Raw genomic sequence first — 144,179 nt, 5'->3', positions numbered from 1 at the left:
TCATCTGCCACTCCTCTTTTGTTCCTAGTTATTCTTGCTTCCATCACTGGGCTAATAGTATTCTTGCTGCGGTTGTCGCATATAAAAACAATTTTTTATCGTGCTTGTATATCTCTGTACCTACTATACCAAGTAAAAGGGCTTCTGGGTGTGTGTTTTTTGAAAATGTATATTTCAACATTTTTAAAATCTCATTATAAATCATTTACCAGGAGTCCTCTACTTTCTTACACTCCCACCACACATGGTAAAAAGTACCTTCTTTTTCCTTACATTTCCAGCATTTGTTATTTGCTTTGTACATTTTAGCTAATTTCACTGGCGTTATATACTGTCTGTACATCGTTTTCATTATATTTTCCTTTAAAGCACTGCGGGCAGTGAAACCATGGCTTTCTTTTAAACAACTGGTTGCCCACATGGGTTGTTGTGCCCCCTGGGGGTGGGATACTGCTGGAAGTGGCGATTTAAGACTCCGGATAAGCAGCGTCGAAGCCCACTTTGTTGTCGCTTCATCAAGTACATCCATCGTCTCAGAAATTTACAGTGAAGGCTGTTGCAGGAAACCACCCCCCCCCCCAATCATTCAGTTTGTACAAACTCGACACACACACACACACACACACACACACACACACAACATACGTGATGTTTTTGTTATAAATTCATAGTAAATCAACCGTACATCGGATTTACACCGGTCCACTTTTATTTTGCTCCATGAAGGAACAACTATCAAAAGGGGATGGTTTGATACAGGATGGTCATAATCCCTTGAGCATACCAACACGTACGCAGGAGCCCTACCCAGTTGGCATGCCAACCTTGATGGTCCCAGACAGAAGACCATCAAGGACACAAAGAACTTGCATATGGGAGTGGATTCAGCATGGACTGGAACAAAGGACAATGATCAGCTCTTCCCTCTGGGGGCAGGAAACTGCAAACTCCCCTCTGTCACCTGGAAAGTACTCATGGGGAGGGGGAAAGGAGGGACCAGCCAGGTGGCAAGACACTCAGGTTACCACCACAACTCCTCCCTCAACCCTCCTTTTTGTGATGTAGTTGTGATGTAGGGGTGTAGCTTGGGGGATTAGCAGCTAATAAAAGTTGGGGTCTTCTTTTGTTCTGGGCTTCCATCTTGTTCCACCTGGTGGCAGGTGGGAGTCCTGTCACGACAGTCTCAATAAAGACTAAGCCTACTGGCTGCTGTTTTGCTCTGGTATTCCTGGCTGGTGTTCTTGTTTTTTGTCCAAGGGAGCCCTCAGATTTCTCCATTAACAGGGGGGTGGGGGGACAGTGTCCCCAAGTAAAAAACTTGGATTTGCTTCCATTAACTTTCGCAAACCACAGCTCGGATTATTAGTATAGTGTGTGGGAAACAGTAGAAATGAAGAAAGCGTAAAAGGAGCAGTTTAACAAATAGATAAAACAGACCCACTTAGAGGAAGATGGAAGCCTATTTGAGAAGAAAGGGAATTAGGATTAAGAATATGGTGGCATAAAGCCATATGCAATAATTCATGAATTTTTGGTTGCATATATGTCCCATGGACTGCAAGAAGATCAAACCTCTCCATTCTGAAGGAAATCAGCCCTGAGTGCTCACTGGAAGGACAGATCGTGAAGCTGAGGCTCCAATACTTTGGCCACCTCATGAGAAGAGAGGACTCCCTGGAAAAGACCCTGATGTTGGGAAAGATGGAGGGCACAAGGAGAAGGGGACGACAGAGAATGAGATGGTTGGATGGTGTTCTTGAAGCTACTAGCATGAGTTTGATCAAACTGCGCGAGGCAGTGGAGGACAGAAGTGCCTGGCGTGCTCTGGTCCATGGAGTCACGAAGAGTCGGACACGACTAAACGACTAAACAACAACAACATGTATTTTGCATGTTTTTTTCTTTTCTTTTCTTTTCTTTTCTCGCTCTCTCTTTCTTTTCCTTTTTTATTATTTCTATATCCTCTTTTGCTTGTAGCTGTCATTTTATTATTTTGGCGATTTTATTGGGTATGTTGGTCTATTAAGGAAGAAAATAAAAAGCAATTTTAAAAATTTACAGTGAAAAAAGTAAATATGAAATCTAATTGGGCAACGTACAGAGAGCTGTTAAACGAGATGGCTAACCAATTAAAATTGAAGGGATTTCAAGAAATAAAAGGAAAGGTAACAGATTGGCTACAATATTTCCAATTAAATGAAGTATTCAGAAATGATAAAAAAAAGAGAAAGGGTTCACCCACGAAATTTCAAATTTCCAGAGAGAGGTAATAGAAAGTGATACTAAATTATTATCAGAAATGTTGTTGGAAATATGTTGTTGGAATGGGAAACTAAGGATGAAGATGTTAAGTGTGTTATGGTAAAGTGGGCAAGAGACGTGGGGCATAATATTCAACTGGCAGATTGGGAAAAACTGTGGAAGAATGATATAAATTCTTAGAGTCAGAAGGGACCCCAAGGGTCATCTAGTCCAACCCCCCCTGAAATGCAGGAATCTCTGCTAAAGCATCCATGACAGAGGGTGCGCAGCCTGGGAGTCATTTTGGACTCACAGCTGTCCATGGAGGCGCAGGTCAATTCTGTATCCAGGGCAGCTGTCTACCAACTCCACCTGGTACACAGGCTGAGACCCTACCTGCCCGCGGACTGTCTCAACAGAGTGGTGCATGCTCTGGTTATCTCTCATCCAGCCCGGACACTGAGATCCAGGGCCTTCTGGCGGTTCCCTCATTGTGAGAAGTGAGGCTACAGGGAACCAGGCAGAGGGCCTTCTCGGTGGTGGCGCCCGTCCTGTGGAACGCCGTCCCATCAGATGTCAAAGAGATAAACAACTACCTGACATTCAGAAGACATCTGAAGGCCCTGTTCAGGGAAGTTTTTAATATTTAATACTGTACTGTTTTTAACACTTGATTGGGAGCCGCCCAGAGTGGGGAAACTCAGCCAGATGGGCGGGGTATAAATAAATTATTATTATTATTATTATTATTATTATTATTATTATTATTATTATTATTATTATTATATTTCCATACCCCACTTAAAAACCTCCAAGGAAGGAGAGTCCACAACCTCCTGAGGGATTCCTTACATCATCAAAAGGCTCTTGTTGTCCGAAAGTTCTTCCTGAAGTTGAGTCAGACTCTCCTTTCCCATCATTCGAATTCGGGTCTTTCCCTCCGGAGCAGCAAAAAGCAAGTTTGTGGTCTCTAAGACTCTTGCTAAATGGCCACCAGCCTTTGAAAACTCAGCGTCGCTGGATGAAGTTAATCGATTTTGTTAGATGAATTGAACTAACTAGTTTTAATTGGATTTCACTGAATAAGTGCGCAACTAATTGTCACCAGTTCTGTTTTTCTGGAAAAGGAGGTACCGGAACTCACCGTGAATGCCTGCCTTCTTCTCTTAGAATGGCACCCACCCGAGAGGTGCCAGAATCAAGTTCTGGCAAATTTTGGCTGAAGCACGACCCAAAAAACCTTGAGAACTAACTTGTTTAAGTGCTTGTTCCAGAAGGGAGAGAATTGGTCGCTTTTAATATCTCAAGAAGGCTGATCGCCGAAGAATGGATGATTTTGAATTCTGGTGCTGGAGGAGACTCTTGAGAGTCCCATGGACTGCAAGGAGATCAAACCTATCCATTCTTCAGGAAATCAGCCCTGAGTGCTCACTGGAAGGACAGATCCTGAAGCTGAGGCTCCAAGACTTTGGCCACCTCATGGGAAGAGAAGACTCCCTGGAAAAGACCCTGATGTTGGGAAAGATGGAGAAGGAGAAGGAGAAGGGGACGACAGAGGACGAGATGGTGGGACAGTGTTCTCGAAGCTACCAGCATGAGTTTGACCAAACTGCGAGAGGCAGTGGAAGACAGGTGTGTCTGGCGTGCTCTGGTCCATGGGGTCACAAAGAGTCGGGCACAACTAAACGACTAAACAACAACAACAACAATATCTCAAAGGTCTCAAAGAAAGATGTGGTCTCGCAAGCCCACAATCCCAGAACGTTCGCACTCCTGTTTCTGCAACACCTGTCCTTATTATTATTATTTAAATTTTATTAACATATAAAACACATATATATCCATTTACACAATACACGTACACAATACACTACCTTATTTCCATAACATAAAACATACCTACATCACTCTATATAATACCTACTTATACTTTACATATCAACCTACCTACACACTACCCCACACGGACACCCACCAAGTGACTTGACTTCCAGCCATTCTTGTTACACGACTTTATTTTTCCTACTCTCTTATACGCATTTCATTATTTCTTTAATCTCTTCTTTTATCTTGACTTTACTCTCCTTTCACTCTAATCAGTTGGATTCACTCAGTATCTGCCAGAAATTCTACTTTTCCTACATAAATTTTGATGTGTTCCTTAATGATAGCCCACTCCTTATTCGCTTTTTGTACCATATCTCCTCTTATCCTCCCTGTTAGTTTGGCAATATGGAAGTATTCCATCATTTTAGATAACCAGTTTGTTTTAGTTGGGACGCTGCTGCATTTCCAATTTTTGGCAATCAATAACCCTGACGCTGCCAACCTAGCTGTTCGAAAGCACATCAAAGTGCAAGTAGATAAATAGGTACCGCTCCGGCGGGAAGGTAAATGGCATTTCCGTGCACTGCTCTGGTTTGCCAGAAGCGGCTTAGTCATGCTGGCCACATGACCCGGAAGCTGTACGCCGGCTCCCTTGGCCAATAAAGTGAGATGAGCGCCGCAGCCCCAGAGTCGGCCACGACTGGACCTAATGGTCAGGGGTCCTTTTACCTTTACCTTTAACCCTGCCGCCATAGTTGCATACATAATATTGGTCTGACTGTTCTTTTTATTTCCTCTGACATGATACCTAGGAGAAAGGATTCTGGGGTTTTTTTCCAAATGAAAATCTAAACATCTTTTCCAGTTTGTTATAGATATTTTCCCAGAATCTCACTATTTCTTTCTGCAACATCTATCCTGGCTTGGTCATGGGCACAGAATGGAAGATGGCAGGATCCCAAGGACATGAGCTGGATTCAGGCACTGTTGGCAGACCAACTGAACCTTGGCATGTGGGAATTCCCTTGCCTGGAGACGGACAGTCGGCTCGTGCATCCATCGCAGTGGCCAGAGAGGAGAAATGACCGCTGGGAGGAGAAACAGCCTGGGGCATCTGTAGCAGTGCCGGATTTACATATAAGCTAAACAAGCTATAAGCTTAGGCCCCCAGAAAAATTAAAGGTCAAAAAACCTGGATGTACATTTCCAAAATACAGTCATACCTCATGTTATATCCGCTTCATGTTACGTTCTTTCAGGTTACGTCCCGCGGCGACCCAGAAGTACCGGAAAGGGTTACTTCCGGGTTTCGCCGCTCGCGCATGCACAGAAGCGCAAAACGACGTGACGCGCATGCGCAGAAGCGGCGAATCGCAACCGTGCGTGCGCAGACGCGCTGCTGCGGGTTGCACTCCTTTCATGTTGCGAACAGGCCTCCAGAACAGATCCTGTTTACAACCAGAGGTACCACTGTATAAGATAAAAAACAAATAAAATAAAACCTATAGACAGCAACCGTGTTTTGTGTGGTGTAGGCTCCTATGATGTAAGTCATGGGCCCCGCCTGCTAGCCTGCTCCCTGAAATATCACTGGTTTGTTCCTTTCTATATGTAGGGTTCCTACATTCTGCATGGACTGGGTGCACTGCAACATGTGCAAATGGCTTGAGATACTTATTAGATCCATAAATGACCATATAGCATATATTCAACACAAAAAACAGCGACCATTTGTTATGGGCAAAGGACAGCTGGACATATCAAGGGCCCCAGTAGCTTAGGGCCTCATCAAACCTAAATCCGGCCCTGATCTGCAGCAGCAGAACCGGACATCTTTGTCTGCCCCAGCTGCAATGAAACATGTCTCTCCTGTATCGGTCTCTGTAGCCACAACAGGCACTGTAACTCTTTAATGGTTTGTCTTCACCCCTCAAGGTGCAGTCCTCTGTTGTCTCTTGAGACAGACGGATGCCAGTCCCCAGCTTGATTGCTGAGACATCAGCATTGAACATCGGCCTTCCCTGCTATAGGGTAGCCCCGGTGAATGTTCGCCCAGTAGAGATTCAGCCTTCTGCATCAAATGCCTGCCAAAAACTTATTTTGCCACCAGGCTGTTGTGCAGTACTGGTCTCCTAATTTTGCAAAGGGTACCCCAGAGTTGGGAAAGGTTCAGAAACGGCGAACCAAAACCATTGATTCCCCCGTGATGAAAGGTTTCAGCCAGGGCTGGATTTAGGTTAAGGGATGCGGGTGGCGCTGTGGATTAAACCACAGAGCCTAGGACTTGCCGATCAGAAGGTCGGCGGTTCGAATCCCCACGATAGGGTGAGCTCCCGTTGCTCGGTCCCTGCTCCTGCCAACCTAGCAGTTCGAAAGCACGTCAAAGTGCAAGTAGATAAATAGGTACCACTCTGGCAGGAAGGTAAACGGCGTTTCCGTGCGCTGCTCTGGTTCGCCAGAAGCGGCTTAGTCATGCTGGCCACATGATCTGGAAGCTGTACATCGGCTCCCTCGGCCAATAAAGCGAGATGAGCGCCGCAACCCCGGAGTCGGCCACAGCTGGACCTAATGGTCAGGGGTCCCTTTACCTTTACCTTATCAGATGTTCCCGTTTCCCAGAGACAGTCCCCAAATTAACAAATCAGTCCCCATACAAAATCCATTGAAGTTGAAAAGTGTCCCGGATTCATTGGAAAAAACCTGGTAACCTTAATTTAGGTTCAATGAGGCGCTAAGCTACTGAAGGTAATGGGGCCCTTTCTACATCCAGCTGTCCTTTGTCAACAACAAATGGTCGCTGTTTTTTGTGTTGAATATATGCTATATGGTAATTTATGGACCCAATAGGTATCTCAAGCCATTTGTACATGTCTCCGTGCACCCAGTCCATGCAGAATGTAGGCACCCTATATATAGAAAGGAGCAAACCAGGGATATTTTAGGGAGCAGGCTATCAGGCGAGGCCCATGACTTACATCCTAGGAGCCTATTTGCTTTTTATCTTATATTTTGGAAATGTACACCCAGTGGGGTTTTTTCCTTTAATTTTTTTGGGGGCCCCCAAGAGAGTGGGGCCCTAATGTAGAGCTTGTTCAGCTTATGAGTAAATCCGGCACTGGCTGTGGCTTTTGGGACTTTTTAGATTATATGCTGGAAGCCGCTCAGTCAGATGTGCAGGGTACAAAAAAATAAATATTACAGTGGTACCTCGGATTAAGTACAGACGCTTCAGGTTACATACGCTTCAGGTTACAGACTCAGCTAACCCAGAAATAGTACCTCAGGTTAAGAACTTTGCTTCAGGATGAGAACAGAAATCGCACGGCGGCAGCGGGAGGCCCCATTAGCTGAAGTGGTGCTTCAGGTTAAGAGCAGTTTCAGGTTAAGAAAGGACCTCCAGAATGAATTAAGTTCTTAACCCGAGGTACCACTGTACCAGACTTTTAGAAGATATCTGAAGGCAGCCCTGTTTAGGGAAGCTTTTAATGTTAAAATATTATTGTATTTTGATATTCTGTTGGAAGCCGCCCAGAGTGGCTGGAGAAGCCCTGCCAGATGGGCGGGGTATAAATAGTAAATTATTATTATTATCATTAATAATAATAATAAATAAATAAATAAATAAATAAATAAATAATATCATTATCATTATCAAAAACAATAAAAACCAATATAGTGGTACCTCGGGTTAAGTACTTAATTCGTTCTGGAGGTCCGTTCTTAACCTGAAACTGTTCTTAACCTGAAGCACCATTTTAGCTAATGGGGCCTCCTGCTGCTGCCACGCCGCCGGAGCCCAATTTCTGTTCTTATCCTGAAGAAAAGTTCTTAACCCAAGGTACTATTTCTGGGTTAGTGGAGTCTGTAACCTGAAGCGTATGTAACCCAAGGTACCACTGTACAGTCATACCTCGGGTTGAATACGCTTCGAGTTGAGCGCGTTCAAGTTGCGCTCCTTGGCAACACGGGAGTAATGGAGTGTCTTACTTCCAGGTTTCGCCGCTTGTGCATGTGCAGATGCTCAAAATGACGTCACGCGCATGCGCAGAAGTGGCGAAAAACGATGTGCGCATGCAGACGTGCCATCACTAGTTACGTTTGCTTCTAGATGCGAACGGAGCTCCAGAATGGATCCTGTTCGTATCTAGAGGTACCACTGTACAATTAAATTGTTATTAGAGGGAAGACAAGGAAGAGGTGACAATGCCAAAGTCAAGCTTGCAAAAATTTATCATTTGCCCGATAATAAATGCTGGAAATGTAAAGAAACGGAAGGTACATGTCAGGGGATGATTAGCTGCTTGTGCTTAAAATTGTGCCCCCTCAGAGTTTGTGCGGCTCCACAAACCTCTGTGTGTGACAGAGCTCCTCAGACATGTCTGCTCTAGTCACTAGTAGAGTCTGACAGTGGCTGCCTGCGGAAACGTTTCCAGCAAAGAAGCTCCTTAACGGAAACGCGTCTCCTGGACTCACGACGTGGCAGCTTCCGGCGAAGAATGGGTCTCCCTACAGTTGCTTCTGACACCTCCCCGCTATTTTCGCTGGACGTGTCTCTCACCCCTTTCTCTCCCCTGCTGTTTCCTGCCTGGGCTGCTGCGTCTCTCTCAGCATTACTGAGATCCTCCTCCAGAGACCCCTCGCTCCCCCTGCTGGTCCCTGCTTTGGCTGCTGACTCTCTCCCAGTCTCTGGGAGCCCTACCAACTCCCTTTCCTCTGATGTCAGTTCCCTGACATCCACCTCCCCTCCAGGGCCCCCTTCCCCCCCGCCCCTACTCTCTCCTCTGGGCGGTGAGGAGCTGAAACCCCGAAAAGAATCCTCTTCATCTTCAGACGTCTCGAACATTTCCCTCCATCGGTTTTCGTTCCGGCTCGCTGAATCCTCCTCCGCCTCGGAATCAGAGAACCCCTCCAACTCTTCTTCTTCGTCGGTGGTGGCGAAGTATTCCCTCCGGAACCTCGCCACTGGCTGAGGTTTACGAGGGAATCTCTGATGAAAAGTTTCTATCAAAACCTCGTCATCTACATCCTCTGCCATGACCCAGGTGTTTTCCGACTCCGGCTCCCCTTCCCACATTACCAAATACTCTACTTGATCTCCCTTCCACCTGGAATCGAGAATCTCCGCTACATGGTAGCTGTGTTCTTTTTCCTCCATAGCTGGTCCCCTATTGACCCTCCCTTCTCTGTCCCCTTTATACGGTGACAGCAACGACCTGTGGAACACTGGGTGCAGCTTCATGTGGTTCGGTAACCGGAGTCTGAAAGCCACTGGGTTGACCTGCTGCGTGACTTCAAATGGGCCCAGCCTTTTGGGTCTTAACTTCTTACAACCCCCTTTGAATGGTAACCCTTGGGTGGACAGCCACACCTGGTCCCCCACCCTAATGCTTTCCCCTTCCCTTCTGGTTTTGTCTGCCTGCCTCTTATATTCCTCCTTCGCCCTGTTTAAATTAAGTTGGAGCTGGCGATGGATCGCTTCCATTTCTTCAACGAACTGTTCTGCAGCTGGAACGCTCCAGTTCTCCCCTTCCCCCCCTGGGAAGGCTCGGGGATGACACCCGTGATTAGCCAAAAAGGGGCTCATCCCCGTGGACACGTTCTCTGCATTGTTGTAGGCAAATTCTGCCAACGCCAGCTTCTCCACCCAATCATTCTCTCTGTCATTCACATAACACCTCAAATATTGCTGGAGGACACCATTAGCTCTTTCCGCCTGCCCGTTGGTTTCTGGATGACGGGCAGTTGAGAAATTCACCTCTACATGCAATAAGCTCATGAGCTTCCTCCAGAACCTGGAAGTAAATTGTTTCCCTCGGTCAGAAACCACCCTCAAGGGGGCGCCATGCAGCCTAAACACATTTTCCACAAACAATTTAGCGGTTTCTTCCGCTGTGACCGCATGTGAGCAGGCTATAAAGTGGGCCATCTTGGTTAACAGGTCTACCACAACCATGATGGCTGTTTTCCCTCTGGACCTTGGCAGATCAGTCATGAAATCTATTGCCACTGCCTCCCATGGCCTTTCCGGCGTGGGTAGTGGTTCTAATAAACCTGCCGGTGCCCGCCTCTCCCCCTTGGCTCGTTGGCATTGGTCACACCCTCTCACATACTCCCGCACATCTTCCCTGACCTTGGGCCACCAGAATTCCCTGGTAACCAGCCACATGGTTTTGTGTTGCCCAAAATGCCCTGCTGTGGGGCTATCGTGCAGTTGCTTGAGTACCTTTTCCCTCAATTCCCCTTCAGGTATATATAACGCTCCCTTGTAGTACAACGCCCCGTTTCTCTCCTCAAAACCCCCGGGTTTGTCTCCCTCCCTCCTGAGACCCCTGAGTTTGTCCTGGGCGTATTCATCCTGCACCGTTCCCTCTACCAGTTCCCTTTGCCCCACCAATGCCGCCCCACACACCCAGCGGTCCTCGGGAATGACATGGGTCTCTTCGGGTGCACCCTCCCCCTCCAAATATTCAGGTTTGCGTGAGAGAGCGTCCGCCCTAACGTTCTCTGGGCCTGGCACGTAACAAATCTCAAAGTTAAATTTGGAGAACTCCTGGGCCCATCTCAACTGCCGTTGGTTGAGCACTCGCGCAGTTCTCCAATACTCTAGATTCTTATGGTCCGTGCACACTTGCACCTTATGTTGTGCACCAATTAGCAGGTGCCTCCATCTCCGGAAAGCCTCATGAATCGCCAGAAGTTCCCGGTCGTACACCGTGTAGTTCCTCTCGGATTTGTTCAGCTTTCGCGAAAAGAAGGCACACGGTCGCCACTCTGACTCCTCCTTCCCCGGCTGCAGAAGAAGCACCGCCCCTATGGCTCTGTCAGAAGCGTCTGTTTCGACCCTCAGCTTTTTTTGTAAATCCACATGCAGAAGTTGTTCATCAGAGGCGAAGGCCCTTTTCAGTTCCTCAAACGCTCGCTCCGCCTCTCCCGTCCAAACAAACTTCTTTTTACTGCTGAGACAGTCCGTGATGGGCGCCGTCAGGTGGGCGAAGTTTCGGATGAACTTACGATAAAAGTTTCCAAACCCTAGGAACCTCTGCACATCCTTCTTGGTTTTGGGTGTTTTCCATTCCAGCACTGCTTGAACCTTGCCGGGGTCCATGGCCAACCCCTTGTCTGACAAGCGGTACCCCAGGAATTCCACCTCCTTGGTATGAAACTGACACTTCTCCAGTTTCACCCACAGCCTGTTGGCTTGCAGCCTGCTCAACACTTCTCTGACGTCTCTCACATGTTGCTCCTCATTCTCCGAATACACCAACACGTCATCTAAGAAGGCCACGCAATTCTTGTAGAGCAAAGGCCCCAGTACGTGGTTCATGAAGGCTTGAAAACACGCGGAGCCTGTTTGTAATCCAAAAGGCATAACGAGGTATTCAAATGCCCCCAAAGGGGTGAACATGGTGGTCTTCCATTCATCCCCTTTCCTTATACGTATCAGGTTGTACGCCCCCCTTAGGTCCAGCTTTGTAAAAATCTTTCCTTTCCGCACCCTGGTCAAAATATCATCAATCCTGGGCATAGGAAAAGCCGCCGGCTCTGTCACTGCATTTAACTGCCGGAAATCACATACAAGTCTCGGCTTGTCCGTGTGCTTTTTATCCACAAAAAACACTGGGCTACCCCCCGCTGCCTTGGACTCTCTGATGAAGCCTCTCTTCAGGTTCTTGTCAATGAACTCTCGCAACTGCTGCATTTCCCTGTCTGACATGGCATACAACTTGCCTACAGGAAGCTGTGCTCCAGGGAGTAAATTGATCTGGCAATCAAAGGGCCTATGCGGGGGTAGTTGGTCAGCTTCCTTCTCGCTGAACACGTCGCTGAGATCAGCATACTGTGGTGGCACCTTCCCCTTCTCCATTACTTCAGTCCCTGCCAGGGTGGCTTGGGCCCCTGCTGACCCCTTTTCCCCCCTGCAGTGTTCTAAGCAATGTGCTGAACCGAAGGAAACCACTCTTTGATGCCAGCCCACCAGCGGATCATGTAGGGCTAGCCAGCTCATTCCCAAAATAATGGGAGCGCCTCCCAAGGTGGCCACATTAAACGCTATCAGTTCTGTGTGCCTTGCCACCCTCATTATCATTGGGACGGTCTGCAAGCTGACTCCTCCTCCCAACAGTTCCCTGCCATCGATCGTGGTCACCTGCAGGGGGTTGCTTAAAGGGATAGTCTGTATCTGGTGTTCAGCAGCAAACTCCTTGCTCATAAAATTGCAGGAGCTGCCTGAGTCCAACAGCGCCTTTATTTTTAGGGGGTGTCCATTTTGCAGCTCTAGCGACACTTCAATCACTAGAGCAGGTCGAGGAGCTTCTGGCACGGGCACTTTCACTGCTCTTTGGCCTGGCTGCAGTGCCCTGACGGTGGCAACCAGGCGTTGGCTTTTACATGCTCCGTTTCTCCCTGCTCTCCCCCCTCAACAGCTCCCACCATCCCTTGCCATTCCTTCCTCTGGGGGCAGACTCTGGCAAAGTGGCCTGGCTGTTGGCAGAGATAGCATTTCCGGGCTCCTTTTCCCTCCTTCTTAGCCCCCTCACTGGGCTTTGAAACTGCGCGCGCGCGGGCTGTTCCGATTTCCATCGGCTCTGCCGGCGGGAAAGCTGGCTCAGGAATGTCTGGAATGCGGAACTCCTTCCAACGTTCCCCTCTCCCTTCCCGCCTCTCCAAGGCTCTTGCCTCCTGGCGCGCTCCAATGGTCAGCGCAGATTTGGTCAGCTGATCCATAGACACCGCCCTGGGGCTCCGGGACAGCTCGTCTTTCACAGCCGAAGAAAGACCTTCTTCAAATAGCATCTGAATGGGTGCCGCCGATAAATCCCAACCCAATCTGTGAATCAGCATGGTAAATTCAGTCCAGTACTCACGGACAGATCTGCTTCCCTGCTTGCAAGCCATTAGCTGTCTGCGCACCACCCCTTCCTCAATATCGCTGGAAAACATGATATCCATTGCACGAAAGAACTTCATAGTGTCCTTTAGGATATCATTGTGCGTTGCCATCAGGGGTCGAACCCAGTCTCGCGCCCCCTTCTCAAGATGCCCAATTACAAAAGCAACTCGCGATTCCTCATCAGGGAACTCATCAAACTGCACATTCAGAGCATATTGCATCTCGGTCCTAAAGGCATGGTAATCCTTGGGGTCCCCCCCAAACTTCTGCACCAATCCTGGTACCTTTCTGGGGAACTGAGTGGTTCTCCCCTTTTTGTCAGCATCCTGAGCCCTTCTCTCCTCGAGCCTCGCCGTCTGCAGCGCAAGTTGGACCTCCAGAGCTTGATACCTTTCTTCCAAGCTTGGACCAGCTCCAACCCCTGCCTCTCCGGTTCCGACTGGGTTGCTCATGATGCTTTCTCCTGCACAGGCAGCGTACAGAGACTGTCAGACTGCTGTCAGGGGATGATTAGCTGCTTGTGCTTAAAATAGTGCCCCTTCAGAGTTTGTGCGGCTCCACAAACCTCTGTGTGTGACAGAGCTCCTCAGACATGTCTGCTCTAGTCACTAGTAGAGTCTGACAGTGGCTGCCTGCGGAAACGTTTCCAGCAAAGAAGCTCCTTAACGGAAACGCGTCTCCTGGACTCACGACGTGGCAGCTTCCGGCGAAGCATGGGTCTCCCTGCAGTTGCTTCTGACACCTCCCCGCTATTTTCGCTGGACGTGTCTCTCACCCCTTTCTCTCCCCTGCTGTTTCCTGCCTGGGCTGCTGCGTCTCAGCATTACTGAGATCCTCCTCCAGAGACCCCTCGCTCCCCCTGCTGGTCCCTGCTTTGGCTGCTGACTCCCTCCCAGTCTCTGGGAGCCCTACCAACTCCCTTTCCTCTGATGTCAGTTCCCTGACAGTACATTATTTCACCTTTGGTGGACGTGCCCAAGGATTAAGGCTTTCTGGGAAATGATATATAATGTATTGAAAAAGGTATTTAAATATACCTTCTTGAAGAAACCAGAAGCCTTTCTTCTGGGCATTGTCGGCCAATTGGTGCCAAAGAAGGATAGAACTTTCTTTATGTACGTCACAACAGCAGCAAGAATACTTATTGCAAAGTATTGGAAGACACAAGATCTACCCACTTTGGAAGAATGGCAGATGAAGGTGATGGATTATATGTAATTGGCAGAAATGACTGGCAGAATCCGAGACCAGGGAGAAGAGTCGGTGGAAGAAGACTGGAAGAAATTTAAAGACTATCTACAGAAACATTGTAAAATTAATGAATGATAGAATGATGTTGGATAGCAACTAAGGGGTTTCCAGCTGTAATGATTTAAGGGAATATGAAAAAAGGGTTAAAATGGGTTAAAATCTAATGGTAAGGATTTGCTGAATCAATAAATTGAAGTGGAATACAAAAAAAGGGAGGTATGAGGAGGTCCGGGAAATAAGTTAAAAAGAAAATAAGTAAAAGGAAAAATGTATGTTTTTAACTGTTTTTATTTTGTATTTTTCTTTTTCATTTTTACTGTTATATTTCAAAAAAATTTAATAATAAAAGAAGACAATGCCAAAGTTTACAGAATTCTGCATGGCACGGAGAAAGCAGCTAGAGGAAAGTTCTTCTCCCTCTTTCCTAACACCAGAACTCGTGGAGATTCAACGAAGCCGAATGTCAGAATTATAAAACTGCAGAGTTGCAAGGGACCCCGTGGGTCATCTAGTCCAACCCCCTGAAATGCGGGAATTTAGGACGGATGAAAGAAAGTCCTTTAAAAAGAAGGCTTTAAAAGAGGATTGGACCATTTTATGAAGGAGAGGGCCATCAATGGCTACAAACCCGGAAGCAGCAGTGCTTGTGAGTGCCAATTGCTGGAAACCACAGGAGTTGAAAGGGGTCTTGTGTTCGAATCCTGCTTGCGGGTTTCCTGGGCCAGACTGGGTCCAGCAAACTCTTCTTATGTTCTTCGGCTTATGCAGACAATTAAAAAAAACAAACCAATCCAGTTTCTGTAACAGCTGGTGATCTGTTTTAATGTTTACTGGGGTTATTGCTGTAACACAACTTTGATTTTTAAAGAAACCCTACAGAATTGTGGTGCGGTATATAAATACCTTAGTTTTATAAATAAATGTCAAACTGAATAAGAAGCGCCTTGTGGATCAGGCCAAAGGTCCATCGAGAACAGCAAAAGTGGGCGTAAGAATGTGAGCCCCATTCCTATGAGGTATTTGGAAACCTCTGACTGTGAAGGTAATAAGACAGACATGGTGATTTTGTCGTTGTTTAGTCATTTAGTTGTGTCCAACTCTTTGTGACCCCCTGGACCAGAGCAGGCCAGGCACTCCTGTCTGCCACTGCCTCCCCCAGTTTGGTCAGACTCATGCTGGTAGCTTCAAGAACATGGTGATTTTTTTTAGTTGTCTGCATAAGCCAAAGAACGTAAGAAGAGTTTGCTGGGCCCAATCTGGGGCCTGGGAAATCCGCAAGCAGGATTCGAACACAAGACCCCTTTCAATTCCTGTGGTTTCCAGCAATTGACACTCACAAGCCTTGCTGCTTCCTGGTTTGTAGCCATCGATTGCCCTCTCCTTTCATAAATTTGTCCAATCCTCTTTTAAAGCCTTCTTTTTAAAGGGCTTTCTTTCATCCGTCCTGAATCTTCAACAAACCATTCAGATATAATAGTAAACAGTAAAAATAAATACCAGCAAATAACAATCAAGCAGTTTACACTTATCAGCTGCAATGAAGAATTACTGAACTATCATCCGCAAAAAATAACAGCAAGTCGCAAGGCATGGAATAATAATAATAATAATAATAATAATAATAATAATAATAATTTATTTATACCCCGCCCATCTGGCTGGGCTTCCCCAGCCACTCTGGGTGGTTTCCAACAAAATATTAAAATACCGTAATGCATCAAACAGGGCTGCCTTCAGATGTCTTCTAAAAGTCTAGTAAAATTCCTTCCAGTAGCACCTTAAAGACCAACTAAGTTAGTTCTTGGTATGAGCTTTCGTGTGCATGCACACTTCTTCAGATACACACATGTATTTGCATGCACACGCACACATGCACACATGCATGCACATGCACACTTCTTGACATCTGGTGGGAGGGCACCGCAAAACATTCAAAACCAGGTAAAAAGAATGGAATTGAGAAACAAGTGCACACAAGTTATAAAATTATTAATTCTTTAAAAAATCCCTTTGGATATTTGGATAGCTTTGGCATCTTTCCGACAGTACAACAAGAAACACAAGCTGCTCTCTCCGCTTTGCCTCGCTCCTGGATTTTCTCCTTGGAAGAAACCCAAATGCCTTTCCCACCAGGAAAAATGCCTCAAGGGTTGCCATATTCTGCCCTCAAAGCTTAGGCCCAGTCTATCTGAAGAGCATATTCTCTCCTACAAACCTTGGAGGTCTTTGGGCGAAGCCCTTCCCTCGGTCCTGCCTCCCTCGCTGGGTAGGGATCTTGGGAAAGGGCCTTCTTGGTGGTGGCAACTTTGGAACTTCCTGCCTAGGGACTCTGTCTTTGAAGGACATTCTTTCCCTCGAAGAATTCTGGATTTCTGCAGCTCGCCCCTGGCAGAGTTGTGATTCCCAGAAAGCCTTAAACTACAGAGCCAAGAATTCTTTGAGAGAGGGAAATTTGTAGGGCTGTATCCGCCCCTAGGCACCACCCCTGGGCTCTGATATCTTCAGGGGGGGCCCTGCTCTCAGTCCTGTCACCCTCACAGGCCTATCGGGTGGAGACTGGGGACAGGGCCTTCTCGGTGGTGGCTGCTCCCAGGCAACTTTGGAACTCGCTGCCTAGAGAAACCAGACTGGATCCCTCCTTGTCCCTCTGCCAGCAGGTGAAGCCCTCTCTATTCCAACAGGTTTTGAGGCACTGGCTGTCAATAAGAACGGGACTTTTAAATAGTTCACTGTCTTCTTCCCCTCTCCAATAACAGACATATTTTTTTACATTGTTTAATTCTGTAGACACCACAGTTGCTTTTTAACCAGGACCATTAATAGGTTTCTAGCTGTCTGTGCTTTATTTGCTTTTAAATTCAGGTAGGTAGCCATGTCGGTCTGACACAGTTGAAATAAATAAAGAAATAAATTAAGCTTTCTGAAGAAGTGTGCATGCACATGAAAGCTTATACCCAGAACAAACTTAGTTGGTCTCTAAGGTGCTGCTGGACAATTTTTTAATTTTTATTGTTTGCTTTTAAGTTTTCTTTTGTGAGCTGCCTTGCAATCCCGTTCTGGGAGAAAGATGGGATATAAACGAATAGCATTCTTCTTCTTATACTTCTATTGTTTCAACAAATCTTCAGGAATTTGCAGGTGGCATACAGAATTATGGAACTGTAGAGTTGAAAGAGGACCCCAGGGGTCATCGATTGGACCGCAACTAAAGAATCCCTGACATAATAATAATAATAATAATAATAATAATAATAATAATAATAATTTATTATTTGTACCCCGCCCATCTGGCTGGGTTTCCCCAGCCACTCTGGGCAGCTTCCACAGAAATAAAAAATACACTAAAATATCACAGTTTAAAAACAGATGTCCAGATATACTTATCTCCAAAATAGGGTGTGCTGACAAAGCTACGTATAGTTCAAGCTCTGGTTTTCCCAGTTGTGATGTATGGAAGTGAGAGCTGGACCATAAAGAAGGCTGATCGCCGAAGAATGGATGCTTTTGAATTCTGGTGCTGGAGGAGACTCTTGAGAGTCCCATGGACTGCAAGAAGATCAAACCTCTCCATTCTGAAGGAAATCAGCCCTGAGTGCTCACTGGAAGGACAGATCCTGAAGCTGAGGCTCCAAGACTTTGGCCACCTCTTGAGAAGAGAAGACTCCCTGGAAAAGACCCTGATGTTGGGAAAGATGGAGGGCACAAAGAGAAGGGGACGACGGAGGACGAGATGGTGGGACAGTGTTCTCCAAGCTACCAGCATGAGTTTGACCAAACTGCGGGAGGCAGTGGAAGACAGGAGGGCCTGGCATGCTCTGGTCCAGGGGGTCACGAAGAGTCAGACATAACTAAACGACTAGACAACAATAACAATACTAGGGTGAGGTTCACCTGCAGATCCATCTCCTGTCAAACACACAAACACCAGAAAAGAGAGGGGGGTGAATTCTTCCTAATAATTTGGCAACAGCTCTGCCCTCCCCCATTAAAACACGCCGAAGAGACCACAGATGTTGTTTTCCAAACCTGCCTGCCAAAGGCTGTCCTTTTAATTTGCTGGAGCTCAGATCTCAGACATTTGTTAGCCTCCAGGAACCTGGTGCTGTTTCTATGTTTTAGACCAGCCCTTCCCAAACTTTTTCCTGCCACAAGCCCCTTGATTCCATAAATTAATCCTCGGTTCCCCCTACGCAATAAAAAGTATTAGTCCGAATAACTGTTTGCATGAGCCACTAAGGTCTATAAAAACACCATCACATTCAAAACAGGAACGATTAGTTGCACATTTATTCCCAATCCCATTAAAACTATTTAGTTCAATTAATTCGACAAAAGTGACGAACTTGAGCCACTGATGTCAGCTTTTCAAAGCAGAGAGATTTCCTGATCAGTCCTGAAGAGCAGAACCAAACCTTGCCCCCATCTGGGGGAAAGGACCCCACTGTGGAAGAGTTTTTAAAAAGCAAAGTCTCCCCACCTTTCGTTTCATTTTCACTTATATTTTGCACACCGCAATGCGGTCCGCAAACCGCAGAGACCATTCAATATGCCGCAAAGATTGCTCATTCTACAACAGGGGTCAGCAAACTTTTTCAGCAGGGGGCCGCTCCACTATCCCTCAGACCTTGCGGGGGGGGGGGAGCGGACGGACTATATTTAAAAAAAAATAATGAACAAATTCCTATGCCCCACAAATAACCCAGAGATGCATTTTAAATAAAAGGACACATTCTACTCATGTTAAAACACACTGATTCCCGGACCGTCCGCAGGCCAGATTGAGAAGGCGATTGGGCCGGATCCGGCCCCCGGGCCTTAGTTTGCCTACCCATGTCCTACGACAACCTGATGCAAATAAGTCACAATAAAGATTGTGACTTTATAATAAACCACCTACATCAAGTAGAGTGACATCCAGCGATCCGCTTGGAATACAATGTGACGCAAGAGCTCTCCAAATACCGGCAAATAGTAATTAAACGGAAGTTGCAATAAATCGCCACTCGACTGTGATTGAGAAAAACGACAGCAGATTCATGAGACACGGAAGACAAATGAGACGTAAAAGACCAGACAGGGAGATCAAACTGAGGGACTGATAAAATTTGATAAAATCACGAAATGCCCAAGCCTACGTGTTTTCCCCTGGTCTAGGCTATTGTGTGGGTGCTTTCGGAAACTTGTGCAGATGAACAGCACCCAGTCCACCCCGTGGAAGCACCCACAAAACCTCAGAAAGGAAAGGGTACCTGGAAGCTGTCTGCATTTGACAGGTGAGCAGGGATGAGAATTGACGCTATGGGGGAAGAGGCGATGGGAACCCTACCCTTATGGTGTAGTGGTCAGAGTGTCGGGCAAGGCTTGGAATCAACTTGATTCCCTTCCCCTCTTCTTTTTCCCTTTCTCCTCCTGTGATGGAATTCAATTTGGGGACTTCCCTGGCTTTTTTTCTGGCCCATGAAGGACCAGTCTGGAAAGTTAGCCTTGGTGAAGACTTGACGCTTTCATCCTCCAAGAAGTTTTTGATTTGTTTTTTTAATAAAATATTTATTAAATTTTTTGAAATATAACAGAAAAAATAAAAAAGGAAAAAGGAAAATACAAAATAAAAACAGTTAAAAACATACATTATTTCTTTTACTTATTTTCTTTTAAATTATTTCCCGGACCTCCTCATACCTCCCTTTTTTGTATTCCACTTCAATTTATTGGTTCAGCAAATCCTTACCATTAGATTTTAACCCATTTATAACCCTTTTTTCATATTCTCTTAAATCATTACAGCTGGAAACCCCTTAGTTGCTATCCAACATCATTCTATCATTCATTAATTTTATCATTCATTATTTCTGTAGATAATCTTTAAATTTCTTCCAGTTTTCTTCCACCGACTCTTCTCCCTGGTCTCGGATTCTGCCAGTCATTTCTGCCAATTCCATATAGTCCACAAGAAGTTTTTGATTTGAGTCTCCATTGAAATGAGGCTGTATTTTAATGTTTTGATGTTGTATTTTAATCTTGTTTTTCAGTTGCATTTCAATACATTTGTTTTTATATCAGGTGTTAGCCGCCCTGAGCCGGGTCTTGGCTTGGGACGGTGGGGTATAAATAAAATGTATTATTATTAAGGACCAGGGTTCGAATCACCGCTCGTCCATGAAACCCACTGGGTGAACTTGCGGGCAATAACTCACTCTTAGCCTAGACTACCTCCCAGGGCTGTAGGGACGGTAGAACCGTGCAATATACAAATGAATGAATGAGAACCCCGCTGTTACTGACAATCATCGGCAGTTCAGGGTCTGTCCTGCTCCGCTGTGGCTTTGCAGTGCCTCCCTCTACCTTCTACCTCCCGCTGCTGCCAACCACCCCCCCTGCCCCGTGGCTCCTCTGCCCCGGGGAGGAAAAGACCGGAGCAAATCTCAAATTTTCCTGGAAGGGTTTTCGGGGAAGCCAAAAAACTGGGAAAGCCAGTTTTCTGGGAGGGTTTTCTGGGGCCAAGCATTAGCGAGGCTCTGCAAATGAATGCCTTACCTGGCTGGCGTCCGGGAGACTCCTCCGCTCCGTCGCACCTGTCCAGGTAGGTACCTGCCCTTGGAAGCAGCCGGCTTCCTTCAGCACCAGCCGCAGCGCTTCATGGCGACCGTCTCCTAAGTCCTGTGCCCTGGAAGCACCATCTTCGGCCGCCTGGAGCTCCCCTGCAAATGCGAAACCCAAGGGGTGCGCGGGTCTCCTCCGAGTTGTGCCTCCTGGTGCAACAGCCTGGGAGAAGCCGGCGGCAGCTGTTCCCGAGGCGGCGGCTCAGCGTTAACCCTGTGGGGCCTGCTCAGGTGGGCGTCCGGCTAATGCCCTCCTGCCAGCCGGGTAATTGGATTCAGGCCGGATTGACCTGCATTAGACCAGCAGGGATGGGACGGGCAAGGCGGCCGCCACTGGCACCCAGCGGTCTTCGCTGGCAGAGGCACGAGCTGGCCGTGTGGCCGCTTAGCAGGCGGGAAGCACATAGGGAAGAGGGTTTTGTGCATGGGCGTGCGTCTCTGCATAAAATTTATGCACCGCGTAGGGGGGGGGGGACCTCGAAGCGGTCTGCGAAAAGAGAGAACGGTAAATTTACGCAGAAAAATGCGCATCAGTGGTTTGGAACATGCGGGAGCGCACGCCGCGCGCATCCCGTCGGCTTCGGTTGCCGTTCTCCTTTAGTTGGTTCCTCGCAGACTTAACGTAGAGAATAAGAGAACAAGAAGAACATATACGTTTAAAGAAGACTGGAAAACGTTTATTGAATAATATGGGGGGAATTGTGTACACCTGCAAATGTTGGCAGCGTTAAGATAAGTTCAACAGTGTAAATAAGTTTTGACCTTCTTAATTGTATTTCAGTTCAACAATTACTTCTATAAAATACATATTTTGTGATGTGCAAATAGCTTTAGGCACCTATTAGGTCCATCAATTACTGTATAGCATATATTCAACACACACACAAATTCATTCATCAAACCGTAATCCGGCCCTGGTTTTGATGGATGCAATAATGGAATACTGAGTGGTTTAGTTTTTTTGTAAAATATGCAGGGATTTAAGATATGCAAAATGAACCATGGAAAGAGGAAGGAAGTCACTGATATTTTAAGGATGCTAAAAAGAGTATTTTAAATTTCAAAACAAAAAAATTGTGTGTGTTAGCGGGATATGCAGAAGATATTAAAAATAAATTTAAGAAACCGCAGAAAGAGGGGGGAGGAAGTCAAGTTTTGAAATGTCAAAATGATTGCAAAATTGGTGAAAAGTATAAACCTGAAAAGTATAAATAAAAAATTAAAAAGAGAGAGAAATGTCGCAGGATATGCGCCACCCCTAACAATAAGAGTATCTGCCTAAAACATTGGCTCAGGATTTCAGTGTTTGATCTTGGGAAGGGTTTGTATCAACACCTGACCAATGAGGAATTTGTCAGGAAATGGCAGAAAACCATGGCTAGAAAAGCCACCTCTATTGGTCTGTCACCCCCCCCAACTGTATTACCTGGGTTATGAAGCCGCCCTAAAGATGTTAAAGCAAAGATTATGGGATAATACACACAGTGACTTGCGATCTCAATCACACACAGCCTGTAGTCCGCTGGCAGTAGGAGTACAATATGGGCATGTCTTTAAGTTAACACCTTACATTAAGAACCTGACAGTACCAAATTATCGAAGGTTATTCACCAAAGCCAGACTAAACGTCTTTCCTTCTGCAGTGTCTGATGGCAGGTTGAGAGGAGTTCCCTACCAGGACAGACTTTGCTCGTGTGCTCAAGACATTGATTCCATAAAACATATTTTGCTGCACAGTGCGAAAGATGAGCAAGCCAGGGCTGAACTGATATTACCCTTGCTGGTACCTTTACTGGGAAAATCAGAGGCTCACTATGTCAGGTTCATATTGGAAGACCGGACAAACGCCAGAACATTAGCAGTGGTGAAGTTTTTATCGGTGGTTGCAAGAACCAATGATCCCTATCTTTAAGTCTGAACAAAATGCTTGTTTAACCTGGAGGTAGGCTGTCTGAATTCTGCATTGCTTTGTAACGATTTGTTGGGTCTCTGGACTGTAATAAAGATTGATTGATTGATTGATTGATTGATAAGAGCATCCTTTTGGGGTTTAGATACAGGCGTTTTTGTGGCTCCAAGCAGAGGACAGTGCAAAGATGCCCTAAAGTGGGGGTGGGCAGGCTGATTTTCCATGAACGTCCTTAAATCAATATATGGGGGCACTTGGAGGGTATGGAAGAACGATTGTTTTCCGCCTAATTCTCTGGCAGCAGCTGCTTTGAGTTAGGCAGGGGGTGGGCGGAGGGAGCCTGTTCCGAGGTGACCCAGGGGGCTTTAAGTAATGCCAGCTGTTCCTGGGGTCTAGTGGGTTGCGGTCTATCGGGGGCGGGGAGGGAGGGGCTGTGCCGGTGGAACAAACAGGCCCCGCAGCAAAACACGCAGAGCGCTGTTCTGGGCGAAAGGCCCTGCCTGGGTTCCCTCGGACACACGCAGACACACACAGGCCTTGGAAGAGAAGAAGAGAAGAGTTTGGATTTGATATCCCGCTTTATCACTACCCGAAGGAGTCTCAAAGCGGCTCACATTCTCCTTTCCCTTCCTCCCCCACAACTAGCCCAAGGTCACCCAGCAGCTGCATGTGGAGGAGCGGGGAAGCGAACCTGGTTCACCAGATTATGAGTCCACCGCTCTTAACCACTACACCACACTGGCTCTCTGGAGAAGAGGAAAGGTGGCAGCCAAAGGGCAGAGAACCCATGTTGCACGCAGAAGGTTCCGGGTTCATCCCTGCTGGCGTCCCCAGATGAAGCTGGAAAGAGTCCTGTAGTAAAGTTGGTGTTTGTTTAGAAGCTATTCCTTGGTCAAGCAACAAGAGTGAGGCCTTGTGGGTAGCCAACAAGCCACAAGGACCATGGGAAATAAGCTCTGTCCCTTTAACCCCAGACTAACAGGCTCCCAGGGTGTGAAAGGTTTATTATGGGAAAGGAAACCCCTGATTTAATGGAAGGTTTAACCAGTGGCGTAGCGTGAGTTGTCAGCACCCGGGGCAACGCAAGTAATTTGCGCCCCCTAACCCGGGGCAAGGCAAGTAATTTGCGCCCCCCCCAACCCCTAACCTGCGAGTTGCCGCTGGCGCTGCCACGCAAACAACGCTGCTTGCCCGGAGGAGGATGGAGGCAGAAGCAGCCGCCGCCTGTGGCTGGGCCGAGGGGATGGCGGCGGCGGCAGGGTGCAGAGGCTGCCCGTGCCCGGCCAGGCGTCGGTGGCGGCGTCGGCGCTGCTGCAGCGGCTGCTCCTCCTGCGAGCAGTGAGCGGAGCGCAGCCACAGCGACGGCGGGGCGCGCGCGCGCTAGGGCGCAAGGCTGGCGGTGGCGGCGGGGAGCCCGGCGGAGGAAGGAACTTGTCCCTTCCCTCTGGACTCGCGCCCCCCCCAGATGTTGCACCCGGTGCGGTCGGCACCCCTGGCACCCCCCACGCTACGCCACTGGGTTTAACACCTGGGTCTGAAGTTATGTGCATTCCCTTAGTGATGTTATCTGGCCTTGATTGCCTGGGAATGTGCATCTGTAGAAACCCCATGGAAGGGAGGAACCCCTTTGATTTAGGCCCTGGGTTCTTAATTGGCCCAGCTGCCAGAAGTTAGATTGATTAGCCCGCAAGCCGGTCATTGGAGAGTTTGAAAAATAATCAGGAGTTATGATTGGTTTGGGGGGTTCCGACCCACGTCTTGGGAATGGCTGAGAAAGCGCACTCTGCAATCCGCAAATCGCCCGGCTGCTGATGTTCCATCTAAGTAGCTGTCCTTACATCTTTTGTGATGGAGAATTGCGAAAGCCTTTGAATGCGGAACTTTGAAAGGACTCTAACTATTCTCTCTTTGCTTCTTTGTGAGTATGTAAGTTAGTGAGACTTTATAATGTTCTTATTTTTCTTGCCTGTAATCTACTAAAGAAGTGCCTGCTATTTTAGCATGTTTTCTTACGTTCTTTTAAAATAAATTTTAAAGAAAGAAACTGTTTTGGTTTGTGTGCCTTTACGGGGGAAAAGCTAATTCCTAGCCTTACGCTTGGTTGCGCTCTACTGTAGAATTTCTGTCTGCAGGTCTGTGGATACAGCTTGTGGAGGGGGGAATAACCAGCAATAACGGGGCACAGCCTTCTCCCTGGGTTGTGGCTCTGGGTTCCCCGGAACAAAGGGAGTGGTGGCAGCCTTACCGGTGTTATTTTGTTCCGTTCTGTAAAAAGTAAACACGCCTGCCAGCCCTGCTCAAGAAACCTGGTCTGGCCGGGGAGCAAAGACAGGTGAGGGAGGAGCGGGTGGCTGGGGGCGAAAGTTTACCACAAGTCCTCTCTCTGAAACTGCAGAGCAGGCGCTGCAGGTCTGTGGATGTTAGAATTCCTGCTCCATGAATGCAGTTATGGGATGGTTGTCCTTCACATGACTCGAGTGTAGGACGAGCTCCTGACAGTGTAGGAAGCCCTGAGCTCAAGGGGTCAAGGGTCTGTGTCTATAAGGCAGCATCCCATGTCCTGGAGTGATTGAGGGGAGACTGAGAATTGGCATTGGAGCCATCTTTCAAAAGAGGCCGACCGAGATGATCAAGGGTCTGGAAATGAAGCCTCATGACGAAAGGTTGAAGGAGCTTGGTATGTTTAGCCTGGAAAAGAGGAGATATGAGAGCCATTTTCTATCCCGTGGATGATGGAGCAAGATTGTTTTCTGATGCTCCAGAGGGGAAAACCCAGCTCGGTGGATTCAAGTTACAGGAAAGGAGATTCCACGTGAACATCAGGAAGAACTTTCTGATGGTTGGAGATGTTTGGGGCCCTCATATCTATGGGGGCCCTTGTATCTACAAGACCACCTCTCCTGGTCTGCCCCGCAGAGGACCTTAAGGTCCATGAATAGTTTAGAGGTCCCGGGCCCTAAGGAAGTCAGACTATCCTCCACCAGGGCCAGGGCCTTTTCAGTGATGGCTCCGACCTGGTGGAATGCTCTGTCCCATGAGACTAGGGCCCTTCAGGATTTAACCTCCTTCCTCAGGGCCTGTAAGACAGAGCTATTCCGTCTGGCCTTTAATTTGAATTCAATCTGATTTTTTATTTCCCTTCTCTTCCCTCCCCCTCCCCTTTTATGAAGATCACCCGCTCTGAGACCCCACAGCTAATTCTCCCCTGGTCTCCTCGCTTGCCCAAGTAGGACCAATTCAGCCAGCTAGCCCTGGGGATTATCTAATGCTTATTTCCCCAAAATTGGTTTTTGAATTTTATTGTTATTCATGTTTTTATACTGTATTTTATGCTGCTTTTTATTTCTATTTATACCCCGCCCTTCCCAGTTCAAAAACCGGGCTCAGGGCAGCTAACAACAAATTTAAAACACTTAATTGTAAAAGTAGCACACTAAAGAATATGAAAAAGGTTTCCAAAGCTGTTTTTCAAAGATTGAACTGGATGAGATGTTCTCCAATGGTTCTTGAGTTGGAAAAACAAAGCCATATGCATGGATCAATCACGGGAAGGCAAATCAAAGCCGCCCCCCTGGTGAGAATAACGCAAGGAGACCTGTTCTCCGGATATATTACAGGTTTCGCTACATGCTTCATCCGTCCAAAAAGCTGCATGATACAAAATAGCACTCCAATTACAATGTGTAAAGGTAAAGGGACCCCTGACCATTAGGTCCAGTCGTGGCTGACTCTGGGGTTGCGGCGCTCATCTCGCTCTATAGGCCAAGGGAGCCGGCGTACAGCTTCTGGGTCACGTGGCCAGCATGACTAAGCTGCTTCTGGCGAACCAGAGCAGCGGACGGAAATGCCGTTTACCTTCCCGCCACAATGGTACCTATTTATCTACTTGCACTTTTGTGCTTTCGAACTGCTAGGTGGGCAGGAGCAGGGATCTAGCAACGGGAACTCACCCCGTCGCAGGGATTCAAACCACCGACTTTCTGATCAGCAAGTCCTAGGCTCTGTGGTTAACCCACAGCGCCACCCGCGTCCCACATTACAATGTGTGGTAAACCATAAAAATTAGAAAATATCATACTACACCTTACCCAGTCATACAAAATGGTTTGCTCAGGATAAAGAAATATTCGCAGGCACAATCCTCTTTTATAGTAATAATAATAATAATAATAATAATAATAATAATAATAGTAATAAATTTTATTTATACCCCGCCCTCCCCAGCCGAGGCCGGGCTCAGGGTGGCTAACAACCAATAATAAAAACAAGTTGATTGAAATACAACTTAAAAACAAGATTAAAATAACAACCCACAAGATTTTAAACCCATCCACGTTGGTGCTTCCTGTAGCAGGGAGTTCCACAGTCTAACTTGGCACAGTGCAAAGAAAGACTTTGATCTATCCTGATTCTTCCAACGTTCACCTCTGCCAGATGTCTACTGGGTCTTGTGTTAGGAGAGAGGGAGAAAAACTCACCTTGCAAACTTCTAGCAGGTCACCTATCAGGAAGAGTTGACGGGACAGACTTTATCGGAAGGTTGTGGACTCTCCATCTGTTATATACGGAGTTGAATAGGATCCAAAAGGCAGCAGTCTGATTGGTCCTAGAACAATAGGGTCCAGAATGCAGCAGTCTGATTGGTCCCAGAACAATAGGGTCCAGAATGCAGCAGTCTGATTGGTCCTAGAACAATAGGGTCCAGAATGCAGCAGTCTGATTGGTCCTAGAACAATAGGATTCAGAATGCAGCAGTCTGATTGGTCCCAGAACAATAGGGTCCAGAATGCAGCAGTCTGATTGGTCCTAGAACAATAGGGTCCAGAATGCAGCAGTCTGATTGGTCCCAGAACAATAGGGTCCAGAATGCAGCAGTCTGATTGGTCCCAGAACAATAGGTTCCAGAATGCAGCAGTCTGATTGGCCCTAGAACAATAGGGTCCAGAATGCAGCAGTCTGATTGGTCCGCAGAAGCCACCCAATCCAGCTCCAGGTGGAAGTGAATCCGCAACCTGATTGGCCTACAGGAGAATCCCGGAATTAGCCAATCACGTGGGGCCCATTGTGTAAATAATGTATATAAAGCAGACATTCTGGGGGAACTTCCATTCCTCCTCACCACTGTGAGCTGAATAAAGAGCATGAAATCCACACTCAACTCCGAGTATATTTCACCATCCTTGAAGGTTTCTACGCAGAGGTTGGAGGGGCAGCTGTCAGGGATGCTTTAGCTGAGATTCCTGCATTGCAGGGGGTTGGAATAGATGTTCCTGGGGTCCCTTCCCAGTTTTTAATAATAATAATAATAATAATAATAATAATAACCCAAGCTGTGTGTAATAATAACCCAAGCCCTTGCGTGTACTCAGACAGTGAAGCCGGTCGTGGCGCAGCGAGTACTCTGCTTTGCATTAAGCACACTCGCAAGTGGTGCACAGATCTTATTTATACCCCACCCATCTAGCTGGGCTTCCCCAGCCACTCTGGGTGGCTTCCCACAAAGACTAAAAATACATTAAAATGTCACACATTAAAAACTTCCCTAAACAGGGCTGCCTTCAGATGTCTTCTAAATGTCAGGTAGTTGTTTATTTCCTTAACATCTTGTGGGAGGGCGTTCCACAGGGCGGGCACCACCACCAAGAAGGCCCTCTGCCTGGTTCCCTGTAACTTCGCTTCTCGCAGTGAGGGAACCGCCAGAAGGACCTCGGAGCTGGACCTCAGTGTCCGGGCAGAACGATGGGGATGGAGATGCACCTTCAGGTATACTGGACCAATTCTCTGATTCATTGGAAGTCTTGAAGCAGAGGTCAGATGACCGTGTGTGAGAGGAAGAGAACCTGTTCAGGAAAATACAATTTCCCTGATATTTTCCCATTGGATAATATGAACAGTGGCAAGAGAAACTGATGGATTATGCAGAACTGGTGAAATTGACGTACCAACTGCGAGACAAGGACAACCGTGACTTTAAAGAAGATGTTTCTGTTATGCTTAATGTATGTAGGGTTTGGTGTCAGCGTTGCCTGTGCTGTTCACTTGTGTTCCTTTGGTGGTGAGAGAGGTTGGGGTTGGCCTAGGGTGTGGTTGTTCATTTGTGGTTGGCTGTGGTGGTCTTTGTTTTCGTGTGTGAGCAAGGTGGGTGGGTGTTTTGGGTCAGGTTAGCCATATTGATTTGTATGCTGTTGGTGGATTCTTGGCATTGTCTTGTTGGGCTGTGTATGTGATAAAGGGGAGCCATACCGGGGTGAAGGTGTCTTCTTCTATTTGTCCCCGTGTCAGTTTCAGTTTATTGGTTAATTTTTCTAGTAGGGCTGTTTCCCATACTATTTGGTACCATTGGTCCATGCTTACTCCTGACAGGTCTCTCCAGTGTATGGTTATGGTGTTTCTGGCTGCTGAAAGTAGGTGGGTTATGCACAAGATCTACCCACTCTGGAGGAATGGCAGACGAAGGTGATAGACTACATGGGACTGGCTGAAATGACTGGCAGAATCCGAGACCAGGGGAAAGAGACTGCGGAAGAAGATTGGACGAAATTTAAAATTTATCTTAAGAAATATTGTAAAATTAATGAGTGCTAAAATGTTGTGGTTATAAAAAATAGGGGATTACAGCTGTAAAAGATTAAGTAAAAGAAAAGAATAAGGAAAAATTAGATAAAATTAAGGGGGAGGATTTGCTGAAACAAATTTGGGAATTGGGATACAGAAAGGGGAGGTATGGGGAAGTCGGGGAAGTAAGTTTTAAGAAAAGAAGGATTCGAAATTATACATGTTTGTTTTTGTGTGTGTATGTTTGTTTTGTGTATTGTGTGTGTTTTTACAATTTGTGAAAATCCAATAAACACTTATTTAAAAAAATGAAAGTAGGTGGGTTATGAGTTCTTTGTGGTGTAAATGGGCATTGTTGTCTTGGAAGATGTTTAGTAGGGCCAATTCTGGGGTGATGTCTAATACTTGCAACTACATGCCCTTTTAAACAACCCAACAGTAAAATCAGCAGCAACTAGGCCTCCGACAACCTTCGAAAACCTCCTCCTAACAACAAAGGGAAACGGTAAAGGGATGGTATCAGCAATATACAAAATACTACTCCAAAATCCCGCAAATCCCCTAGACGCAATCAAAAAACAATGGGAGAATGACATAGGCTATGAGATTAACCCCACTCAATGGACCAGAATGTGGGCAGTGCGTTTTCTGGCTGCAAAAGTTACAAGCTGGATCTCAGTGCGTGGCTGGGAGGGAAGGAGGAGGGGGGGGAGGGACGGCAAGGTGTGCAGGGGGTGGGGGAACCCTTGCCTTGCGCCCATTCTAACACACACTCATCCTGGGTAATAGGCTTTGCTAACAAAGAGGATTAGCAGACTGGAGCAATGGAGAGGTTAGAAACATCGCAGCTACTAAGGGGGCCAGCTGGGGGTCATTGTGTGAGTGGGGAGGGGTGGGAGGGAGGGAGCTCAGCTGTGATTCCATCTCCCCTCTGCCCCACGCTCAGGAGATGGGCTCCGTGGGGGGAGGACTTTGGGGTTGGAACATCTCAGAAAGTCCGAGGTTGGATCCTGACCTCCTTCCAACACTACAATTCTTTTTGTCCGATTTTTTTATTATTATTATTTTAACATAACAAATTATTTTTTTATATGCCTGTTGTCTTTGTCCATGGAGTTTTCTTGGCAGGGATACTGGAGTGGCTTGCCGGTTCCTGCTCCAGGTGGATCACGTTTCGTCAAAACTCTCCACTATGACCTGTCCATCTTGGGTGGCCCTGCACAGCATAGTTCATAGCTTCTCCGAGTTATTCAAGCCCCTTTGCCACGGCAAGGCTGCTTCTTGGGAGAAAAGCAATGACAAACCTAGACAGCATCTTAAAAAGCAGACACATCACCTTGCCAACAAAGGTCCATATAGTTAAAGCTATGGTTTTCCCAGTAGTGATGTATGGAAGTGAGAGCTGGACCATAAAGAAGGCTGATTGCCGAAGAATGGATGCTTTTGAATTCTGGTGCTGGAGGAGAGTCTTGAGAGTCCCATGGACTGCAAGAAGATCAAACCTCTCCATTCTGAAGGAAATCAGCCCTGAGTGCTCACTGGAAGGACAGATCCTGAAGCTGAGGCTCCAAGACTTTGGCCTCCTCATGAGAAGAGAAGACTCCCTGGAAAAGACCCTGATGTTGGGAAAGATGGAGGGCACAAGGAGAAGGGGATGATGGAGGACGAGATGGTGGGACAGTGTTCTCAAAGCTACAAAAATGAGTTTGACCAAACTGCGGGAGGCAGTGGAAGACAGGAGGGCCTGGCGTGCTCTGGTCCATGGGGTCATAAAGAGGTGGACCCGACTAAACGACTAAACAACAACAACAAAGTATTTCAACAATTATATTTTTCCCCCATTTCCCCCCTCCCATCTCCGCATATCCTACGACTTCCCTCAGTTCCTCTCTCTGATTTATCAACACATATTGTTCTCTGCATATTATAAAAACGTAAAAAATCTCTAAATGATCCATCTGTTATGTTAACGAATAAATTTGTGTATGTTTATTCAAAACCTGCCAAGGAGTCCAGTTCATTTTGTTGTTTCTTTAGGTGCTTTGTAAAAGGTTCCCATTTTTCTTTAAAGTCACAGTTGTCCTTGTCACATAATTTAGACATCAGTTTTGCCAGTTCCACATAGTCCATCAACTTTTCTTGCCACTATTCTTTTGCTGGGGTTTCTTCGTTCTTCCATCCTTGTGCTATTAAGACTCTTGCCGCCGTTGTCACATACATATATTCTTCATTTTCCTTGGTGGGTCTTTTTCCAACACTACAATTCTGATTCTACGATTTTAAATCAGAACAGCAACTTCATTAAGGCCAGGCATAGTCTAACCCATGGGTAGACAAACGAAGGCCCGGGGGCCGGATCCGGCCCAATCACCTTCTCAATCCGGCCCGCAGACGGTCCGGGAATCAGCTTGTTTTTACAGGAGTAGAATGTGTGCTTTTATTTGAAAAGCATCTCTGGGTTATTTGTGGGGCATAGGGATTCATTCATATATATTTTTTTCAAAATATAGTCTGGCCGCCAAGAAGGTCTGAGGGACAGTGGAAAAAGTTTGCTGAAAAAGTTTGCATGAGCCCTGGTCTAACCACCTGGGTTGGACTTAAGGGAACAGTGGGATCTGTCAGGTGTGCGTGCAGGAGCCAGGCCCTGGGACCAGTAGGGCTTTGCAGGACTGGGACCTTCCTAAGTTTGTTCTGGAGAGGCAAGGTGCAGCCACACAGGTGAGGCCGATTGGTAACTCACAGCACCTGGTGGCAAGAGCTGGGAAGGGATATAAGGTCAGCATTTCCCTTCGGCTCTTTGCCACAGCAATATGTTCCCTGCCTTGCTGCGTTTGGCGTCTTGCTTCCTGACGCTCGGACCCTTGGCTTCTTGACTCCTGGCTTCTGGACCCCTGTTCCTGCTCCCACCCCGCCACCTTGCCCCCGGTTCTGACGTCCCCTGCTGGGACTTCGATCACCCGTGAGAGGATATCTGGTGTGGGACTTGCCACACACCTTCTGAGGTTGTTTGCCCATCTTTGGTCCCCAACCTGCACTCAGCACTCACCTGTGGCTCCCGGAAGCTGTCAGCATGACAGCGGCCACAATCCTGGGAAATGGCTTCGGCTGGCCGGCTAAACCAGGTGAGGGTAGCCGATGCACATGTTGTCGAGGGAAGTGTGGCGCTCATCTCGCTTTACTGACCGAGGGAGCCGCATACAGCTTCTGTGTCATGTGGCCAGCATGACTAAGCCACTTCTGGCGAACCAGAGCAGCACACGGAAACGCCGTTTACCTTCCCACCGGAGCAGTACCAGTTACCTGTCCCCTTCTTGCTAAAGGTTTGTCCTTAATGAAAACTCACCCAAAACATCTAGACAGTGCCGCATCTGTACACTAGGGGGCAGCAACATTCCAAGCAGCCTTCAGCCCCCATTGACATACGCCGTATTTTTCGCCCCATAGGGCGCACCGGCCCCAGGCTTTGGTATGCAGGCTGCTGTCCGCAAGCCTAGGGAGCCCGGCGGGAACTCCCGCGGGCTCCCAAGGCTTGTGGATAGCTTCCTGAAGCCTGCATTCGCCCCATAGGACACACACACATTTCCCCTTCATTTTTGGAGGGGGGAAAGTGTGTCCTATAGGGAGAAAAATACAGTATTTTTGCCTGCTAGCCACTCCAGTAGCCAGTGGGATAGCCATTTTTTTTAGGCCCCGGGTGCTTTGCATTCAGAATGTGCAGCCTGATACACCAGCATTTTAATGATGGCGCCAATACTTGTTGCAAGCAGATTTATGCAGCTTTTTATTCCCAAGTATGCACGGAACCCAATACATAATCATCATCATTATTATTATTACTATTTGATGGCACAACTGTGAATTGTGCACAATACTTTATTCTCTCTCTTTATCATGGGAGAGGAAGGAATCACAAACACCCCTTTTGCTTTTGAGTATATTGCGCTACCTTGAGCTCCAGTTGAGGTGGAATTAGGAAAACAATAAGTCAATAAAACGTACCTAAAGGGAGCCCTTTAATATCAACAACCTCAGATATGCAGATGACATGACCTTGATGGGAGAAAGTGAGGAGGAATTAAAGAACCTTTTAATGAGGGTGAAAGAGAAGAGCGCAAAATATGGTCCGAAGCTCAACATCAAAAAAACGAAAATCATGGTCACTGGGCCCATCACCTCCTGGCAAGTAGAAGGGGAAGAAATGGAGGCAGTGAGAGATTTTACTTTCTTGGGGTCCATGATCACTGCAGATGGTGACAGCAGTCATGAAATTAAAAGACGCCTGCTTCTTGGGAGAAAAGCAATGACAAACCTAGAGAGCATCTTAAAAAGCAGAGACATCACCTTGCCAACAAAGGTCCGTATAATTAAAGCTATGGTTTTCCCAGTAGTGATGTATGGAAGTGAGAGCTGGACCATAACGAAGGCTGAGCGCCAAAGAATTGATGCTTTTGAATTCTGGTGCTGGAGGAGACTCTTGAGAGTCCCATGGACTGCAAGAAGATCCAACCTCTCCATTCTGAAGGAAATCAGCCCTGAGTGCTCACTGGAAGGACAGATCCTGAAGCTGAGGCTCCAATACTTTGGCCACCTCATGAGAAGAGAAGACTCCCTGGAAAAGACCCTGGTGTTGGGGAAGATGGAGGGCACAAGGAGAAGGGGACGACAGAGGACGAGATGGTTGGACAGCGTCCTCGAAGAGACCAACATGAGTTTGACCAAACTGCGGGAGGCAGTGGAAGACAGGAGTGCCTGGCGTGCTCTGGTCCAGGGGGTCACGAAGAGTCGGACACGACTAAACAACTAAACAACAAAAGGGAGCCCTGCTCACTGAGCCCAGTATCCTGTCTCTGATAGTGGTCAGAGGGATACTTACGTTAATCTGAAGGGAACCCCCTCCTGCTGCACCTCTGCATTGGATTAAGAGCCCCCTGTCTGATTCTCTGCCCCCAGGGAAGCCTCCTTTGCCCCCATCCCAGCCCCACTTTCCACTCCACCCCTCAAGTGGCACCTTAAGAACATCACAAGAGCCTGATGGGTCAGGCTGATGGTCCCTCTCGGCCAGCATCCTGCTCCCGCAGCAGCCGGCCAGGCGCCCATTATGGGAAACAGGATTTGAACACAAAACCAGCTCTCTTCTCTTGTGGTTTCCAAAAACCGGTGATCAAAAGCATCCCTGCCTTCCCTCGTGGAGGCAGAGCACAGCTATCATGGCTTGGAAGTAGCCAGGATTTGGGGAGGGCAGAACCTCAAATTTGTACAGTGGTACCTCGGGTTACAGACGCTTCAGGTTACAGACTTCGCTAACCCAGAAATAGTACCTTGGGTTAAGAACTTTGCTTCAGGATGAGAACAGAAATCGTGCTCTGGCAGCAGCAGGAGGCCCCATTAGCTAAAGTGGTGCTTCAGGTTAAGAACAGTTTCAGGTTAAGAATGGACCTCTGAAACTAATTAAGTTCTTAACCCAAGGTACCACTATATTGGTTTTTATTGATTTCGATAAAGATATTATTTATTATTATTATTATTATTATTATTATTATTATTATTATTATTATTATTATTAGTGATAATAATAATAATTTACTATTTATACCCCGCCCATCTGGCTGGGCTTCTCCAGCCACTCTGGGTGGTTTCCAACAGAATATCAAAATACAATAATCTTTTAACATTAAAAGCTTCCCTAAACAGGGCTGCCTTCAGATGTCTTCTAAAAGTCTGGTACAGTGGTACCTCGGGTTAAGAACTTAATTCATTCTGGAGGTCCTTTCTTAACCTGAAACTGCTCTTAACCTGAAGCACCACTTTAGCTAATGGGGCCTCCTGCTGCTGCCATGCGATTTCTGTTCTCATCCTGAAGCAAAGTTCTTAACCTGAGGTACTATTTCTGGGTTAGCGGAGTCTGTAACCTGAAGCATATGTAACCTGAAGCGTCTGTAACCCAAGGTACCACTGTAGTTGTTTTTCTCTTTGACATCTGCTGGAAGGGCGTTCCACAGGGCGGGCGCCACCACCGAGAAGGCCCTCTGCCTGGCTCCCCGTAACCTCACTTCTCGCAGGGAGGGAACTTCGGAGCTGGACCTCAGTTCGAATCCTGATTGTGGGTTTCATAGAATCATAGAATCCTAGAGTTGGAAGAGACCGCAAGGGCCATCGAGTCCAACCCCCTGCCAAGCAGGAAACACCATCAGAGCACTCCTGACATATGGTTGTCAAGCCTCTGCTTAAAGACCTCCAAAGTAGGAGACTCCACCACACTCCTTGGCAGCAAATTCCACTGTCAAACAGCTCTCACTGTCAGGAAGTTCTTCCTAATGTTTAGGTGGAATCTTCTTTCTTGTAGTTTGGATCCATTGCTCCGTGTCCGCTTCTCCGGAGCAGCAGAAAACAACCTTTCTCCCTCCTCCATGTGACATCCCTTTATATATTTGAACATGGCTATCATATCACCCCTTAACCTCCTCTTCTCCAGGCTAAACATGCCCAGCTCCCTTAGCCGTTCCTCATAAGGCATCGTTTCCAGGCCTTTGACCATTTTGGTTGCCCTCCTCTGGACACGTTCCGGTTTGTCAGTGTCCTTCTTGAACTGTGGTGCCCAGAACTGGACACAGTACTCCAGGTGAGGTCTGACCAGAGCAGAATACAGTGGCACTATTACTTCCCTTGATCTAGATGCTATACTCCTATTGATGCAGCCCAGAATTGCATTGGCTTTTTTAGCTGCCGCGTCACACTGTTGGCTCATGTCAAGTTTGTGGTCAACCAAGACTCCTAGATCCTTTTCACATGTACTGCTCTCAAGCCACGTGTCACCCATCTTGTATTTGTGCCTCTCATTTTTTTTGCCCAAGTGCAATACTTTACATTTCTCCCTGTTAAAAATGGAGGGAACTTCGGAGCTGGACCTCAGTTCGAATCCTGATTGCGGGTTTCCCATCATGGGCATCTGGGTGGCCACTGTGATCACAGGATGCTGGAATAAATGAATCACAGGCCTCATCCAGCAGGCGTTTCTGATGCAGTGACGGATGATGCCCATGGCTGCCTCCTGCGGGCGCGCGTTCCGCCGTTTAACCGTGCGCTCCTTTCTGCGCTCCTTGCTGCTGCTGCTGTTTCTGATCCGGAGCCGGGATCCGCCTCGGGTTTTCGCTCCCACCCCGGGAGCTGCGGGTCCTGCCCGAGCCGAGCCTCTATCTCCCCCTTGCTCCCCCCGAGGGGCGGTGTGGGGTGGTGCTCAGCCCCGCATCGCCGGCGAAGGAGGAGCGGGGACGGGCTTGCACGGCGGCGCCCATCCTTACCCAGCCCTTTTCCTTCTCCTCCTCCTCCTTGCAGACCTTTCCCCTTCTCCGGGCTCGCTGTGGGGAGGGGGCTGCTTGAGACCCCCATTCCCGCCCCCAGAAGGGACCCTGCCCCATCGCCGGAGCGCCCGCGGCGAACCTTCCGCGCCCGCGCGCATCTGGCCGCATCTGGCACCGCATCCCTCCGTCCATCTTCCTAGGGCTGGAGAGGAGCCCCTGCCCCATCGCCGCCGCCTCTGGGTGCCCCCCGATGAATCTGGGGCGCAGGGGCCATGCCGGGGTGCTGGCAGCTCTACGCCGTCCAATGGGCCGCGCTGGCCCTTCAGGGCGCCTGGCACAGCCTCCCGGGGGCCGCCCAGGAAACCCCCCTCCACTACTATGGGGACAACGGTGAGTCTCTCTCTGGGGGTGGCACCTCTATTTTGGGACCCCCTGAGAATCTGGGGGTCTGATTCCTGAACCGCAGAGGGTTGGGCTAGATGACCTTTGGTGTTCCCTTCCAATTCTACGGTTCTCTCATTCCATGACCCTCTTGGGGACAGGGCCAGGAAACTTTTCTTCCAGAGCCTAGCTGGATTAGTCTATGCGTCCCTCTCCAGGTATTTGGGGTCCGTTCATTAACATGGCTTGACGGTTTGCAAAACTGGGTTATAGCCTGTGTTTTCCTCCGGTTTCTAAATCCTGAAATAGTACCCAGGCGCCATACCCGTTCCACGTTTTTAAAGAAATCCATATTTTCCTATGGAACTGCCTGCCACTTGGACATCCAGCCAGGCGTCTCTGCTGTGCTCTTTTCTGCGCCTGCTAAAACAATATTTTTTTCTTAGCCAAGTCTACCCAGATATCTTGAATGTGGATCAGTGTGTTCAAATCTGCTTTTAGTTTCTTGCTTCTCTTCATTTCTGGAAAGAGAAATTTGGATATATTTCTTTTGCCCTTGGCTTTGAATAAGTTATATTTTGTATATTATGAATGTCACCTGCCAAAACCTCTTGACACTCGTCTGCAATTCCCTCTTTATATTTATTTTTGAAGATGTTACACTTTTTTTTTTGTTAAATTTCTTTTAAAAGGTTATGTGAGATGCCATTGAGGGAGTGTCTTCTCATGACAAATAACACTGTACAATCCTATATACAGGCGAATAAATTCTATTGGTTAAATGGATGGCAGGGTTTTGAGGTTGGCTGTGAGCAGAAAAGGGGAGATACGTTGGGCGCTTAGATTTATTCTGCAATGTTGCTGTTAAGCCTCTGAAGTTCTGATAACTCAACCATCTGTAACATACAATGCCTAGTAACTAGGTATTGCAACTTTAAAAAGTGGAAAGTGAAATATTTACCGTAATTTGAGGGTTGTCTGTCTGTTTGTTTGTTTGTTTGTTAAATTTCTATACAGCACTTTGTCCGAGGATCACAGGACAGTTTACATTTTAAATAATTGCTTTTACTGGTTTTATTCTTTCTGGAAACTGCTGTCGGGTCCTGGGTTCAAATCTCCAGGACCTTCAGGCAAGGCTGGGTGAGTCCACTGGCCTGAAACCCTAGCCAGCAGCTGCCAGCCAGTGCAAGCAGTATGAAGCTAGATGGACTAGTGGATTTGCTCAGTATTAGACGGCTTTCTGTGTGCCTCTTTGGAAAGATTCCTGGCTCAGTGCTAGAGCGTCTGCTTGGCATGCAGAATGTCCCAGATTCAGACCCTGATGGTCTCTCCAGGCAGGGCTAGCACAGGCCCCGCCTGAAACCTGGCTGAGCTGCTGCCAGTCCGTGTTGGTAACACTGAGCTGGATGGACCAGGGCTCTTCCTTGATGCAAGGCAGATCCCCATGTTCCGCATTCAAAAGAGACTCAATTTTTAAATGTGGCAGCATCTACACTGCGGAACTCCCTGCCTATTGATAGCAGGCAGGCAGATTCAATTTCACTTTTTTTCGACACATGCTAAAAACATTTTTGTTTAGACTAGCCTCTCCAGATGTTTACAGAGTTCGTGCAAGCTCTGTTTTGGGCCTATCATCATTTTAACTTCAGGAATGCATTAAATTATTGTTGCCATTTTTTCTGGGTGGTAATTTTATTGCTTTATCTTATTTTGTGAAACATGTTGAAGGTTCTTTTTTTATCGTTGAAAATAAATACAAGCAAGCTGCGTACACATTTTACAAAATAAACAATAAATGTTTCCACGAACTCACAGAGGGAAATTGAACGTTTTCCTTTATGGGATTCAATTTTACTGGAGCCCAAACTGGCCCATTTTGCACTTAGATCATAGAGCTGTGGAATGGGAAGGCAACCCCAAGGGTCATCTAGTCCAACCCCCTGCAACGCAGCAATCTTTTGCCCCATGTGAGACTCGAACCCACTACCCTGAGGTTTAGAGTCTCGTGCTGTACCAACTGAGCTATCCCAGTAACCAGACTCTTCTTCAGCGGCTGGATGGAAAAGCAACTGTTCGCATCTCCTCTTTGCTAGAGCACATGGGGCAGAACTTTCCTTTGTCCTCTGGGTTCCCCTCCCTGGGGAAAGAGGCAGGATCCAGCCAATTTTGCATTTAAGAGCATTCTTCTTCCCTTCCCGCTGGAGTCAATGAGACTTCAGACTGTTTCGCGTTCCCTGGATCAGGCACCAAAATAGCCAATTATGCCTGGACTGGAAAGAGTGGAGAGCAGTTTTCCTCGCTCTCCTGAATGTTCAAAGACGCAGGACAGATAATTATTATTATTATTATTATTATTATTATTATTTATGATTATTTATGTATACCCCGCCTTTCCTGGTTCAAAAACCAGGCTCAGGGCGGCTAACAACAAATTTAAAACACTTTAATTATAAAAGCAGCATAAAATACAGTATAAAAACATGATTAACAATAAAATTCAAAAATCAATTTTGGGGAAATAAGCATTAGATAATCCCCAGGGCTAGCTGGCTGAATTGGTCCTACTTGGGCCAGCGAGGAGACCAGGGGAGAATTAGCTGTGGGATCCCAGAGCGGGTGATCTTCATAGAAAGGGGAGGGAAGGAAGGGGAATAAAAGATCAGGCTAAATTCAAATTGAAAGCCAGGCGGAATAGCTCTGTCTTACAGGCCCGCCAGAAGGAAGTTAAATCCTGCAGGACCCTGGTCTCATGGGACAGAACAGTCCACCAGGTTGGAGCCATCACTGAGAAGGCCCTGGCCCTGGGGGAGGATAATCTGACTTCCTTAGGGCCCAGGACCTCTAAACTATGGTTATTCATGGACCTTAAGGTCCTCTGCGGGGCAGACCAGGAGAGGCAGTCCCGTAAATACGAGGGCCCTAAGCCACAAAGGGCTTTAAATTCAAAACCAGCACCCTGAACCTGACCCAATACTCCACCAGGAGCCAGTGCAACTGGTAAAGCACTGGGTGAATTTACTCCCATGGCAGGGACCCCGTGAGGAGCCTTGCTGCAGCATTCTGGAGTTTCCGGGGCAGCCCTGCGTAGAGCGAATTACAGTAGTCAAGCCTGGAGCTGACCGTCACATGGATCACTGTGGCTAGGTCGGGGTGGGAAAGGTAAGGGTAAAAGGTCAAGGTAAAGGGACCCCTGATCATTAGGTCCAGTCGTGGCCGACTCTGGGGTTGCGGCACTTATCCCGCTTTACTGGCCGAGGGAGCCGGCGTACAGCTTCCGGGTCATGTGGCCAGCATGACTAAGCCGCTTCTGGCGAACCAGAGCAGCGCACGGAAACGCCGTTTACCTTCCTGCCGCAGTGGTACCTATTTATCTACTTGCACTTTGAGGTGCTTTCGAACTGCTAGGTTCACAGGAGCAGGGACCGAGCAACGGGAGCTCACCCTGTCGCGGGGATTCGAACCGCTGACCTTCCGATAGGCAAGTCCTAGGCTTTGTGGTTTAATCCACAGCGCCACCCGTGTCTCCATAAAGGTAAGGGACCAACTGCTTAATTGTGTCTTTCTGGTTCCCGTGGCTTGCAAACAGCTTTACAATGCAATGGGGGGAAAGAGGTACGAAAATATTGGCAGCGGCTGGGGCAGGGTTTCACTTCTGTCTTTACTCAGTCCACTCACCCAACTCCAGGCCGAGAGTTGACCACATATTCCAAAGGCCACTCGGCGTCCGGGGCCTAGACGCTCTCTCTCCTCCCCCCACATTCCAGTCTGCCTCCCCCCAGTTCCATTGGAGCAGCCCCAGCTGTTCTTAATTAAAGTGGGATGAGGAGGGGTTTTCTGGGAATAGCGCCCAGGCACCGCTCGGTCCTGGCCGAGCTCTCGACAAAGGGAGCGTTGCCTTTTGCACACGGAAGTTATGTGGGCCGGGGGACACATCTGCCCGCAAATGATTCACAGTGACAGCCCCGGACTTTGGAGTGGTTTTTTTTTTGCAAATCCAGCAGAGGGACCTACGAAGGGCATGCACAGATGTGCGCCCAATGTCACAGCTGGCTTGGGAGAGTCTCCTTCACCATCTCTCTCGCGCACAGGGCGCCACATCGATGTGGCAAGCGTTTCTGCCGCGCGGACACAAGCACATCGGAAGAGGCCTGCAGGATCTAGTCATAGCTGTCAACTTTTCCCTTTTCTTGCGAGGAATCCTATTCGGAATAAGGGAATTTCCCTTTAAAAAAAGGGAAACGTTGACAGCTATGGATCTAGTCCAGTATCCTGTTCTCACAGTGACCAAGCAGATGCGCAAGCAGGATTCGAACACAAGACCCCTCACCTTTCCTGCGGCTTCCAAAATCTGTTGGTTTTTTTTAATAATTTTTTTTATTCATTTTTCTTTTTCATTCATTACATACATCTCAATTTCTTAACATTCACTATATATTCCTCTCTCCCTCCCCTCCAGGGCTTTCCCCAACTTCCGCTTCTGGTTTGTTTCTCTTTTCACCCACTTTGCTATCTCCTAATAGAAAAAGTTATTAATAACATAACATCAAGCCTAAAAACATAAAAATAAAAGTAAATACAGTGGTACCTCTGGATGCGAACAGGATCCATTCCAGAGCCCCGTTCACACCCGGAAGCGAACGCAACCCGTGCAAGCACGTCTGCAGGTCTTGATTTGCCGCTTCCGCACATGCGCATGACGTCCTTTTGAGCGTTTGCACATGCGCGAGCGGCAAAACCCAGAATTAATGTTCTCTGTTACTGTAACCTCTGTTACGTAACCTGAAAATGCTCAACCTGAAGCACATTTAACCCGAGGTATGACTGTACAGTATAATATTTCACTATTTTCTAAACATTTTCTAGTACTAATAATGTGAATGTTTATTTGAATCCTGCCATCAAGTCTATTGGCTTCCTTTGTTTCTGCAAATATAATATAAACTGTTCCCATTCTTTTTCAAAGTCACTGTTGTCTTTTCCTCTTAATCTGTTATTTTTTTGCCAGTTCTGGATAGTTCATCAACTTCTCTTGCCGTTGTCCTTTAGTTGGTATTCCTCCAGTCTTCTGATTTTGTGCAGTCAACGTTTTCGCTGCTTGCAGTGGCATACATATATAAAGTCCTCGTTTCTTTTGGTATGTCTTGGCCTAAAATACCTGGCAAAAAAGGCTTCTGGTTTTTTGCGGCTTCCAAAATCTGGTGGTCAGAAGTATTGCTGTCTTTGAGCAGAGTAGCCCCTTCTGACCCTCTTTCAAAGACATCCAATTTGGTGATCTTCACTGCCTCCTGAAAGAGTGAGTTCCACAGTTTAACGACGTGCTTCACAAATGATAGAATCATATGCTACAACAGCAGCAAGAATACTCATCGCAAAGTATTGGAAATTACAAGAACTACCCAGCTTGGAAGAATGGCAGATGAAGGTGATAGACTATATGGGACTGGCGGAGATGACTGGCAGAATCCGAGACCAGGGAAGAGAGACAGCGGAAGAAGATTGGAAGAAATTTAAGGACTATCTTAGGAAACATTGTAAAATTACTGAATGTTAGAATGACGTTGGTTTAGAAATTATGTGGTTTCTAGCTGTAATGATTAAGTAAAAAGAAAAGAAAATTTAAACGGATAATAAGGAAGAGGATTTGCTGAATTAAAATTTCGGAATTGGAATACAGAAAGGGGAGGTACGAGGAAGTCGGGGAAGTAAGTTACAAGAAAATAAGGGATTGAAATTATACTTGTTTTTTGTGTGTGTGTTTTTCCTTTCTTTTGTTGTTTGTTTGTATTAATGTTTTGTTATTATATAATTTGTGAAACTTCAATAAAAATCTTTTTTTAAAAAAAAATAATGATAGAATCATAGAGTTGTAGAGCTGGAAGGGACCACAAGGCTTCACTTAGTCCCACCTCCTGCAATGAAGGAATCTTTTGCCTAAACGTGGGACTCAAACCCTCGAGCCTGAGTCTGGCGCTCTGCCAGTTGAGTTAGAAGGACTCTCTTTTATCTACGGGACCGCCTCTCCTGGTCTGCCCCGCAGAGGACCTTAAGGTCCATGAATAACCATAGTTTAGAGGTCCCTGAGGAAGTCAGACTATCCTCCACCTGGGCCAGGGCCTTCTCAGTGATGGCTCCGACCTGGTGGAATGCTCTGTCCCAGGAGACCAGGGCCCTGCAGGATTTAACCTCCTTCCATCGGGAAGGAAAAGAGGGAAGACGGGGTGCAGCAAAAAGGTTGGAGGGGAAATACCACGGGGAAAGGGATGGAAAAATAATTTTAAAAATAATAATTTATTATTTATACCCCGCCCATCTGGCTGGGTTTCCCCAGCCACTCTGGGCGGCTTCCAACCGAATATTAAATACAATACAGCGTCAGACCTTAAAAACTTCCCTAAACAGGGCTGCCTTCAGATGTCTTCTACACGTCAAGTAGTAGCTTATTTCCTTGACATCTGATGGGAGGGCGTTCCACAGGGCGGGGGCCACCACCGAGAAGGCCCTCTGCCTGGTTCCCTGTAACCTCACTTCTCGCAATGAGGGAACTGCCAGAAGGCCCTCGGAGCTGGACCTCAGTGTCCAGGGTGGACAATGGGGGTGGAGACACTCCTTCAGGTATACCAGACCTGATCATGTACTGGAATTTTATGCGGCATTTGTGGAAATCTAACAAAATGTATTTGGAAAAATAAAGGAATAGATAAAGAAATCTTCCTCCTCCACCTCATCAACACTCCTGCTCTCTCTTTTCATTTTTGCAGTCATTGACCTGCTGGAGGCCCTCAACGTCACCCGCTCTGTCGTGGGGGTCACCAAGGCCAAGGGTCCCGATCCGGGCGTGCCAGCCTGGAAGTTCCGCCAGCGGGTGCCCCACCTGACCCTCCCCTGGGACTACTCCGTCTACCTGCTGTCCACAGTGCAGGCGGCCCTCGGCTTCCACTTTGTGGCCCGCCAGAGCCGCGCCTCGGAAGGGACCCTCGTCTCCCTGGTCTCGCCGGCCGCCACCAAGCGGGACGGGCGCCCCCTTCTGCAGCTGGTGTCCAGCGCCCGGTCCGGCCGGCTGCGCCTCGACTACCGCGCCGTCCACAACATGGAGCCGGCCTCCTTGGTCTTTCCCGGGACCAACCCCTTTGCCCACGGTCTCTGGGTAAGGCTGGCCCTCCATCTGGAGCCGCAACGCATCTCACTCTTTGTCGACTGCCAGGAGCCCGTCGTCTTCGAGAAAGGCGGCGGCGAGGAGGTACTCAGCCTCATTCTGCCCCTGGATCTGCAGGTCACCTTTGCCAGTTTGGAAGGAGACAAGGCCAGCAAGTTCCTGGTAAGTTGGCAACGCGATGCTCCCGAATGCCAGTACCTGCCAACCGGGTGAAAGCTGTTTCCTGGTTCTGCTGGATCTCTCTCTTTTCTTTCTTTTTAAAAATATTTTTGTTAAAAACAGTGGTACCTCGGATTACATACGCTTCAGGTTACAGACTCTGCTAACCCAGATATAGTGCTTCAGATTAAGAACTTTGCTTCAGGATAAGAACAGAAATCGTGCTCTGGCGGCACGGCGGCAGCAGGAGGCCCCATTAGCTAAAGTGGTGCTTCAGGTTAAGAACAGACTTCCAGAATGAATTTAGTACTGTATTTTTTGCTCTCTAAGACTCACTTTTTCCTTCCAAAAAAGTAAGGGGAAATGTGTTTGCGTCTTATGGAGCGAATGCAGGCTGCGCAGCTATCCCAGAAGCAAGAACAGCAAGAGGGATTGCTGCTTTAACTAGGCAGTGATCCCTCTTGCTGTTCTGGCTTCTGAGATTCAGAATATTTCTTTTCTTGTTTTCCTCCTCCAAAAACTAGGTGCGTCTTGTGGTCTGGTGCGTCTTATAGAGCGAAACATACGGCACTTAACCCGAGGTACCACTGTAGTAGTAATAATAATAATAATAATAATAATAATAATAATAATAATAATTTATACCCCACCCATCTGGCTGGCTTTCACGCTGTTAAAATACAGTAATCTATTAAACATTAAAAGCTTCCCTAAACAGGGCTGCCTTCAGATGTCTTCTAAAAGTCTGGTAGTTATTTTTCTCTTTGACATCTGGTAGGAGGGCGTTCCACAGGGTGGGCGCCACCACCAAGAAGGCCCCCTGCCTGGTTCCCTGTAACTTGGCTTCTTGCAGGGAGGGAACCGCCAGAAGGCCCTCAAAGCCGGACCTCAGTGTCGGGGCTGAACGATGGGGGTGGAGATGCTCCTTCAGGTATACTGGACCGAGGCCATTTAGGACTTTAAAGTACCAACACTTTGAATTGTGCTTGGAAACGTACTGGGAGGCAATGTAGGTCTTTCAAGACTGGTGTTATATGGTCTCAATGGCCGCTCCCAGTCACCAGTCTAGCTGCCGCATTCTGGATTAGTTGCAGTTTCCGGGTCACCTTCAAAGGTAGCCCCAGATAGAGTGCATTGCAGTAGTCCAAGCCGGAGATAACTAAAGCATGCACCACTCTGGTGAGACAGTCCGCAGGCAGATAGGGACTCAGCCTGCGTACCAGATGGAGCTGGTAAATAGCTGCCCTGGATACAGAACTGATCTGCGCCTCCATGGACAGCTGTGAGTCTAAAATGACTCCCAGGCTGCGCACCTGGTCCTTCAGGGGCACAGTTACCCCATTCAGGACCAGGGAGTCCCCCACACCCACCCGCCCCCTGTCCCCCCAAAAACAGATTCTATTATTCTGGTGCTTGATTTTAACAAAACCACTTCTTTCTCAATTCATATCCCCACGAGGCATTTTTAGGGTGGCTTTATTTTATTTCATTTTATTTCTTTTCATTCTGCAGGGCTACTGGCAGACAGCAGAGATTTCACCCAGTGGCTTCCCCCACCGTCCCTGGCACTGCGAGAACCTGCCAGGTAAGAGCTGGGGGCATTGGGTGGTACACCGGTTTGTCTGCGCAGGCGTTGGCTGAGACGCCCTTGGCCAACCTGCCACACTTGAGGCCTTTTGGACTACAATTCCCATCAGCCCAGTCCAGAACAGAGTTGTATGAAACGGTGGCTGATGGAAGCACGTCTGGACTCATAGTCCAGAACATCTGGGAGCTGGGTATGTTTAGCCTGGAAATGAGAAGACCAAAAGGTGGTTTTTAAACTGAGATTCCTGAATTGCAGGGGGGGGGTTGGACTAAATGACCCGGGGCGGGTGATCCCTTCCATCTCTACAATATTATCATTCTTCATCCGCTCGGAATGGAGTTTAAAAAAAAATTAATTCTTTTAAGTTTTCCATATTTATCATGATCACATTCTATTACATAGTTCTGTAACCTGAAACCTTGCTCAAACTGAGCATCAACTTCCTTCCCTGGTCCCTCTTTCTGACTTCCAGATATCTTTCCTGGATTCTTAGTCTTTCTATAACCACTTTCTTACCTGCTATCTTCTTTTTGTACTTCGCCTCATTATATGTAAATCAGTTTCTTATATTCACATTACAAAACATTTCAACTTAAACCTACAAACATTTTCAGATGTTTATGATGCTCTTTCATATATGATATACCGTATTTTTTGCACCATAACACTCACTTTTTTCCTCCTAAAAAGTAAGGGGAAATGTCTGTGCGTGTTATGGAGGGAATGCCTATGGGTGGCATGCCTACGGATTTTCCTCCTCTAAAAACTACGTGCGTGTTATGGTCGGGTGCGTGTTATAAAGCGAAAAATACGGCACTGTATTTTTCGCTCTATAGGACGCACTTCCCCCCCTCCAAAAATGAAGGGGAAATGTGTGTGTGTCCTATGGAGCAAATGCAGGCTCCTTGGCTTCAGCGGTAGCAACGCGAAGCCTCCGAAGCGTAGAGGGAGCGCTCCCTCCGCACTCCGGAGGCTACGCGTTGCTTTCGCTGAAGCCGCCTGAAGCCCCCGGAGCACAGTGGGAACTCCCGCTGTGCTCCAGAGGCTTTAGGCAGCGCTCCAAAGGCTTGCGGATAGCCGTCTGAAGCCTGGAGAGTGAGAGGGGTCAGTGCACACCGATCCCTCTTGCTCCCAGGCTTCGCTTCGCTAGAGACGCGGCACAGTTTTCCCTCTCTGTGCAGCGCCCCTTCAGCGAAGCGGGAGGAGAAATGGAAGGGGCACTGTGCAGAGAGGGGGAGAATTCCCCCCCCCTGTTCTCGCCATCCTATGGTCTGGTGTGTCCTATGGAGTGAAAAATACGGTAAATTTGCTGCAGTCCTTTTGAAACAGTTTGTTGCGCTGATTCCATATTTCCCCGTCAGCTTTGCCAGTTCTACGTATTCCACCCTCTTACTCTGCCATTCCTCCAATGTTGGAATTACCTGCTGTTTCCATTTCTGAGGCAGAAGTATCCTTGCAGCCGTTGTGGCGTACATAAACAAATTTACATCTTTTTTAGGAATATCCTCTCCAACTAAACGTAAGAGAATTGTCTCTGCTCCGCTCGTAATGGAGTTGGTGGGAACTGGGAAGCAAAGTAGCGAGACATCAAAGCGGCCCGCTCACTTTGGGAACTGTTATGTACTGAGTTGAATAGGATCCAAAAGGCGGCAGTCTGATTGGTCCTAGAACAATAGGGTCCAGAATGCAGCAGTCTGATTGGTCCTAGAACAATAGGATCCAGAATGCAGCAGTCTGATTGGCCCTGGAACAATAGGGTCCAGAATGCAGCAGTCTGATTGGTCCTAGAACAATAGGATCCAGAATGCAGCAGTCTGATTGGCCCTGGAACAATAGGGTCCAGAATGCAGCAGTTTGATTGGCCCTGGAACAATAGGATTCAGAATGCAGCAGTCTGACTGGCCCTAGAACAATAGGATTCAGAATGCAGCAGTCTGATTGGCCCTAGAACAATAGGATTCAGAATGCAGCAGTCTGATTGGTCCTAGAACAATAGGGTCCAGAATGCAGCAGTTTGATTGGTCCTAGAACAATAGGATTCAGAATGCAGCAGTCCGATTGGTCCTAGAAAAATAGGATTCAGAATGCAGCAGTCTGATTGGCCCTAGGACAATAGGGTCCAGAATGCAGCAGTCTGATTGGTCCACAGGAGCCACCCAATCCAGCTCCAGGTGGACGTGAATCTGCAACCTGATTGGCCTACAGGAGAATCCCGGAATTAGCCAATCACGTGGGACCTATTGTGTAAATAATGTATATAAAGCAGACATTCTGGGGGAACTTCCATTCCTCCTCACCACCATGAGCTGAATAAAGAGCATGAAATCCACTCTCGACTCTGAGTATATTTCAAACTCCCATCAGCCCAGTCCAGTACAGAGTTGTATGAAACGGTGGCTGATGGAAGCACGTCTGGACTCGTAGTCCAGAACATCTGGGAGCTGGGTATGTTTAGCCTGGAAATGAGAAGACCGAAAGGTGGTTTTTAAACTGAGATTCCTCCATTGCAGCGGGGGTTGGACTAGATGACCCGGGGCGGGTGATCCCTTCCATCTCTACAGTTTTATCATTCTTCATCCGCTCGGAATGGACTTGGTGGGAACGGGGAAGCAAAGAAACGTGACATCAAAGCAATCCGCTGACTTTGGGAACGTTCTCGCCCTGTCAAGCCTTCAACATCTGTGCGAAGAGCAGGAATCAGCCGCACTGCCAGATGTTCCCTGTCCTGGGCGGGTACAATTTGTGGGCCTTGGAAGGGCTCCAGCTGTTGGGAGAGGAGGGGCTGACATCTGGATTAGAGTGGGAAAGGAGTGGGGGGCGATCTGTCTGGAGGGAGGTGACGAGGGGCTTGATGTTTTTCTCTGTTCCCGAGCCAAGTGAATGGCGTGTTGGAGAGATCTCTCTCTGGGGCTTTGCAAATGATCCATTTATTTTCTACGCTAAGTATTATAGCTGTTAAGGACACGACATAGGAACAAGAGAAGCGGTTGCTAGCGCAGTTCAATGGCCCATCGACTCCAACATCCTGTTTTCTTTTTTCTTTCCCCCCACCCCCAATTTTTTATTCATTTTATAACACAAACAAACAATACAAACACATTCTTGTCTTATCCTTATTTTTTTCTGAACATTGTTAGGTGAGCTTCCCCAAGAGCCCCCTATCTGATTTTCATTTTACCTCATCTTCAGCAGCTTCATATATCATAATTTTAAACCATTTTTAAATCGCACTTACTTTTACCATAAAAATCTTCACATTTTATCACTTACAAATAATACTATTTTAAAATACACTATCTTCTACTTCTAACCCTACAGCTTATATCCACTTCCAAAGCTATTCTAAGATTTAAATATTAACATATTTTTTTCAAATATTCTTTAAACTTCTTCCAGTCTTCTTCCACCGTCTCTTCTCTCTGGTCTCAGAGTCTCCCGGTCAGTTCAGCAAGTTCCATATAGTCCATCATCTTCATCTGCTGTTCTTCGATAGTTGGTAAATCTTGTTTCTTCCAATTCTTCGCTAATAATATTCTCGCAGCTGTTGTGGCATACAGAAAAAAAGTAACATCCTTTTTGGGGATTTCTCCCCCCACTATACCAAGTAAAAAGGCGAGACCTAAAAGATGAGATGGATTTATTTGGGGCCTCCTACGCAAATCCACTACTTTGGTTTCCCCAAAACCTCTGGAAGAATTCCCCAAGTTGTCGACCCACGCTGCAAACCTGTTCATGCATGAGACCGGATCGCATCATCGCCAAGCGCACAAAGGCAGCACTGACCTCTCTTTCTCAGCATGGAAATGGCATCGTTAATGTAAAAATTGCAAACGGGACCCAGAGATCTTTTTTTAAAAAAAGTTGTACACAGAGAGCCTCCGCATTTCCTGCTGTATCTATGAACCGAGTGCCTGGGGGTAAATATAGCATCCGTGGCTTTAAAGGCCTGATCTGATGTCTGCCTGTTCCCGAGAGAGGAAGTTATGTATCTAAGCTCAGGCTTCTCATCTGCCAAGGAAATATTAGGCAAATTGTGTAGTTAGAACAGCTGTTCTTCAGCTAATAAGTCTGTAGCTGGGCTGGCTGCTGTTAGCCTTCCTGTAAATAAGGAAGACCAAGGAGGACTTGGAAGTGAGAGCTGGACCATAAAGAAGGCTGATCGCCGAAGAATGGATGCTTTTGAATTCTGGTGCTGGAGGAGACTCTTGAGAGTCCCATGGACTGCAAGAAGATCCAACAGATCCATCCTTAAGGAAATCAGCCCTGAGTGCTCCCTGGAAGGACAGATCGTGAAGCTGAGGCTCCAAGACTTTGGCCACCTCACGAGAAGAGAAGCCTCCATGGAAAAGACCCTGATGTTGGGAAAGATGGAGGGCACAAGGAGAAGGGGACGATGGAGGACGAGATGGTGGGACAGTGTTCTCGAAGCTACCAGCATGAGTTTGACCAAACATCGGGAGGCAGTGGAAGACAGGAGTGCCTGGCGTGCTCTGGTCCAGGGGGTCACAAAGAGCTGGACACGACTAAATGACTAAACAACAAGGAAGACTGGCCAGAAAATGTTGCTTTCTGGCAGGGATGGGGGAGCTGCGTAGTCGCAACTGACGGGAATCGAACTGGCAAATGGCAAGGATATCTCCGGAGACCCCAGGTTCCTCGTCCCTGTGGAATGGAGTGCTCCTCTGAAGGGTTCCAGCCAGCCATGCCCTCTTAGAATAGTAGGGTTGGATGGGACCCTGAGGGACATCTAGTCCAACACCCCCACAATGCAGGAATCTCTTTCACTCTTTTTAATGATTTTTATTAAATTTTCCACTTTTATCATAATTTTGTTACATAATTTTATATTCCTGAACGCGGTTATCTCTCACACAAAAACCACTAAAAAACAACAACATCACCAAAACTAATCGGACAGCTATGCTGAGAGTGCATGTCGGATCTCGTCTTCAGTTTTCCTTTTCCTGCCATCCGTCCCTTGGAGCTCCCCGGGCCCCAAGCTGTTATTTGGCTCTGCTCAATGACCCACCCTTGCATCGTGATGTTCTCCTTCTGGTGCCGAATATATCGGTTTTTATGCCTCTGTCCTTTTATGTTTGTATATATTTTATGGGCTAATAGCCGTAAATAAATAAATAAATAAAAATAATTTTATAACTTGATACATTACTCTGTAAGAGCACCGACCTCCTTCCCTCCCTCTTTCTGACTTCCACACACCTTTCTATATTCTCCGCATTTCTATAATCACATGTTTACCTTTTATCTTATTATAATATTTCATCTTGTTATCGGTAAATCAGTCCCTTATATTTACATTACAAAACATTTCAATGCAAACCTACAAACATTTTCAGATGTTTACAATTTTCTTTCATATAAAGTATTTCTTCTCCAATTAAACCTAATAAAAACGCCTCTGGTTTTTTCGTTAAAGTTATATTTTAAAAACTTTTTCAATTATATATTATATCTCAGAAGGTTTTCACTTTGGAGAAATGCAGGAATCTCAGCTAAAGCATCCCTGACAGGTGGCCATCCCACCTCCAGGAAGGAGGAGAGTCCACAATCTCTGGCAGGAGACCGTTCTTACTGTCAGAAAGCTCTTCTGAATGTTCAGTCAGAATCTCCTTTCTCGCAACTTGAAGTCACGGGTTTGAGTCCTGCCCTCCAGAGCAGGAGAAAAACAAGCTTGCTCCCTCTTCCATGGGACAGCCCTTGAGATATTTGAAGATGGCTTTCATATCTCCTCTCAGTCTCCTCTTTTCCAGACTAAACATACCCAGCACCTTCAACCGTTCCTCATCAGGCTTAGTTTCCAGACCCTTGATCATCTGGGTCGCCCTCCTCTGCAAACATTCCAGCTTGTCAACATCCTTCTTAAATTGTGCTGCCCAGATTGGTGAAGTCTTATAAATAGGTAAAGGGCTAAAGGGATAAAGGGGACCCCTGACCATTAGGTCCAGTCGTGGCCGACTCTGGGGTTGCGGCACTCATCTCGCTTTACTGGCTGAGGGAGCCGGCGTACAGCTTCCGGGTCATGTGGCCAGCATGACTAAGCCGCTTCTGGTGAACCAGAGCAGTGCATGGAAACGCCGTTTACCTTCCTGCTGAAGTGGTACCTATTTATCTACTTGTGCTTTGATGTGCTTTCGAACTGCTAGGTGGGCAGGAGCAGGGACCGAGCAATGGGAGCTCACCCCATCGCGGGGACTTGAACCGCTGACCTTCTGATCGGCAAGTCCTAGGCTCTGTGGTTTAACCCACAGCGCCACCCACGTCTCTATGAATAAGTAAGCATATAAATAATTTTCACAAGTTATGCTGACAAATACTTTATTTCAAGGCTTGAGCCGTATCTGCATATAAAGACAAAATGGAAAATATAGATAAATATGCTGACAGAGGTCCCCTCTGGAATCGGAAGCCCGTATGCCCCCCCCCCACAGGGCCTGCGGACCAAGGCAGAGTAGAGCGGGACTATGACTTCCCTTCATCTGGACACTAGACTTCTGTTGATGCAGCCCAGAATAGCATTGGCCTTTTTTGCTGCTGCATCACACTGTGGACTCAGGTCAAGCTTGTGGTCCACCAAGACCCCCTAGATCCTTTTCCCATGTCCTGCTAGTGAGTCATGTGTCCCCCATCGTGTCCTTCTGCATCTGGTTCTTCTTGCCAAACTAAAACACCCCAAATGCTGCAGCTTTTGTTCACGGGAGAGTCGCTCCACCCCCGGTCGTTTGTTGTGCCCTTTCTTTATCTTTTCCCACCTCCACAATATCCTTTCGCAAGGGGTTGAGGCGACAGAGCTCTTTAAGAAACTCAACTTTCTGGCGTGAGCTGGAACGCAGCTTGCAGCGATCTGTTTTTGTGCTCCAAGATGTGAAAGTTCTACGGTCCTCCCTCGATTACACAGCTCAACCTCATTTCTCAAAAACCTCGTACTCTTTGCCCCATGACCTCTTTGGGGCAGGGGCGGCGGGGTAATTAATTGGCCAATTACCTGAAAAGAGGCTTCTGAAGGGTCATCAGACTGAGCCTGCCAAAACATTTTGACCTTTGACTGCAGACTGGCAGTGGCTGTGGAGCTGGATGCAAGTTGAGTTCCTTTAAGCCCTGCTAAAATTCAGACGGCTTTGCGGGATTTCTGGCGTGAGCACTGTGTTCCAGAGGCTGCAGTGATCTGTGGGGGGCTGGTTTCATCCCCCCACTTCCTTCCCACATTTCCCAAGCATTGGAGAAGCTGCCTCCTGGAAAAGGGCACTAGGGACCTCTGATGTCTTTGTCCAAATCACTGATTTATAGAATTGGAAGGCACCCAAAGGTCATCTAGCCCAACCCCTGAAACGCAGGGATCGCAGCTAAAGAATCCCATCTTAAAAACCTCCAGTGAGGGAGAATCCACCAGCACCTTCTGTGGGCGTCAAACAGCTCTTGCATTCAGCAAGTTCTCCCCCCCCCCCCCCAATATTTTTTATTGATTTTCCATATTTTTAACAAATACAACATAGCAGGGAAAAACAAAGTACCTCTGGGTTATTTGTGGGGCCTGCCTGGTGTTTTTACATGAGTAGAATGTGTGCTTTTGTTTAAAATGCATCTCTGGGTTATTTGTGGGGCACAGGAATTCGTTCATCCCCCCCCAAAAAAAATATATTCCGGCCCCCCACAAGGTCTGAGGGAAGATGGACCGGCCCACGGCTGAAAAAGGTTGCTGACCCCTGAGCTAGAGCATGAGACTCTATCTCGGCGTTGTGGGTTCGAGTTTCCTGCGTTGTGGGGGTTGGACTAGATGACCCTTGGTGCTCCTTCCAGTTCTATGACATCATCAGGAGGGCACCTCTTGGCTGTTCCCAGGAGTGCCAGCCTGGCCCTGCGACTGTGGGTGCCTAGGGCTACGGGTGCATGGCCCTGGCACTGAAATTTGTGGGTGCCTGGCTCCCAGTATGTTTCCGAGCACAATTCAAAGTGTTGGTGCTGACCTTTAAAGCCCTAAATGGCCTTGGTCCAGTATACCTGAAGGAGCGTCTCCACCCCCATTGTTCGGCCTGGACACTGAGGTCCAGCTCCGAAGACCTTCTGGCAGTTCCCTCCCTGCGAGAAGTGAGGTTACAGGGAACCAGGCAGAGGACCTTCTCGGTGGTGGCTCCTGCCCTGTGGAACGTCCTCCCAGCAGATGTCAAAGAGAACAACTACCAGACTTTTAGAAGACATCTGAAGGCAGCCCTGTTTAGGGAAGCTTTTAATGTTTGAGGCATTACTGTATTTTAATATTTTGTTGGAAGCCGTCCAGAGTGGCTGGGGAAACCCAGCGGGGTATAAATAAAGTATTATTATTATTATTATTATTATTATTATTATTATTATTATTATTATTATCATCATCATCATCATCGGGAATTTTGTGAGTGCTCAGGCCCCCAGTGCCCCAGGGAGTTGGCACCTATGGCCATCCCTGCCCTGTGCATTGCCCACCTTTCCTCCTGACCTCTCCGTCCTTTTTCTGGCCACAATTCCTGCGCTCTCCCACTCCTTTCCCCTCCTCCCAGCTGCTGGCAAGGCCATCCCTGAGCCATCCATGCATCTAATGAGCATCTCGGCTCTGGCTGCCCCCAACTTGCCCCCTTCTGCTCATTAAGCGCTTCTGGCCTCCAGCCCCCCTGGAAGGGTCAGCCGGGCAGGAGGAATTGCCCAGAGTCTGGACCCACACACCCACCCCCCGCTGGGCCCCTGGGAGGGAGGGGTTGAGGCTTCACAACCCCGCCGGCTGCCCCCTGATCCAAGCTGCTGGTGGTGGTCAGGCTGTGAGGAGGGGGCTGGAGTCCCACCAGAGATGAAGGGGCAGCGGGAGGACGGACGAACAGCTTTCTTCCTTGTTCTTTTTCCTTTTAATTTAAAGTTTCAGAGGGCAAGGCAAGCAATCAAAGGAATGCAGATTTTGGGACATTTTATCTTTGAGAAAAGCCAAGAAACAGCATGGCAGAATCTCGTAAAATTACACCTGGCATAGGGGAGGAGGGATGTAGTGAAGTTGGGAAATCCTGGTATGTCAAACACTGGTTCACGCAGGAGTGAGTCATTGTGGGAGAGATAAAACTGTAGCCTTCTGGGGAATGGGTGTTTGGTCTCTTTAAACATAAAGCTACTTGTCTCTAAAGGGACGCGGGTGGCGCTGTGGGTTAAACCACAGAGCCTAGGACTTGCCAATCAGAAGGTTGGCGGTTCGAAAACCCGACACGGGGTGAGCTCCCATTGATCAGTCCCTGCTCCTGCCAACTAGCAGTTCGAAAGCACGTCAAAGTGCAAGTAGATAAATAGGTACCACTCTGGCGGGAAGGTAAACGGCATTTTCGTGCGCTGCTCTGGTTCGCCAGAAGCGGCTTAGTCTTGCTGGCCACATGACCCAGAAGTGGTACGCTGGCTCCCTCGGCCAGTAAAGCAAAATGAGTGCCGCAACCCCAGAGTCAGCCATGACTGGACCTAATGGTCAGGGGTCCCTTTACCTTTACCTTTACCTGTCTCTAGAGGTGTGAGTCAATTACATCTTGACTGTTGGCAGGATGAGATGTTATCTGATTTGTCCTGGTACAGCAGGGGGCTTGAGTGTGGACTGGGTTGTAAAAAAGGTTGTTGTTGTTGTTTAGTCGAGTCCAACTCTTCGTGACCCCCTGGACCAGAGCATGCCAGGCACTCCTGTCTTCCACTGCCTCCCACATTTTGGTCAAACTCATGCTGGTCCCTTCGAGAACACTGTCCCACCATCTCATCCTCTGTCATCCCCTTCTCCTTGTGCCCTCCATCTTTCCCAACATCAGGGTCTTTTCCAGGGAGTCTTCTTTTCTCAGGAGGTGGCCAAAGTCTTGGACCCTCAGCTTCAGGATCTGTCCATCGGCTGGGTGAGGACTGCAGGGCCTGCTCCCTTCCAGGGCCTTCTCCAACTGGCCCAGGGGGCGTGGCCCAGGCCCTTTCTCCCGGCTATAAAGGGACTCCTGCTGCAGGGAAGCCTCGGACCATCGGCTGGGTGAGGACTGCAGGGCCTGCTCCCTTCCAGGGCCTTCTCCAACTGGCCCAGGGGGCGTGGCCCAGGCCCTTATTTGGAACAAACTTTTGGGGAAGCTGGGAAGTGTTCTGCAATTGCTTCCCTGTTCCAATGTGTTTTAAAATGTCCTCAAGCAGTCGGTGGCAATTTAAATTTGTATTTCTTTTTTTTTTCCTTTTTTCTCTTGCTGGGGGTGGGTGGGTGTAATGGATATTTGGTTGGGGATTAATTTTAGTGTAATTGTTCTGTTTTTGTTTTCTGTTGTTTTATTGGTTCTGTATAGTTTGTGTTTTGTTTTTAAGGGGTGGGACCAGGGCTGCCTGGGAGTGAGGCCCCAGCCAACACGATGGCTGGGACAAGTTCCACAGGGCGGGAAGCACTGGGACATCCGATCTCGGTGATCATGGGCAGGAGGCGGAGTTACGCTAAGACCAGACCATGTCATTACCGAGGAGGCAGGTTTAGTCGTTGTTTGAAGACTATCCCTGCCTCCGGGTCTGGCCTTGACCAGATGGATACTGGAATCAACAGGGGAAACCCACATAACCTGAAGGTGTTGCTGTGTAATGCCAGGTCAATGGTGAATAAAACCACTGCCATCCACGACCTGATTGTGGATGGAGGATTTGACCTGGCTTGTGTGACAGAGACCTGGTTGAATGAGGCAGATGGGCCTGTCCTTGCTGCCGCCTGCCCACCAGGTTTCTCTTACGCACAGCAACCCAGGTCATGTGGGCGGGGAGGGGGGGTTGCAGTGATTTTTAGAAAGTCATTAGTCTGCACCAGGCGTCCTACTGGGAAGACCCAGTTTTCTGAGTGCATGTTCTGGAAGTTGGGCAATAGGGGCAGTACAGGATTCCTTTTGGTGTACCGACCTCCCCGCTGCACCAAGGATTCCCTGTCCGAGCTGCTTCAGGTCGTGGCGGATGTTCTCCTGGAGACACCTAGTTTGGTTGTCCTGGGGGATTTTAACATCCACGCCGACACGACCTTACAAGGGGCCGCTCGGGACTTCGTGGAAAGCATGGCCTCCATGGGGCTGTCCCTGAATAAGTTGGGCCCAACTCATAGTCATGGACATGCCTTAGACCTGGTATTCACCTCTAGCGACGTGGGTGATCTGACACTAAGTAAAAATGAAACCAAAGAAGTGCCATGGTCAGATCACTTCCTGGTGCAACTGGACTTCTCCGCGACCCTTCCCCTCTGCAGGGAGGTGGGACCAATTCGGATGGTCCGCCCCCGCCACTTAATGGATCCAAATGGTTTCCAGAGAGTGGTAGGGGATGCTTTATCCCATGTTGATGGCCTTTCAGCTGACTCCCTGGTGGCCCGCTGGAATGCGGAGTTAACCAGGGCTATCGACTGTCTGGCTCCGAAGCGCCCTCTCCGATTGCATGGAGCCCGGACAGCCCCGTGGTTTTCTTCGGAGCTGAGGGCGATGAAACAATCGCTGAGACGGCTAGAGCGTCGGTGGCAGAAAACTCACTCCGAATCTGACCGGACACAGGTAAGAGCTCAACGTCGAGCCTACCAAGTGGCGATAGCGACGGCGAAGAAGACTTTCTTCACCGCCTCTATTGCATCTGCAGAAAATAGTAGCAGGAGACTCTTTCAGGTGGTCCGCAACTTAACGGAACCACCTTTACCATCGGGGCCTTGTAAAGACCCCAAGATCTCCTGCAACGATTTTGCAACGTTTTTTGCAGATAAAATCACTCATATTCGGAAGGAGCTAGACACCACCGTGGGAGCAGGGCTGGGGCGGGAGAGTGCTAGAGCCCTGTCTGGTCAAGTTGCATGGAATCAATTTCAATCCGTTACCCCCGAGGATGTGGACAGGCTGCTTGGACGAGTGAAACCAACCACCTGTCTCCTTGATCCTTGCCCATCCTGGCTTATAAAAGCTAGCCGGGAAGGGCTGGGCGATGGGCTCTGCGGGGTGGTGAATGCTTCCCTCTGTGAGGGAACATTCCCAGATCCGCTGAAAGAGGCGGTCATTAAACCGCTTCTTAAAAAACCATCTTTAGACCCGGCCAGTATGGCCAACTATCGCCCAGTCTCAAATCTTCCATTCTTGGGCAAGGTGATTGAGCGTGTGGTTGCTGAACAACTCCAGGCACGCCTGGAGGATGCGGACCATTTGGATCCCTTCCAATCAGGGTTCAGGCCTCATCATGGGACTGAAACTGCCTTGGTCGCACTGGTTGATGATCTCCGGCGAGCTAGGGACAAAGGTGAGAGTTGTTTCCTAGTTCTGCTGGATCTCTCAGCGGCCTTTGATACAATCGACCATAACATCCTTCTGGACCGTCTAGAGGGGTTGGGAGCTGGGGGCACTGTTATACAGTGGTTTCGCTCCTTTCTCCTGGGCCGTGTTCAGAAAGTGGTGGTGGGGGATGAGTGTTCAGACCCTTGGGCCCTCACTTGTGGGGTGCCTCAGGGTTCCGTCCTCTCCCCCATGCTTTTTAACATCTATATGAAGCCGCTGGGAGAGATCATCAGGGGGTTTGGACTGGGTGTCCATCAATATGCAGATGATACCCAGCTCTACCTTTCTTTCAAATCAGAACCAGTGAAGGCGGTGAAGGTCCTGTGTGAGTGCCTGGAGGCGGTTGGAGGATGGATGGCGGCTAATGGATTGAAGTTGAATCCTGACAAGACAGAAGTACTGTTTTTGGGGGACAGGGGGCGGGCTGGTGTGGAGGACTCCCTGGTCCTGAATGGGGTAACTGTGCCCCTGAAGGACCAGGTGCGTAGCCTGGGAGTCATTTTGGACTCACAGCTGTCCATGGAGGCACAGGTCAATTCTGTATCCAGGGCAGCTGTCTACCAACTCCACCTGGTACGCAGGCTGAGACCCTACCTGCCCGCTGACTGTCTGGCCAGAGTGGTGCATGCTCTAGTTATCTCCCGCTTGGACTACTGCAATGCGCTCTACGTGGGGCTACCTTTGAAGGTGACTCGGAAACTACAACTAATCCAGAATGCGGCAGCTAGACTGGTGACTGGGGGCGGCTGCCGAGACCACATAACACCGGTCTTGAAAGACCTACATTGGCTCCCAGTACGTTTCCGAGCACAATTCAAAGTGTTGGTGTTGACCTTTAAAGCCCTAAACGGCTTCGGCCCAGTATACCTGAAGGAGCGTCTCCACCCCCATCGTTCTGCCCGGACACTGAGGTCCAGCGCCGAGGGCCTTCTGGCGGTTCCCTCATTGCGAGAAGCGAAGCTACAGGGAACCAGGCAGAGGGCCTTTTCGGTGGTGGCGCCCGCCCTGTGGAATGCCCTCCCATCGGATGTCAAGGTGATGGAAAACTACCTGACATTCAGAAAACATCTTAAGGCGGCCCTATTCAGGGAAGCTTTTAATGTATGATATTTTAATGTTTTTTTGGTTTCTGTGGAAGCCGCCCAGAGTGGCTGGGGAAACCCAGCCAGATGGGCGGGGTACAAATAATAAATTATTATTATTATTATTATTCCAGTGAGCACTCAGGGCTGATTTCCTTCAGAATGGAGAGGTTTGATCTTCTTGCAGTCCACGGGACTCTCAAGAGTCTCCTCCAGCACCAGAATTCAAAAGCATCCATTCTTCGGCGATCAGCCTTCTTTATGGTCCAGCTCTCACTTCCATACATCACTACTGGGAAAACCAGAGCTTTAACTATATGGACCTTTGTTGGCAAGGTGATGTCTCTGCTTTTTAAGATGCTGTCATTGCTTTTCTCCCAAGAATCAGGCGTCTTTTAATTTCGTGGCTGCTGTCACCATCTGCAGTGATCATGGAGCCCAAGAAAGTAAAATCTCTCACTGCCTCCATTTCTTCCCCTTCTATTTGCCAGGAGGTGATGGGACCAATGGCCATGATCTTCGTTTTTTTGATGTTGAGCTTCAGACCATATTTTGCGCTCTCCTCTTTCACCCTCATTACTTCCGGGTTTCGCTGCTCACGCATGCGCAGATGCTCAAAATGACGTCACGCTCATGCACAGAAGCGGCGAAAAGTGATGTGCGCATGCGCAGACGTGTCATCGCTAGTTACGTTTGCTTCTGGATGCGAACGGGGCTCCGGAATGGATCCCGTTCACTTCTCAAGGTACCACTGTATCCGCAATCCTGAGGACTCGAAACACAGTTTTCAGTTTAATTTAATCCACACAGTCCTGGGCACTGGGTCCAGTACCAAATGTTACCCTTGCAGAAGCAATAGATCCATCTGTCACTCCACCCCTTTGACCATTCCGGTTGCCACCTTTTCTCTCCCTTTCGCTGACCCACAGAGCCAGGCCTCCTCCCTCTCTCCTACACCACAGCTGAGGAGCGCTATATGGACTTACCAAACGAGCACTTGCCTGAGCTGGACTCTCCGCCGCCCCTTGAGCCACCGGCCTTGACGGACATCCGCCACTACCAGCGGGAGCCAAGTGAGTCCGACTTCCCGCCCCCGGGACCAGCGAGATCCAGCGCAGCCAGCGCAGAGGAGAGGATACGGAGGCTGGAGGAACTGGTGGACGGGCTGGGGACGATGCTGGACATGGTTAAAGAGCAGGTGAGGGAAGCTCAGGTCCCACCACGCAGAATTTTAGAGTTCGGGGGGAACCCAGCGGTCATCTAGTCTAACCCCGGCTCCACAGGAATCTTGTGACAGCAGCATTTTTGCCATATGTCCATTCGTCATCATCATCATCATAAACTTTATTGCGCAAGCCAAAGGCCATGGCATCATTCACAAAGGGAACAATAAAAAAAGCAACAGTAACCATAAATAACCACAAATACATCAGGCACCCCCCCCACCGCTTTCCCCCTTTTCTTTCTAATGTCTCAACAAATGAAACTGATTTGTAAAAATGTTACATGGGGAGGAAAATATGAGAGAGAGACATTGCACACACTTTTGTAAAACAAGAAAATCTTTAATAAATACAGTGGTACCTCGGGTTACATACGCTTCAGGTTATAGACTCCGCTAACCCAGAAATATTGCTTCAGGTTAAGAACTTTGCTTCAGGATGAGAACAGAAATCGTGTTCTGGTGGCATGGCGGCAGCGGGAGGCCCCATTAGCTAAAGTGGTGCTTCAGGTTAAGAACAGTTTCAGGTTAAGAACGGACCTCCAGAATGAATTAAGTACTTAACCTGAGGTACCACTGTAAATAAATAAAATCAGGCACTGTAAATACAGTGGTACCTCTGGTTGCGAACGGGATCCGTTCCAGAGGCCCGTTTGCAACATGAAAACAGCACAATCTGAAGCACCGTATCTGTGCGAGTGTGTGGCACGATTTGGTCTTGTGCGCAGATGTGAAGCGCGATTTCCATAATAGCGGGTTCTATCCTGAATATCAAATGCGATTCTTTCATGGGGCGGGGGGAGACAGAGCCTTGTTCTTCAGACCTCCTCCTCCCCTGTTAGGATCCAGAGTAACCCCTCCAGTCACCCACAGTGTCCCACGTCTTTTCCTCCCCAGAATTCGGACCTGCTGGGCCGCGTGAAGTCACTGGAGGACTGTGAGTGTCGGCGGCCAGCATGCCTCTGGGAAGGGCAGCGCTATGAGGACGGCGCTTCCTGGGATCGAGATCTGTGCACCACTTGCGTGTGTGCGCATGGCAAAGCAGAGTGCTCGCTGCGCCACGACCGGCCTCGCTGTCTGGGTGAGTGCATGCAAGGGTTTGGGTTATTATTACATGCAGCTTGGGTTATTATTATTATTATTATTATTATTATATATTTTTATTAAAGAATTTCAAATTTCAACCAAATTATTCAAATAATCAATTACATTTATTTCCCCCCCCCATTATTACCCCCCATTATTACCCCCCATGATCTGTTTGCACGTACAGTGGTGCCTTGCAAGACGAAATTAATTCATTCCGCGAGTTTTTTCGTCTAGCGAATTTTTCGTCTTGCGAAGCACGGTGTCGGGAAAGTTTTGGAAAAGCTTCAAAAATCACCAAAGTCTTCAAAAACCTCAAAAAAGGCTACCACACCGCGTTCTATGAGTTGCTCCTCGAAGTCAAGCCGCAACTGTATTAACGGTGTTAAGAAAAAGGAAACAAACTTGCAAGACGTTTTCGTCTTGCGAAGCAAGCCCATAGGGAAATTCGTCTTGCGAAGCAGCTCAAAAAACGCAAAACCCTTTCGTCTAGCGGGTTTTTCGTCTTGCGAGGCATTCGTCTTGCGGGGCACCACTGTATTGTTCTCTGCATGTAAAAAACTGTACATATTATTACGTCATCTGTCCTATATTCTACTAATAAATTTGTGGGTGTTTATTAAAAACCTGCCAAGGAGTCCAAATCATTTTGTTGTTGTTTTTTAAAATAGTCTGTAAAAAGTTCCCAATCTTCTTTGAAGTCCCAATAGTCCTATTGTCCTATTATTATTATTATTATTATTATTATTATTATTATTATTATTATTAATATCCCGCCCATCTGGCTGGGTTTTCCCAGCCACTCTGGGCTGCTTCCAACCAAATATTAAAAACAATACAGCGTCAGACATTAAAAACTTCCCTAAGCAGGGCTGCCTTCAGGTGTCTTCTAAAAGTCAGATAGTTGTTTATTTCCTTGACATCTGGTGGGAGGGCGTTCCACAGGGAGGGAGCCACCACCGAGAAGGCCCTCTGCCTGGTTCCCTGTAACCTCACTTCTCGCAGGGAGGGAACCGGCAGAAGGCTTCAAGTTACAAGAGATTCCAACTAAATATCAGGAAAAACTTTCTGACAGGAAGAGCCGTTCGACAGGGGAACGGTCTCCCTTGACAGGTTGTGGGTTCTCCTGCCTTGGAGAGGTTGGAAGGCCATCTGTCTTGCATGAGATTCCTGAATTTCAGGGGGTTGGACTAGATGACCCCAGAGGTCCCTCCCAACTGTGATCCTATGATTCCATCATTGCTGACAGCTTGACCACAGGAGGAAATTCAACATGTGCAGTTTCTCCTCTGTACTGACCTTCTCCCCTCCTCCTTTGCAGGCTGTGCTGACGGCCGGAAGGAAGGCGAGAACTGGAGCCCAGAGCTGTGCTGGACCTGCCGCTGTGAGGTAAGAAGGGGGGGTCTTGTTAGGATGACACCTGTAATAAACAAAAATCTGCCCTTATTCCCTTATGGGGGACACAAGAGCCCTTATAGAGTCCTTTGTAGGTTCTCCATCGGTCGGAGAAAATAACAGAGGCCAACCAGAGAATATTGATAAGCAAAGCAGCTCATAAGCCTGATCTTTATTGATCTGTTGCAACAGGGTGCTCCCCTCACACGCAGGAAAGGAGGAGGACCCCAGAACAAAGGTATGCCCCCGCCCTATATAGAGATTTTAAATTCCCTGCCCTGGAGCTCAAGACCACCCCTCCATACATCATACCTACATCACAGAAGGGGTGTAACCTAAGACCACCCCCCAGACACATCATACCTACATCACAGAAAAGGCGGTCTACAACAGAAATTTGAGTGCGTTGTTTGCCTCCTGTCTGGCAGGTTACCTGTTAAAGCTTACTTGATTGGATACCCTGGGGAGCCTGGCCAGTCTTTTGTAATGATAAATACTTAGTTCCTGAGCCAGGTCACAGGCTGACCCTATTCATACACAGACATACCCTTAAGACAGGATTTGTGAAGGAAAAGACAATGGGGAGGCTTTTCCATTTTCCTTCGACCTTGCAGAGAAATATTTGAGGCCAATTTGGGAGGGACAAAATGGTTTCAGGACTTTTTCTGTGGGGTATATATATATGTGTGTGTGCCCTTTTTCTTTTTTTTTTCACACCCAACCCGCAAGGATCTGCCTTTCCTCTTTCTGGTGCCTGTTGGCACGAGAGCCCCTTGGTTCCACTGTGAGCCATAGTGGCGAATCCCCGTTAGGAAATCCCTCCGCCCATTAGGGGGTGCTACCCCCACACTGGACTAGGGGACCCTCACATCTGTGCCATAGCCCAGGTGTGCCCCTACAGAAGGCACTAATGTGAGGGTGTCAGGTAAGCATCACAGGAGGACATTGTCCAGATAGAAAAGTATAAGTCAATTGTTGAAGGTGCTGTTGAATGAATGAATGAATGAATGAATGAATGAATGAATGAATGATTGAATGATTGATTGATTGATTGATTGATTGATTGATTGAATGATTGATTGAATGATTGATTGAATGACTGACTGACTGACTGACTGACTGACTGAATGATTGAATGATTGAATGAATGAATGAAGAATCCAGAACCAGAGCGACTAAGTGTTCCAGAGAGAATGGAGTAAATTTATATTATATATAGAGAATCATTGTACACATACAGTATAAAGACACTAGCAGGACTGAGATAAAACTCACAGCGTTTCAAAGAAGGGACATTCTATTGGTGATTAAAGTGTTTAATAATATATGACAGATATAGAATGGAGATGTTAAAAAAAAAGTGTGGAAATAAAAATGCAATATAAGAAAACCAGAAAGACGGAGGGAGGGAAATTAAGAGCTTGGCAGGGCGAATGATGTTATATGACGATGTTATAAAATTCTTAAAATTGGAAAATCCATAAAAAATTAAAATAAAATAACTTTTGTAAACAAACAAACCCAGAAGCTTTCCTTTGTGAATTATAGGGGCAGAACTACCCTAACTGTATAGAAACTTATTGATGTATATGACCAAAGAGGCAAGAATGTTACTTGCCCAAAAATGGAAAGAAGAAGATGTTCCTGCAAAATAAGAATGGATACAAAAACTTATGGGATATGCAGAAATGGCGAAACTTACCGGAAGAATAAGAAATCAGGAGAACAAACTTTTTTATATAAAACAATGGAAATGGTTTATTGAAGATTTACAGATAAACTGTAAATGGATAAGAACATTGGCAGGATTATTGTAATACCCTGCAATTTCGTATTGAGCAAATTAGGTTAATTTGGATATGCAGAAAATATTAAAAATATATTTGAGGAACCACAGAAAGAGGGGGCAGGAAGACAAGTTTTGAAATGTTAAAAGGGCCATAAAGTTATTGAAATGTATAAAATTGACAATAATAATAATAATAATAATAATAATAATAATAATAATAATAATGGAATCATTGCTTTGGGCATCGTGCGTGCTTTCGCTGTCCAGTAACGCTGTGCCTTCTGTACCCAGGATGGTAAAGTGTCCTGCAAGAGAGAGGACTGCTCCCCTGCTCCATGCCAGCACCCCGCAACCCCTCAGGGGAAGTGTTGCCCAGTGTGCGGAGGTTGCTTCTACAAAGGGCACCTCCTGAAGGATGGGCAGAGATACCTGGAGGAGACGTGTAGGCATTGCATCTGCCAGGTGAGCGCGGAGGAAGGGGTGGAGGCTGATGGGTCAATGCCAAGGGGTGCCATCAAGAAAGAAAGATGCTGATCAGATTTAGCACCTGTATCAATCCCCTTCTTCCAGATCAGGTTCAGGTGCAGGGCTGGTGCCAGTCTGTGACAGGAGGCAGCTGGCAATGCCAACCACCGTGAGGAATTGTGCCTAAAGCACAGTACATCTGGAAAGGATTTGGGGGTCTTAGTGGACCACAAACTGAACATGAACCCACAGTGTGATGCAGCAGCAAAAAAGGCCAATGCTATTCTGGGCTGCATCAACAGAAGTCTAGTGCAAGAAGGGCTTTTACATTTGCCAGAAGCTAGGCTGTGCCCTTGCCGGTCCTGGAGTAAAGGTAAAGGGACCCTTGACCATTAGGTCCAGTCGTGACCGACTCCGGGGTTGCGGCACTCATCTCGCTTTACTGGCCGAGGGAGCCAGTGTACAGCTTCCGGGTCATGTGGCCAGCAGGACTAAGCCGCTTCTGGCAAACCAGAGCGGCGCACAGAAAAGGTGTTTACCTTCCCGCCAGAGCGGTACCTATTTATCTACTTGCACTTTGTGCTTTCGCACTGCTAGGTTGGCAGGAGCAGGGACTGAACAACGGGAGCTCACCCCATCGCGGGGATTCGAACCGCCAACCTTCTGATCGGCAAGTCCTAGGCTCTGTGGTTTAACCCACAGTGCCACCCGTGTCCCATCAAAACACTACTAAACCTTAGGTAAAGGTAAAGGGACCCCTGACCATTAGGTCCAGTCATGGCCAACTCTGGGGTTGCGGCACTCATCTCGCTTTACTAGCCGGGTCATGTGGCTTTACTAGCCGGGTCAGCTTCCTTCCGGATTATGTGGCCAGCAGGACTAAGCCGCTTCTGGCGAACCAGAGCAGCGCACGGAAACGCCGTTTACCTTCCCACCGGAGTGGTACCTAGTTATCTACTTGCACTTTGACGTGCCTTCGAACTGCTAGGTTGGCAGGAGCTGGGACAGAGCAACGGGAGCTCACCCCGTCGCGGGGATTCGAACAGCCGACCTTCTGATCGGCAAGTCCTAGGCTCTGTGGTTTAACCCACAGCGCCACCTGCATCCTGTTCAGGAGCTTAGGGCCTAATCAAACCAAAATTGCATCACTACAGTTTTACGATAGGCCTGCAGTAGCTGTGACGTGGTCATCAGACCAAGCAATGCACTCACCCTTCCTGCCATGTGTTCACCGCTGCCCAGCGTTTCGTGACCACATTGGCACCGCCGTACAATTCTCTCCTCTTTCTGCAACTCTCCTAGGCAGGCAACGTCCGATGCCAAGCACCCAGCTGCCCAGAGCTTTCGTGCCGGGAGCGATACACGCCGCCTGGCGAGTGCTGCCCGGTTTGCCATCCAGGTAAGGACGCAAGGGAGCGCCCCGAGAGCATCAATGGCCATAGCTGTCAACCGTCCCTTATTTGGTGGGAAAGTCCCTTATCCCAGCACCGTGTCCCGCTGCTGTCCCTTATTGATGATGTCCCTTAAATTTCTCAGGTTTCAAAGGAAGCAGCTCCTCTCCCTCCCTCCCTGCCGGCCAGGGAGGAGGGAGGCTCCAACTGTGTTGCTTGGCTGCGTTGCTCACCCAATAAGAAGTCTGAGAACGACTGGGGGGTGGACCTTGCATGCCTTGTGCCGATCAAATCGGCCGCGTTGCCTGGGGACTCGCCTTTGCTCAGTGCTTCCCAGCGGAGAGGTGACGGTGGTTTTCCTTGCTGCATCCCCTTTGCCGGGTTGCTGCGCTGTGGGAACCACCGCTTGAGGCTTCGTTTGGCTGCTGGCTGGGCTTTCTGCCTTTGGCTCGGAGGGGCTCAGAAGTTGAACATACCTGTGCCTGGAAAATCCCTTATTTTGGCTGCTGATCCCTTATTTTCGAGGCTGCTGGTCCCTTATTTTCAAATCTGTAAGTTGACAGCTATACACTGGGCCGTTGCTCTTGTCAGTCCTTGGACCCGATTCATTTGTGCAAAGTGTTTCCTCTTTATCAAGTTTGCTTCCGTATCCTTCCCATGCCAGGTACGGTCGACAGACCATTTGTGAGAGTTCAAGCTCTCCATGTTTCTTGTGTTGTCTGCTTTCGGTTTGAAATAGTGCAAGATTTTGGCCTCCTTTTTCCTTGGGAGGGGGGTTTCTGCAGCTTGTGTAAGAGAAATTCCCACTTCTCTACAGGTGAAACTCAGAAAATTAGAATATCATGGAAAAGTTCATTTATTTCAGTAGGTCAACTTAAAAGGTGAAACTAATATATGGGATAGACTCTTGACCTGCAAAGTGAGATATGTCAAGCCTTTATTTGTTATAATTGTGATGATCAGCGTACACTGATGAAAACCCCAAATTAGCAATCTCAGAAAATTAGAATATTAAATGAAATCAGCAAAACAAGGACTGCAAATAGAGCAATATTGGACGTCTGAGAAATAGAAGCCTGCACATGTACTCAGTACTTGGTTTGGGCCTCTTTTGCATCAATGCGGCGTGACATGAGACCGAGCAATGCAGAAGAGCTGAAGGCTGCTATTGAAGCATCCTGGTCTTCCATAACACCTCAGCAGTGCCACAGGCTGATAGCATCCATGCAACGCCGCACTGAGGTTAGAGCTTAATAAGTCAGAGCTTAATAAGTTAGAGCTTAATAATTATTTCACTATCAATATACTTGTTCTTAATTGTTTGCTATCAATATACTTGTTCTTAATTCTGGCAGTGGTTAAGAAGCGTTGCATTAATTCCTTGCCTTTTCCTCACCTGTCTTTTTGTTTTGTTTTGTTTTGTTTTGTTTTGTTTGTTTGTTTGTTTTTTGCCCAGGTTGCGAGTACGAAGGACAGAGATATCAGGAAGGAGATGTCTTTGCTGCCTCCTCGAACCCCTGTATGAACTGCTCCTGCCTGGTGAGTAGATGGAGGGAAGGGCAGAGCTCCCGGCTATATCGTATAACAAATTATCACAGCGGTAATTGTTGTTTAGTCATTTAGTCGTGTCCGACTCTTCGTGACCCCCTGGACCAGAGCATGCCAGGCACTCCTGTCTTCCACTGCCTCCCGCAGTTTGGTCAAACTCATGCTGGTAGCTTCAAGAACACTGTCCCACCATCTCGTCCTCTGTCGTCCCCTTCTCCTTGTGCCCTCCATCTTTCCCAACATCAGGGTCTTTTCCAGGGAGTCTTCTCTTCTCATGAGGTGGCCAAAGTCTTGGAGCCTCAGATTCAGGATCTGTCCTTCCAGTGAGCACTCAGGGCTGATTTCCTTCAGAATGGAGAGGTTTGATCTTCTTGCAGTCCATGGGACTCTCAAGTGTCTCCTCCAGCACCAGAACTCAAAAGCATCAATTATTCGGCGATCAGCCTTCTTTATGGTCCAGCTCTCACTTCCATACATCACTACTGGGAAAACCAGAGCTTGAACTATACGGGCCTTTGTTGGCAAGGTGATGTCTCTGCTTTTTAAGATGCTGTCTAGGTTTGTCATTGCTTTTCTCCCAAGAAGCAGGCGTCTTTTAATTTCGTGGCTGCTGTCACCATCTGCAGTGATCAGGGAGCCCAAGAAAGTAAAATCTCTCACTGCCTCCATTTCTTCCCCTTCTATTTGCCAGGAGGTGATGGGACCAGTGGCCATAATCTTCATTTTTTTGATGTTGAGCTTCAGACCATATTTTGCGCTCTCCTCTTTCACGCTCATTAAAAGGTTCTTTAATTCCTCCTCACTTTCTGCCATCAAGGTTGTGTCATCTGCATATCTTAGGTTGTTGATATTTCTTCCGGCAATCTTAATTCCGGCTTGGGATTCATCCAGCCCAGCCTTTCGCATGATGAATTCTGCATATAAGTTAAATAAGTAGGGAGACAATATACAGCCTTGCCGTACTCCTTTCCCAATTTTGAACCAATCAGTTGTTCCATATCCAGTTCTAACTGTAGCTTCTTGTCCCACATAGAGATTTCGCAGGAGACAGATGAGGTGATCAGGCACTCCCATTTCTTTAAGAACTTGCCATAGTTTGCTGTGGTCGACATAGTCAAAGGCTTTTGCATAGTCAATGAAGCAGAAGTAGATGTCTTTCTGGAACTCTCTAGCTTTCTCCATAATCCAGCGCATGTTTGCAATTTGGTCTCTGATTCCTCTGCCCCTTCGAATAAAACCATACAATAAAAGCAATTGAGTAGTTGAAAACAGGCATCAGCTAACCGTTGTGGAAAGACGTATTCTCAATTACCTACATAGGCCTGGCAGAATTGGAAAGTTTTCAGCAGCCGCTTGAAAGTTGGCACTGAATCTCCAGTGGCAGAGAGTTTCACAGGACCGGCCAATGACATGAAAGGCTCGGCTTCTCGTTGTTGTCCAATGAGCCTCACCGACTTGGGGATCAGCCAGCGATGCTCCTGCAGAGGATCTCAGCGATTGATCTGGGATAGAAGATTTTGTGGCTGAGAAAGGGAAAATTTAGGTTGGGCCAGTAATAGCTACCAGCGGGAGGCAGCCCATAAGCCAAGCAGCCAGGATCAGGCCCATCCCATGTTGCTGACTTCCTAGCATTTAGGACACAACGGTATACTGCCTGTGGACTTGGAGGTTCAATTCAACGGTTGCCCCCGTTTATTTCCATTCTCTAATAAGACGCTGAACGATGCTCAGTGGGAAGTGATAAAGGTTCACCCAAGCATGTGCAGAGTGCATTTTAATGAAGAGAATAAAAGACACTCTGCACATGCTCGGGTGCACCTTTATCACTTCCCACCGAGCATCGTTCAGGGTTTTGTTAGAAACAACTGCCGCTGGCCCCCACGCACCTCATTTCCTAGTCAAAGGATGTGGAATAATTTGGGGAGGTTGGGCAAAGTTGGCATTTCTTGAGGTTACCCCTCCGGGGGAGGGGGTTAAGATGGACCCCAGTTTGGGGACAGGGAGGGAAGGAGGCGCCCCACCACCCACCCTGTTCCCTTTTCCCCTCCAGAGGAGCCTGGTTCGCTGCCACCCTGTCCGCTGCCCGCCCAGCCGCTGTGCCAGGCCCAACCCTCAGCCTGGCCAATGCTGCCCTGTTTGCCCAGGTGAGTGACTTGCCATGAACACACTGGAGCAGGTAGAAGAACCCGGCTTCTCTTCTGGATCCTGCAAAGAACCAAGAGGGGGTGGGAGTGAACTACCTGCCTCTTACTCAATCATTAACCCCCTGCAAATGTGCTCCCCCTGGAAAAATAAATAGAAAAAAGGACTCAGGTGACACATTTTCAATGAGGGGGGGAAGTATTTTCCCGTTTGCCCTCTGACGAAGAAATGACCAGTCCATAATTTTAATGGTAGGTTTATAAGACATCACCATTCTCCTGATCATTGCAACTCCATGAGATGAGATCTTGCATGGAGCCCCAGACTGAAGGCGGTTGACAGTTATTTTGTGTTTCTTCCATTTGTGAATTATTGCACCAACGGTTGTCACCTTCTCACCAAGCTGCTTGGCAATAGTCTTGTAGCCCAGTCCAGCCTTGTGCAGGTCTACAATCTTGTCCCTGACATCCTTGGACAGCTCTTTGGTCTTGGTCATGGTGGCTACTTTGGAATCTGCTGAATTGATTGCTTCTGTTGACAGGTGTCTTTTGTATAGGTACTGTAACGAGCTGGGATTACAGGTACGACCTCTCCCTTACAGCAGGTGCTTCTAATCTCAGCTCGTTACACACAGTGAAGATACCAGGTAGCCTGACATCTGGCTGATTGATAGGGGATCAAATACTTATTTCACTCATTCTAATGCACATCAATCTCTGACTTTTGTCTTCTGGGTTTCTGGGGTTTTTTCCTGTTGTTACTCTGTCTCTCACAGCTACAATAAACCTACCATTAAAATTGTGGACTGGTCATTTCTTCGTCAGAGGGCAAATGGGCAAATTTAGCAGGGGATCAAATACTTTTCCTCCTCACTGTATTTATTATCTATTTATTTTGCAACATTATTATTATTATTAGAATTTATATACCGCCCTATACCCAGGGGTTTCAGGGCAGTTCACAGAATAAAATGAAGACATAAAACCACAAAATAAAAATAACAACAACAACCCAATAGCCCCCCCCACCGTGTATTAAAAAATAATAATACTCAAATTGGTTTACGAAAAATGATGAAACAGTAAAATTATGCATCAGTAGAATTAACAGCAATGAAAAGTTAAAATAGCAATAGGCTAAAAACCGGAGTAAAACCAGCACCAACTTTTCTAAACCCCTGCACAAAAATGTTCTCTTAGCAAGTGCTGAAAAGGTACCTGCCTGTTTTCAAGTGGCGAGGAGTTCCAAAGTGTAGGTGCTGCAGCACAAAAAGAAAATCAGGAATGTAATTGTCCCTAATGCTCCCTGTTCCTTGGCCTTCTTCCTTCTCTCATTCTGTCTCTCCTCTTAGTGTGTGAGCTGGACGGGCGAATGCTGGAGCCTGGGCAGAAGATCACCTCTGCGGACGGATGTCGAAGCTGCACCTGTTCTGTGAGTTATGGGAGAGTCCGGGGGGATTGCAATGCCCCCAAAAGCCAGTGGGGGGCAGTAGAATGATCCTGTCACTGTGTATGTACATTTTTATCGGCCATTGATCAGAGAGCCAATGGCAGACTTTGGTGTAGCGTGCATTAACAGAATTCGCACACACATCCCAATCCTCACGCTACCTGTTGCAGCAAGAAAAGTCTTCACTGATAACAAATAGAAAAATTATAATCTGTTTGCACAGTAGGTCTGTATTCAAACCATCAAAAACCCACAATATTATTATTATTATTATTGGAAGTTTTTAATGTTTGATGTTTGTATTTTTAATCTCTGTTGAAAGCTGCCCAGAGCGGATTGGGTACAAATAACTACTACTACTACTACTACTACTACTACTAATTATTATTATTATTATTATTATTATTATTATTATTATAATTTTATAATTTTATAATTTTATAATTTTATAATTTTATAATTTTATAATTTTATAATTTTATAATTTTATAATTTTATAATTATTGTTGTTGTTGTTATTACCCCACCCATCTGGCTGGGTTTCTCCAGCCACTCTGGGCGGCTCCCAACAGAATATTAATAACACAATAAAACATCAAACATTTAAAAACTTCCCTAAACAGGGCTGCCTTCAGATGTCTTCTAAAAGTCAGATAGTTGTTTATTTCCTTCACATCTGATGGGAGGGCAATCCACAGGGCGGGTGCCACCACCGAGAAGGCCCTCTGCCTGGTTCCCTGTAACCTCACATCTCGCAGGGAGGGAACCGCCAGAAGGCCCTCGGCGCTGGACCTCAGCGTCCGGGCAGAATGATGGGGGTGGAGATGCTCCTTCAGGTATACAGGACCAAGGCTGTTTAGGGCTTTCAAGGTCAGTACCAACACTTTGAATTGTGCTTGGAAACGTACTGGGAGCCAATGCGGATCTCTCAGGACCGGTGTTATGTGGTCTCAGCAGCCGCCCCCAGTCACCAGTCTAGCTGCCACATTCTGGATTAATTGCAGTTTCCAGGTCACCTTCAAAGGTAGCCCCACACAGAGCACATTGCAGTAGTCCAAGCGGGAGATAACCAGAGCATGCACCACTCTGGGGAGACAGTCTGCGGGCAGGGAGGGTTTCATCCTGCATACCAGATGGAGTTGATAGATAGCTGCCCTGGACCCAGGATTGACCTGCGCCTTCATGGACAGCTGTGAGTCCAGAATGACTCCCAGGCTGCGCACCTGGTCCCAGTGCCCATTTGCCATGTCCATTCTGTGACCTGAGTCTCTTTCTCCAGGAGGGGGCGCTGGTGTGCACCCCTGTCCAGCCATGCCCCCCGCCTTGCCCCCACGGACTACCCCCTGCCGCTGGCTCCTGCTGCCCGGACTGCACTCGCTGCCTTTTCCGCGGGCAGCTCATTCCCAACGGTGGCGAGGTGGCGGGCAAAGACCCCTGCGAATGCTGTGTCTGTCAGGTGGGTGCTGGGGGGGGGGGAGAGACGAGGGCCGCTCTTTTTTAAATCTATATATAATTTTAATTAGTTTTTTAAAATATCATTTTCAAATAATTAAACATACTTCTACATCTTATACAATTTTTTGGGCAATCACATCTGAAAAAAATCCAATCTATTCACTTAATATACATTTCTTACTTTCACTATTACCTTTAAACGTCATAACTAATCTCTCTTCTTTTGCAATATTTCATATATTTTCCCTTACAAAACTTCTTGTAGTCCTACTAGACTGATTCGTCGATTATCCAATTGCTTTTCAAATAGTTCGTATATTTTTTTCAATCTTCTGCAAATCTCTGGTCCCGCAGGTTTCGAATCCTTCCTGTCATTTTATCTAATTCTGCGTAGTCTGTTAATTTTGTCTGCCATTCTTCATTCCTCGGAATTTCTTCTTGGGGTGCTGCTCTCAAAGAGGAATTCCCTCCCGGCCACACAAAAATATTAGAATTCAGTTCGTGCCAGTGGTGGGCGGGGCCAGTGGCAAAGTGGGAGGGGCAAAGGATGCAAATTTTGGCAGTTGTGCAGGGAACTCTTTGTACCAAGACTGCATCCTCCATCCATACAAGAAAAGGACGTCTTTAGGGATTAAGGATACGTCCCAGCCAACCTAAAAATCTTAGGGTGCAATGCAGGGCCAATGAGGGACGAGTGTTAGAGATCATTCTAAGAGTCCTATCCCCTTCCCTGCATGAAATACGACTTGGCTCACTTTCTCGAGTCGTCTGGAGCGGGAGGGGTGTTGGTGGGGAGGGGTGAGCAATAGATCTCTGATCCAGTCAGGCTCCTTATTCATTTTGTGCTTCCTCTTGCCTTTTCCCCTCTCCAGGATGGGAACATCGTCTGCTCCCAGGTCGCTTGCCCAAAGCTGGACTGTACCATCACAGAGGAGATCCCTGGGCAATGTTGCCCCTTGTGCCAGGGTGAGAAGGAGGTGAAGGCTTCCCATTTTGCACTTGGGGTGCAAGCTTGAGGTTGAATCCTGACAAGACAGAAGCACTGTTTTTGGGGGACAGGGGGCGGGCAGGTGTGGAGGACTCCCTGGTCCTGAATGGGGCAACTGCCCCTGAAGGACCAGGTGCACAGCCTGGGAGTCATTCTGGACTCACAGCTATCCATGGAGGCGCAGATCAATTCTGTGTCCAGGGCAGCTGTCTACCAACTCCATCTGGTACGCAGGATAAGACCCTATCTGCCCACGGACTGTCTGGCCAGAGTGATGCATGCTCTAGTTATCTCTCGCTTGGACTACTGCAATGCGCTCTGCGTGGGGCTACCTTTGAAGGTGACCCGGAAACTACAACTAATCCAGAATGTCTTCTAAAAGTCTGGTGGTTGTTTTTCTTTTTAACATCTGGTGGGAGGGCGTTCCACAGGGCGGGTGCCACCCCCGAGAAGGCTCTCTGCTGGTTCCCTGCAACCTCACTTCTTGCAGGGGGGGGGACCGCCAGAAGGCCCTTGGAGCTGGACCTCAGTGTCTGGGCTGAACGATGGGGGTGGAGATGCTCCTTCAGGTCTTAAATCGTCACTGCCGTCACCCCTCAATGCTTCCCAGAGCCCCCTATGGCAACCCCATTGCCCCACCACCACCCCACGGGCGCTACTGCCCACTTTGGGATTCCTCTCAGTTGAAGCTGACCTGACGTTTCTGCGTCGCTGGACCTTGACAGGTTGTCTGGACGGGGAATCCCGGCGTGAGCACAATGAAGAGTGGACCCCATCCTCGGACCCCTGCCTGAAGTGCAAATGCCTGGTAAGGTCGGAAAAGTGTTGCAAGCGGAGATCAAGAAATAACCCAGAGGTATTCATTTAGACAGGAGGGACGCGGGCGGCACTGTGGGTTAAACCACAGAGCCTAGGACTTGCCGATCAGAAGGACAGCGGTTCGGATCCCCGCAACGGGGTGAGCTCCTGTGGCTCGATCCCTGCTCCTGCCAATGTAGCAGTTTGAAAGCACATCAAAGTGCAAGTAGATAAATAGGTACCACTCCAGTGGGAAGGTAAGTGGTGTTTCCATGCGCAGCTCTGGTTCGCCAGAAGCGGCATAGTCATACTGGCCACATGACCCGGAAGCTGTACACCGGCTCCCTCGGCCAATAAAGTGAGATGAGCGCCGCAACCCCAGTCGGTCACAACTGGACCTAATGGTCAGGGGTCCCTTTACTACTCATTTAGACACGCCTCTGAATACTCCTCTATAGGAGTATATTGTATTTTAAAATGGGGTTACAGAGTTTTTAGGGGGGGTTGAATGTCTTATGTAGATTTTTCAGTTTCAATGTTCTGCATGGAGCAATGACAATAAAGATATCATATTGTATCATACCTTAAAAGCCAAGGTTCGGGGACAGAAATCTGGCTGAGTCTTGAATAACCTTGTGAAGTGAAAGGATAAGAAAGAGGGGTTTATATCTAGATGCCAGGATAGAGATGATAAGGAAAATAAGAAGACACAATGAGAGATAAAAGAGGTGCTGTGGGATTGGTGGAAGTCAATGTTTTGTTTTTAGTGTTTATATTATTAATTTGTAAGCTATGTATTTGTTTTTTGTTTTGGTTTTTTGAATGTTGGTTTTTGTGTTTTGTGTATTGTTATTTTTCGATATTTTCCATGTTGTTGTTGTTGTGTGGAAAATACTAATAAAATTTATAATAATAATAATAATAATAAAAGAAATAACCCAGAGAGACATCCAAGGACACAAAGAAACAACACGGTTAAAACAAATATTTCACACAGGGAAAACAAAGGAGACAGAGCTTTGCTTGCAGATTCACAAATTGATAAATGTGTTGACACAAATAGAAGTTTAAAACATGGTAGCTCTTGTGTAAGGGATTATTGTCAAGATTGGAATGTAACTGGATTAAGGAAGTGTCAGGAAGGAATGAAAGGAAACGATCCAACCTTGAAATCTTGCACATTGGGGGGCACATAAATTGCTTAATTGCCTATTTGATTGACTGATATTCGAGTTGGCATTGGAATTTGGTATTGATGTAATGAGGATTATATTGGATTTTTGGAATTGAAAACTGATAAAAATTATTATCGAAAAAAGAGAGAAGGAAAGATGTTGTAAGCCGCGTTTTGTCGCCGGAATGATGTTTGCTTGAAATGGGAGGAAGGGAGAAAAAATGTCACACACAGGAAAAACAAGGGTATAGTTTGAGATCCTCACCTGTAGTTTTAGAAAATCATTTAATGTGTCAACACGAATAGAAGTTATAAATATTGCAGCTGTTGTATAAGGGGTTATTATTGCGACTGGAATGCAATTGAAACCAATAAGGTTTTGGAGGCCAAAATAAAGAAAATAATCCGTCCTAACACATAGGATTATATAATTTGGTATATGAAGGATTGATATTATTGATTGTATTATAAATTGATATTGTTTTAATGAGGGTATTAAAAGGTAAAGGGACCCCTGACCATTAGGTCCAGTCGTGGCCGACTCTGGGGTTGCGGCGCTCATCTCGCTCTATAGGCCAAGGGAGCCGGCGTACAGCTTCCGGGTCATGTGGCCAGCATGACTAAGCCACTTCTGGCAAACCAGAGCAGCGCATGGAAACGCCGTTTACCTTCCCGCCAGAGCGGTACCTATTTATCTACTTGCACTTTGACGTGCTTTCGAACTGCTAGGTTGGCAGGAGCTGGGACCGAGCAACGGGAGCTCACCCCATCGCAGAGATTCGAACCGCCGACCTTCTGATTGGCAAGTCCTAGGCTCTGTGATTTAACCCACAGCGCCACCCGCATCCCTTAATGAGACTATTACTGGAATATAATTGAAAATTAATAAATATTATTATCAATAAAATAAAATGGGAGGAAGGGGCTTTTGTTGGGGAAGGGAGAGCAGTCTGTGAGCCAGGTCCTGCAAGACAGTTCCCTTGAAAGGTACCAATTCCATTATCTCCCTCCCCCCTGTTTTCTTCCGCGCCCCCAGGAAGGCCACGCCGTCTGCAAAAGGAGGCACTGCGCCAGTCTCTGTCGCCACCCAGCACCCCCTCGCCCCGGGACTTGCTGCCCTGTCTGTGATGGTGAGTCCCAGCAGATTATTTAAGAGGCTGTCCCCTGCATCTCGAACTCAGAGCCCTTTACAGACTCTTCTTGCCCTGGTGCCTCCAGGTTGTGGGATGTGATGCATGAGAGGCAGTCAAGTACAGCATTCCTTGTAATGCTAGAGAAGACAAGCGAGGAAATGTTTGGTCCAGCCAGTCGAAACTTCCTGTTCCTCCTGGCTGGAGCATCCTTCCTTTTGCATGTGATAGAAGGTGGGTGTGGCCTCACCTGTCCAGGTAACAAAAGGATGAGTCACACAGCACACCTCCCTCTTTTTGACTTCCTTCTTCGTTTGACCGGCTTTTAGCTAGGACTGCTCTGCTGGCTCTCAGCTGGCAGAAGCACTGGGATTATTCCCCCATATGGGGTAGATCCAATGTACATACAGTGGTACCTTGGGTTAGTACTTAATTCGTTCCGGAGGTCCATTCTTAACCTGAAACTGTTCTTAACCTGAAGCACCACTTTAGCTAATGGGGCCTCCTGCTGCTGCCGTGCCGCCGGAGCACAATTTCTGTTCTCATCCTGAAGCAAAGTACTTAACCCGAGGTAATATTTCTGGGTTAGCAGAGTCTGTAACCTGAAGCGTATGTAACCCGAGGTACCACTGTATTTGTAACCCAGTCTGCCTTCAGGAATCCAACTGTGAACTGATGTGAGTAAACTTCTTTTATTGACTTTGAATAAGATTCTGGCATCTTTATTCTTTTAAGAGGGATTCAAGGGAAGTCACCAGGAACGTACAATTCAATCTGAGACAGACTGAATTGTATAATAGTGAGAGGCTCACACGAGCCTGCAACCAGCTATCTGCTGTGCATGTAGAAAGGGGGATGTAACTCTGCTACGTAAAGAAACTTGCCAGCGCAAGTTAGGAAGGATATTAGTAAACAATATATCCTCTTCTGCCACCCTGAACATTCCCACACAGGTTGTCTGTGGGAAGGGAGAGAGTACCGCAGCGGAGAGGTGGTCCCGAGCGGAGAGCCTTGCAAGCGCTGCACCTGTGTGGTGAGTCTTCCATCGCCGAGTCTTGCATTTCTTTCTTTTTCTTTATATTTTTCAAATTTATACATTTCATTAGTTTTACAATCCATTTGACCTTTCAAAACTTGGCTTCCTTTCTCCTCTTTCTGCGGTTCCTTAAGTTTATTTTTAAATATCTTCTGCATATCCAAATTCCTTTAACTTGCTCATTATCTACTGTAAATACATACTCTTAATAAAACTGCGGCTTATTGCACTAATCCTGCTAATGTTTTTATCTGTTTCCAATTTATCTGTAAATACTCAATAAACCATTTCCTTTATTTTCTTAAAAGTTCATCTTGATTTCTTATTCTTCTGGTAAGTTCGCCATTTCTGCATATTCCATAAGTTTTTGTATCCATTCTTCCTTTACTGGGACTTCTGCTTCTTTCCACTTTTGGGCAAGTAACATTCTTGCTGCTGTAGTAGCATACATAAATAAATTTCTATACAATTTAGCTTGTTGCCGAGTCTTGCATTTTGGGCGTGGTGTTTGTTCCCTCCCCACGCTACTCCGGCTTGGAACTATTTATATTATTTCTTCATTAAAAAAATACTTGCAACCTGCTGCGTCATTCAAAAATGTATTGTGTTGTTGTTTAGTCATTTCGTCGTGTCTGACTCTTCGTGACCCCCCTGGACCAGAGCACGCCAGGCACTCCTGTCTTCCACTGCCTCCCGCAGTTGGGTCAAACTCATGCTGGTAGCTTCGAGAACACTGTCCAACCATCTCGTTGTATAGAATGTATAAAAACAATTTTAAAAAACATAAAAACCGTCTTTAAAAGCGGAAGTCAATCATAACCATTGTGGAAAGATGCATTCTTAGTTGTCCACACAGGGTTCTGGTGGAATAGAAGAGATTTCAGCAAGTGTTTAAAAGCTGGCGCAGAAGGTGCCTACTGAATCTCTAGTGGCAGAGAGTTCCACAAGACCCCGTTGAAGGTCTCGGTTTCTCATTGTTGTCCAATGAGCCTCACCAATTTGGGGAATGACCAAAGACACTCTTGGGGGAGGGTGTGTGCTAAGGGGCGTAAAATGGCCCCGGGACCCCCTTCCTAACCCTTTTGCTTGTCCTGACAGGCCGGCGAGGTTTTGTGTGAGCGAGCCGCGCCCAAGTGCCCTCCGCCGTCCTGCAGCCACCCGGGCAAACTCCCGGGACAGTGCTGCCCAACCTGCAATGGTGAGTTGTCTCCCGCCCACATCACCGTCACCATCAGGCCTGCGAGGCTGTCTCTGGGCGGCTTCCCTTGTTGCACCCGATCCGGAAGGTGCAGTCGGCGCAGGATGCTGCAGCACAATTGCTGACAGCAGTGCGGCCTCGCCAGCGTGTAACAGCTGCGCTCAGAGATCCGCACTGGTTGCCAGTCTCAGGACCACCCACCCCCAAATTGTCCCTATTTTCCAAGGACAGTCCCGGATTTACAGAAGCCATCCCGGTTTCTGATTTTAGCCCAGAACGTCCCGCTTTTCCTTAGGGCGTCCCTATTTTCATCGGAGGAATGATGGAGGGGATGGAGTTATGGAACTCCTGGAGCCATTGATGGCAGCCCTGTTTGGGGCGGCGGAATATGTTATATACTGTATTTTTCGCTCCATGAGACGCACTTTTTTCCTTCTAAAAAATAAGGGGAAACGTCTGTGCGTCTTACGGAGCGAATGTGCAGTCGATTCCTAGCTCCCTTTCCGCCCCTTGCCCAGGCCTCCATTGTTGAATGTTCTGCAGACGGAGGCCGTTTGTTTCCCCAGCGACATGGGGCTGGCTGTGGTTAGATTATCTGTCTGGAAATTGTAGAAACGGCTCCCTTTCCTTTCCTAAAAAAGCTGCAGAACTGTGAGTTGAACCCCATAAAAACAGGATTTATTCCCTTTACAAAGTAAGCTCAACAACTTTGAGCTGATCCTCAAAAAACAGGGCTTTCCCCCTTTCCTCCTCTAAAAACTAGTTGTGTCTTATGGTCAAGTGCGTCTTATGGAGTGAAAAATATGGTATATGTTGGAAGCTGCCCAGAGTTGCTGGGGCAACCCAGTCGGGATGGGTGGGGTATAAATAGTAAAATAATAATAATAATAATAATAATAATAATAATAATAATAATAATAATAATAATAATTTATACTCCGCCCATCTGGCTGGGTTTCCCCAGCCACTCTGGGCGGCTTCCAATAAAACACTAAAATACAATAAGCTATTAAACATTAAAAGGTTCCCTGAACAGAGCTGCCTTTAGATGTCTTCTAAAAGTTTGGTAGTTATTTTTCTCTTTGACATCTGGTGGGAAGGTGTTCCACAGGGCGGGTGCCACCACCAAGAAGGCTCCATAGGATGCACACACATTTCCCCTTCATTTTTGGAGGGGGGAAAGTGCGTCCTATAGAGCGAAAAATACGGTGAACCATGCAATAAAAAGCAATTTTTGAAAGTTAAACAGCATCCATTATAGCCACTGGGAAGGATGTATTCTGAACTGCCTGCGCAGGCCTGGCAGAATAGAAAAGTTTGAGGCTGGCATTTGAAAGCTGGGGCAGAAGGTGCCCATGGAATCTGCATTGGCAGAGTCTCAGTCGTCATCCTTGGCCAATTTCAGGAGCCTAAATTGGGCGGTGGGTATCAGCATCGCCCTTGAGCCAGTGTCACCAACTGGACTCATCCACTTCAGCCCCGACTGGGCTAGGCGAGCTGGGTAGCACTTCCAGAGACCACCTTCTGCACAGGAACAGGTCAAAGTGCTGTGGACTCACAACTCAGAGTTGTGAGCACCGGATTCACTTCCACAAGAAGACAGTCGTCGCACAGCAGAGTCTAGCAGAGCATAAACGATTCGGAGAGCAGCTCTGTAGAATATCTTCTTTATTCTATCTACAACTATAATACACAACTATATACAGAGCTAAATGGAGTCTAAGCGAAAATGCTGAACTGCACTGAGTGTCTGCAGCTGCTCTTAGCAGCAACCTTATCTATACACACGATCTCTCTCTAACACTCAGTCTCTCTCTCCGACACTTTTATGTGAGGCTGGAGCGGAATAAGTAGTGAGCAGAAACCGCCCCTCCTCTCTGGAGAATCAGCAGAGAACATCAGCAGATTCTTGGATATGGGAGGGGTGAAATCTCCTCAGTGGGGGGGTTTGGACAGGAGTGTCCTGGAGGAAGGGCAGAGGGCAGGATTGGGCAGGATCCTGACCCCGCGGTTGATTTAGCATTTTTTTGGATGGTGGGGGGGGCTTAAAATGCCATTCGCTTGACCTCCTGCTCCTCTCTCCCCTTTCTCCGATCCGCCTGGACAGTGTGTGAATTTGAAGGACGGTCCTTCCAGAACAGAGAAACCTTTCGGCCTGCAGGGGGCAGCCCTTGCCTTCAGTGCACGTGCTCAGTGAGTAGGGCAGGGGTGGGGCAGGGAGGGGCTGTGCTCAGAGGGGAGGGGTACCACTCATGGCACACCGGGGAGGGGAGGGGTTCTTCACCACCCCTTTCTCTCCAGCAGGTCCCTCGTTGCTTCCAGGTGGCCTGTTTGATTGAACATTCGATTTCTGGAGAGATTAGACGAAGTTGCCTTTTCCTGACCATTCGTTCTGATTTGCTTGTGGGGAGATTAGATGAAGTTGCCTGTTTGCTGACCATTTGTTCTGATTTGCTTGTGGGGAAATTAGACGAAGTTCCTTATTTCATGCCCATTCATTCTGATTTGCTTGTGGGGAGATTAGATGAAGTTCCTTATTTCATGCCCATTCATTCTGATTTGCTTGTGGGGAGATTAGATGAAGTTCCTTATTTCATGCCCATTCATTCTGATTTGCTTGTGGGGAGTTTAGTTCCTTATTTCATGCCCATTCATCTAACCTGCTTGTGGGGAGATTAGATGAAGTTCCTTATTTCATGCCCATTCATTCTGACCTGTTTGTGGGGAGATTAGACGAAGTCCCTTATTTCATGACCATTCATTCTGACCTGCTTGTGAGGAGATTAGACGAAGTTCCGTATTTCATGCCCATTCATTCTGACTTGCTTGTGGGGAGATTAGACGACATCGCGTCGGAGCAAGTCCCACACTTTCCAGTGCATTTCCCAGTCACTTTCCTTATTGCAACCCCCCCCCCTGCTTCTTTGGGGTGGGTGACAACGGGTTCGTTTATTATTTTGATTCTAACATTTACACCCCTCCAAGGAGCTCAGTGTGGCAAATTTACCGTATTTTTCGCTCTATAAGACGCACCAGACCACAAGATGCACCTAGTTTTTGGAGGAGGAAAACAAGAAAAAAAATATTCTGAATCTCAGAAGCCAGAACAGCAAGAGGGATCGTTGTGCAGTGAAAGCAGCAATCCCTCTCCCTGTTCTGGCTTCTGGGATAGCTGCGCAGCCTGCATTCGCGCCATAAGACGCACACACATTTCCCCTTACTTTTTAGGAGGGAAAAAGTGAATCTTATAGAGCAAAAAAATACGGTATTTGCTTTCTTATTCATTCGTGAAAAGTCTTAATGCTCAGAGCGACTCGCACCGATCTCAGAACGCCCGTAAACACAAGTGACAACCCTGGAATACTTTCCGAGCCAGAGTCTTGCAAGATTCCGCTGACCTCCTTCTTTCCTGTCTATAGGATGGGCACGTCCGGTGCCAGGAGGAGCTGTGCCCACCCACAACTTGCTCGCAGCCTGTCCAAGACCCAGGGCACTGCTGCCCACTCTGCAAAGGTGAGCCTTGAACCCGGGGCCAGCAAAGCTTTGCCCAGGGCCGGATTTCGGTTTGATGAGGCCCTCAGCTCCTGAAGGTCATGGGGCCCTTTCTATGCCCAGCTGTCCTTTGCCAACAACAAATTGTCTCTGTTTTTTGTGTTGAATACAGTGGTACCTCGGGTTACATACGCATACGCTTCAGGTTACACACTCTGCTAACCCAGAAATAGTGCTTCAGGTTAAGAACTTTGCTTCAGGATGAGAACAGAAATTGTGCTCCGGCAGCACGGCAGCAGCAGAAAGCCCTATTAGCTAAAGTGGTGCTTCAGGTTAAGAACAGTTTCAGGTTAAGAAGGGACCTCCGGAATGAATTAAGTACTTAACCCGAGGTACCACTGTATATGCTACTGTATATGGTAATTTATGGACCTTTATGATAATTTATAGGGACGCGGGTGGGGCTGTGGATTAAACCACAGAGCCTAGGACTTGCCGATCAGAAGGTCGGTGGTTTGAATCCCCGCGACGGGGTGAGCTCCCGTTGCTCGGTCCCCGCTCCTGCCAACCTAGCAGTTTGAAAGCATGTCAAAGTGCAAGTAGATAAATAGGTACTGCTCTGGCAGGAAGGTAAACGGCATTTCTGTGCGCTGCTCTGGTTCGCCAGAAGCGGCTTAGTCATGTTGGCCACAGGACCTGGAAGCTGTACGCCGGCTCCCTCGGCCAATAAAGCGAGATGAGCGCCACAACCCCAGAGTCGGCCACAACTGGACCTAATGGTCAGGGGTCCCTTTACCTTTACTTTATGGTAATTTATGGACTAACCATTAAAGAGTTACCGTGCCTGTTGTGGCTGCAGAGGCCGATACAGGAGAGACATGTTTTATTGCAGCTGGGGCAGACGAAGATGTCCGGTTCTGCTGCTGCGGATCGGGGCTGGATTTAGGTCTGATGAGGCCCTAAGCGACTGAAGATAACGGGGGCCTTTCTATGTCCAGCTGCCCTTTGTCAACAACAAATTGTCACTGTTTTTTGTTTGGAATATATGCTATATGGTAATGTATGGACCTAATAGGTATCTAAAGCCATTCGCACATGTCTCCGTGCACCCATTCCATGCAGAATGTAGGCCCCCTATATATAGAAAGGAGCAAACCAGTGGTATTTTAGGGAGCAGGCTAGCAGGCAGGGCCCATGACTTACATCAGGCATAGGCAACCTCGGCCCTCCAGATGGTTTGGCCTACAATTCCCATCATCCCTGACCACTGGTCCTGTTAGCTAGGGATCATGGGAGTTGTAGGCCAAAACATCTGGAGGGCCAAAGGTTACCTATGCCTGACTTACATCACAGGAGCCTACACAACACAAAACACGGTTGCTGTAGGTAGGTTTTCTTTTATTTTTTTATATCTTATATTTTGGAAATGTACATCCAGGTGTTTTTTCCTTTAATTTTTTTTTTGGGGGGGCGAGAGAAAGGGGCCCTAAACTAGAGCTTGTTTAGATTATACCTAAATCTGGCACTGGCTTTGCCAGTTCCTAGGCAGGACCAATTCTGCCACTCCTCCTGAGGGCTCCCAGGTGAGAGATCTGGATCCAGCTTGGGCATGTGAGGATTGCAGGTTTGGAAGGGACCCCCAGGTATCATCCAGACTGACCCCGCCACCAGTCCTATGACGACAACTCACTCTCTCTCTCTCTCCCACCAGTGTGTGTCCTCGACAGCGTGGAGTTTGAAGACGGCACCGAGTGGGAACCGGAGGGCGAGCCCTGCACCAGCTGCATCTGCCTCCAGGGAGAGCCGGTGTGCAGCCCCACCCCCTGCCCCCCACTTCCTTGCCAACATCCAGCCCAGCTGCAAGGTGAGAGCACACCTGGACGGCCCGCCTCCAAGTCTCCGCTATAGGGAGGGGGCAGCTGACACAGACAGATGCACCAAATTCCTTTGTACCGTTCATGTGCCAAATGAGCCATTGCCAACCGGGTGCCCTCCAAGTCCTTTTCATGATACCGTATTGGCCCAAATATAAGCCCCCCCCCCAATTCCGACCATGAAAAGTTAATGGGCGGCTTATATTCTCCACATGACAAAAATGGGCGTTTATGATATTGCTGTTGAAACAGACATACGGTAAATCAGAACCAATAAAAATGTTCTATTGCCGATTTGCGAGCTTGAGACTGATGTGCAATTAATTCTGAAGTCATTCATCGCTTGCCCCGTATTTTACAGTGCGGTATTGTTAAGAGTGTGAGAGCCTGCGGAATTGTAGCAATTGAATAGCGATTTGCAATTTTAGCGTGTACTGTATTCCATGAATCTAATTGGCTTTTTTACTTTTATCTCCAATTTTAAGGGAGTGGCTTATATTTGGGTACAGTGGTACCTCGAGTTACATACACTTCAGGTTACATACGCTTCAGGTTACAGACGCTTCAGGTTACAGACTCTGCTAACCCAGAAATAGTGCTTCAGGTTAAGAACTTTGCCCCAGGATGAGGACAGAAATCGTGCTCCAGCAGCGTGGCAGCAGCAGGAGGCCCCATTAGCTAAAGTGGTGCTTCAGTTTAAGAACAGTTTCAGGTTAAGTACGGACCTCCGGAACGAATTAAGTACTTAACCTGAGGTACCACTATATTGTCTTTTTAATATTTTTTTTATTTGAATTTTAAAGGTGCGGCTTATTTGCTGGTGCGTTTTATATTTGGGGCAAAACGGTACTTTTCGAGCTTGGGTACATTGGCTGGGACCAGGGAGAATCATAGAATCCTAGAAGAGTTGGAAGAGACCACAAGGGCCATCGAGTCCAACCCCCTGCCAAGCAGGAAACACCATCAGAGCACTCCTGACATATGGTTGTCAAGCCTCTGCTTAAAGACCTCCAAAGTAGGAGACTCCACCACACTCCTTGGCAGCAAATTCCACTGTCGAACAGCTCTTACTGTCAGGAAGTTCTTCCTAATGTTTAGGTGGAATCTTCTTTCTTGTAGTTTGGCTCCATTGCTCCGTGTCCGCTTCTCTGGAGCAGCAGAAAACAACCTTTCTCCCTCCTCTATGTGACATCCTTTATATATTTGAACATGGCTATCATATCACCCCTTAACCTCCTCTTCTCCAGGCTAAACATGCCCAGCTCCCTTAGCCGTTCCTCATAAGGCATCGTTTCCAGGCCTTTGACCATTTTGGTTGCCCTCCTCTGGACACGTTCCAGTTTGTCAGTGTCCTTCTTGAATTGTGGTGCCCAGAACTGGACACAGTACTCCAGGTGAGGTCTGACCAGAGCAGAATACAGTGGCACTATTACTTCCCTTGATCTAGATGCTATACTCCTATTGATGCAGCCCAGAATTGCATTGGCTTTTTTAGCTGCCGCGTCACACTGTTGGCTCATGTCAAGTTTGTGGTCAACCAAGACTCCTAGATCCTTTTCACATGTAGGGAGAGTTGTCTGCAACGTCTGAAGGGCACCCAAACCATCTTTCCTCTGCCTCCCATCCCAAATTTGCATTTGAACATCTGGAACGGACGTTGCTGCAGATCTGGGCTGTTAATTCAAAACAACATTTTAGGAGCCGGAGGCAGTGAGGGACTCCGGGGGTCCCGGGAGCTTACCCAAAGTTTGATTTCCTTGGAATGAAGGCCAGCGGAGAATGTAGTGCCTTCAGTATGTATGGTTTTCTCTGCGCATATATACAACCTGAGTGTAAGACAGAGGGCTCACAGCATTAACATATATAATAACAATAACAATAATAATAATAATTTTTATTAATACTAATTTCATTTATTTATTTATTTATACCCTGCCACTCTGGGCGGCTTCCAATCAAGTGTTAAAAACAGTACAGCATTAAATATTAAAAACTTTTTTGAACAGGGCTGCCTTCAGATGTCTTTTAAAGATAGGATAGCTGCTTATTTCCTTCACATCTGAAGGGAGGGCGTTCCACAGGGCGGGTGCCGCTACCGAGAAGGCCCTCTGCCTGGTTCCCTGTAACCTCACTTCTCACAATGAGGGAACCGCCAGAAGGCCCTCGGAGCTGGACCTCAGTGTCCGGATAGAACGGTGGGGGTGGAGATGCTCCTTCAGGTTTCCTGGGCTGAGGCCGTTTAGGGCTTTAAAGGTCAGCACCAACACTTTGAATTGTGGTCTGAAACATGTGCTCAGAATTGTACTGGGAGCCAATGCAGATCTCTCAGAACCGGTGTTATGTGGTCCTGGCAGCCACTCCCAGTCACCAGTCTAGCTGCAACATTCTGGATTAATTGCATTTCCTGGTCACTTTCAAAGGTAGCCCTACGTAGAGCGCATTGCAGTAGTCCAAGCGGGAGATAACCAGAGCATGCACCACTCTGGCGAGACGGTCTGTGGGCAGGGAGGGTCTCATCCTGCATACCAGATGGAGCTGGTAGACAGCCACCCTGGACACAGAATTAACCTGCGCCTCCATAGACAGCTGCGAGTCCAGAATGACTCCCAGGCTGCACACCTGGTCCTTCAGGGGCACAGTTGCCCCATTCAGGACCAGGGAATCCCCCACACCCGCCCGCCCCCTGTCCCCCAAAAACAGTACTTCTGTCTTGTCAGGATTCAACCTTATTTACAATCTGCCCATCTGGCTGGGTTTCCCCAGCCACTCTGGGCGGCTCCCAGCAGAATACTAAAAACATGATTAAACATCAGACATTAAACAAGGCTGTGGGATGTGATCCATGAAAGACAGTAAAGTACAACATTCCTTGTACAGTGGTACCTTGTTTCATGAATGGGATCTGTTCCGGAGCTCCGGACGCTGGCTGAAAAGGATGCTGGACAAAGTGCAGCGTCTGCGGTTTGCGCTTCTGCATATGTGCGTAGCGCAATTTAGTGATTCTGTGCATGCGCGAGCGCACTGGCGGAGAAAGAGGAGTGCACGGGGAGCGCACTGCCCCCGGAGGAGAACTCCATTGTCTCTTGAGACAGATGGGTACCAAACAAGGTTCTTAGCCAGACCAGCACCCAGTAGGTGTTGAATTGTGACTCTCACCCTCTGCCTCCTCTGCAGGGTCCTGCTGCCCAGCGTGTCAGCAATGCTCCTACAACCAGCGGCTCTACAACAACGGGCAAGAGTTCATCGACCCGGACCATCCCTGCCAGAGCTGCCGGTGTCTGGTGAGAGCCAGCAGGGGACTCAGCTACATTAGTCAAAAAAACATTGTATTTTGAATGTGTTATAAACATGTAACACTAGATGGTACTGTAAAGCCCAAAACTTTTCTATGCGATTTTACATTTTACATTACTTTTTTTTCCCCTTTTGTTATAATGATTTAATTTATGACTTCCATATTTTTCACTCCGTAATACGCACCTGGCCATAAGACGCACCTAATTTTTAGAGGAGGAAAGGGGGGAAGTCCTGGTTTTGGGGGGATTAGCTCACAGTTGTGCAGCTTCTTTTGCAAAGGGGAAAAATCCTGTTTTTGTGGGGTTCAACTCACAGTTCTGCAGCTTCTTTAGGAAAGGAAAGGGAGCCATTTCTACAGTTTCCAGACGGATAATCTAACCAGCCAGTCCCATGTCGCTGGGGAAACAAACGGCCTCCGTCTGCAGAACATTCAACAATGGAGGCCTGGGCAAGGGGGCGGAAAGGGAGCCAGCGACCGACCACACATTCTCTCCATAAGACGCACATACATTTCCCCTTACTTTTTAGAAGGAAAAAAATGTGTCTTATGGAGCGAAAAATACAGTATTTATTGTGGGTTTTTGCCTGTGTGTAGATACAGCTGAACGTCGCCCCAGCATGCCCAGAGGCCGTTTTCCTGGACATTAGCTGTCTCACAAGCCAGATACAGTCATACCTCATGTTACGTCCGCTTCATGTTACGTCCTGCAGCAACCCGGAAGTACCAGAAAGGGTTACTACCGGGTTTTGCCGCTCAGGCATGCGCAGAAGCACAAAATGACGTCACACGCATGCACAGAAGCGACAAATCGCAACCCGCGCGTGCACAGATGTGCCGCTGCGGGTTGCGCTCTTTTCATGTTGCGAATGGGCCTCCGGAACGGATCCCATTTGCAACCAGAGGTACCATCGTGATTAAGTGGGCCTCGCCAGTCCTTACCAGTCAGTTGAGCAGCTCAGGTCTTGCAAAGTCTGACCATCTTTGATCAGCTTTGTGAACTCTTCTGCAACCCATCGTGAGCACAAATCGTCAGGAAACCAGAATCCGAAAGATATCCGGAGGGTTCCTGAGTCTGTGCAGTTTAGGCACGGAACGAACATGCGCAGAAGCCACAGTTTTGGGGCAGAACCACTTGTGCTATGTTCTTTGGGAGGAAAAGGGCAGTATACAAATTTAATAGCAATAATAAATAACAGTGCCTCCTTCTCTGGTGCAGGATGGCACCGTCCGCTGCTCCCCCACTCCCTGCCCACCGCTGACTTGCCCGCATCCAGAGAGGAGGCCTGGAATATGCTGTCCAAAGTGCCCCGGTGAGTCACCGAACGGGTAATTCCCATTTCAGCACCTGGAAAGGTGGGAATTGTAGTTTGTTCAGGATGCTGAGAGACCCCCTGTTCCCAGCACAGTGCTACGGTTCCCAGGATGGATAACCACCCATCCCTCTTCACCGAGAACTCTAAGGACTGTAGCTTTCCAAAAAGAACAGAGGGAGGGTTGTCTCCTTAATAACTCTCGGCCCCCAAACGACAGCTCCCGGAATTATCCAGAGGGTAATTGGGCCTGATCCGGCCTGTGGGCCTTAGTTTGCCGACCTCTGGGGTAGATCCACATGTATATACTTTGTAACTAAGTCTGCTTTCAGGGATCCAACTGTGAACTGAATGAGAGTAAACTACTTTTATATAAAATAATTGTTGGGTCTCTGGACCGTAATAAAGATTGATTGATTGATTGATTGATTGATATAAAATAAAATAAAATAAAAAATTCCTTCCAGTAGCACCTTAGAGATCAACTAAGTTTGTTCTTGGTATAAGCTTTCATGTGTATGCACTCTTCTTCAGATACACTGAAACAGAAGTCGCCAGGCCCTTATATATAGGGAGAAGGTGGGGAGGGATATTACTCAGAAGGGTGGTGGGAATGGGTGATTGGCTGATAGGTGTGGGACCTGTAACTACTTTTATATACTTTACACAAGATTGTGGCATGTTTATTCTTTTAAGAGAGATAGAAGGGAACTTACCAGGAACCTGGTAGTGAGAGGCTTACACGAGCCTGCAACCAGCTACCCGCCGTGTGTTTAAAAGGGGAATGTGAAACTTTGCTAAGTAAAGGAACTTGCTAGCGCAAGTTAGAAAGGATATTGATAAACATTACAGTCATACCTCGGGTTACAGACGCTTCGGGTTGCACGATTTAGGGATGTGCACCACGCCGAACCCGGAAGTACCAGAACGGTTACTTCTGGGTTTCGGCACTTGCGCATGCACAGGAGCACTAAATCGCACCTTGAGCATCATCATCATATTTTTTTTGTATGCCGCCTTTCCACAGTTAAAAAACAATTCTCAAGGCGGCTTACAGCGTAACAAGATTTACATAATTACAAAAGTCATAAACAATAAATAAACCACATCAAAAAATACACAACCAAATGGGAAACAATTTCCACATAAATCAAAATCTAAAACTAAGAATACAGCAGAAGTGCTGAATTGCAACCCGTGCATGCTCAGACGCACAGGTCGCAGGTTGCGAACGCTGCAGGTTGCGAACGTGCCTCCCGCACGGATCACGTTCACAACCCGAGCATCCACTGTACTTTTATATACTGTACACAAGATTGTGGTGTGTTTATTCTTTTAAGAGAGATATCAGGGAACTTACCAGGAACCTAATAGTGAGAGGCTTACACGAGCCTGCAACCAGCTATCTACTGTGCCTTTAAAAGGGGAATGTAAATCTCTGCTAAGTTATAGAACTTGCTAGTGCAAGTTTGGAAGGATATTGATAAACAGTATATCCTCTCCTGCCTCCCTGAACATTCCCACACAGATTGCACTCAGGACAACCGAGTGGTGCTGGACGGAGAAGAGCTGCCGAACCCGCTGAACCCCTGCCAGGCGTGCCTGTGCACCGCTGGAGAACTGCGCTGCAAGGAGCGTCAGTGCCCGGGGGCCCTGTGCGCTCACCCCTTGCCTGGATCCTGCTGCCAGAACAACTGCAACGGTGAGCATCTCCTGCACTGGGCTAGAATGCCACACACACACATCCCGGGAATCACAGAATTGTACATTTGGAAGGGGACCCCCCCCACCAAGGGATCATCTAGCCCAGGGGTCAGCAAACGTTTGCAGCAGGGGGCCGGTCCACTGTCCCTTAGCCCATGTGGGGGCCGGACTATATTTTGAGGGGGAAATGAACGAATTCCTATGCCCCACAAATAACCCAGAGATGCATTTTAAATAAAAGGACATATTCTACTCATGTAAAAACACGCTGATTCCCAGACCGTCTGCGGGCCGGATTTAGAAGGCAATTGGGCCAGATCTGGCCCCCAGGCCTTAGTTTGACTACTCATGATCTAGCCCAAGCCCATGAAAGGCAGGAATCACATCCAGAAAGTAATGTAATCATGAATTTGGAACAGGGCCGAATTTCAGTTTGATGAAGCCCTAAGCTACTGAAGGCAATGGGGCCCTTGATACGTCCAGCTGTCCTTTGTCAACAACAAATGGTCGCTGGTTTTTTGTGTTGAATATATGCTATGTGGTCATTGATAGACCTAATAGACCTAATATGGACCGAAAGCCATTTGCATATAACAAGATATGTATTTTATCAAAGTAATTGCTGAACTGAAATACTATTAAGAAGAAGTATATTAACAGTGAAATACAATTAAGAACAAGTATGTTGTTGTTGTCTAGTCGTTTAGTCGTGTCCCACTCTTTGTGACCCCATGGACCAGAGCAAACCAGGCCCTCCTGTCTTCCTCTGCCTCCTGCAGTTTGGTCAAACTCATGCTGGTAGCTTCGAGAACACTGTCCCACCATCTCGTCCTCCGTTGTCCCCTTCTCCTTGTGCCCTCCATCTTTCCCAACATTAGGGGCTTTTCCACAGAGGCTTCTCTTCTCGTGAGGTGGCCAAAGTCTTGGAGTCTCAGCTTCAGGATCTGTCCTTCCAGTGAGCACTCAGGGCTGATTTCCTTCAGAATGGAGAGGTTTGATCTTCTTGCAGTCCATGGGACTCTCCAGAGTCTCCTCCAGCACCAGAATTCAAAAGCATCAATTCTTCGGCGATCAGCCTTCTTTATGGTCCAGCTTTCACTTCCATACATCACTACTGGGAAAACCATATATAGCTTTCACTTCCATACATCACTACTGGGAAAACCTGTATATAGAAAGGAGCAAACCAGGGATATTTGAGGGAGCAGGCTAGCAGGTGGGGCCCATTTCTTACATCAGAGGAGCCTACACAACACAAAACACGGTTGCTGTATGTAGCTTTTATTTTATTTGTTTTTTATTTTGGAAATGTATATCCAGGTGTTCTTTCTTTTACATTTTTGGGGGGCCCCCAAGAGAGTGGTTCCCTAAGCTATAGCTTGTTGAGTTTATATGCAAAACTGACACTGATTTGGAAGGGAACCTGAGGGTCATCTATCCCAACCCCGCCTAGAGGCCGCCCCTGATCCCCACTTGTTTCCTAGTCTTGCCCCCAGTCAGCTCTGCTCCCCAGAACCACACAGACCCCTTTCTCCAACTAATGGGTCCCACTATTAACCCTTCCCTTCCTGCGCAGGCTGCAACTACGCCGGGAAGGAGTACCCGAACGGGGCGGAGTTCCCCCACCCCACGGACAAGTGCCGGCAGTGCCACTGCATCGTGAGTGCCAGGGTAGCGGGGAAAGGAGGGTGGGGTCTTTCCCCTTTGCAGTTACGGAAGGGGCACCCAGGGGCCATCTAGTCCAACTCCCTCCCTTACGAAGCGGGAATCCTAGTACTGTAGAATCACAGAACTGTACCAGCGCAATGCTCAGCCAGCTTTTCTCCCCCCGTCCCGTCCGCAGAATGGGAACGTCCAGTGCCTCTCACGTCGCTGCCCGCCCCTTCTGTGCCCGGAACCGTTCCTGATGCCCGGAGAATGCTGCCCCCGGTGTCCAGGTAAGGAACTGCACCAGCTTCACCTTCCAGGGTCTGCCCACTTCCCTGGCAATAATAATAATAATAACAAAGTTTTATTTATATCCCACCCTCCCCAGCCGAAGCCAGGCTCAGGGCGGCTAACAACAATAAAACAGTACAACAGTACAACACAACACTCTAAAATCATTCATTATAAAATTAATTCAAATCAAACCAATGGAAACCATTGGGCCAGAGCTCCGCAAAGATTGCCGAAGGAGGGAGTCAGACTGCGCCTTGACCAAAGGCCTGGTGGAACAGCTCTGTCTTGCAGGCCCTGCAGAAAGATGTCAAGGCCCTAGTCTCTTGTGACAGAGTGTTCCACCAGATCGGAGCCACAGCCGAAAAAGCCCTGGCTCTAGTTGAGGCCAGCCTAACCTCTCTGTTAGGATGGGCAAGGGGTCCGATCCCCGAAGGGCTTGTTGCTCGCTCACATATTTCCTAAGCGCGCACCAACAGAAACTCTCTCAGCAGCTCATGCCGTAAGTATCGTATTTTTCGCTCCGTAAGATGCACTTTTTTCCTCCTACAAAGTAAGAGGAAATGTCTGTGCATCTTATGGAGCGAATGTGTGGTCCCTGGAGCCGAATTGCCCAGGGGTGAAAAGCAGATTGTGCTTTTTTTTTTAGAAAGAGGGAAGGGGGTGTGGAAACAAAACCGCTGAGCAGCTGATTGGTATAAATAATAAATTATTATTATTATTATTAACTTGACCTGTTCATCTTTTGTATGCCACTCTGAAAGCAAACTCTAAAAGGCCACCGCTTTCCAACTCACAACGCTCCTTCTCTCCTCCCCGCAGCTCCCCCAGCCGGCTGCTTCTACCTGGGTATCCCCTACCAGCACATGGGGCGCTTCTACGACCCGTCGGACAAGTGCCGCGACTGCATCTGCAACAACGGGACCATCACCTGCCAACGCCAGCCCTGCGCGCCCGCCCAGTGCTCCCACCCGCTGCAACTGGACTGCTGCCGCTCGTGCGACGGTGAGCGTTCGCTTCTGAGCTTATGCATGTGGGAATGTTCAGGGAGGCAGGAGAGGACACATTGTTTATTAACATCCTTCCTAACTTGGGTCAACGCTCAGAGCCTGGCACACATGGAATACACTTCATTGAGGTTGTCAGGCTACAGGGAGTGGCGACAACTGGCCACGCATCTGCCGCCAAGCCGGGATAAAGGTTCTCATATCGATTTATGAAGCCCTGAGCAACTTGGGTCCAGAATAGCTTGGGGACCAACTGGACCCTGAACTCAATGGCTCAGATCATCTGCAGAGCACTATTGGTCGTTCCTGAGTTAGTGAGGTTTGTTTGACAACAAATCTTTTTCTAGTGGCAGGGAGTTCCACAGGACTCGGCAGACGGCGCTGAAGGTTTTGTTTCACGTTGTTGTCAAACAAACCTCACTAACTCAGGAACGACCAATAGCGCTCTGTGGATGTTCTGAGCCATCGAGCTCAGGATCCAGTTGGTCCCCAAGCTTTGTAAATCGATATAAGAACCTTGAACCCCCATACTCTCATATGCCCCTTTGTCGTAACCCATCAGCTACCTTCTCCCTCCCCACCAGCTTTCATTCCAGAACCCAGGAGTCCTGGCCATAGCTGTCAACCATCCCTTATTTGGAGGGACAGTCCCTTATCCCAGCGCCATGTCCCACTGCTGTCCCTTATTGATGATGTCCCTTAAATTTCCCGGGTTTCAAAGGAAGCAGCTCCTCTCCCTCCCTCCCTGCCGGCCAGGGAGGAGGGAGGCTCCAACTGGGTTGCTTGGCTGCGTTGCTCACCCAATAAGGAGTCGGAGAACGCCTGGGGGTGGAGCTTGCATGCCTTGTGCCAATCAAATCGACCGCGTTGCCTGGGGACTCGCCTTTGCTCAGCGCTTCCCAGCGGAGAGGTGACGGTGGTTTCCCTTGCTGCATCCCCTTTGCTGAGTTGCTGCGCTGTGGGAACCACCGCTTGAGGCTTCATTTGGCTGCTGGCTGGGCTTTCTGCCTTTGGCTCAGAGGGGCTCAGAAGTTGAACACACCTGTGCCTGGAAAATCCCTTATTTTGGCTGCTGGTCCCTTATTTTCGAGGCTGCTGGTCCCTTATTTTCAAATCTGTAAGTTGACAGCTATGGTCCTGGCTCCCAATCACCCCTCCCCTTTCTTCGTTGACTAGCCCTCCTCTGTGCTGTCTCTTCCCCGGCCACCCCCAGGTTGCCTTTACCAGGCGAAAGAGCTCCCGAACGGAGAACAGTTCCCCGACCCCAAAGACCCCTGCAGAGTCTGCTCCTGCTGGGAGGGGAGCGTCACCTGCAAGGCCAAAACCTGCCCGCCATTGGAGTGCCCCTTCCCCGTCTCAGGACCTTGCTGCAAAGTCTGCGAAGGTAAGTGCTCTGGATGCATGCCAAAGAGGAAATACACACACACACAGTGGTACCTCAGGTTACATGCGCTTCAGGTTACTGACTCCGCTAACCCAAAAATAGAACCTCGGGTTAAGAACTTTGCTTCAGGATGAGAACAGAAATTGTCTTCCAGTGACGCGGCGGCAGCGGGAGGCCCCATTAGCTAAAGTGGTGCTTTAGGTTAAGAACAATTTCAGGTTAAGAACAGACCTCCAGAAGGAATTAAGTACTTAACCCGAGGTACCACTGTATATATATATTTGTCGTTTAGTCGTGTCCGACTCTTCGTGACCCCATGGACCAGAGCATGCCAGCCACTCCTGTCTTCCACTGCCTCCCGCAATTTGGTCAAACTCATGCTGGTAGCTTTGTTGTTGTATAACAACAATTGCTATGGAGCAGTGGTCAACTCTCACTTCCATACATCACTACTGGGAAAACTGTAGTTAAAGCTCTGGTTTTCCCAGTAGTGATGTATGGAAGTGAGAGCTGGACCGTAAAGAAGGCTGATCGCCAAAGATTGAATGCTTTTGAATTCTGGTGATGGAGGAGACTCTTGAGAGTCCCACGGACTCCAAGAAGATCAAACCTCTCCATTGTGAAGGAAATCAGCCCTGAGTGCTCACTGGAAGGACAGATCCTGAAGCTGAGGCTCCAAGACTTTGGCCACCTCATGAGAAGAGAAGACTCCCTGGAAAAGACCCTGATGTTGGGAAAGATGGAGGGCACAAGGAGAAGGGGACGACAGAGGACGAGGTGGTGGGACAGTGTTCTTGAAGCTACCAGCATGAGTTTCACCAAACTGCAGGAGGCAGTGGAAGACAGGAGTGCCTGGCGTGCTCTGGTCCAGGGGGTCACAAAGAGTCCGACACGACTAAACGACTAAACAACAACAGTGGTCATAAAGTTATGTAACCCCTGCTACTGACTGCATGTTGCATGGATATTACTAATTATTCCCTCTCACCTGCCTGGGTGTGAGCCTGAAATTCTCTCCTGCCTTCATTTCTGCCACCCCAGGTTGCACGTACCTCTCCGAAGGCTACCTGAACGGCCAGGAGTTCCAGGACCCCCAGGACGCCTGCGGCCTCTGCACCTGCATGAACGGATTTGTCACCTGCACCAAAAAGCCCTGCTACAAAGCGGGGTGCACCCACCCAGTCCAGGGGCCCGGCCAGTGCTGCCCTGTCTGCCACGGTGAGGTCAGAGTGCCGGGGCGAGAGAGGGGAGAGGGGGCTACGGGCAGAAACAGGAGCGAAGAAGGAAGAGAAGCATTCAGATCTGCCTCTGAAAAGTTGGAGAGGCTTTTTGAACATGCTCAGGGGCACTGTTTCCTGCAGAAATCTGACCTCCAGACTAGGATTACCAGGCGCCCCCTTTTCCCGGGGACAGTCCCTAGATTTGGGAATAAGTCCCTGGACAAATTCCATCCCCGGAATGTCCCCGGATTTCATCTAATGTCCCCGGGAAATGCAGCAGTGGCAGTCTCAGCAGCCCAGAGCAGTTGGCTCTGGCTGGCTTCAGGAGCTGCTCAAAAGGCCCCATATGATGGTGGTGCAGGGGCTCAAAGATGCAGCTTCCGGGCTGCCTCCACCTTCCCTGACCCCAGCAACTAAGCTGTGAAGGGAGGCTTCATGCTGCCTATCGGAGCAGCCTCCCAACTCCTAATTGCGTGCAAGCAGGAGCGGGGCGGGGATCTCTCAGTTAGGCAACGGAAAGCCTCGCTTCCCAGCGAAGGGATCCCTGCCCCCTTCTGCTTGCACGCAGGCAGGAATGGGATTGGGACACGGGTGGTGCTGTGGATTAAACCACAGAGCCTAGGACTTGCTGATCAGAAGGTCGGCGATTCGAATCCCCGCAATGGGGTGAGCTCCCGTTGCTCAGTCCCTGCTCTTGCCAACCTAGCAGTTCGAAAGCATGTCAAAGTGCAAGTAGATAAATAGGTACCACTACGGCGGGAAGGTAAACGGCGTTTCCGTGCGCTGCTCTGGTTCGCCAGAAGCGGCTTAGTCATGCTGTACGCCGGCTCCCTCGGCCAATAAAGTGAGATGAGTGCCGCAACCCCAGAGTCGTCCACGACTGGACCTAATGGTCAGGGGTCCCTTTACCTTTACCTTTTTTAGGAACGGGGTTGGGGCTGCTCCAGTGGGAAGGGAGGCATTGCACTGCCTGAGCCTCGCCGCCGCCGCCGCTCTCAGCCTTCCTTCTCCGCCTTCTATGCCTGATCCACTGCGCACCGCTTCCCCACCACCACCACGAAAAACCCACAACTCAGGGGCTGCCCAGGCTCAGGGAGAAAGGCGATAGAAGCCTCGGAGGAAGGGGAAATGTGGCGGTTGAGGTCAAGGCAGCGGCCGCTCCTCTGCCACCGCCATCACTGCAGCATCAACATCCTGAACGTGTAGTAATTAATTAATTAATTAATTAATTAATTAATGTCTCTCCGGATTCATTGAAAAAAAATCTGGTAACCTTACTCCAGATGGAACTTGCAAAAGCAGGGAGTTCATCATCGTTCGCCTTCTTCTCCTGTCTCCACACAGGCTGCTCCTATAATGGCGTCACCGTTAGCAACGGGCAGAGCTTTGCTGACCCCGGGGACCCTCTCTGCTCCCAGTGTACCTGCAAGGTGAGTTGGTCAGGGGCTGAGGGATGTAAGCAGCTCAAAATCTGGGGCTGGGGACAGGGACACATTCTGTCTCTGGATCGGCCAGCCCTGCCTCGGTTACAAAAAGAATTGTGGAACAGCAACTCCCCTTTCCACAATATCGCTTTGGGCTTTTCCACAAGACGGGATCATAGAAGCAGGGATGGATTTGGGTTTGAAGAGGCCCTAAGCTCCTGAAGCTAATGGGGCCCTTGATATGTCCAGCTGTCCTTTGTCCACAACAAATTGTCACTTTTTTGTGTGTTGAATATATGCTAGATGGTAATTGATGGACCTAATAGTTATCTCAAGCCATTTGCACATAACATAATATGTATTTTATCAAAGTAATTGTTGAACAATTAAGAACAAGTATATTGATAGTGAAATAATTATTAAACTCTAACTTAAAATGACTTTTTATTCATAACAAGCTTAATAATGTAAACACATCGGCATTTGGCAATAACAAAAGTTCCTTTAGAAACACAATATACAAAGACTCATAATCTAATCCAGCCATAGGCAAACTTTGGCCCTCCAGATGTTTTGGACTACAATTCCCAGCATCCCTAGCTAACCGGACCAGTGGTCAGGGATGATGGGAATTGTAGTCCAAAACATCTGGAGGGCCAAAGTTTGCCTATGCCTGACCTACTATATAGAAACTTGCTACAACATGAAATAATAGGTGTAAATATATGATGTAAACTACTAATAATTTCAGTGGTACCTCGGGTTAAGAACTTAATTCATTTCGGGGGTCTGTTCTTAACCTGAAACTGTTCTTAACCTGAAGCACCACTTCATCTAAGGGGGCCTCCCGCCGCCGGAGCACGATTTCTGTTCTCATCCTGAAGCAAAGTTCTTAACCTGAGATACTATTTCTGGGTTAGCGGAGTCTGTAACCTGAAGCGTATGTAACCCGAGGTACCACTGTATAAATAGCAGAATGAAGGCACCCTATCTATAGAAATGAGCAAACGCATTGTCTCTGTTTTTTGTGTTGAATATATGCTATATGGTCATTTATGGACCTCATAGGTATCTCAAGCCATTTGCACATAACATTTGCAACCAGTCCATGCAGAATGTAGGCACCCTATATATAGAAAGGAGCAAATCAGTGATATTTTAGGGAGCAGGCGGGGCCCATGACTTACATCAGAGGAGCCTACACAACACAAAACACTGTTGCTTTATGTAGGTTTTATTTTATTTGTTTTTTATCTTATATTTTGGAAATGTACCTCCAGTTGCTGTTTTTCCTTTAATTTTTTGAGGGGCCACAAGAGAGTGGGGCCCTAAGCTATAGCTTGTTTAGCTTTTACGTAAAACTGGCACTGCATAGAAGGGAACCCGTGCATTGCAGGGGGTTGGACTAGATGACCCAAGGGGTCATCTAGTGATTCTAACGCTCTGCTCTGTTTGCTACAGGCCGGCTCGGTTCAGTGCCTGAAAAAGCTCTGCCCGCCAGCCCCCTGTGCCTACCCTGTGCCCGGACCCTGCTCCTGCCCCTTGTGCCAAGGTCAGTGCCCCTTGGGCAAAGGCGTCCTACCCGATACGGGGCAGGGTGGGTGGTTTAGAGTGGAGTGGCTGGCTCCCCAGGGGGCCTCCTTGGCCTGGAGCCCCTCTGATCCAGGAAGATGAGCAGAGCAGCGAGATCCAGAAGAGCGGAACAAATTATATTTTCGTGGGGTCTCAGTTCGGAGGACGATATTTGGGCATTGAAATATCTGGGGGGCTGCCTCCGGAGATTTCTGGACTGAAGAAGGTCCGGTGTGAGTGTCTGGAGGCGGTTGGAGGATGGATGGCGGCTAGAAGATTGAGGTTGAATCCTGACAAGACAGAAGTACTGTTCTTGGGGGACAGGAGGCGGGCAGGTGTGGGGGACTCCCTGGTCCTGAATGGGGTGACTGTGCCCCTGAAGGACCAGGTGCACAGCCTGGGAGTCATTTTGGACTCACAGCTGTCCATGGAGGCGCAGGTCAGTTCTGTGTCCAGGGCAGCTGTCTACCAGCTCCATATGGTGCACAGGATGAGACCCTCCCTGCCCGCGGACTGTCTCGCCAGAGTGGTGCATGCTCTGGTTATCTCCCACTTGGAGTACTGCAATGCGCTCTATGTGGGGCTACCTTTGAAGGTGACCCGGAAACTACAACTAATCCAGAATGCGGCAGCTAGACTGGTGACTGGGAGTGGCTGCCGAGACCACATAACACCAGTCTTGAAAGACCTGCCCTGGCTCCCAGTACGTTTCCGAGCACAATTCAAAGTGTTGGTGCTGACCTTGAAAGCCCTAAACGGCCTCGGTCCTGTATACCTGAAGGAGTGTCTCCACCTCCATCGTTCAGCCCAGACACTGAGGTCCAGTGCCGAGGGCCTTCTGGCGGTTCCCTCACTGCGAGAAGTGAGGTTACAGGGAACCAGGCAGAGGGCCTTCTCGGTGGTGGCGCCGGCCCTGTGGAACGCCCTCCCATCAGATGTCAAAGAGATAAAGTACTACCACACTTTTAGAAGACATCTGAAGGCAGCCCTGTTTAGGGAAGCTTTTAATGTTACATTTAATTACTATACTATATATACTGTACTATATTACTATTGTATTTTAATACAGTGGTGCCTCGCAAGACGAAAAGAATCCGTTCTGTGATTCTCTTTGTCTAGCGGTTTTTTCGTCTTGCGAAGCAAGCCCATTGACGAATTAGTGGATTAGCGCTATTAGCAGCTTATCGGCTTATCGGATCAGCTGATAAGCGGCTTAGTGGCTTAGAAAAGGGGGGGAGGGGGAAAAACCCGCAGGAACTCACAAGACATTTTCGTCTTGCGAAGCAAGCCCATAGGAGATTCATTTTGCGAAGTACCTCCAAAACGGAAAACCCTTTCGTCTAGCGAATTTTCCGTCTTGCGAGGCATTCGTCTTGCGGGGCACCACTGTATTCTATTGGAAGCCGCACAGAGTGGCTGGGAAAACCCAGCCAGATGGGCGGGGAATAAATAAATTATTATTATTATTATTATTATTATTATTATTATTATTATTATTATTATTCCACAGAGGGCACCAGGTGGGCAAAACTGGTTCTAGGCCAATGGTTCTTTAGGCACCAGGTGGAAACGCTCTTTTCCAACCGGGCCTTTGGCAGACTTAACGCCCGGTGCCCTTTTAAATTATGGGGTGTTGGAGTCCTTCCTTGTTCCTTCCCCTGCAGGCTGCAGTTTCCAGGGCCGTGAATACGGGGAGGGAGACAGCTTCCCTGCCCCCAACAAGCCTTGTGAGGAATGCCGCTGCCTGGTAAGTGTTGAGATTTACCTGTGTTTCTTGCATTGCAATGGGTTGGTCTAGAGGATCTCTTAGGTGCCTTTCAACCCTGCATTTCTATGTTCCTGTGATTCTAGGACTGGACTTCCGCCAGTCCATAATAGCATCCAACTCTACTATTTCCCCATGAACTGGCTTTTTTTTTTCTTCCCAGTCTTCAGACGCAGATACCACAAGTTGATTCTCCTTTTTGCCCATAAGGCCCATTCCTATCACTAATGGTTTAATTAAACACATCGACTTCTCCATCTCAGACAATTCTCAGATTTATTATTTCCTTCAAGTATGATAGCAAGGCAGTGAGGGAGAAATAGGACAGAAGTCGGCCTTGGATTTTTAAGATCTAAGCATTTAGCTCTGCTGAAGCCTTTACGATTCAAACATCCTTCGGATACCTGGATATATAAGAAATCATCATTAAGATATATGGTTATATATGGATATATGATTACATAGAAACCATAAGGGTAAAATTCTTCCAGGTGGTCTTGCCACAGTCTGAACAAATGTGGTTTCGGCAGACGCCGAAAAGAGTTCCGTTGATGGCGCTTGCCTGGTGTCAAGTGGCAGGGAGTTCCAGAGTTCTGCCACACTAAAGGATTGCCACATAGCTGTCGACTTTCCCCTTTTCTTGTGAGGAATCCTGTTCGGAATAAGAGAATTTCCCTTAAAAAAAGGGAAAAGTTGACAGCTATGGGATTGATTTCTTACAAACACAGCACGGGGATGATGAAACCAGTGGCATAGCGTGGGGGGTGCAGGGGGGGCCGGCCGCACCAGGCGCAACATCTGAGGGTTAGGGTTAGGGGGCGCAAATCCATGGGTTAGGGGGCGCAAATCCATGGGTTAGGGGGCGCAAATCCACGGGTTAGGGGGCGCAAATTACTTGCCTTGCCCCGGGTGCTGACAACCCACGCTACGCCACTGGATGTAACAGTGCCAGTTCCGCCAACCGTAGTGGCGGAATGGGCACTTTCAGGGGGGGAGTGATCTCTTCATGCAGGGCAAACTACGGAAATAAATGTCAGGATGAAATAAAATGGGGGACTCAGCTAAATTAGTCAAAAAGCAGTGTTTTGAATGCAGTATAAACATGCAACACCAGGCGGCGATGGAGAGCAAGAAAAAAAATTCTAAGTGATTTTCCATAGCGGTTTTTTTTCTTTTTTAGTCGAATGCGCTATAAACATGCAACATCAGATGGCGCTGGAGAGCAAGAAAAAAATCTAAGTGATTTTCCATAGTGTTTTTTTTCTTTTAACAATTTAATTTCTGACATATTTATAGGGTTGTTGTTTTTTTGCCCCCTGTGTGTAGATCTGCCCTGGGACAGGGAAGCGGGTGTGAGGGCTCCCTATGCACCCGTCTCCATGGGGGTCTCCGTGCTTAGCAAAGGGGCTGGACCCTCGGACGCCACCAGGTTTTCCAGGTACCCCACACCTTATACTCACACTTGGCCCTCTCTCCCCACTTCCCAGAGAGGCGACGTCTCCTGCGGACCCAAGCTCTGCCCCATGGCCCGATGCCCTCACCCGTCGCGCGACCCTTGCGGCTGCCTCACCTGCAACGCTTGCAACTTCCATGGGCGAGACTGTGTGGACGGCGAGAGTTTCCCTGACCCCCGGGACCCCTGCAACCACTGCCAGTGTTTGGTAAGCAGGGGTGCCAGAGGAGAGAGGTGGGAGAAAATTCTCCTGGGGGGTTTGATACGGAGACTCAAACCAGATTCCCCATTTGTTAGGCCTTCGATTTGGAAATGCGTGACAGGATGTAGTCCAAAAAGGTCAGGGAGAGGGGTCCCATTAGCACACTCTAAACCACAGAGCCTAGGACTTGCCGATCAGAAGGTCAGCGGTTCGAATCCCTGCGACGGGGTGAGCTCCCGTTGCTCGGTCCCTGCTCCTGTCATCCTAGCAGTTCGAAAGCACGTCAAAATGCAAGTAGATAAATAGGTACCACTCCGGTGGGAAGGTAAAGGGCGTTTCCATGCGCTGCTCTGGTTCTCCAGAAGCGGCTTAGTCATGCTGGCCACATGACCAGGAAGCTGTACACCGGCTCCCTCAGCCAGTAAAGCGAGATGAGCGCCGCAACCCCAGAGTCGGCCACGACTGGACCTAATGGTCAGGGGTCCCTTTACCTTTAAATTATTATAATAATTTTTATTTATTTATGCCCCGCCCATCTGGCTGGGTTTCTCCAGCCACTCTGGGCGGCTCCCAACAGAATATTAAAAACACAAGAAAACATCAAACATTAAAAAAAATCCCGAAACAAGGCTGCCTTCAGATGTCTTCTAAAAGTCAGATAGTTGTTTATTTCCTTGACATCTGATGGGAGGGCGTTCTGCAGGGCGGGCGCCACTACCGAGAAGGCCCTCTGTCTGGTTCCCTGTAGCCTCACTTCTCGCAATGAGGGAACCGCCAGAAGGCCCTAAGCGCTGGACCTCAGCGTCCGGGCAGAATGATGGGGGTGGAGACGCTCCTTCAGGTATACTGGACCGAGGCCTTTTTCGGGCATTCAAGGTCAGCACCAACACTTTGAATTGTGCCCGGAAATGTACTGGGAGCCAATGTAGGTCTTTCAAGACTGAGGTTATGTGCTCTCGGCGGCCGCTCCCAGTCACTAGTCCAGCTGCCGCATTCTGGATGAGTTGTAGTTTCCGGGTCACCTTCAAAGTTAGCCCTACATAGAGCACATGGCAGTAGTCCAACCAGGAGATAACCTTATCCTCCACAAACTCATCTAATCCTCTTTGAAAGCCACCCAGGTTGGTAGCCTTTGCTGCCTCCTGTGGCTGTGAGTTCCATAGTTTAACGATACATTGTGTGAAGAAGGTAGCGCCACGTAGAGCGCATTGCAGTAGTCCAAGATAACCAGAGCATGCACCACACTGGCGAGACAGTCTGCGGGCAGGTGGGGTCTCATCCTGCATACCAGATGGAGCTGGTAGACAGCAGCCCTGGACGCAGAAGAGACATCATCTTGGCCGCTTCATCCTTCCCACAACCATCTCCTGCCATCGCCCCGGCATCTCTCATCCAACCGCAGTCCTTGGAACAATTTACTGAACCCATGTTTTTTTACTGCATTTCCCGAGCGCTCCTTGCACCTTAACAGAGGATGTTTTCCAGACTAGCAGTCAGCATTAGGCTTCCCCGAAACGGGTTCTTGCTAGTTTTGTGGTCAGACATGAAGCTGGCCTCCCTGATGACGGATTTTGTAGGATTTCTACCTCAAGGAATTTGGGATGGATGGGGGCTGAGTGGTTTGCGATCCCCAATTTGGGAAAGACTTGCTTAATTCTTCACACACTTGGACACCATCGTATTGATGCTATTATTAGTACTGCAGCTATATTATTGTTATGGGTATAAATAAATTATTATTATTATTATTATTATTATTATTATTATTATTATTATTATTGTGCCCCCTTTCTTTTTTATATATATAATTTTTATTAATTTCAACATACCAATAATTATTACACATTCCACAGAACTTCACATCTTACACAATCTTTTTGGACTTCCATCAGCACCTCTGATGATCCACCATTTACCGTATTTTTCGCTCTATTGGACGCACCGGACCACAGGACGCACCTAGTTTTTAGAGGGGGAAATCAAGGAAAAAAATATTATCCCCCCCCCCAGCCCCAAAGAGCAACGGACAGGCTGCATGCAGCCTGTCCACTTCTCCCAGAGCTTCTCGGGGCTGCGGGGGAAGCCCGGGTTCCCCCACCAGCCCCAAAGAGCAAAGAAGCCAAGACAGCGCACGGGATCCATAGCCGCGCAACCTCTCCAGCCAGGAGCTAAACCTCTCCAGCGCGGCTAAAGAAGACAAGGCAGCAAGCGCGATCCATCCCGCTCACTGCCTTGGCTTCTTCTTTAGCCTTGCGCAGCATCTTTAGTCTTGCGCAACGGCATGCATTGCGCCCGCTGTCCACCGGGGCTGGACTAGATGACTCCTGGGGTTCCCTTCCAACCCTGCAATTCTATGACCTCGGAAGGTGTTTGGGGTCTCCACCACTGGAGGCTTTTAAGCAGCGGTTGGGGGACCATCTGCCTGGCGTTCTTTAGCTGTGATTCCTACATTGTGAGGGGGCTGGGCTAGATGACCCTCGGGTGGCCCTCCCAACTCTATACAGTCCTACAGTTCTGTGGCAGGAGATCCACAGCCACTTCACACAATGCCCACTCCCAATTTTCATCTGAGAGACATGTGTCTCTCAGTACCCCCCTACCTGCCACACTTCCCCCACCCCACTTAAGCTGAGGGAATTCTTGCCCAGAGAAACTCCCAGCAATCAAGGAGGAGGAATCCGCTGCAGCCGTGAGCAGCGGAGGATCCATGGTCCCCTTCCTTCTCTCCTCCGTAGTTGCTTTGAAGCAGGAAAGTGGGAGAGGAGCTGCTTACACGAGTGTAAGCAGCTCCCCTCCCACATTGCCGCTTCAAAGGGAGCCCGGGAGGAGGGAATCTGCTGCAACTTCCCCCACCTCCCGCAGAAGCCGTGCCCTCTTTAAAGGGGCTGTGCGGCTTCTCCTGGCTTTTCTGGGAGGTGGGGGGATGCCCCCACCTCGTAGAAAAGCCCGCAGGAGCCCCGCAGCCTTTAAAGAGGGTGCCGCTCTTGGGGGCTTTTCCCCCAGGAGGGAGAAGGGACTGCTGCAGCCAGTCAGTCCCTTCTCCCTCCTAGAGAAAAGCCCGCAAGAGCGCACGAAGCTTGTGTGCGGCTCTTGAGGGCTTTCCCCGCCTGCCTCCCCCCTGCATTCGCTCCATAGGACGCACACACATTTCCCCTTGCTTTTTAGGAGGGAAAAAGTGCGTCCTATGGTGCGAAAAATACGGTATATCATTCCTTAAATTCCTATTGCCTTTAATTATCTTAACTCACAATCCACCTCTTTAAACATTTTTGCAATAATTCAAATAATTTACCTCACCAAACTTCTTGCAAACCTACAAACGTAATCTGGTCATCACAGTTACTTTTCAAATAGTCCGTAAATTTACACCAGTCTTCTGTGAATCTCTGGTCCCGCTGGTTTCAAATTCTTCCGGTTAGTTTATCCAATTCTGCATAGTCCATCAATTTCATCCTCCAGTCTTCTTTTGTCGGTAATTCTTCTTGCTTCCATTTTTGTGCCAATAATATTCTTGCTGCCGTCATTGCATATAAAAACAGCTTACAGTCCTTTCTGTTTATATCATCTCCTACAATGCCAAGTAAAAATGCTTCTGGTTTCTTAATAAATGTATATTTCAACATTTTTTTCATCTCATTATATATAATCTCCCAGAAGTTTTTCACCTTTTTACATTCCCACCACATATGATAAAATGTTCCTTCTATTTCTTTGCATTTCCAACATTTATTACTAACTTTATACATTTTAGCTAATTTAACGGGTATTGTATACAACAATAATACACCCTAAAATCCCAGGGCGGGTTCCTACAATTCAAAATACAACAATTTAAGAAACTTGCAGCAAATACAGTCGTAAAGCGTAGCATCTAATAACGATGACATCTGATGAAAGAAGAATGGAGGATGAAATCAATGGACTATGCAGAATTAGATAAACTACAGTGGTGCCTCGCAAGACGAAATTAATCCGTTCCGCGAGTCTCTTCGTCTTGCGGTTTTTTCGTCTTGCGAAGCACAGCTATTAGCGGCTTAGCGGCTTAAAGAAAAAGGAAACAAACTCGCAAGAACTCGCAAGACGTTTCGTCTTGCGAAGCAAGTCCATAGGGAAATTCGTCTTGCGGAACGACTCAAAAAACGCAAAACCCTTTCGTCTTGCGAGTTTTTCGTCTTGCGAGGTATTCGTCTTGCGGGGCACCACTGTAACAGGAAGGATTCGAAACTTGCGGGATCAGAGATTTTCAGAAGACTGGAGTAAATTTACGGACTATTTAAAAAGTAATCGTGATGGACAGATTACGCTAGTAGGTTTGCAAAACGTTTTGTAAGGTGAATTATTTGAAATATTGCAAAAAAGACAATGAGGAGAATTATTAGTTAAAGGTAATATTAAATTAAGAAATGCATAATAAGTGATAGGAATGGAAAATCATCAGAGGTGTTGACGGAAGTCCAAAAAATATTGTATAAGATGGGAAGTTCTGTTGTATGAATGTTAATTAAGATGCTAAAAACTAATGAAAATGTATTAAAAATAATAACAACGATGACATCTAATGAAAAAGAAACAGGAGTTCATACAATTGCTTATATGCTGAATGTTCTCTCTCATGCACACATGGCCAACTGGTACCTTCTCCCTAACTTTGGAGCCGAGAGGCAACGTGGCCTAGTGGGATGGATTTTATAGGGCGCAAATGATGATCGCCACCAATTCCTGGGGGCAGCCCATCTCTATGAACATGTCTCCAAATGCCCAGGATGTAAACCACAGGGCCCTTGTCCCTTCCCTGCCCACAGGCTGGCACCGTGACCTGCTTGCCCGCTCCGTGCCCAGCTGTCCCCTGCCAGAACCCCGCCGTGCCGCCCGGGCAGTGCTGTCCGAAGTGCACGGGCGCCTGCCGTTTCCAGGGGCGCCTCTACAAGAGCGGAGAGACCTTCAGCTCGCCGCAGAACGCCTGCCACACGTGCACTTGCCAGGTGAGTGAGGGCAGAAGGGTTGGCACCGACAGGGGCAGGTGGACTCCCCTGGCATCGCTCAGCACCCCTAGTGATGGCAAGGCTGAGACAAGAAGCCTTCTTCATGCCAAGCAAGTGCCCTAGCCCCTGAGCTGCCTCCCTCCTTCCTCCCAGGCCGAAGTCGTGACTTGCCAACCCAAGCCCTGCCCGCAGCAGTGCACCCACCCTCTGCCCCCCGACGCTCCCGCCTGCTGCCCCACCTGCGACGGCTGCCTCCATGAGGGCCAGAAACTTGCCAACCGGCAAGTCTTCACCCCAGCCTCGGACCCTTGCCGGCACTGCAGCTGCCTCCGCGGAAACGTGCTATGCAGCCCGGTCCTCTGCCCCCAGGCGCTGTGCGCCAGTCCCGTCCGCAAGCCTGGGCAGTGCTGCCCACAATGCCCAGGTAAGCCGCAAAAACCAGTCCCCCGGAATCTGCTTTTATTTATTGCATCAATGTGCCACCTTCCTCTCCAAGGAGTTCCAGGCGGCGTTCTTGGTTTCCCCCGATGCCACATTTAATGCCCGCAACAATCCTGTGAGGTAAGACAGGCGGAAAGATGCAGTGGTTGACCCAAGCGGCCGGGCCGGGTGGGGATTCGAACCCGCCTCTCCCAGGTCGAAGCATGTCGCCTCGCTGGCTCTCAGTTTTGAGGCTGGGGTGGACGAGGGGATGTTGGCGGACCCCTAACCCCCCTGTCTCCCCGACAGTGTGCCAGCATGGAGGCCGCGAATATCCGGAAGGCTCCCAGTGGCTCTCGCCGTCGGACCCGTGTCAGCAGTGCTCCTGCGTGGTGAGATCCTCTGCCCTCCGGTCCCTGCTCCTCACAGAGGGCCATATTCCCTTCCCAGCGACTTTTCGGGGGCCGCAGGCCAATTGGAGGCGGGGCCAGAGGCGAAAGTGGGAGGGGCAAGCAAGGGCCTTTGGTGCGGCACTTTATTGCTTCGTCAAACTTAAACGCCGCTTGATTATAAGAGAAAGGAAACCTCAAAGTAGTCTGCGAAAAGGGATATGTCAGATTATTATTATTATTATTATTATTAAATTGAATTTATATACAGTCATACTTCAGGTTACAGATGCTTCAGGTTGTGTTATTTCGGGTTACGGACCAGCCAAAACCCGCAAGTACTAAAACAGGTTACTTCTGGGTTTCGGGAGTCACGCATGCACAGAAGCACTAAATCACGCTATGTGTAGAATTGCCGAATCACAAGCCGCGCATGCGCAGATGTGCCGTACAGGTTGTGAATGTGCATCCCACACGGATCACGTTCACAACCTGAGTGTCCACTGTACTGCCCTGTACCCGGGGGTTCATAGAATAAAATCAAGATACAAAACCACAAAATGCATAATAAAAATTAAAATAACAACCCAATTTTTAAGGGCATAGGATGTCAGTCAGATCAACCAAAGGCCTGGTTAGAAAGGAACGTTTTTGCCTGGCGCCTAAAGTTGTACAATGAAGGCGCCAGGCTAACTTCCCCGGGGAGAGCAGGAATTAATGAAGCCTGAAGGCTTGCAAGGAGATTTAAGGCTTCCGAAATTAACGAGAGACTAAAAAAAACTCGCCTCGGCCGCCTAAACATCTGGTCAGGCTCGTCTGAACAAAAATGTTTATTACAGGTGTTGTAAACAAAAATTGCCCTTTTCCCTTATGGGGTATCCAAGAGCCCATATAGAGTCCTTACATAGGTTCCCTATTGGTAGGAGAAGATAACAGAGGCCAACCAGAGAATACTGAGAAGCAAAGCAGCTCGTAAGCCTGATCTTTATTGATATGTTGCAACAGGGTCCTCACTCACCACACGCAGGAGAGAGGAGGAACCCCGAAAAACCTTATAAAGACTTTTGAAATTGCCTCCCTGTAGATCAAGACCACCCCCAGAAACATCGTACATACATCACAGAAAAGGCGGTCTACAACAGAAATTTGAGTGCATTGTTTATCTCCTGTCTGGCAGATCACCTGTTAATGGTCACTTGATTGGATACCCTGGGGAGCCTGGCCAGTCTTTTGTAATGATAAATACTTAGTTCCTGAGCCAGGTCACAGGCTCACCCTATTCATACACAGACATACCCTTAAGACAGGATTCGTGAAGGGAAAGACAGTGGGGAGGCTTTTCCACTTTGACCTTGCAGAGAAAACATTTGCTCAGTTTAGGAATCAAAATGGCTTCAGGTCGGTCTTCCTGTGCTGATCTATGTCCATGCGGTTATGAACAGTACCATATATCTAAGACCTCAAAATTCCTATCACACAGGCACCGAAACAGCAAAACGGATGCCGTGCTAAACATAGCTGTCAACGTTTCCCTTTTTTAAAGGGAAATTCCCTTATTCCCAATAGGATTCCTCGCAAGAAAAGGGAAAAGTTGACAGCTATGATGCTAAAAGATTTGGGAGTTGCGTGGCATCTGCAGCGACGCGGCTTTTGCGGATTGCAGCGGGCAGCTGTGGGCTCAGACGACCTCCTTCTCCTTGCAGGGTGGCGAAACTGTGTGCGAGTCTCTTCCCTGCGAAGTCCCCCTCTGCTCCCACCCGGCTCCGGGACCCGGACAGTGCTGCCCTTTCTGCCACGACTGCCTCTTCGAAGGGGAACGTCATGCCCACGGAGAAGTCTTTAAGCCAGAGTCTTGCCTCCAGTGCAGCTGCCAGGTGAGACACAGGGAACCCTCGTTCATTGATGGGACCCCCAAGAAGGGCTGGATTTAGGTGTGTTTTTAATTACTTTTTTATTCAAAATTAAAACAAAACATATTATCCAGAAACATATCAGCCTTATTTCCCCCCCATTTTTCCTCCCTCCCCTTCCCTCCCCCCACAGAACCCACCCATCCCCACCCCCCGATTTCCCTCATTTCCAGTCTTTGATTTCTCTAAGAATGCTGTTTTCTGCATGTTACACAGTTGTATAGATCCTCAAACTATTTAAGTAATAATTATCAATAAAAAGTTTGTGAATGTTTATTCAAAACCAGCCAAGGAGCCCAGTTCGCTTTGTTGTATCTTCAAATACTTTGTAAAGGGTTCCCATTCATGTTTAATGTCACAGTTATCCTTGTCCCGTAGCTTGTATGTCAGTTTTGCCAGTTCTGCATAGTCTATCAATTTTTCTTGCCATGATTCTTTAGTTGGGGTTTCTTCAGTCTTCCATCCTCGTGCTACTAAAACTCTCGTGGCCGTTGTCGCATACATGAAGATGTTTTTCAGCTTTTTTGGCAGATCTTTCCCTACAATCCCTAACAAAAATGCCTCGGGTTTTTTAACAAATGTTAAATGGAACATTTTCTTCAATTCGTTATATATCTTTTCCCAAAAAATTTTAATTACCTTACAATCCCACCACATTTAGGTTTGATGAGGCCCTCAGCTCCTGAAGGTCATGGGGCCCTTTCTATGTCCAGCTGTCCTTTGCCAACAACAAATATGGTCGCTGTTTTTTGTGTTGAATATATGCGATATGTACAGTTACAGGTAGGCAGTCGTGTTGGTCTGCTATAGTTGAAACAAAATTTAAAACATTCCTTCCACCCTGCTTGGGGGTCCAACTCCAGAATTATGAGCTGACTGGTGTGGTTGTGCACACAGCCTGGGTGGGGCAATTCGGAGCGACCCGTCGATGGGGTGGGCATCAAGGGGCGTGGGGTGCCAGGGACATGGAGGGAAGATCTGACCCTCTTGCCTTTCCCCCTTTTGCAGGAGGGGAACGTCCGCTGCGAGATGATCCAGTGCCCCCTGACCACCTGCTCCCACCCCGTGACGGAGCCTGGGGTCTGCTGCCCCCGCTGCAAAGGTGATGTTGGAAGATGACTGTCCTATCTCCTCTCAGTCTCCTCTTTCCCAGGCTAAACATACCCGGCTGCTTCAACCGTTCCTCATCAGGCTTGATTTCCTTGATCATCTTGGTCGCCCTCCTCTGCACATCTTAAACTGGGGTGCCCAGAACTGGACACAATTTCCCAGGAAGGATCTGACCAAGATGGAATAGAATGGGACAAGGACTTCCCTTGATCTGGACACTAGACTTCTGTTGACGCAGCCTAGAATCACATTAGCCTTTTTTGCTGCTGCATCACGTGGTTGCCATTTGATAACTGACAGTTGCTCCAATTGGGTGGTATTTAGCATTCCCCAAACAAGGAAGGATTGGACTCTGATTAATAGAATACACACAAGACTTGACTCTGGGAGGAGTGCGTATAATAATTCTCTCCACCCCTTGGCCCAGGTCGTTTTATTGACAAAAGAACTTTTTACACAGTGTTTGTAAGAACCAATCAGATTTCCTCTCAGCATTTCAAAAACCCCACGTGGGACAAAGACAGATGAGAAGAAATTCTTTTAACTACAAAGAAACTATTTCCTACTTGAGCATGCATATGTAGTTCAGAGTAAATAAAATGGGAATAAAAGGAAGAATGCATTCAGCAAAACCCCGGATGTCATAAACAGGAGAGGAAGGATGGCAGTATTTATCATCTCCTTGTGAACTCTCTTCCTTAAGATCTATTAAAAGATTAAAGGTAAAGGGACCCCTGACCATTAGGTCCAGTCGTGGCCAACTCTGGGGTTGCGGCGCTCATCTCGCTTTACTGGCCGAGGGAGCCGGCATACAGCTTCTGGGTCATGTGGCCAGCATGACTAAGCCGCTTCTGGCGAACCAGAGCAGCGCACGGAAACACCGTTTACCTTCTCGCCGGTGTGGTACCTATTTATCTACTTGCACTTGGACGTGCTTTCGAACTGCTAGGTTGGCAGGAGCAGGGACCGAGCAACGGGAGCTCACCCCGTCGCAGGGATTCGAACCGCCGACCTTCTGATCGGCAAGTCCTAGGCTCAGTGGTTTAACCCACAGCGCCACCTGCGTCCCCTCCTGGCCCTTAAGATCTATCTAAAGATTAAACCACAAAGCTACCTTCTATCTTTATGATCCAGGAGGCCTGGTGAAGCAACTGGCCTGTGTTCAGAATGCTTATACATGCCTGTCAGGCAGAGAGAAAGAAAATGGGCAGTAGAGAAAATGGGCTGAGATGGAGAGGCTTGTGGGATTTGATCAGAAATTATTGTCAATGAATCAAGCCCAGTCAACGCCATGCTTTCAGAGTGGGTAGGTCTTGTGTCTTCCAATACTTTGCGATGAGTATTCTTGCTGCTGTTGTAGCATACATAAAAAAAAATTCTGTCCTTCTTTTGCACCAATTGGCCAACCATGCCCAGGAGAAAGGCCTCTGGTTTCTTCAGGAAGGTATATTTAAATACCTTTTTCAATTCATTATATATCATTTCCCAGAAAGCCTTAATCCTAGGGCACGTCCACCAAAGGTGAAAGAATGTACCGTATTTTTTGCACCATAACACTCACTTTTTTCCTCCTAGAAAGTAAGGGGAAATGTCTGTGCGTGTTATGGAGCGAATGCCTGTGGGTGGCGGGGGGATCTACTGCAGTCGTGAGCAGAGGATCCATGGTTGCCCTTCCTTCCCTCCTCCATGGTTACAAAGCATGGATCCACATGGATCCTCAGGATTTTTGCATTGGGCTACTCCAAACTCACTGTCAAACTCACTGTCAGATCACATGTCTGTGGCCACAGCATGAACCACAAAAATCATATATCCACTATTTCATTTAGAATATTTTTTTTCTTGTTTTCTTCCTCTAAAAACTATGTGCGTGTTATGGTCTGGTGCGTGTTATAGAGCGAAAAATACGGGTACCTTCAGTTTCCTTACATTTCCAACATTTATTATCGGGCAAATGATATTTCATAATTCCTCATAGCAATCCCACCTGCCCACTACACCGCCACGACTCAAGATATTTGGGGCACTAAGGGGCGGCTGAGAAGGGGGGTGGGTGCAGCAGTGAGCCTGACGCCCTCCCTCGCCCCTTCCCGCAGGCTGCGTGTATGAGGGCCGCGAGCGAGAGGACGGGAGCAGCTGGTTCTCCTCTTCGGCGCCGTGCATGGTGTGCATGTGCGCGGAGGGCGTGGCCAGCTGCGCCGAGATCGCCTGCATCAGCTCCTGCGTCAACCAGATCGAGGTGCCCGGGGAGTGCTGCCCGCTGTGCGCAGGTATGGCATGGCGGCCTTGGCAAGGAGGGGCACAGGAGGGGGAGGGAGATGGATTGGCAGGGGCTCTCCAGGGGACGGAGCGGTACCCCAATGGGGAAAGGTGTCAGCGTAGGGGGGGCTTTTTAGTGGCGAGATAATTCGAGGGCGAAGCAGCATGGGAGAAGCTTGTAAAATTATTCATGAAACGTGAAGTAATCGACTAAAATATTATCTTGTGGAAATAAACTAAATAAGAAAAAACTAAAAGTTTAAGGGGGGAAATTAGAAAAACCTAAAAGTTAAACAAAGCCTTAATCGGAACCAGTGAAGACGGTGAAGGTCCTGTGTGAGTGTCTGGAAGCGGTTGGAGGATGGATGGCGGCTAACGGATTGAGGATGAATCCTGACAAGACAGAAGTACTGTTTTGGGGGGGACAGGAGGTGGGCGGGTGGGGGGGACGCCCTGGTCCTGAATGGGGTAACTGTGCACCTGAAGGACCAGGTGCGCAGCCTGGGAGTCATTCTGGACTCACAGCTGTCCATGGAGGTGCAGGTCAATTCTGTGTCCAGGGCGGCTGTCTACCAGCTCCATCTGGTACGCAGGATGAGAGCCTTCCTGCCTGCGGACTGCCTCGCCAGAGTGGTGCATGCTCTGGTTATCTCCTGCTTGGACTACTGCAATGTGCTCTACGTGGGGCTACCTTTGAAGGTGACCCGGAAACTACAACTAATCCAGAATGCGGCAGCTAGACTGGTGACTGGGAGTGGCTGCTGAGACCACATAACACCGGTCTTGAAAGACCTACATTGGCTCCCAGGACGTTTCTGAGCACGATTCAAAGTGTTGGTGCTGACCTTGAAAGCCCTAAACTGCCTCAGTCCAGTATACCTGAAGGAGCATCTCCACCCCCATCGTTCTGCCCGGACACTGAGGTCCAGCTCTGAGGGCCTTCTGGCGGTTCCCTCCCTGCGAGAAGCCAAGTTACAGGGAACCAGGCAGAGGGCCTTCTCGGTGGTGGCGCCCGCCCTGTGGAACGCCCTCCCACCAGATGTCAAAGAGAAGAACAACCACCAAACTTTTAGAAGACATCTGAAGGCAGCCCTGTTTAGGGAAGCTTTTAATGTTTAATAGGTTATTGTATTTTAGTGTTTTGTTGGAAGCCGCCCAGAGTGGCTGGGGGGACCCAGCCAGATGGGCGGGGTATAAATTATTATTATTATTATTATTATTATTATTATTATTATTATTATTATTGGTATGCCACAAACCTCGTTTCCGTGAACTATTCAGTTTCCTCAAAGGAAATAGAAAAATCATAAACCTTAAGTGACCAAAATTCAAAAAAAGGGGTAGAACTCCCAAAAAATTCTGAAGTATTATAATCCTAGCTCAACCTAGGTGAAGCAAAGCACAGTAATAAAGGATTGAGGACTCAAAGGTACAGTTTCTGAGTTTACAAAAAGGGGTTTGAAAGCCTAAATGGCAAGTTTTAGAGAAAGCCCAACTTGAAGGAAGCAAAGCACAGTATTAAAGGGTTGAGGACTCGGCTGTGAAAATTCTAGTGCTGCTTTTACAAAAAAGGTTTTAAAAACCTAAATGGCACAAATTCAAAGAAGGCAATTTTAGATTTTAAACAAACTCAAGAACAGGGCTGAAACGCTCCCATGGTCTAGTTGTTACTGCTGGTGTTAAGTCTTTAACTGAGGAAACTGAATAGTTCAGTGAAATGAGGTTTGTAGCCAACATCCAGTTAAGGCTTTGTTCAATTTTAGGATTTTCTATTTTTTTCCCTTAAACTTTTTGAATTTTATTACTTAGTTTATTTCCACAGCATAATATTTCTAATCAATTACTTCTCATTTCGGGGATTTTCACGTTATTTTGTTCGTTTTGTGCAATTTCTCAGTTCCCTGTCTTTTTCTACTTGTGAAATTATTTGCGGTATGGAGAAAGTGTGGAGAGCTTTCGCCCTTCTCTCCTAACGCCAGAACTTGTGAAGATGAATTTCCCAAAGTGGTTAAAAATGTCTGGGGAAGCATAGATTTTTGGGCAAATTTCCAAAAAAATTAAAATGCTCTTTTTGGAAATTTTGGCCAAAAAACAACAACAAAAACACGATTTTTGTGCACGGATTTTTGCTTTTTGAAATATGGCAAGCCTCAAATAATCCTGGCCTCCCCTTTCCCAGATTGCACTTACGAGGGCCGGGCGTACGGGCCGGGCGAGAGTTTCCAGCCAGGACAAGACCCCTGCGAAATCTGCACCTGTGAGGTGAGCAGCCTGGTTGCGGGTTGGGCTAGATGACCTCTGGAGGACCCTTCTGATTCAACAGTCATAGAATTTTATGACTTCCGTACCTGGGAGGCAGGAGAGGTGAGGCTATGCCCACCTGGCGTTGTGACTGGGTGGCGCTGATTTTGAAAAATAAATACATTTATGAGAAAACAGACGTACATACAAGTAAACAAACATACAATCAAATAATCAAGTAACAGAAAAAAATCAAACAAACCACCACATTATAAGTTACAAGAAGATTAATATAATTATCCTCATATATACTCCTCATACTGAGCACAATTCTAAAACTTATAGAGAAGAAATTTAAAACTGACTTCCAATTAATCTCACTGTACTTTATCTATCCATTACTTTATACTGCACAGTTACATATTTCTTATATACAGTGGTGCCCCGCCAGACGAATGCCTCGCAAGATGAAAAACTCGCTAGACGAAAGGGTTTTGCGGTTTTTGAGCTGTTTCGCAAGACGAATTTCCCTATGGGCTTGCTTCGCAAAACGAAAAACGAAAACGTCTTGCAAGTTTGTTTCCTTTTTCTTAACACCGTTAATACAGTTGTGACTTGACTTCGAGGAGCAACTCATAGAACGTGGTGTGGTAGCCTTTTTGAGGTTTTGGGTGATTTTTGAAGCTTTTCCAAAACTTTTCCGACACCATGCTTCGCAAGACGAAAAATTCGCTAGACGAAAAAACTCGCGGAACGAATTAATTTCGTCTTGCGAGGCACCACTGTAGTTCTTAGAATTTATATACTGCCCTATACCTTGGGGTCTCTGCAGAAACAGGGCAGCGCAAGGGGGCATCTAGGTCCAGCCCTCTGAAAAGCAGGAATCAGGACTTAAACATCTCGGACAAATAGCCATCACACCTCTATTTAAAAGCCTCCAGTGAATAATAGAATCATGGAACTGTCAAGTTAGAAGGGACACCAAGCGCCATCTAGTCTAGTGCAACTAAACCATACATCTGGTACGCAGGATGAGACCCTCCCTGCTCTCAGACTGTCTCGCCAGAGTGGTGCATGCTCTGGTTATCTCCCGCTTGGATTACTGCAGTGCGCTCTACGTGGGGCTACCTTTGAAGGTGACTCGGAAACTACAACTAATCCAGAATGCGGTAGCTAGACTGGTGACTGGGAGCGGCCGCCGAGACCACATAACACCAGTCTTGAAAGACCTACATTGGCTCCCAGTACGTTTCCGAGCGCAATTCAAAGTGTTGGTGCTGATCTTGAAAGCCCTAAACGGCCTCAGCCCAGTAGACCTGAAGGAGCGTCTCCACCCCCATTGTTCTACCCGGACACTGAGGTCCAGCGCCGAGGGCCTTCTGGCGGTTCCCTCACTGCGAGAAGCCAAGTTACAGGGAACCAGGCAGAGGGCCTTCTTGGTGGTGGCACCCGCCCTGTGGAACGCCCTCCCACCATATGTCAAAGAGAAAAACAACTACCAGACTTTTAGAAGACATCGGAAGGCAGCCCTGTTTAGGGAAGCTTTTAATGTTTGATGTATTATAGTATTTTAATATTCTTTTGGAAGCCGCCCAGAGTGGCCAAGGAAGCCCAGCCAGATGGGCGGGGTATAAATAATAAATTATTATTATTATTTTTATTATTATTATTATTATTATTATACATGACCGGTGTTAGCCCTTGCAGGGTGATAAAACTGTTCCTTTGCTAGAAGAAAAGCAACATCGGGAGCGGAGACCCCTTCCTCTTTTGACTTTCCCCTTATAAGTTTCAGTTTCCATTTCCCCAGAACGAATTTTGCATTTCTCAAGCGCCCTCTGCAGTCCTTGCACAGAAGCTGCTGCATCCCTGCTATGTCCGCAAATATGATGTGAAGATGTGAAGCTTTGTGTACTCAGCAAATATTTCGAAGGAATGTACCGTATTTTTCGCCCCATACGACGCACCGGCCCATAAGACGCACCTAGTTCTTTGGGGGGGAAATAAAGGGGAAAAAATTATTTCCCCCCCCCCCAGGTGCGCTGCGCTACACCAGGAGCTTGGGGCGTGCGGAGCTCAGCGCGCCCCAAGCTTCTGCGTGCCGGCAAGGTCTCCGCTAGCGTGGGAGAGCCGGGCGCCTCTCCCAGGGCTAGTGGACCCCTGCGCTAATCCAGAAGCTTGGGGCGAGCTGAGGTCAGCGCGCCCCAAGCTTCTGCGTGCCGGCAAGCAGTCCGCTAGCCCTGGGAGAGCCGCGGGGCTCTCCCAGGGCTAGCGGATCGCTGCGCTACACCAGGAGCTTGGGGCGTGCTGAGCTCAGCGCGCCCCAAGCTTCTAGGTGCGCGCAAGCAGTCCGCTGCCGCCCCAAGCCTCGCGCACCCGGCGGGACCTCCTGCCGGGCACGCGAGGCTTGCAGGCATTCGCCCCATAAGACGCACCCCGATTTCCCCTTCATTTTTGGAGGGGGAAAAGTGCGTCTTATGGGGCGAAAAATATGGTATGTATATGAAAATATTCATTTCCTTTCTCTTATAATCAAGCGGCGTTTGGTACTTTAAGTTTGACGAAGCAATAAAATGCCGCGCCAAAGGCCACTGGTTGCCCCTCACACTTTCCTTCCGCAGCATTTGATATTTTCATTTACATTCATTCCTTCGAAATAAGATGGGTTTACGAAGCAATTCTCTATCCTCCCACCACGCTGACGAAGAATTCTACGAAACAGCAGTCAATATCCGGAATCACTGTTCAGTGTTGGACATCATATTTGCCGAATACACAAAGCTTCACAGCTTGTCTTTCATCCTACAATTATTATTACTACTACTACTACTACTACTACTACTACTACTTATACCCCGCTCATCTGGCTGGGTTTCCCCAGCCACTCTGGGCGGCTCCCAACAGAATATTAAAAACACAATAAAACATCAAACATTAAAAACTTCCCTAAACAGGGCTGCCTTCAGATAATACGTGCAATAATAAGTTAAAAGCAGGCTCCGGTTATAACCGCTGCGGAAGGGTGTTGTATTCGCCTCCTGGTGGAACAGAAAAGTTTTCAGCAGGTGCTCAAAGGCGGGCGCCTGCTGAATCTCTAGTGGCAGGGAGTTCCGCAGGGCTGAAGGCCAATGACACTAAAGGCACCAAAGGGCTGCCTTTGGATAATACATGCAATAATAGGTTAAAAGCAGGCTCCGGTTATAACCGCTGCGGAAGGGTGTCATATTCACATCCTGGTGGAACAGAAAAGTTTTCAGCAGGTGCTCAAATCTGCTGAATCTCTAGTGGCAGGGAGTTCCGCAGGGCCGAAGGCCAACGACACTTAAAGGCACAGAAGGGGCCTGGGCTGATTCTCTTCTGCTTCCTTCCCCAGCTGATGTCCGACGGGGAACAACATCTGCAGTGCTACCGCAAGCAGTGCCCCAGCCTCCTGGATTGCCCCCGGGAACAGATCCAGGCGCCGGGCGCCGGGCACTGCTGCCCAACCTGCGCACGTGAGTCTTGCCCCTAATCTGCACCCCCATTCCCCTCCAAGCCTCAGCAGGAGCAGAGTGGGGAGTGTCCCTCTCTGAATCCGTTCCCCTTGCGCTTCCAGGGGTACAGGCAAGGAAGATAAACGCTTTTCCATTTGTCTTGTGCAAACTCGGCTCTCCCGATGTTTTGAGACTACAATTCCCATCATCCCTGTTAGCTAGGGATTATGGGAGTTGTAGTCCCAAAACATCCGGAGGGCCGAGTTGGCCTGTGCCTGGTCTTGTGCAATCTCCGGCTTGGTTTTTTTTTTGCTGAAAGTGGAGCTGTAAACTGGCCTCTGCCACCTGGGGCGCGCTAGGCGCTTTGAACTATAACTTCCAGCACCCCCAGCCAGCTGGAGAGTGCCTGGTCTGGAAAATCTGGTTTAAAACACACCCTGTGGGTCGTTTCAGAGTGTTATAAGAAAAAAACTGCTCCCTTTCCCTTATGGGAAAAGCCTGTAAATAGAATCTTTAAGTAGGTTCCCTATCGGTAAGAGAAAATAACAGAGACCGAGGATGAAGTTGATGAATTAGATAAATTAGAATTAGATAAATTAACAGGAAGGATTCAAAACCTGCGGGATCAGAGATTCTTAGAAGGCTGGAGTAAATATTTGAACTGTTTGAAAAGTAACTGTGATGAACGGGTTATGCTAGTAGGACTGCAAGAAGTTTTGTAAGGTGGATTATTTGAAACATTGCAAGAAAGACTGTGAAGAGAGTTATTAGTGAATAACTGTTCTGCATTTCTTAAGTGATAAAGAGCGGAAAATCATCAGAGGTGTTGATGGAAGTCTAAAAATATTGTATAAGATGAGAAGTTATGTTGTATGACTGTTGGAACTGATATGTCAAAAAATTAATAAAAATGTATATATATATAAAAAGGGAGAATAACAGAGGCCAACCAGAGAATATTGAGAAGCAAAGCAGCTAGTAAGCCTGATCTTTATTGAACTGTTGCAACAGGGTGCTCCGCTCACCACGCGCAGGAGAGGGGAGGAACCCAGAAAAATGGTGCTCAAGCCCTTATATAGACTTTTGAAATTGCCCACCCTGTAGCCCAAGACCACCCCAAAAAACATCATACAACATACATACATCTACAGATGAAATTCTGTCTGCCAGGTTTCCTGATAATGGTCACTGGTTGAGTTACCTGGGCAGCCTGGCCATTCTTTTGTGATGGTCTGCCCCACGGAGGACCTTAAGGTCCACAAATGACAACATTTTGGAGGTCCCAGGTCGCAAGGTGGTTAGATTGGTCTCAACAAGGGCCAGGGCCTTTTCAGTACTGGCCCCAACGTGGTGGAACGCTCTGTCCCAAGAGACCAGGGCCATGCGGGACTTGAGATCTTTCCACAGGGCCTGCAAGACAGAGCTGTTCCGCCTGGCCTTTGGTTTGGACTCAGTCTGACCCTTATGTTTCCCTCCCCTTATGGTTTTGATTTATGGGCTACTATTAAAATAAGGCTGCATTTTAAACTGTATTTTAACCCATATTTTAAATTGTGATTTCCCCCCCCCTTCCCCTCCCCTATTACGTTTTTATTGTGATTTTACTGGTGTTAGCCGCCCTGAGCCTGGCTCTGGCTGGGGAGGGCGGCGTATAAATAAATTATATTATTATTATTATTATTATTATTATTATTATTATTATTATTACCGTATTTTTCGCTCTATAAGACACACCAGACCACAAGACGCACCTAGTTTTTGGAGGAGGAAAACAAGAAGAAAAAAATTCTGAATCTCAGAAGCCAGAACAGCAAGAGGGATCGCTGCGCAGTGAAAGCAGCAATCCCTCTTGCTGTTCTGGGTTCTGGGATAGCTGTGCAGCCTGCATTCGCTCCATAAGACGCACACACATTTCCCCTTACTTTTTAGGAGGGAAAAAGTGAGTCTTATCGAGCAAAAAATACGGTAGTTCTTGAATCCAGATCATAAGCTCACCCTATTCACACACAAATATGCCCTTAAGACAGGTAAGCAAAAGACTATAGAGAGGATTTCTATTTCCTTTCTCCTTGCAGAGAAATATTTGAGGTCAGTTCGGGAGAGTCCAAAAGACTTCAGGATTGCTCTCCTGTACTATTTTAGACACGTGGTTTATATACGTATGTGTTTGCCTTGTAAATTTATGAACGCTTATTATATATTTGGGACCTTGGAATTCTTATAACAGGAGCATCGGATGGTGAAGAGAAGGCAACATCTTGGTTGACTTCCTCTAGTCCCTCCCTTCTGAGTTTCCTTGTGATTAAAAGGAACAGCTTTCCAATATCATTATTAAACTAATATCATTAATAAACATTTCTGCTTTTTTTGCAGAAGCACTTAGCAACTGCACTTCCACCCTGGTGGGCAATGAGGTCCAAGCCACCGACGAGCCCTGCTACACCTGCCAGTGCAAGGTGAGTCCCGCCAGGTAACCTGCGCATAGCTGTCAACTTACAGATTTGAAAAGAAGGGATCAGCAGCCAAAATAAGGGATCAACAATTACTTTGATAAAATACATATTTTGTTGCGTGCAAATGGCTTTAGATACCTATTAGATGCTATAAATTACCATGTAGCATATACAGATAGGTAGTCGTACCAGACTTAACACGGACACTGGCACCAGAGCCTGCAATAAACCCAGATGCCAACTTTGCTGCCACATACACCCGGACAACACCATTACTGGCCCCAACAACATCACACATACCATCTCGGGACTATTTAATTGCTCATCGTCTAACATTGTGTATGCCATCAAATGCCAACAGTGTCCTTCAGCTCTCTATTGGACAAACAGGCCAAACCTTACGCCAAAGAATAAACGGACATAAATCTGACATCAAGAATCACAAAACAGAGAAACCAGTAGGAGAACACTTCAATCTCCCAGGACATTCTATACAAGATCTCAAAGTAGCTGTTTTACTACAAAGGAATTTCAGAAATAGACTGGAAAGAGAAGCTGCTGAATTGCAACTCATTACCAAACTCAAAACCATGGAGAGACCTGGTCTGAACAAAGACATTGGATTCTTATCTCATTATACATGACTAAGCCATTTTTCACCTTCTCACCCCTTGCCTTTTCCTGTAAGACCTATTGCAGTCGTTAAGAGTCGTCAACAGGCTCATCTCAGCTATCTGCCAATCTCCCATTCCCACCACCCTTCTGAGTAATACCCCTCCCGCAACTTCTGTTTCAGTGTATCTGAAGAAGTGTGCATGCACACAAAAGCTCATACCAAGAACTAACTTAGTTGGTCTTTAAGGTGCTACTGGAAGGAATTTTTTTATTTTGCATATAGCATATATTCAACACAAAAAAACAGCAACAATTTGTTATTGACTAAGCACAGCTGGATATATAAAGGACTCCATTACCTTCAGTAATTTAGGGCCTCATCAAACCTAAAACCAACCCTGATAGGGTCTGTCATTTTAGGGGGTGAAACTCAAATTTTGCAAACTTCTTCAGCAAAAGGCCTTAAAAATATGCTTTTGGGTGTGAGGAATTCAAATCTGCTATTATTTTTGTGACTGGACAACGTTTACCTTCTGAAAATGCCAGGCAATGCTTAATAATAATAATCATCATCATAGTAATAATATAACTGCAAGTATCTGGCAATCATTTTAAATGATTGCAATTTTACACACAGCTGGACATAGAGAGGGCCCCATTACCTTCAGACTGCTGCATTCTGAATCCTATTGTTCTAGGACCAATCAGACTGCTGCATTCTGGATCCTATTGTTCTAGGACCAATCACGCTACTGCATTTTGGATCCTGTTGCTCTAGGACCAATCATACGGCTGCATTTTGGATCCTATTGTTCTAGGACCAATCACGCTACTGCATTTGGGATCCTATTTAACTCAGTATGTAACATGGGCATTGGGAAGAGGGCTCTTTTTACTCTCTTATGTTAAGTCCTCTGAGATCTCTACAACACACACACACACACACACACACACACACATCTCGCCTCTGATTTCCCAGCTCAGCTGTTGTCTGTTTCCACGCAGGACCTGACCTGGGTTTGTGTACACCAAGTCTGCCCGGCGCTGAGCTGCCCCACAGCGGAGCGTTTCACTCCGCACGGAGCCTGTTGCCCCATCTGCGATGGTGAGCTCTCTCTCTCCCTCCCCGCTCTCTGATTTCCACCCCCCCACACCTATCCAAAGCTTTCTTCCGGAGGGACAGGCCACCCTGATGGACCCGCCACACCCTGGAGCCTGGAGGTGGGTGGAGTGGATTTAGGTTTGGGTGGCATCTCTCTGACAAAACCCCGCAAATACCAGTGGCAGGGAGTTCCCCTGATTTTGATCTCCCCCGGTCCAGCAAGCACAGATTTCTGCCTCATACAGTGGCTTGACCAGACCTGCCGGATAACCCTGAAGCACACACATAGTCTTATCTCCTTCCCGTCCCTCATTTCTTCCTTTCTTCCCTCCCTCCCGTCATACCTCCCTCCCTCCCTCCCTTGTTCCTTCCTTCCTTCCTTCCTTCCTTCCTTCCTTCCTTTCTTCCCTTCCTTCCTTCCCTCCCTCTTCTCTCCCTCCCTCCCTCCTTTCCTTCCTTCCCTCATCCCTTGTTCCTCCCTCCCTCCCTTCCCTCATTCCTCCCTCCCTCCCTTGTTCCTTCCTTCCTTCCTTCCTTCCTTCCTTCCTTCTTTCCCTCCCTCCCTCTTCTCTCCCTACCTCCTTTCCTTCCTTCCCTCGTTCCTTCTTTCGTTCCTCCCTCCCTTCTTCCTTCCTTCCCTTCTTCCTTCCTTCCTTTCCTCCTCCCTCCCTCCCTCCTTCCTTCCTTCCTTTCTTTCTTTCTTCCCTCCCTCCCTCCCTCGTTCCTTCCTTCCCTCATTCCTTCTTCCTTCCTTCCTTCCTTCCTTCCTTCCTTCCTTCCTTCCTTCCTTCCTTCCTTTATTCCCTCTTCCCTCCCTCCTTTCCTTCCTTCCCTCCTTTTCCAAGCCCCCCCCCAGCTCCCCCTGACTTGAGCCCAGTGGTGTCCCGCTTATTCCTCCCTTTCCCCCCCCGTCCTTTTTCCAGAGTGTGTGATTGAGGTCGAGGGGCGACGCGTGTCTGACGGGGAGACCTGGAAAGACAGTGCGGACAACTGTGTCTCCTGTTCGTGCAACGTAAGTCCTGGAGGCGAGGGGGGGGCAGGGGAGAGATCTGCCAAGGCCCCCCTGGCAACCGTGAACATCCTTTCATCTTTCCGTCTTTCCTTGATGCGCAGCTGGGCCACGTGGAGTGCCACATCCAGGAATGCCTGCCCCTCGTGTGCCAAGACGGACTGGCGAAGTTGCAAGTGCCCGGGGAGTGCTGCGCCAAGTGCCAAGGTAGGAGCTGGGCAGCTCAGCTGTTCAAAGCATGTCAGTGCGATAAAATCCGCAAAGCGAGAAGCCAGGACTTCTCTTAGGGATTATAGGCGCAGAAATCCCAAAATTGGTAGAGTTGTAACAGCAGCAGCTAGGATTCTATATGTACCCAGCCAGATGGGTGGGGTACAAATAATAAATTGTTGTTTAGTCGTTTAATTGTGTCCGACTCTTCGTGACCCCTGGACCAGAGCACGCCAGGCACTCCTGTCTTCCACTGCCTCCCGCAATTTTGTCACACTCATGCTGGTAGCTTCGAGAACACTGTCCAACCATCTCGTCCTCCGTTGTCCCCTTCTCCTTGTGCCCTCCATCTTTCCCAGCATCAGGGTCTTTTCCAGGGAGTCTTCTCTTCTCATGAGGTGGCCAAAGTCTTGGAGCCTCAGCTTCAGGATCTGTCCTTCCAGTGAGCACTCAGGGCTGATTTCCTTCAGAATGGAGAGGTTTGATCTTCTTGCAGTCCATGGGACTCTCAAGAGTCTCCCTCCAGCACCAGAATTCAAAAGCCTCCATTCTTCGGCGATCAGCCTTCTTTATGGTCCAGCTCTCACTTCCATACATCACTACTGGGAAAACCAGAGCTTGAACTATACGGACCTTTGTATCCGTCAATTTGGCCAGTTCCAAATATTCACATAATTTACATAACCATTCCTCTTTGGTCGGTACCTGGTTACCCTTCCAGTACTTAGCCACCAAGATTCTCGCCGCTGATATCGCGTACAGAAAGAATTTAGTATTTCCTCTAGAAATATCACTATTCAGTATTCCCAAAAGGTATGTTTCTGGTCTTTTGCTATGTGAAGTTCTTAGTAACCTTTTTATTTCTTAGTAACCTTTTTATTTCTTCTTAACGGTTAAGGGAGCTGGGCATGTTTAGCCTGGAGAAGAGGAGGTTAAGGGGTGATATGATAGCCATGTTCAAATATATAAAAGGATGTCATATAGAGGAGGGAGAAAGGTTGTTTTCTGCTGCTCCAGAGAAGTGGACACGGAGCAATGGATCCAAACTACAAGAAAGAAGATTCCACCTAAACATTCGGAAGAACTTCCTGACAGTAAGAGCTGTTTGACAGTGGAATTGCTGCCAAGGAGTGTGGTGGAGTCTCCTTCTTTGGAGGTCTTTAAGCAGAGGCTTGACAACCATATGTCAGGAGTGCTCTGATGGTGTTTCCTGCTTGGCAGGGGGTTGGACTCGATGGCCCTTGGGGTCTCTTCCAACTCTATGATTCTATGATTCTTTGGATCGTGTCCCACTACGGGTGCCTTCTCCACAGGCGTGAGCTGACCGCCCTTCCTCTCTCTGCTCCCCAGACCCAAGCGCCACCTGCACCCACCAAGGCCAGACCTTCCAGTCCAATGACCACTGGCAGGTGGACGAATGCACGGCCTGCACCTGTGTGTCTGGAGAGGTGCACTGCCGGAACGAGCGCTGCCCACCCGCTGCCTGCGCCGCTGTGAGTCGAAGGGGTAGGGGGGAGATTCATCCAGCCCCTGGTAGACCTTGGCGAGGTCTTCGCTCCATGAGCCGCTGTCTGAGGATCGCCGCTGGTGGGCATGGAGAACCAATGCTCCTTTCAATGCTCCAATGCGGTTGGAGGATGGATGGCGGCTAACAGATTGAGGTTGAATCCTGACAAGACAGAAGTACTGTTTTTGGGGGACAGGGGGCGGGCGGGTGTGGAGGACTCCCTGGTCCTCAGTGGGGCATCTGTGCCCCTGAAGGACCAGGTGCGCAGCCTGGGAGTCATTTTGGACTGACAGCTGTCCATGGAGGCGCAGGTTAACTCTGTATGCAGGGTGGCTGTCTACCAGCTCCACCTGGTATGCAGGATGAGACCCCACCTGCCCGCAAACTGTCTCGCCAGAGTGGTGCATGCTCTAGTTATCTCTCGCTTGGACTACTGCAATGCACTCTGCGTGGGGCTGCCTTTGAAGGTGACCCAGGCAACTACAACTAATCCAGAATGCGGCAGCTAGACTGGTGACTGGGAGTGGCCGCCGAGACCACATAACACCGGTCTTGAAAGACCTACATTGGCTCCCAGTACGTTTCCTTTTTTTTTTTAAGAATAATTTTTTATTAACCGACCAATCACATCAAATCAAACCAAATTACATAAATTCCAAATTACGCAGCCGAATTTTAAATTTTTGTTGGGGGTACCCATATTTCAAGTTCCGAAGGGATCCAATCAACTTCTTGCTTCTTACTGCTGTTTTAATGTCCACAAATATAACCTTATGATATTCACAGTACTATCCAGTCCTTATTATTTTTCCACATCTCTTGTTGTTATTTTCATATATTTTTCCTTTCTCTTTGTGACCTCTGATAGTCTCCGCAAGCTGGTTAGAACAGTTTGTAATCCTGCGTGGATTTTTTTTTTTTTTATCCAGTAGCCATATCCAGACGTTTTCCATATAACATCACTTCCATACATCAAAACAGTCTTAGTGTCATTAATCTTCAACAATCTGCCTCCTTTCTCAAAACCTCTGAGGAGATTCACCAGGAATGCAGTCTGAAAATGAGTCCGTTCCTCCTCCCGGCTATAAATCCTTTGGCAAGATGGCGACTCCGAATTAATTGCTGTGCTATTCCAAAAGCTCTTATTGCTTCTCGATCTCCATAAAGCATACTTTTGGTTAAAGTTTATCTCCACACAGATCTTAATCATCCTGCATGGGTCAGTTCAACCGGCGGTTCTAATGAGGAGGGGTTCTTGTAAATCACATAGAAGGAAAGTAAACCCCCCCCCCATTCAGCCCCGTTGTCAACATACCCCGCCTTTGGTGTATCTTCATTGTAAAATATTCCTGTTTCTCCAGCCCGTCGTCTTCTTTCGCAGAGGTCACTTAAATTAGCAGATTTCACTCCCCTTCTTCACTTGAAATATGTGCATTTGCTTCTTTTGTAATTAATTATTCCAAATTGCTGCAACTATTGCGCCATCAGAGACAGCGTCCAGGAGAGCCGAGGTCCACACGGGGGCATTCTGTCTAGGGCCCTCACCCCCTTCTTTCGAATTAGGGGGTGATTTATGGGCACAGCAGGCAAGGGCAGTGTTCCCCATTTCCTTGGGGCAACAAGGGGGGCTGCCTACTCCCATAACAGCCTCTTAATTAGCCCGTGTGGGTCAGAGAGATGGTATTGTCGGCCATCTTCCAATGCGCCCCCTAGTGGCCCCCGGCTCCCAGTACGTTTCCAAGCACAATTCAAAGTTTTGGTGCTGACCTTGAAAGCCCTAAACGGCCTCGGTCCAGTATACCTGAAGGAGTGTCTCCACCTCCATCGTTCTGCCTGGACACTGAGGTCCAGCGCCGAGGGCCTTCTGACAGTTCCCTCACTGCAAGAAGCAAAGCTACAGGGAAACAGGCAGAGGGCCTTCTCGGTGGTGGCGCCTGCCCTGTGGAACACCCTCCCATCAGATGTCAAAGAGAAGAACAACTACCAGACTTTTAGAAGACATCTGAAGGCAGCCCTGTTTAGGGAAGCTTTTAATGTTTAATAGGTTATTGTATTTTAGTGTTCTGTTGGAAGCCGCCCAGAGTGGCTGGGGAAACCCAGCCAGATGGGCGGGGTATAAATAATAAAGTGTTATTATTATTATTATTATTATTATTATTATTATTATTATTATTATTATTATTATATTTCTTGCCATAGAATATTCTTGTAGGGAAGTTGTCACGCTGCAGTTTGCGTGGCTGCCGCTAGGTGGCGATGCCAGTGGCAGCATGACAACAGAACAGCAGGCATCTCAAGGAAGGAAGTTAGCGGTTGGGTGATGGTTGACTCACCCAAATGAGCTGCCGTGGAACAGCCAGGACAGGGCAGGGCATGACTACAGAACCAATCCTGCTCTGCTGCCACCAACATCTGCCTCGGGAGCTTCAGAGGGAGAGGAGGAAGAAAGAGGCAATGGATTAGGAGCCACTGTCATGCGGTGGTTGCACCAGGACCTGGGAAACGGGATCAGTTCTGCACATAGCCCTGAAGCCGTTTCGGATGCTCCTAAGATACAGCCCAGAAAGTGGGGAGCAGGGGTAGGGGGAAGAATGCCACGCTGATGCTCTCACCCCCTTCCTTTGCCCGGCAGGATGAGACGCCCACCCTGATCCCTGGCATGTGCTGCCCGCACTGCGTCCCTCGCCCTGCCACCTGCGTGGCTTTCGGCGACCCGCACTACCGCACTTTCGACGGCAAGATGGTCCACTTTCAGGGCAGCTGCACCTACGTCCTGGCCCAAGACTGCGACGGGGGAGACTTCAGGTGAGACTGGTCCGTCCTATGGAGGGATCGGAAAGGGCAGGATTTGGGGGCGGGGGGAGAAGCGTGGCAAAGAGAACAAAGGAAGAGGGGACGTGCTAGATGGCAGTTTCACAGTTCTCTGGGAGCAGCCACCGTAGAAGGCCCTGTCTGGGTGGCAGGATGGAGAAAGGGGTCTTTCAACTAGCCTGGGCCTTTTAGATGTTTTAGATCAGTGGCTCCCAATTACTGAGGACCCCCTAATTTTCAAAAGCCAAGCCACGCCCCCCCTACTTTTGAAAAATTTTGATAACTCTATGGCAGTTAGCTCTGCAAAACAAAATGTGGTGTAGCCCCTAACAAGCAAAGGACCCCCTAATTGGGAACCGCTGTTTTCGATGTTTTATTTATTCATTATTGGATGTTTATTTATTTATTATTAGATGCTGTTATTAGATGAGTTATTTATTTATTAGATATTTCATTTGCCCAAAGGCATATATAGTCATACCTCGGGTTACAGACGCTTCAGGTTGCACGATTTTGGTTTGCGCACCATGCCGAAACCGGAAATACTGGAACGGGTTACCTCTGGGTTTCGGCACTTGCGCATGCGCAGAAGCGCTAGATCGTGCTTTGCGCATGTGCAGAAATGCTGAATCGCGACCCGCGCGTGCACAGACGCAGCGCAGCAGGTTGTGAACGCTGCTGGTTGCAAACATGCTTCCCTCACGGATCACGTTCGCAACCCGAGCATCCACTGTAATAGACCAGACATATGGACTGAAGATGGAATCATCTGAGGGAAAGCACGGCTTCCCTGGAAAACGCCCACATGGTCTGTCTCCTGACGAAAATGTTGTTGTTTAGTTGTTTAGTCGTGTCCGACTCCTCGTGACCCCCTGGACCAGAGCACGCCAGGCCCTCCTGTCTTCCACTGCCTCCCGCAGTTTGGTCAAACTCATGCTGGTAGCTTCAAGAACACCATCCAACCATCTCGTCCTCTGTCATCCCCTTCTCCTTGTGCCCTCCATCTTTCCCAACATCAGGGTCTTTTCCAGGGAGTCTTCTCTTCTCAAGAGGTGGCCAAAGTCTTGGAGCCTCAGCTTCACAATCTGTCCTTCCAGTGAGCACTCAGGGCTGATTTCCTTCAGAATGGAGAGGTTTGATCTTCTTGCAGTCCATGGGACTCTCAAGAGTCTCCTCTAGCACCAGAATTCAAAAGCATCCATTCTTCGGCGATCAGCCTTCTTGATGGTCCAGCTCTCACTTCCATACATCACTACTGGGAAAACCATGGCTTTAACTATACGGACCTTTGTTGGAAAGGTGATGTGTCTGCTTTTTAAGATGCTGTCTAGGTTTGTGACGAAGATAGAAGTCTTTGTAACAGTCCTGATCATTAAAATTTGTTTTAAGTTGTTGGAAGCCGCCCAGAGTGGCTGGGGCAACCCAGGCCAATGGGTGGCATATAAATATTATCATTACTATTATTATTATTATCAGGCTTTACAGCTCATAACCAGCACTTTGAATTGTTCCAGGAAATGGACCAGTAGCCTTTAGATTTCTTTTAGCAAGAGAGTCGTCTCCTCGCTATAGTGTGCATTCACACGAAAGCTCATACCAATAGCAAACTTAGTTGGTCTCTAAGGTGCTACTGGAAGGAATTTTTTTATTTTGTTTCTCCTATGACTTTTTGGGATATTGCCATATTTTTATATAACTTTTGTCCCCTTGCCTTACACCTGACGGTGATCGGTTTTCTTTCTTTCTTTCTTTCTTTCTTTCTTTCTTTCTTTCTTTCTTTCTTTCTTTCTTTCTTTCCTTCCTTCCTTCCTTCCTTCCTTCCTTCCTTCTTTCTCACTAATGCCAGAACACTTCGTTAACCTTGTTTGTTACATTTAATTCACATCCTTTTCACATGTGAGAAGGATCTAGGAGTCTTGGTTGACCACAAACTTGACATGAGTCAACAGTGTGACGCAGCAGCTAAAAAAGCCAATGCAATTCTGGGCTGCATCAATAGGAGTACAGTATAGCATCTAGATCAAGGGAAGTAATAGTGCCACTGTATTCTGCTCTGGTCAGACCTCACCTGGAGTACGGTGTCCAGTTCTGGGCTCCACAGTTCAAGAAGGACACTGACAAACTGGAACGTGTCCAGAGGAGGGCAACCAAAATGGTCAAAGGCCTGGAAACGATGCCTTATGAGGAACGGCTAAGGGAGCTGGGCATGTTTAGCCTGGAGAAGAGGAGGTTAAGGGGTGATATGATAGCCATGTTCAAATATATAAAAGGATGTCACATAGAGGAGGGAGAAAGGTTGTTTTCTGCCACTCCAGAGAGGCGGACACGGAACAATGGATCCAAACTACAAGAAAGAAGATTCCACCTAAACATTAGGAAGAACTTCCTGACAGTAAGAGCTGTTTGACAGTGGAATTTGCTGCCAAGGAGTGTGGTGGAGTCTCCTACTTTGGAGGTCTTTAAGCAGAGGCTTGACAACCATATGTCAGGAGTGCTCTGATGGTGTTTCCTGCTTGGCAGGGGGTTGGACTCGATGGCCCTTGTGGGCTCTTCCAACTCTATGATTCTATGATTCTAATTTTTATTTTTATTTTTTAAAAATAAGAAATGTAAATGTAACAATAAGTTGTGATACAGAACTCCTTCTTCTCCCTCCCCCTCCTCCATAGCATCCACGTGACTAACGATGACCGTGGACGGACAGGCGTCTCCTGGACCAAGGAAGTGGCCGTGATAATTGGCGACACCACCGTGCAGCTGCTCCAGGACCGGGTTGTCATGGTGAGGGGCAGGAGGGAAGGGGCTGCGATCGGATGCTCCACCCCCCTAAAGAAGCTCCGCCTCCTCCTCCTAAGCTGGGGCTTGGGATCAGGGCCACCTTTAGCATATGCTTATGTCCTCTTCACCAGGTGGACTCCCAGACGGTGACCCTCCCGTTCCTGAAGGAGCCACACCTCTACGTGGAGCTCAAGGCCAGCACCCTTCTCTTGAACACCAACATTGGAGTCAAGGTGCAGAGCAGGGTGGGGACATGATTTCTGGAGAACAGGGTGCTGGGGAGGGGGAAGATGCCATTTCTGTAGCCTTCTCAAGGTGTTGCATCTCCAAGGGATACAGACAAGCTGGAACATGCTCAACCCAAATGATAAAAGGTCTGGAAACCAAGCCTTATGAGAAACAGAGAAGAGAAGACAGAGAGGAGATATAATCATCATCATCATAATTTATTATTTATACCTCACTCATCTGGGTGGGTTTCCCCAGCCACTCTGGGTGGCTTCCAACAAAACACTAAAATACAATAACCTATTAAACATTAAAACCAGCCCTCTGCCTGGTTCCCTGTAAGCTCACTTCTCGCAGGGAGTGCAAGAAGGGCTTTTACATTCGCCAGAAGCTTGGCTCTGCCCTTACCGGTCCTGGAGTAAAGATAAAGGTAAAGGGACCCCTGACCATTATTAGGTCCAGTCATGGCCGACTCTGGGGTTGTGGTGCTCATCTCGCTTTATTGGCCGAGGGAGCTGGCATACAGCTTCTGGGTCATGTGGCCAGCATGACTAAGCTGCTTCTGGCGAACCAGAGCAGCACACGGAAACGCCGTTTACCTTCCCGCCGGAGCAGTACCTATTTATCTACTTGCCCTTTGACGTGCTTTCAAACTGCTAGGTTGGCAGGAGCAGGGACCGAGCAACGGGAGCTCACCCCAGGGCAGGGATTTGAACCGCGACCTTCTGATTGGCATGTCCTTGGCTCTGTGGTTTAACCCACAGTGCCACCCGCGTCCCAGACTATAGAGTTAAACTAAATAACAAAAATCAAAAATCGACTATAGAGTTAAACTAAATAACAAAAATCAAAAAGTTTAAGCAAAAAATTAACATAGAATTGAACAAAGCCTTAAGCTAAACATAAGGCAATGGATTTCAGATGGTTTATCATTTATAAATATCAAACTCATGAGATAAATACGGATCTTTTAAGAAAGAAATTGCTACAGAAAGAAATGTATTGGATTTATAGATTTGGTTCCTTAATTCCGTCAGGTCTCAATTCTTATATTGACTTTAGTTCCTTCTTATAATAATTTCTTACAACTCTATTTAATATTATTCTTCTTATTCTTCACAAACCTTAGCAATCCCGCCCTTTGTTTGAACTGGGTGGTCTGTCCCTTTAAAAATTCTTTCACCCTACAGTATAAACACCCTATATCAGTCTTTAACATCTGCAGTCAGGAGTGTTTCTGCCCTGTTTTTGAGTTTGTTTGAAATATAAAACAGCTTATCTCGTTTTCACAGCCATGTCCTCAATTTCTTATTACTGCTCCTTGGCTCTCTGAAATAGGGCTATGTCCAAAACTTGTCCAAAACAAACCTTTTTTGTAAACTCAGGGAAGCGTTTCAGCCTTGCTCTTGAGTTTGTTTAAAATCATTCAAGGTTTATGATTTCTCTATTTCCTTCTGAAGAGACTGATTAGTCCAGTGAAACGAGGTTTGTAGCCGGCATCTCGTTAAGGCTTTGCTCAATTCTAGGTTAATTTTTTCCTTAAACTTTTTGATTTTTGTAATTTAGTTTAACCCTATAGTCGATTACCGTATTTTCTGCTCCATAAGACACACATTTTTCCTCCTAAAAAGTAAGGGGAAATGTCTGTACGTCTTATGGAGCAAATGCGTGGTCCCTGGAGCCAAATTACCCAGGGGCAAAAAGCAGATCGTGATGCTTCTTTTTTTAGAAAGAGGGAAGGGGGTGTTGAAACAAAGCCGCTGAGCAGCTGATCGGCAAGTGATCAGGAGGGGAGATAAGGGACACTAGCGATAAAGGAGGCTGCCTGGGAGCGGGGAGGTAAAAGCACATGGATCCTCAGGATTCTTGCACTGGGTCACCCCAAATTCACCATCAGATCACATAGCATGTCCATGGCTACAGCCTGCACCAAAATAACCACGCACCCACTGTTTCTTGGGGCTGCAATGGTGCAAAAACGTGGTTACAAAGCATGGATCCACATGGATCCTCAGGATTTTTGCATTGGGCTACCCAACACTCACCGTCAAACCATATGTCTGCGGCCACAGCAGGAACCACAAAAATCATACAGCCACTGTTTTGTTCAGAATATTATTTTTCTTGTTTTCCTCCTCTAAAAACTAGGTGTGTCTTATGGCCAGGTGCGTCTTATGGAGCGAAAAATACAGTACTTCTCATTTCAGGGGTTTTCATTTGTTTTGTGTAATTTCTTGGTTCCGTGACTGTCTTTTCCCCACTAGGTTCTATGGAATGGCCGCTCCCATCTGGAGGTCAGCGTCCCCGGCACATACAAAGGCCACACCTGTGGCCTGTGTGGCAACTTCAATAACTATCCACAGGACGACCTGCGCCTCCGTTCCGGCCACCTCACCTTGTCGGAGGCGGCTTTCGGCAACAGCTGGAAGGTAACAGCAGCGAGGGGGTGGGTGGAAAGGGACATAGCTGTTTTTTCTTTCGAGGAATCCTATTCAGAATAAGGGAATTTTCCTTTAAAAAAGGAAAAAGTTGACAGAAAGTGAGGAGGAATTAAAGAACCTTTTAATGAGGGTGAAAGAGGAGAGTGCAAAATATGGTCTGAAGCTCAACATCAAAAAAACGAAGATCATGGCCACTGGTGCCATCAACTCCTGACAAATAGAAGGGGAAGAAATGGAGGCAGTGAGGGATTTTACTTTCTTGGGCTCCATGATCACTGCAGATGGTGACAGCAGTCACGAAATTAAAAGACGCCTGCTTCTTGGGAGAAAAGCAATGACAAACCTAGACAGCATCTTAAAAAGCAGAGACATCACCTTGCCAACAAAGGTCCATATAGTTCAAGCTATGGTTTTCCCAGTCGTGATGTATGGAAGTGAGAGCTGGACCATCAAGAAGGCTGATCGACAAAGAATGGATACTTTTGAATTATGCTGCTGGATGAGACTCTTGAGAGTCCCATGGACTGCATGGACTGAAGGAAATCAGCCCTGAGTGCTCACTGGAAGGACAGATCCTGAAGCTGAGGCTCCAAGACTTTGGCCACCTCATGAGAAGAGAAGACTCCCTGGAAAAGACCCTGATGTTGGGAAAGATGGAGGGCACAAGGAGAAGGGGACAACGGAGGACGAGATGGTGGGACAGTGTTCTCGAAGCTACCAGCATGAGTTTGACCAACTGCGGGAGGCAGTGGAAGACAGGAGTGCTTGGCGTGCTCTGGTCCAGGGGGTCACGAAGAGTCAGACACGACTAAACCACTAAGCAACAACAGTGGGCAAGGGTGCTAGACCCCAGCCACCGGGGCCACACCGGACGCCGCCTTGCATTGAGACAGACCCATTGGTCCATCTAGTGGTGTCTTCTCTTTCCCTGGTTCATTCTATATATCACAAATCCCTGCATATTTTACAAAAACCAAAGCATTCGGTATTCCCTGATTACATCCATCTAACTTTATTTCTACTGTTGCATTTATCATTATGATAAATTCAATTTATCATAAATTCATAAAGGATTATGAGGAAATTAAAGAACACCTTACGGGTTGTGTCCAATACCGTCAATTGCATGAAGTGTTCAGGACAGATAAGAAAAAAGGTTTCTCAAATGAACCTTCATTATTAGAAAAAGTGTTATTACAAAACATAACTAAGGTAATATCAAAATGTGTGATACATTATTGGAGTGGGAGGTCAAAGACGAACAGGTCAAGGAAGTAATGATCAAGTGGGCTTTAGATATCTGGAAAAACATTGGGAAGAACTATGGAGAAAGAACTGGAAATTTACAGCCTGTGAAGTATTGAGGGGAAATCTAATCAATATGTTTTATAGATGGTACTTAACACCTACCAAAATAGCTAAGATGTATAAGACAAAATAGGGACGCGCGTGGCGCCGTGGGTAAAACCTCAGTGCCTAGGGCTTGCCGATCGTATGGTCGGCAGTTCGAATCCCTGTGGCGGGCTGAGCTCCCGTCTTTCGGTCCCAGCTCCTGCCCACCTAGCAGTTCGAAAGCCCCCCTAAGTGCAAGTAGATAAATAGGTGCCGCTTTATAGCGGGAAGGTAAATGGTGTTTTCGTGTGCCGCGCTGGTGCTGGCTCGCCAGAGCAGCTTCGTCACGCTGGCCACGTGACCCGGAAGTGTCTCCGGACAGTGCTGGCCCCCGGCCTCTTAAGTGAGATGAGCGCACAACCCTAGAGTCGGACACGACTGGCCCATACGGGCAGGGGTACCTTTACCTTTACTTTTATAAGACAAAATACACTGTTGAATTTATCGTAATGCTGCCAGTGTTTTCAGGTGTAGAAGAAGAAGAAGAAGCGTTTGGATTTGATATTCCGCCTTTCACTCCCTTTAAGGAGTCTCAAAGCGGCTAACATTCTCCTTTCCCTTCCTCCCCCATAACAAACACTCTGTGCGGTGAGTGGGGCTGAGAGACTTCAGAGAAGTGTGACTGACCCAAGGTCACCCAGCAGCTGTATGTGGAGGAGCGGAGACGCGAACCCGGTTCCCCAGATTACGAGACTACCACTCTTAACCACTACACCACACAATTTCCCCCCATATATTCAACAAACATTTCCCAATCTCCTCTAAACATATGTTCTTCTTGCTCTCTTATTCCATATGTTGTCTGCAAGCTGCACATATTATATATATATAGAGAGAGAGAGAGAGAGTTTTTTAACATATCATTTTCAACAGTAATTAAACATACTTTTACATCTTATTCATTTTTTTTTACTTCCATCAATCCTGTCTGAAAATTTTCCAGTCTAATCTCTTAGTGTGCATTTCTTATCTTCCCTATCACATTTCAAACTCCTAACCAATATCTCCTATCTTTTTCTACTTTGTAACGCTTTGTATATTTCACCTTACAAAACTTTTTGTAATCCTACTAGCGTAATTTGTTGATTTCAAGCTGCACATATTCTATCAACTTAAGTCGCCAATCTTCTTTCATTGAGACCTCTCTCGTTTCCCATTTTGGGGCTCTGTCTCCCCAAGTTCTTTGGGGTGTTTGGATGCTCAACCAAATGGGCTTCCTTGGCTCTTCTGACATCCTTCTGTTTCTTCCGGCTCAGGTGACCGGCGCCAACGCCACTGGACCGGCCCGCTGCCCCGACGCACCGGACGTGGACCCCTGCAAGGAGTCTGGCTACCGCTCCCGGAAAGAGGCCAACGCCCGCTGCAAGGTCCTCAAGGCGCCCCCCTTTGAGCGCTGCCACCCTGCCGTCCCGCCAGAGCCCTTCTTCGCCTCCTGCGTCTACGATCTCTGTGCCTGCGGAGCGGCCGCGGCAGAAGACTGCCTCTGCGAGGCCCTAGAAGCCTACGCCGCCCAGTGCCGACGGGCAGGGCTGGTGCTGCATTGGCGATCGCCCACGCTCTGCGGTGAGGAGGCGGGCAAGGTGGGGGGGGCAGGAGGGTGGATGGGAGGCCCGTGGACATAGATGGCCCTTGGGGTCCCTTCCGACTCTACCATTCTTTTATTTTTTTAATCGTTTTCTTTAATATAGTGGTACCTTGGTTTTCAAACTTAATCCGTTCCGTAAGTCTGTTCCAAAACCAAAGCATTCCAAAACCACAAGGTGCGCTTTCCCATAGAAAGTCATGCAAAATGGATTAATCCGTTCCAGACTTTGGGAAAACAACCCCTGAAACAGCAATTTAACATGGATTTTACTTTCTAACGAGACCATTGATCCATAAAATGAAAGCAATAAGCAATTTACTGCAGTCACACAATCAATTGGTAGCTGAATTGGGTTCCACGCAGTCACAAAAACAAAACGAAAAGAGCCACAGAAACACAAAATAAATAGCAAAAAAATCTCAGTGTAACGCTCAAAACATAGAATTTTTCATCAGCGTGGTGGGAAGATATAGAATTGCCTCATAAACCCATCTTATTTCAAATGAATGTACGTAAATGAAAATATCAAATGCAGTGACTACATTATTACACGAGCACTGCTCCACGTAGAATTCTACGAAACAGTAGTCAATATCCGGAATCACTGTTCAGTGTTGGACATCATATTTGCTGAATACACAAAGCTTCACACAGCTTGTGTTTCATCGTACAAAGTCTGGTACCTCGCTTCATTTTAAGATTTCCAGAGACTTTGAGACTAAAGATTTCATTTTGGACTTGTTATGGTTTGAAGGAATTCAATAAAGATTGTCCATTGCGTATGTACATGGTCATTGTGTTGCCTGGACATTGCTGACAGAGCTGGGATGTAGCAGTTTCTGTGCAAGGACTGCAGAGGGCGCTTGAGAAATGGGAACTGAAACTTATAAGGGGAAAGTCAAAAGAGAAAGGGGTCTCCGCTCACAAAGTTGCTTTTCTTCTAGCAAAGGAACAGTTTCATAACCCTGCAAGGGCAAACACCGGTCATGTATGGTTTAGTTGCACTAGACTAGATGGCGCTTGGTGTCCCTTCTAACTTGACAGTTCCATGATTCTATTATTCACTGGAGGCTTTTAAATAGAGGTGTGGTGGCTATCTGTCCGGGACGTTTAAGTCCTGATTCCTGCTTTTCAGAGGGCTGGACCTAGATGCCCCCTTGGGCTGCCCTGTCTCTGCAGAGATCCCCAAGTATAGGCCGGTATATGAATTCTAAGAACTATATAAGAAATATATAGTGCGGTATAAAGTAATGGATAGATAAAGTACAGTGAGATTAAGTGGAAGTCAGTTTTAAATTTCTTCTCTATAAGTTTTATAATTGTGTTCAGTATGAGGAGTATATATGAGGATAATTATATTAATCTTCTTGTATCTTATAATGTGGTGGTATGTTTGATTTTTCTGTTGATTGATTGATTGATTGGTTGATTGTATGTTTGTTTACTTGTATGTACGTCTGTTTTCTCATAAATCTACAGTGGTACCTCAGGTTAAGTACTTAATTCGTTTGAGGTGCTTTTGAACTGCTAGGTGGGCAGGAGCAGGGATCGAGCAACGGGAGCTCACCCCATCGCGGGGATTCAAACCGCCAACCTTCTGATCGGCAAGCCCTAGGCTCTGTGGTTTAATCCACAGCGCCACCCACGTCCCTATCAGGAGTATATATGGTGATAATTATATTAATCTTCTTGTATCTTATAATGTGGTGGTTTGTTTGATTTTTCTGTTATTTGATTAATTGATTGATTGATTGATTGATTGATTGATTGTACAGTGGTATCTCAGGTTAAGTACTTAATTCATTCCGGAGGTCCGTTCTTAACCTGAAACTGTTCTTAACCTGAAGCACCACTGAAGCACACACACACACACACACACAGTGGTACCTTGGGTTACATCCGCTTCAGTTTACATACGCTTCAGGTTACAGACTCCGCTAACCCAGAAATCGTGCTTCAGGTTAAGAACTTTGCTTCAGGATGAGAACATAAATCGGGCTCCGGCGGCACAGCGGCAGCGGGAGGCCCCATTAGCTAAAGTGGTGCTTCAGGTTAAGAACAGTTTCAGGTTAAGTACGGACCTCCGGAACGAATTAAGTACTTAACCCGAGGTACTATATAATTGTATAATTTTCATTTGGCTGAGACTCCAACTTCAGCCTGAATTTCAGATGCCATCTCGAGATGAGTCCGGCCTCAGTCCCCGTGGGCCGGATCCTGCCTTATCTAACCTCTCCTCTCTCTTTTTCTCTCCCCTCCCTGCAGCCGTGGGCTGCCCCCAAGACCGGGGCTACGTCTTTGACGAGTGCGGCCCCCCTTGCCCCAAGACGTGCTTCAACCACGCCGTCCCGCTGGGGGTCCTGGAGTCCCACTGCTTCAAGCCTTGTGTGCCAGGCTGCCAGTGCCCCGCCGGGCTGGTGGAACACGAAGCCCACTGCATCCTGCCCGAGTCCTGCCCTCGCATCATCTACGGAACTCTCTGAGACAGGATGGAACCGGATTATTTCCAGGGAAGCCTCCGCCTTTGCCTCGTCTTGGGGAGCCTGGGACTGGGGTGTGGTGGGGCAGCTTCCTTGCCTGTTCCAGGGGGAGAGAGTTTGGCGAAGCAAGCATCTCTCCCTTTGAAAGGCAGGGAGAGAACATGCTCTCTGTGGTGAGAATTCCAGCCTTCATTTCGAAGCATGGTTCTAGTCCTCACTGACTTCCTTCTGTGGCTTCTCCACTCCCTCGAAAAAAATCAAGCCGAAAACTTGAACCGTGGAGCCAGAATAAATTATGTACAACCAAGAAAAATGATTTTCTACCTGGATTTATTGTACCTGGTCATTTTCCTCCTAGAACTCGCCTGGTGGTTTCTGTGCGCACTGATTGTGCAAGCCAAGCGCAATCCTAGTCCTCATTGATGCTTTTCTAAGTGCCAGTGCTGACTGACGTTGCCATCGGCCAATGGGTTTGGGCGCTGAAATATACTCAGAGTCGCAAAGTGATTTCATGCTCTTTATTCAGCTCATAGTGGTGAGGAGGAATGAATAAAAGTCCCCTCAAAGTATCTGCTTTATATACATTATTTACACAATGGGCTGCACATGATTGGTTAATTCTGGAATTCTACTGTAAGCCAATCAGGTTGTGGATTCACTTATATCTGGAGCATGATTGGGTGGTTCCTGCCAACCAATCATACTGCTGCATTGTTCTTGGACCAATCAGACTGCTGCATTCTGAATCCTATTGTTCTAGGACCAATCAGACTGCTGTAATTTGGATCCTATTCAACTCAGTACATAACAGGCCCCCTTCTTTCTAAATAACTCGGATGAATGAAGAGAGAGAACATTTCTCAGATTTGGGGGGGGGCTGCAAACTGGGAGGGGGAGCTAATGCCACACAAGACAGAATCGGGGTTAAAAAATGACCTCAGCATTAGAGAACTGGGCCAAGCACAACCCTAGTCCTCATTGATGCCTTTCTAACATGCCATTGATGACTGACGTTGCCATTGGCCAACGGGTTTTGGTGGAGACCAGAATGGGAAGTTCTTCCACAGGGGAGAATTCCAGCCTTCATTTCGAAGCATAGTTCTAGTCCTCACTGACTTCCTTCTGTGCCTTCTCCACTGCCTCGAAAAAATCAAGCCCAAAGCTTGAATCGTAAAGCCAGAATAAATTATGTACAACCCAAAAAAATGTCTCAGTTGCAGGATTTATTCTACCTGGTCAGTTTCCTCCTAGAACTTGCCTGGTGGTTTGTGTGCGCACTGATTGTGCAAGCCAAGCACAATCCTAGTCCTCATTGATGCTTTTCTACGTGCCAATGGTGACGGACATTGCCATCAGCCAATGGGTTTTGGTGGAGACCAGAATGGGAAGATCTTCCACAGGGGGCCTACCACACACAAATCTCCCTCTGGCTGTAACCCACTCTCCCCGTGGGGAGGCGCAGTCTGGATGTATTGTGGCAGACGGCGTCTGCCATCGCTCCACTGGACGAATAAAAAAGGATCTCTCTGGCACAGAGGTGTTTTCTGCTTGGGCCTAGAGGTGGCAAAGAGAAGGGGGATCAAGGTGACCTTCACAGCTTGGAGAAGTGGGCCAAATCGAACAAAATGAATTTTCGTAGGGGCAAATGTCAGGTTCTGCCCTTAGGCAGGAAGAACCAGATGCACAAATATAGGATGGGGGACACCTGGCTTACTAACAGTACATGTGAAAATGATCTGGGGGTCTTGGTGGGCCACAAACTGAACATGAGTCCACATTGTGATGCAGCAGCAAAAAAGGCTAATGCTATTCTAGGTTGAATCAACAGAAGTCTAGTGTCTGGATTAAGGGAAGTCATAAAGGTAAAGGGACCCCTGATCATTAGGTCCAGTCGTGGCCGACTCTGGGGTTGCGGCGCTCATCTCGTTTTATTGGCCGAGGGAGCCGGTGTACAGCTTCCGAGTCATGTGGCCAGCAGGACTAAGCCGCTTCTGGCGAACCAGAGCAGTGCATGGAAACGCCGTTTACCTTCCCGCCAGAGCGGTACCTATTTATCTACTTGCACTTAGACGTGCTTTCGAACGGCTAGGTTGGCAGGAGCAGGGACTGAGCAACGGGAGCTCATCCCATCGCGGGGATTCAAACCGCTGACCTTCTGATCGGCAAGTCCTAGGCTCTGTGGTTTAACCCACAGCGCCACCCGCGTCCCGTAACCCAAGGTACCAATGTACTAATAATAACATATTATCAACTTCCCCTTCCATTTTCTGTGATGTTTTCCATCCCTCCCCATTGCTGCCCCCTGTCTTCACTCTTGTATCCAAATCATAACACAATAATCTCTGATTCTTTCTGTTGTTCAAATCCTGCTTGCAAATTCGTCATTATTATAATAGTTCTTTGAACGGTCCAAAAAAGGCTTCCAGTTATATCAGGCAGAGGAACCCCCAGGCCCACCTTGGCTCTCTCCGCAGTCTGAGAAGTAGGAAATAATCTGGAATTGGGACCTGGTGGCTCAGAGAAGAGACACACTCCTTCCCAACCGAACAGAAGCAGGATTCGGAGAAGTGGGCGCTTGCTTCCTTCGTTCTGCCTTCCCCCAGGACCATTTCCTCCAAGGAAGGGTGGTCTTTCCCCCTAGAGTCAGCCTGGCCATAGCTGGGACGTAGCAGCTTCTGTGCAAGGAGAGCAGAGGGTGCTTGAGAAATGCAAATTCGTTCCGGGGGAAATGGAAACTGAGACTTATAAGAGGAAAGTCACAAGAGAAAGGGCTCTCCGCTCCCAATGTTGCTTTTCTTCCAGCAAAGGAACAGTTTTGTCACCCCGCAAGGGCAAACACCGGTCCTGTGTGGTTTAATTGCCGGGGTTGGACTAGATGACCCTTGGGTCCCCTCCAACTCGACAGTTCCGTGAGCTAGGGGTTTGAGACACGAGGAAAGTGGGGGTTCTCCTGCTCCTGCCCTGCTTGTGAGCTCCCCACTTTGGGCCTGATCCTGCAACCAGACAGATCTTTGGATGCTCTTATGAAGTGAAGCAGCGGCTATGTGCCAGCCCCTCGTGAGGAGCAGGTGACAAACACAGACCTGCCAACATTCCTCTGATAAAAATAGGGACATCCTATTCTACATCAGTGTTTTCCCTCCTCACCCTATATATGCATAACTGCAATATGGGAGAAGGGTGGAGCTGGCTGAGCTGCCCAGTGGGATTTACTGTTAAGCAAAGACACATGGTTCAAACTGTAAAAAGGTAAAGGGACCCCTGACCATCAGGACCAGTCGTGGCCGACTCTGGGGTTGCGGCGCTCATCTCGCTTTATTGGCCGAGGGAGCTGGCGTACAACTTCCGGGTCATGTGGCCAGCAGGACTAAGCCACTTCTGGCGAACCAGAGCAGCGCATGGAAACGCTATTTACCTTCCCGCCGGAGCGGTACCTATTTATCTACTTGCACTTTGACGTGCTTTCGAACTGTTAGGTGGGCAGGAGCAGGGACCAAGCAACGGGAGCTCACCCCGTCGCGGGGATTCGAACCGCCGACCTTCTGATCGGCAAGTCCTAGACTCTGTGGTTTAACCCACAGCTCCACCCACGTTCCTCTGAGGTCATTGGGAGAATCCAAATGGCTTCAGA

General features: G+C 47.9%; 1 protein-coding gene across 1 annotated transcript; it reads left to right on the top strand.

The window, feature by feature from the left end:
• Positions 1-36,572: 36,572 nt before the first annotated feature.
• KCP (kielin cysteine rich BMP regulator) lies at positions 36,573-140,861 on the top strand. Its single transcript, XM_082238688.1, has 51 exons — positions 36,573-36,960; positions 43,710-44,266; positions 45,776-45,848; positions 60,174-60,442; positions 61,364-61,547; positions 62,874-62,941; positions 65,028-65,198; positions 66,504-66,600; positions 68,049-68,131; positions 70,191-70,284; positions 71,634-71,713; positions 73,011-73,187; positions 74,059-74,152; positions 74,900-74,982; positions 77,183-77,276; positions 78,230-78,309; positions 79,411-79,510; positions 81,618-81,703; positions 82,930-83,023; positions 84,714-84,866; positions 88,051-88,157; positions 89,391-89,484; positions 91,013-91,186; positions 92,765-92,847; positions 93,032-93,125; positions 93,949-94,131; positions 95,347-95,517; positions 96,559-96,735; positions 98,082-98,167; positions 99,623-99,713; positions 101,398-101,480; positions 102,986-103,159; positions 107,956-108,135; positions 108,289-108,559; positions 108,865-108,947; positions 110,648-110,818; positions 111,863-111,956; positions 114,061-114,234; positions 116,403-116,485; positions 119,838-119,958; positions 122,311-122,393; positions 124,011-124,110; positions 125,031-125,119; positions 125,221-125,323; positions 126,677-126,819; positions 129,466-129,638; positions 132,314-132,425; positions 132,554-132,655; positions 134,915-135,079; positions 137,740-138,046; positions 140,334-140,861. The coding sequence occupies exons 1-51, from the start codon at positions 36,843-36,845 to the stop codon at positions 140,549-140,551; spliced, it is 7,044 nt and encodes a 2,347-aa protein (XP_082094814.1). The 5' UTR covers positions 36,573-36,842; the 3' UTR covers positions 140,552-140,861.
• Positions 140,862-144,179: the final 3,318 nt, after the last annotated feature.

This window comes from Podarcis vaucheri, assembly GCF_965113315.1.
Source record: "Podarcis vaucheri genome assembly, chromosome: 10".
In the NCBI taxonomy this organism is placed as follows: Eukaryota; Metazoa; Chordata; class Lepidosauria; order Squamata; family Lacertidae; genus Podarcis; species Podarcis vaucheri.
The sequence above is the reverse complement of the archived record's forward strand: the minus strand, read 5'-3'. Positions and strand labels throughout refer to the sequence as shown.

What these genes read in the sequence shown, in the direction of transcription:
- KCP (XM_082238688.1), top strand. Translation starts at nt 36,843, where the DNA reads ATGCCGGGGTGCTGGCAGCTCTACGCCGTCCAATGGGCCGCGCTGGCC. An exon ending in GCGAAATCTGCACCTGTGAG is followed by an intron (nt 116,486 to 119,837) that starts GTGAGCAGCCTG and finishes TTCCTTCCCCAG; the next exon opens with CTGATGTCCGACGGGGAACA. An exon ending in CTGTTGCCCCATCTGCGATG is followed by an intron (nt 124,111 to 125,030) that starts GTGAGCTCTCTC and finishes TCCTTTTTCCAG; the next exon opens with AGTGTGTGATTGAGGTCGAG.